This window comes from Sipha flava, unplaced genomic scaffold, assembly GCF_003268045.1.
Source record: "Sipha flava isolate LNK unplaced genomic scaffold, YSA_version1 88_pilon_pilon, whole genome shotgun sequence".
Classification (NCBI taxonomy): domain Eukaryota; kingdom Metazoa; phylum Arthropoda; class Insecta; order Hemiptera; family Aphididae; genus Sipha; species Sipha flava.
This window is the reverse complement of record NW_020273630.1, coordinates 496054-624210: the sequence shown is the minus strand read 5'-3', so window position 1 is coordinate 624210 and position 128157 is coordinate 496054. Positions and strand designations below refer to the sequence as shown.

Below are 128157 nucleotides of genomic sequence, written 5' to 3'. Positions count from 1 at the left end.
TGTGTGTGTGTGTGTGTGTGTGTGTGTGTGTGTGTGTGTGTGTGTGTATGTGTATGCCGCGCGTGCGTTCGTGTGTGTGTAGGGACAATCAATACAGAAAACCTAATGTAACCTATGTGTATACTTCTGCATATACATGCCCAAGTAGTGGAGATAATTATAATGAGCGAAAAACAATGACGAATACAAAATCCTATTGTCGGCATATTTAAGAAAGAACTCAACGATTAAAATCTTATTGATCTTTATTTTTCTTTGTTGCAGATCATACATGAATTGATAGTTATAAGGAGTCTGATGGCACAGCAATGAGGTCGATAAATTTGATTTGGCTATGTTCCCTCCTGTTGTTGAGCTTCAAATGGGCCAACGCTACAGACTTGTGTAAGTATTGAAATATTTCAACGTGATATTTATTTATTTCCAACCGTACTCCGGTATGCCAGGATAACATTAGCGAAAGAATCTTGTTAGTGCACGTTTATAAATGCGTGCTATGCGAGAATGAACATTTACTGACTACATTTTAATGTCGCATTAAAAGACCAAGAAAAAAAAAATCAATGAATATTTAAACGACTGAAATGTAAAATTATTTTCCTTTCCAATAAACATTTTATTAGTGATTGTTATATCTGAGTGATTCGACCAGTACAGTGTGGAATATTCAATCCATTAGTTAATAACATTTTGGGTATAGCTGGGAGAGTGGTAGGCATAGTAATATATTAATGGCAACAGCCACGTCATTTAATTGCAACTTACTGTATAGGTTAATCGTAAATACCAGAAAACAAAAATAATGTTCCACCTTGTTGAATGTATCCGTACATTACTGTGACACATTTTTAATTTAATAGGGTTACGGCTACATGTAAATGTATTTAATTATCTCTCTTTCTCTCTTTCGTGTATAACGTAAATGGTTTAAATTCAAAAAGTGTAACATTCGCTACAACTAATTTCAATTTTTAAACTATTTATTCTATATCAGTTAGTTTCTAAAGCTTGATAATATTTGATCTCGATATTGATCTAATGATTATAGAACTAATGATCAATTCTACTTCGTTATTTCCATGATATTTATCAGAAAAAATAATTGTTTTTTTATTTATTTATTTTTTTTTATTGGTTTCTTATATACAATTATAGCTCAACAATAATTGTTAAGCTATAATTATTATAGATAATAACAATTAAAGATAATAAAAATTACAGGTAATAACAGTTGTACAATACAATTTATATAATACAGTAATATTTACAAAGAAAGATAAAAAAACAGAAGAACAAAAATTAGATGCTAAAAGCCAGCCTCCAATATAAATGCTATGATTTGAGTTATGGCTATTTCTGTATTAGAGTTAAGGATAGAGGAAAGGTTAGGGGTAGTATTAAAAGCTTTTAGGAAGTTAAACAAAATGGTGCGTTTTAAGTGCAAGGAAGGACATTTGAACAGAATATGAGAAATATCACATACACTTTCTGTTAAATGTAGGGTGCAGAAAGGAGCGTCATTTAAATCCAATTTGTATGCATGGGCAGGTAAAAGTATGTGAACGTAGGTGATTAAATTGTATGATGGATTTTCTCGATAAAATGGAGGTTGTTGAACCAGGTTTTATGAGGGATTGAAGGAACAATATATTTATATCTGGCAGCAAATTCTGCTGGAAGATTTGACCAATGGGAGGCTTAGACGTTTTTTATGTGGTGAAATTGATATGAGAAAGTTAGATTAGAGAGGGACAAATTAAGTTAGACGTAGATTTGATAAGACTATTGGCGATCTCATTACCATAAATTCCTATGTGGCTTGGGATCCACAGAAATTGGAAGGAGTAATTTAACCGGTGTAGTAAAAGGGTAATTTGTTTAACGCGAAGCATAAGAGGAGGAAGATGGGAGTTAAAGGGATTGGATTTGAGCGTAATTAGGCAAGACATTGAGTCAGAGGCTATAAAGTAATTGTTAGGAGCAAGGTAAGAGATATGTGTTAGCGCTTCTATGATGGCGTAACTCTCAGCAGTGAAGGAAGAAGACGAAGGGGGTAAATTGTTTGTGAAAGACATGTGTAGCTCAGGGATATAAAATTCATAACCTGCAGAAAGAAGAGAGACTGATCCGTCAGTAAAAACCGTAATGTAGTTACAGAAATTTCCATTGAGGAATGCTGAGAATATTTTGTTTGTCATAGAGTGAGACATGATTTGTAGTTCTATAGAAGATAGGAAAGAGAAATTGTTTTCTATTTGGACAAATGGTGAGTACAATAAAGATTCGTAAGATTGTTCATAAAGCAGGAGCTTAGTTAATTTCATAATAATTGGTGAAAGTTTGAGAGAGAGTTCCCTGAAATTTCTAGGATGGGAATTGATTTGGGAACGTATCGCCAAGTGAGAAATAACGAATAATACATGTCAAAAATAAGATGGTTTGAGTGACCAAGTTGCTTTAGAATAAATTTGTTGGCTAACCATCGGCATCTTATGTTGAAGGGAGCACAGTTTGGTTCTACTTCGATAACCGGGCAAGTAGTAGATCTTAGGCGACCCATAATGTTTCTGAGGTATTATAAGACCCAAAAGGAGAGGAGAAAACGAGGTTTCTTTTATTGAACATAAAGATCAATGTGTTGCAAAATTGTTGTGGTGCATGTAATGAGATAAGGTGTGATAAGAATGCAAATATTGACTGAATCGAAAGCACGGCGTATGTCTACGAAGGTGGCCACAAAAAACTCTCTGTTGTTAAAGGAGTGGTATATATTTCCTATAAATGACGAAAGGCATTCAATCATACCCTTTCCTTTCCTAAAGGCGAAAAGGTTATCTGGTAGGAAAGAATTAGATTCTAACCACCAGTCTAGCCTAGATTTAAACATGTATTCAAAGATCTTACATAAAGAAGAAGAAAGTTCAACAGGATGAAATGAAGTTATGGAATTTTTTTAGCAATGGGTATGACTTTATATGCACACCATGAGGGCGGAATTTATTGGGTTGTAAAAATGTTATTCATTAAAGCAAAGATAGATTCTAAGGCAATAGGAAGGACGTGTTTTTTAACATGATATTATTGAGACCGAAGGTGGTGGATTTCCTTGAAACAATAGCGTAAGTTAGTTCAGATATGCTGAAATCAATTGTTAGAACATGGGTGGAAGAGACATTGTGGTTGTAACACGGAGCGATTTCAGAATCAGAAGGAAATAACATGGAATAATTTTAGAATAAAAATCATCAAACCAATCATCGTTGTTGGGGCGAGATGAAGGAGTTATGCAATTTTTAAATTTTCTAGCAACATATCAAAGGTGTTGTATGGAGTTAGACGGTTTGAGATTTGAGCAAAAAAGTTTCCATTTATTTCTCTTTTCATTTTTAATAATTCAAGTTGTAAGGGTCCGAAGACGACGACATTATGAACAATAATTAGATGTATAGATTATTAAAACCGGATTGCTATTAGTGAAACGCACAAATACACGACTATGCGTAACGACTACGTGAATGCGAATGAACAAATAATTGTTATTTTCAATGAATAGTAATGATAAAAGAAAAAAAGTAATTACGTTATTCAGAACGAAAAACCGTAAAAAAAATCAAAATCCCCGATTCCGGTTGTGAAAAGTTTAGGTATGGTTTAGTATGGTGAAATGCAACTTACGCTGCAGCACTGTAGGGTTTATCAGGAAAACCCGTTTACTCGATCATTTTCGATGCATATTTATTCAGTCGGATTACTTTTATGTTATTTACCTATGTTTACCTATGTTTGAAAATCAAGTCAAAACTGATGAACTTCGAGTCAGAACGATTCTGCTGTATAATTTACTGCATAATATATATCTATATATTAAATATTAATTAATATTTGAATAATATTTATTTATTAATTATATTTATGTGATTCAGCTGCATGTGGTAGTAGTAAACAGCACGTGAATGTGAGATTGTATTACAGTACTAAATAATGCACATTCGCTGGCGTTCGTTAACATCCTTCCGCGTATGTACGGGTTCGCCCGCCCGAGCTTAATACTCGCACCGAAAGGGATTCCAATTAAAAGTTGCGGCAGGTGAGCGCCTAGCGAGACGTAGCACGTCACGGGCAACTCTGCGGCACCGGGAAAAACTACATGTATATATTATGCATCGTCAGTGGCGGCCGCGTGCCACTGTTTGCTGCGCGCCTGTGTGCATAAACATGTATCCGCCGTGCACGCGTCAGATAATTAATCGGAGGGGACGCAGCTGTTCTAATTATAACCGCGAGTGCACTGTATATATACGTACATAAGTACACCGCTTACCACTCCTATCACGCGCCCGCGGTCTACGGGAAGTCTACGGGACGAGTAGGACAAGGGTGGTCCGATTAATTTTTCAACGTCATCCGCACGCTGCGCTGAATTTTTCAAATTCTCTTTGCGAATCTATCCGAATATAATACGTACGCATCAATCATGTTACATTTACTGCGCACATTTGCAACGATATTGCGCTAAATCAGTGTTCCATACTATGCGACCACAATCACTTGCATCCTAATATGTTATGCAATCCCTATCGAATTCCGGAATTTCAATGTACTTCAATAACTCCGCAACGGTGTCTATTTTTAACATGGACGATTCGGTTTTATTATGTTTTCATGTTGTATAGATGTATTTTCCATGATGTCCATCAACAACCAAAATATCATAAGCGTATGTAGCGCTTAATAGTACAAAAATTTTTATATGAATCATATGTTTTTAATAAAAACATTTTTTTTCTTATTACTATTGACTGTTGATTAATATTTGCATTAATCAAGTACCTATGTGATAGACCGTTCAATAATTGTTACACACTTGTTTTTTAATATTGAGTATTAACTTAGATTGTATTATATTTGCGATGATTGTTAAAAAATACTCTTTCCAATAGGTATTTAATTCGTTTAAATCACACAACGTGTGCCCTAATCCATACGGATTATCGCATATTTGGATAATCGGATTTTCCCGAATTCAAATTGTAATAGTCTAACTTACGACTCACGAGATGGATTGTCGAGCACATTGAATAAAGGGTAAAAATATCTAACGGATATTTATCATACCATACGTCTGCGATAGTCTCCCTCTCTAATTATATTAATGTACGCACTAAACGGAAATAATTCGATGTGCCGTTACGATACACCAACAGAAAGGGTTGTGAAAGATAAGCGGGTGGATGGGAGTAGTGGTACAGGTATACGTTCAGAAAAGAGCATGCAAACACCACTTATAACCACACTACAGACTAGAAGACGTCAAAAATTGTTGATCAGCAATAATTATGCGCCACGAAATCCCCTAGCGTGTTTTGAAGTAAACATTATATATTATAATATCATTCTCATCTGCGTTAAGTGTGTATATACCTTCCGCACCGGTTGAGTTTTCGATATATTTTTCAATAATGATGTGTAGGCATTTTTTTGACGAGTAGTTTTTCGAACGATTAACCGTGTTGCTTGCGCGCTTATTACAATAATGAGGCGCATCAATATAGATTTAAAAAGTAAAATTCACACATCGTGTGAAAAAAAACGTCGTTTACAAATATATTATAATTAAAACAACAATGCATAAATACTTTTTGTATTATAAATCTTAATAAATAATAATATTGTGTTCACATTTACTATAATATGACTATTATCGGGGCACTCGATTCTTCTTGATGAACTGTAGTATATTTTCTTTATAGAGATTGATAACGTAACCATGCGTGTATATTATATTCAAACAATACCCACACACACACACACACTTATACAGGTGGGGCCGAACAATTTGGTTGCAAAAAAATTAAAAAAAAAAGCGACGCAGCTGCGCGCATTTTCGTATGAATAATATCGTTGACCCACACATTCACATATACACACATAAGTACGTATTGTTTTGGATACTAACCTTCGCGTGTGTCTACACTCGTAAATATATAGGTTGACTACTGTACTTATGTTTAAATAATTTTATGTACAGGCGATTACAAAAGTCGCAGCTCCCTTTCAGGAGGAATACCATTCGCTGCTGTGGTCTGAATTCAATCTTTTTAAGGGTGACATGCGCGTACGCGTGCTCAAATAAAACCCCCTCGCAAAACAAACATTTGCGAACAATGGTTAAACTAACCGGAACACAACACTGCTGGTCATTGATAAGCCTTTCCCCGGGCAATATTTTACGCATTCCGCTGCCGTTCCAGGTTTTATCATCCGGTCTGAGCGTTATCAGCGGTGGCTCGTCCGTTTACGTAATAAATTTATACGTACATGCACTATTAGGTTAAGAGATTGCGATATTTATTGATTGCATATCATTACAAACACAACACGTTATACTCCTTTAAAATTATTATTATTATTCATGTAGGTAACCATTTGCATTTTGATTTGTATACAGAGTATATTATATTATATTGTAGATTTATGCATAAAACTAAACGCTTAGAATCATAGGCTAAGCACAAATTGCACCTATACGTGAATATGTTTGTATGATCGCGAAAATGATTCAATTACTCAATAAGCACTCTTATCATTGAGCATAGAGCTTCATGATTAAAGGAAAACCCTATATTTGTTGTTGAAAATTACAAATTTATATATAATATTGAAATATTTAGATATTTCAAAAGATTATTCTTAAATAAATATCGATATCTTGAAATGCATTTATTTGAATCTAAAACTAACAGTTTGAACAAGTGCCTGATATAAGTCTCAAGTGGGTGGGATGCAAATACCAATTAGAAAAAAAAAGGTTTTTTTTTTAAGAAAAAAGTAACTTTTCTTTGTTTTTGTGCAACATTTTCAAGTAAATGTTTAGACATTACGATTTATAAATTCACTGTTAAAAGTTATTGAACAACACCTAGTTCGGATTTCGTTCCAGGCACTCTACGATACTCTAAGTTCATCGACTTACGGATTCTATTGCCTCATCTTTAGAAAGTATTGTATTGAGTTCTACTTGAATGTTGCTCAGGTATTTGATAAGGTGCGGTTCGATGGTTTGCTTTTTAAATTAAGAAAATTCTCACCAATCCAATTATATTTTATTATAAAATCTTATTTGGTAAATTGAAAATTCATTATTAGATACCAATTCAATGAACTATTAATAATCAGACAGCCCACTGTGGATTTGACATTTTTCGATTTAAAATAATAACCACAAATGTGAAAATAAGTTGTGCGAGTAATTTTCTGGTAAAAATTATTTTTCTCCCCTGTTGGGAAAGATTCCGTTGAGATTTCAGTATATAATTTTTATTTTTAAACAGTTAATGAATAACTATTCCAGTAGTTTTTTGTTAGATGTAAAAAGAACGAATTATTAAAGGACAAAACTTATGTTTAAGTAATCATACTACTAACTTTGGAAGATAATGCATGTTCAATTCGAGCATGAAAATAACAGAAAATACATACAATAAAAAAAAAAGTCAACAGAGTCATGAAAATAAAAATGATACCAAAATAAGTTATATGTGTCTATAGAAAAGTATTTACAAAACAGTAAGCCTACTGACAATATATAAACCTGATTCGCATTCCAAATCAATCGTATCCGTTCAGAAAAATTCTAAATTACCCAAAAGAAATGTTACTAGTTCTGACTTGAACTGTACGTCTTCTTGTTCTTTCATTGTCGATTAAAATAAATCTAGTTGTAACTGTATATTTTACTGCTGAAAGAGTTCGGAAAACAACTACCGAATGAACTGGACACAATGAAACGAAAACAAAAACAGTGTAATAGGAGAATATGCAAAATAAAAAAAATGTTTAATTTATGAAAAAATAAAACAATGACTATAATGTAAGTTAAATATAACCTTAAACGGAGTTAAATAAAACTTCGTCTACAAATAATAAGTCATAAGGTAGAATATTCAATTTTTACATCACATTAAAATTGATTCATTAATTAAAATAATATTTTTATGAAATTATAAAATAAAAACCAATCGATGACTTAATAAATATTATCTAATCAAATTTTATTTAAAATATTTAGATGAAGTGTGATACCGCAAATAATTTTATTAGACAACCTAATGGTTCTGGCTACAAAAGGTGTATTGATTATTGATACCTAGTTAATTTACTTAGGAATACAGATATATAAAACAATGAAATAAATGTACTTTATATAATATCTGACATCTGTAATTATATCATAGATAAGATTCTATTTTTGGTATAACGAACTTATAATGTAGGCATCCTTATTATTAATTGTATTATAAATCGATATAAATTTTTTTTTATTTCCTTATAAACAGTAAAACATAGAATATTTAACAATAACATCTATTAATCTAAATAGCCCTGTATATATAAATACATATCATGTGTAATATGCTTCGTAGAACACAAGCAAATAAAACTTAATACTAAATATTTCTCGGGACTTCACCAGAAAATACTGAAAAAGTTTGGGAATTGCTGATCTAACTTATGATAAATAATGTTGTGTTATGTACAGTTTCCAAACGTTAAAAAATATAATATAGCATATTAAATACAATACTGAATTAAGAAATTTAATTGTATGTTTCAATTTAATGTGTTTTTATTTTCCAAAATGTTTAATACGATTTATGTTATTACTATAAACATAAAAAGCAGTATAAACTTTATTGTTTTTGATAATTTTCATGAAATTCTTAAAGTCTATTTTAACGGAAAAGTATTCCGTCGAAATATAGATACTAAGAAAGAGAGAGAGAGAGAGAGAGAGAGAGAGAGAGAGAGAGAGAACAAAAAGTTATTTTTTATTTTTGAGGTTTTTCTGAAATAATTCTAATTGAATAACTTGCGAGTCCAGTAAAATGGAGTTAACAGTTTTCATATTCGATCAACGAACACCACAAACGCTTGTTACGAGTGCCAACGCAACTACAATATAAACTTTAATGTGAAAAGTTCAAAATTCAATTCCAAATTCAATTCTTAAGTATATTAAATCTGATTTTAGTTACTCTTCCGTTGTCAACTATTCAATGTTAGAAAAATAATATTTCATTGTATACAGTATATTTGTATCTAATATAATACATATATATTATATATTATATACATTTTATTATATAAGTACATGCTACAATTACTTTGTGAAGAAAAACTAGGTACCGTCCTTTTACACAATACTGCAGATATTTTCAATACTTCCAATTATTTTTATTTTTCGATTTTTTTCATTTTTCTTTCCCTCTCTTTTTTGTTGCAAATACTGTTATTTTTACGACTGTAACATGACCGAATCCTATTGGTATAACTTATAACTAACTTTCAGCATATTATGATAACATTATAATTTTATATTTCATTACGCAACGAGAGTGGTGTTTGGAATAATTTCCAAACCGTAATTCTGAGACGAAAATTACTCGGATTCGTCGAGTTACAGGCTGCGTACATAATAAAATTTAATACATCTTTGTGATATGGCAACAGTGACGACCAACTGGCCGCTGTTTCAGCTGTAACCAACGTGTTTAAAACTGGTATGCGTATATTATAATGCACGCCACCGTTTTCTCTCACAGTTCTAACATAACGAAAACAATAGACTGGTAAATTTGGGTTATTAATAAAACGAGTTGTTCAGTAAAAATGTATTCACCAATGTGTTGCTCATTATTTAAGTCCGTATGGGCTATATTTTCCGGGGATTTTTTACGGACAACCTACCAGTCAAAAGCAAAAAAAGAAATGTTCGCATAATTATATGAGAAAAACACAATGCACCTCACTACAATATCAGTACATATTTTATCACATCGTATATTACTCTACAAATATGATTTATAAGTTTCTGCAGCGTGTGCTGAGCTTTCGCAGTTTTGTTTCGTTAACGAAAAAAGGACCCCGCACTGCCTTGTTGCCGTCATCTTTAATAAATCGATTAATCGACACTGGTTCTCTGTATACATGCTGTACATGTTAAACAGTTTGAAATGCGATGTTTAATGAAGCAAAACGCAAAAGCATTCAAATAGCGTGGAGTTCATTAACACTCGAACAAAAATTGTTCTTTCTTTCCTCTGAAAAAGAGTAATATCCGCAAGAACGCGCGCCGTGGCTATGGAAATAATCGTGACGGTGAGAGAGGAATGGGGAAAAACGCGGGAAAAAAATAAATACATCTCACGATTTTTAAGGGGATGAAAAGTTGTCCCCGAGACAAAATGAAGCGGAAATTCGCTTTCGGCGTAATGATGCATCCGCAGACGGGTAGGAGGAAACGGATTTGGTTGTCCGATCGGTGCGCCAACGTGTACGTCACTCATATATATATATATATATATACGTACACGAATATTTATATAGGGTGACTCGGGTCTGTACAACGATTCACGATAAAAATAAACAAATACTTTCGGTGCATTTCCATCACCCTATATAATTCTAGGTGTATTTGCGTTTCTTGGATGTATGTTGGGAAACTAAATAACGACGATATTTACGCCGCCGGAGGGGTGACTTTTGCTTAAGCTGAAGAAATTATGAGCAGATAAAATGCAACATAAGTCGTAGCGTGCTCAAAACTGATTATTTTTAACGGTTCGTCGCGGTGAATTACGACCGAACAATATTCCGCAACCGCCCGTCGTGACGTGTCTTGCAATGCGTTTCACTATCTCAGCGTTTTTCGGTAAAACCAATTGATAAATAGTACGTAATACTTTATACAGGGCATAATATATTATATACCCGATTGGATAAATTTAAAAAAAGTATTTTTTCCCTTATGAATAATTTGAATTTAATTTTTAAAATCATTGTACCTATCTGCGTGTAACGGATAACAATATAATTGCGTTGTCATGCTTTATAAATTTTTAAATAGGCAATGCAAAGACGTATTCAAGGGAACTAGGGGATCATAAGCCCCAGGAAAGGGGGGTACATTTTTGAAAGAATTTTTATATAATACGGTACCTAGGTTCGTTTGGGTAATAAAAAAATGTAATGTTACTAATAAAATTATTGTTGTAGTTTACATTTGTCACGAAAAATGCATTGATAATACCAGGAGTCACGACATAGAAAAGTATATTGTAGTTTTTTAGTTTCAGAATTGAGATACACAGAATAGATGAAACCAGAATGGAAACTGATAATATATTAAAGGATTTTATGGCCACAAATATTTCGTAGACATGTTTAAACAGTCGTGCCAATGATAATAATTTTAGTTCGTAATATTTATCGGTTTATGTAGTCGTTATTTTTTTTTTCAAATACACCTATTGCTAAAGAAATTTAGGTTGGGAAGGTGGCGTTTTTTTTCTTACCTGGAGCGAAAAATTCTTAAATACGTCTCTGAAGCAGTGCAGTATTAACTGTCGACCGGCATCGACTAATAAAATTAAAAAATGAATGCGTGGATATACTCATACATCATTGTTTCGGGCTTAAATCCATTTTGATATTTTGTATACTATTTTCCTATTATGCTCTATGAGTTTTCAATAGAATACTAATGTATTTTCTCTAACTAATTCATATATATTATTATTTTAAGTTTCTTCTGATGAACCGATGATTTTTTTTATTTAGTATAATGTGGAAACACTGCCGATTGTTTAATCAATTTCGATAAAAATATAATTTTTCCAGAACTATTAACCGACAAGTTATTGTATGCACATATACAAAACAAAATTATTTATTAAATTTAGTGAGTACTGTATTCGTTTTAAAATTAATTAATTCATGGTAACCGTTTTTATTTTTATTTTCATTAAAATTGTGAAAGAGAGTTTCGAAATTTTAAGCCATTATTCTCTCTCATGGGATTTTGGTACAGTAGACGTGCGATTGGTTAGTAAAATATTCGTCATTGCGATTTGCAAAATATGTTTTTACGAAGTACTTGAACTTTTTTTTGTGGTTTTTTTTATAACCATAATTTTTAAAATTTATGTTTACATACAATAATAGAAATCGCAAAAAAAAAAAAAGATAAATATGTGGCATGAAAAGGTCCGGGGTGAAGGAATTACTTATTGGTAATACTTTACTAAATGTTTGAATGATATATTATCGTTATTTCACGGGACATCCAATCCCTGATGTATGTGATATTTTTCTCCACCTCTTGATAGTACCTACGTGGGATATTACGAATAATGTATACGAATAATCAATATACATGTAATAACAAAATGTTGTGACATTTTATATTATACGCTCGCCTCAAGCATCATCGTCGCCGTTTAAACGATATTCAGCAACGACGACGGTTGATTTATGATCGGTGTGTGTGTATGAGCATGTGTTTACACCTATATTACATGTGTAACGATGTTTTAATGACGATGATCGGCGTGCGATAGTAATTATTTAATTATTATCATTGTACTGCGACGAACAATATCACGAGCACTGCATGCGTCGCGTATGTACGAGACCGCGAGAACGCACCACGCGTTTAAAAACGAAATTTAAAAAGATTTCTTTTGTACCTCGTACAGGCATTATAGTTAAAATAATAATAATACGATTTTTGTACAGGCGAGCGTTTCTTTTATTGAAAAAACAAAAACCTCACACCGGAGGTAGGTTAGGTAGGTACGTATAAAAACCACCGTCTACCGCTGCGATAATCGTCCGTTATTAATCAGAGTATTGAATTTACGATGCGTACACAATGTGTGGTCATACAGTGTGCGCTTGTGTGTCATACGATACATGTGACTCCCCCCCCCCCCCCCGAGAGCGGTTGTCGCCACCCGCCGATACCGCGGTGTATACGCGCGCCTCGGACCGTGGTCGGCGTGTACACCACCTACTACTATACGCGTGTAATTAATAAATACTATTGTACGTTTTATTCCCTATGTACATTTAATAGAACTCGGGATGTACGAGTATTATAGGATTCGGTGGCAATGTCAAATACGTACTCGAATCGCAAACGTAATTTCGCACGTATGCCTCTCATCCCACAATCACCACCACCCAAAAAGCAGATATATAGTGGATATTGCACGGTCGGTTACCGCAACGGATCTGTGTGCCGTACACATAACATAACATATCTCGATATCCGATTGATTACCCTTGCGTTATGCCAAAACTGTATTTTACTTCTACAACACCTTTCCGATTTCTTAGTCCGAAATCCCTCGATCGAAAGTTATAATTCGACGGGTTTGTGTTCCAAATTAATTTCGCAGTTTTACCGCTGTATTTTCTACCACCCCACTTGCCTTTTGTACTACACACTAGGTGTTTAGGTAGATAAACCCATAAATTTCAATTTCGAGAATTATTAAAGTTTCTTTGAAGAATATATTATTATTTTCACTATGTAAACGTTGCACAAATGTTAATATGAACTTTTTTCGTTTCTCGTAAATAAGTTTCATACATTTTTTTTTAAAATATTTAATTTTAATTTTTAATTCGATTTTACACGAAATTGATATACCGATACTAATCAATAATAAATGTTTGGCTACATTTTGCAAAACATTGTTGTTAGTTGTAATTCATTATAGCTAATTATTATATTATTTTTTTATCGTATACGTATCCAACCTAATATATATTACATAAAATGTAGAATATGTTACATGAAAATGTTTGTTGTACATATCAAAATAAATTTTTTTATTATTATTCTAACCCTTATTTTGCGTATTGGCAATCGGCCTATGCAATTCTTATAATCGATAAATGGATTCCTTATTACAATAATATACATAGTATTCCAATTGGCGAAGTTTTTACACATAAATAAAATGAAAATGTGCTTATATTATTTTTGTAATGTATTTGGCAATTCTTTGAAGGGGCAAAAAAATATTCAACACAATCGATTGTTTTTCAATAGTGGTCAGAGATATCTGGTCGCATTTTTATTATGTGTATACATGGAACGCAAAATCTTGTACTCGTATATAATAAATATTCACATTGTCGTCAGGCATAGCGCAGTATCCGCAACCTATTTATTTACATTTCATGCGACCAGCATTATTTAAATCCCCCGAAGATGTGTGTGTATTGGTTTCTCGCCGTCATTAAAGACCGCGACTGGGTATCAAACTTCGCCAATGTATTCATCCGTCGCCATCGGCAACTATATAATATTACATTCGGCGAAATATATCCCACGACTACTACAGGACTCTCATTATAAGTTTTGAATAAAGCCAAAACCCAACGCTCGATGTCCGCGTCCATTAATGCTCGCGCTTACATTGTGCGTTCGGCATATATGTCCTAGAACTGGATCATAATTTATATTATTTTGCTGCGATAGAATATCACTGTCATCATTTTACGATAACTCCGAATAAATTAAGATATAGAAAAAAAAATTACTTTGAAAGAAGAAAATAATATATTCGTGCGTATTCTTTGTTTGTCGTCTACGATGGTCAGAATATATTCATTTATTCTCAAACTTTATTTATTTTTAAAAATTACAATATTATACTATGTATAGCTTAAAAAATAGTACGCATAAACTTTCAAATATATTCCCACCAGACTGCGAAGCTCTATGCCTCCCATAGACAACGGAAGTTCGTAAATTCATTATTCGCAACCATTATTGTCTCTGAAATCTTCGTGGAAATATTTCACACGTGCTCCTCTATCTCACTCTTATTCCCCTTATAATCCCCGTCCACGTTAGTATATTGTTTCAACTAACCAGACTGTTTGTGGTTTTCTAAAACGATTTTCCAAAATGGTTACTAAAGATGTTGCTGTTGTGCTTTCTTTATTTTATCTGCCACTCAAATAATGTATGTAGTTATACTTTTATATTCGAACAAAACTTTTGCAAGTTTTAGGGATACACTGAAAAATTTTTGGGAGATTGTAGTTTAGATAGCGACGATTTAGTATCTATATTTTTATTGCGCGAAGCTTCGTATAACAAACACCAGTGTCATCAACGAAAAATAACGTTTGAATTATCATACATACGTTCATATTTTACTACATTATCAATATTTTATTTATTCGAATAATCGTCAGTGAAGATACCTATATATGAATATAATTATATACGTTTATGATGAATGACTACAAGAAAATGTGGTGTTAAGTTGTTTTTATTAGCTCTTCAGTCGACTGAAATATATAATATAAATATATATGTTCTCATGCGAACACCTACATAATCGGAACAGTGAAACCTGATCTAGTATCAGCAGGGTTCCCTTGTATTGAAATACGTTCATGAGGTCATTGTTTGTATATTTATTTGAATATTGTTTTTTTTTCAGCTCAATGCATGTCAGCACTCGGCATGGAGTCCGGTGCAATAAAAAACAGCGATCTAAACGCTAGTTCTTCTTTCGAATACGGAAATGTCGGACCGCAGAACGCCAGGTGAGCACCGTTAATAATAATAATAATGTATTATTTCTCACGCCCTGCAGTTTGCACGCGAAATGCATACAGAGTATTTTTAATAACATATCTTTTGGGGTCCGACTAATATATATATGTCGTATTATAATTGACTGTCGGACGTGACAGAATGTTTATGGGGGCAATTTCTAACCCACGGATATCGTCCGTTAAATTATTGTTTTCCTTATTTTGTGAAAGAATTGCTGCAGTTATACTGTTTTGTAAACTCAAAGTTTACGGCGTTTTTTGTGGAATACGTTTTTGAAAATAGGCAACACCTACACGAAATGGTTTTCCCTGGTATAAATCCTTCTACTTTCGATAGAATAGCAAGGGGACAAAAACAATTTTGCACCCTTCTGATATGTTCATTTCACCTACCCTCTTCTTTTATTGTCATCGTTCTAACACGAAAAAAACGTACGCCTCAAGGCTACCATTTAAACACCCTTTATAGATACTTTCGATATGTCGATAAAAGCTCAGGTGGTTCAGTCTCCCGGAAAGTTTGTACTTAAAAAACATTTTTTTTTTTTTTTAGTGCTTAATATAGCAATGACTAAACATATATTAAATGTAGGTATATATTACATACGTATACGAATATCAATTACCCAATATTTTCTGTGAATTTTAAAAAATATTTTAATTTCCCTTTTTTCATTAAAATATACATACGTGTCAAACGTACATGCGAATTTATAGAATATTTTTAAAATGGAAATACGGAGGGTAAATATAGAATTTTTATCTACCTTTCCAAGAAAAGATATTTTAATTCAATGCTTCATTATTTCTTTGTACTACTCAGTGTTTATTTGGGTCGAATGCTTATAATATCCCATTGGTAGGCGTAGATGTATATACTATCCAAACTTCCCTTTTTGGACATGCCAATATATAAAGTAGTTTGGTGGTCAGAAAGGGATTGGTGTGAACAAAACGGAACCCGAAGCTTTGTGTTTTTGGTATGGATTTAATAAACGAGAGGGTCAGAATCCCTTGTTTTGAACTCTGACCACTAATGCCCGAGGAACTCGTTAATTGGAACTTGCGTGTGACGTTCCAATTTGTTTTCATTCGCTGAGCTAAAGATGGATTAAAAGTTTTAGAGTCAAAAATTTCCTCACAAATATTAATGTTAAACAAACACTGGAAATTAAATGTAATTACCTGAAAAAAGTAGGTGCATTAAATCTGTGAACTACTACTGTCTATAATGCTTATTGAGTCAATACTTAGTAGATAACTCCTGTAACTACTAATCGTATAATATATTGGAAACTTCAAATAAACAACATTGTTGAAAAAATTAATTTACCTTATTCTGATAATATACCATAGTCTGGAAAAAATGTATGGTTTATCTTGAATTTTCTTAAAAATATTTTTCATTTCTTTTAATCAAAAATTAGTTGTTTAACTTTTCAATTACACATTAAAAACAATATAAATACTATTAAAAATTAGGAACAGTTATATTCATTCATACATATTTAAATGGAATTTATAGGTATATGATACTTTACATTTTTTTTTTTGTTGTAAAAATAATTAAGGTACAAGTATATGGTATATTTTCTTTTTGTGTTATTTTATATCTTATTTGAATAAGAATAAAATAAAGATTATTTGTGATGATAATAAAATTAAATATTAAAACATTGATTTTAAGAACTTCATTTAACTTAACGAATTAATAATTAATAAATTGTTCCTGTTCTTAAATTTGATTTTCAAAATTATAATATTATATAGTGATAAGGTTTTTAGCATTAAAATGAGTTTAGAAGTCATTAGATAATCAACAATAATTTTGTATCAATCCGTATTTTTAGTTGCTATGAATGACACCATATTATAATAATACTCAAGTTTAGACATGAGATTTGACTCTCGCCGAAACTGTCGCCCATCAAGAAATATGCTGGAGTATAAAGAGAAAGTTTCTTTATCCCTTTGGTTATACGTTTGCTTTGTTTGAGTCCTGACTTTTTTGCTCCTCGAAATATATGTGAGTGAGAGACATCAAAAGAAAACTTTTCTGTGAATGGCAATCAAAGAAAATCAAATGTTTTAAACAGATTTTGTGTGGCTTTTGTACCTTTTACTATTAAATACCGGTTAAAAAAATACTTTAAATACGAAGATTTAATTCTTTATCATCTATCTTAAAGGTTTCATTTATATGTAGTGTTCGAGATTAATGAGAAAATCTTTGAAAAATTATTTTACTCTAAGTGTCGCAGGCAAGATGTGTCATAGGCTTTTTCCTCTTTTTTCCAAGAATGAAAATATTTTAGTTTGCTTTGCCTAAGGCTTGTCTGATTTATATCTATCGCAATTCTTTCAGTACATACACGCATATATATATATATATGTATGTATTATTGAGTATGAAAAAACTCAATATTTCCCGGTTGCCTGAAGGCGCCGTGCACATAAAATGACGGTAGCGAAAAGTTTCATCTAATGAATATTAATGGTCGTTACTCGTTATCTGTATAGGGAGGGACCGATAGGAAAATAAAATAAGAAAAAGATTTCTTTCTGATGTACTTTTACTTATATTTATTTCGGTTAAGTTACAATTTCAAGACAGAAGAAGCTAGTTTTATTAAAATGGTTTTAATATTTTTTAATTTTAAAGATTTATTTTTTAAATACATGGGATTTTGATTTCCATGGTGTCGTTAGAAAAACAATCAATCAAAATATTTAAGGCTTTTTTTAGGTCATAATTTTTTATTTATTTACTTTTTTTTCATCAAATGTGAGGTTTTCTGAAGGGACACTCATTGTGTACACCTAACGACAATTTATTTTCGATTATCGCCTGTTGACATTTGGTTGCTTTTTACCAACATCATTACTATTCAGTAAAACAAAAATAAAATATTAAATCATACATAGTTTTATGTTATATACCAATATTGTTAACGCTGAAAATTTCGTTTGGTTGTTTTCAGAGTATTCATTTTTATCAATTTCTATTTCATGTATGTAATGTGTAAATATATTTCTCTTTCTCTTTTTTTTTTTTTTTTTTTTTTTTGTTCGTCTGTTTCGCGTATTCTCTGAGGAAAGGTGGCTGAGCAAATAAGACAAAATGTAGTGTTGGCGAGAAAGGGGAGAAAATAAATATTTCTGACTCCCGTGATTCCGAAGAGAGATGAAAGTAAAAAGTTAAAGTTTACGGGTAACAGTGGGACGATGTGCACAGGCAAACGGATAAAAATATGTCTGAAAAACTTTCGCGGTCACACGTATATACCACCTACTCGGCGGGATATATATACTTAAACTTGCTACTTTTATTTTATTTTTCCTCCGCCATGGGAATATCGCATTGACCGCGTTAACAAAAACGAAAAACGTCTAGGAAAAATCTGATCCCATGAAGAATATAGATATAAATGTTTTTGTTGTCCATAGTAGTGCATAACGTGGCAAATAGAAACGTATACTCAGTAAATGTGGGATATTTTCTTCGGTACGTCGTTCTCACTTAAGACAGAACACATTTTTGGTGTTCCGTACACCGACTCAGTACCCTAAGCGTTGTCTTAGGCATAGAGAATACTACTCGCTTTACAGCTCCTGCAGGCGATTATTTTCCTTTCACGAAAATCCGATTGAATTTGTACCCAATCAATTTCTGTGATTACAACTTCAGTAATGAACCCTAGTCACGTTTGATCCGCAAGCGCATTATCCCTGGTTTACAATTTGTTTTATCGAATAAACAGGCGGAAGTAATATTATAACTATAGAGATTCTAGTATCCCTTCCACTGTTTTTCTGCGGCCAACTATATCCTTATTAATCATGGGATTCATTAAATGACCATATTCTACAAACTTTCAATGTAACGCACGTAATTTCAACATTTTAATAGTCTGTAATGTGGATTAAATATTAAAATATTTCACTACCATAAAAATAAATGCTATATCTACTGAGATCCACATGAGATTACTATACTGTAAAAATAAAAGAAATATATTTAAATATTATGATGACTCAAGCCAAAGCTAATATATTTATTCTGTTTGCATATTATCCTGAAATTTTTTTTCGTCCATTTATTTTAAATAAATGTATGTTTTACAATTTTAAACGAGTAGTAATGAGTCGACGTATAATTTTGTAATTTCATTAGCATTTTGATTATTTTTGACATAATTTGTTTAAATTAAACAACTATATTCGTTGGATAAAAACTCTTAATTTGGGATAATTTGGTTTCTGAAAAATTGTCAATGAAAAATTACTGTCAATGAAAAATGTTTTCTTAATATTCGCCTTGCGGTGATTACGTGTATGATTGAACGATTCTATGGGGTTGCCAACGGTTGACGGAAACGATGCCAACAAAAACGCCCAAGTTAATTTGCCATCCAAGTTTTTATTATAATTTTTGGGGGACGTCTCCAGTGGTTTATAAAAAAAACATTGAAAAAAATAATAATATCACGACTGACAAAATATGGTCGTCCATCCGTTTTGACTGTCATCTAGATGGGTTTAATTGGTTCCTTGATTATGGGCGTCCCAGGTTTTGTAGAAAAAAAAACAAACGATGTCGTTTAAATCAAACTCAAAGTGAAATGCATATGTGTGCACTCGTGCCGTATGTGTTTATTAAAATTATACATGATATGAGTATGAGTTGTACATTGTACCAAGTAACATAGTGCATATAAGAATATTATACTTAATAACTCAATTGATTATAAAAACAAGATTACGCGTACAATTTCACTTAGTTATTCATTTAAACACAGTAAATAAAAGTTGCTTGGATAAATGGAACAAAATTCTTTGGGCTTTTAGAAAGTCCGGTGGCATTAAAAAACAGGTAAAGATTCTCCTCCCCTGGGTCCACTATGGTTGCTTACCCATTATTCGGTTGTGCCTTTCAAACTGGAATGAAAGAAAAAGAAGTTCAGCCCATCAGTTCTGTATTAGATCTATATATAGGATAAAAAGAAGTCTACTCTAAAAATCAGCTTTACGGTCGGCCGGTTTTCTTAAGCCCAGCTTTGTATAGCATTGAGTGGTGGGATAAGGTGGGGAGGAGGACTTAATTTCGAACGGACCGATTGTTGTCGCCTTTAAGCGTTTATAAAGCTTCGATTTTTTTTCTACCCTTCAGTGCCACTGTTTCCAACAGTCGACTTTACTTATCGTAAAAAAAAAAATAAAAATAAAAAAACATGGAATTCAACATGCGTTACACACGGGAGTTTAATAGGTAGCGAAATAGTAAATGATTGAAGAGGACCATAATAACCATAAAGATACTAAAGTAGAATACTTTTTTTATTTATGATTTACGTATACAATAATTAATGATTTCATTACAGTCGAATAGTAAATTAATTTATGCGACCATTGTTAATTTAAAAAAGAAGTTTAAATTACCTATCAATTTATTAATCCGTATAGTTATATATTATGCACAATATAATTTCTGTTATTTTATAATATTTGAAGTTGAATTTGATATTATATATATATGAATAATATATTGGAATGTATGTACTCAGTTTAATTTAATTTTTTTTTTTCATACATATGTTTTAAAAATATTTTTCTTTTTACAATTTGTAGTAATAATTATGTAAATGTCGTATTTATACATCATAATTTACCTGCTATATTGTCCCCTACAGAGGCTTTATTTTACTTTTGTAGTGTTTAAAATAAGTGACTGTATTATCTGATAGATTGTGACATAAACCTATACGTCTTAAAACCCTATATGCATTCTTTGATGATTTATTCAAAAATTCTAACAAAATGGGCTACATAAAAGTTAGTCAACTTATTACAAGAGTATAACGAAAGTTATTTTTGATTACATATAATATTAACCACGGGTATCATATAGCGTAATAGTTTCCTTTAAGCTGTGCTGTACTATGTATACATCATATTTCGAATAGCATGTATTTAGCTATATGTATGTATGTATGTTTATATGTTTTTCTGCATTCATTTTTTAGACATACTACAATGATATGTAGTATTTACGAATAAAATATGTTCATAATGGTAAAATAGTAATTTAGATTTTTGTCATGAATATGTCATGCTATAGTTATTGAACTTATTATTATGTTCTAAGTCGATATATTTTGTTTTAGTTTAACTTACGAACGTAAATATTACTAAGATTGAAAGGTCTACGATTTAACACTATACTTAGAAATAAAAATATTATAAATATAAATTAGTATTCATAATTTACGTTTTCTATAACGGGCACACATTTTATACCAAAAACCATTTGTTATATGCCGCTGGTATATATACACCATAAAAAGTATTGATGTATATTATTATACATATATATACATAAAATATAATGCATATATAATTTGACCCTTAGCAATGTACATGCTGGTCACGTACAACTTTTAGCTCCAAACAATAAGGCCAATAATAACGGAGAAGGATTTCTTTTTTTTCTTTTTTTTTGTTGCTCAGCTGTCATAAAACGATGAAATGGATTATAATGTCAGCAGTTGACTTTTTACCGATACGGCAGAAATCCTTTTGACATTTTCAGCCTCTGTTTTTTATACTTAAATCTAGGTCATGTTTTAACGATCACAAAATTTAAAGTTTAACGTTTTGTTTCAGAGTACGCACTGAAAAAGAAGGAGGTGCTTGGTGTCCGAAAGACCCGGTAACAAACGATATCAAAGAATGGCTTGAAGTAAATTTACACGAGGTTAGAGTTATCACTGCGGTGGAGACTCAGGGCAGGTTTGGCAATGGACAAGGTCAGGAATATACGGAAACATTTGTGATTGAGTATTGGAGACCTAAGCTGGGAAAATGGGTTCGGTACAGAAACATAACCGGACACGTGGTAAATTTAATTAATTTATGTTATTAAAATTAAACCAATAAGACAGTCGATAATTACTATTTATTTTATTCATACGTTTGTTATATAGATAATAGGTATATAATAATATTTAAACATTTTTAATATTTTAATCAACTTTTTAATTATTATTAACTAATATGATGAAATCTAATTACTAGGAATTATATCATCTATGTGCATGTTTATTTTGTACTAAGTAAAACAAATTTTACAATAAATTTTAAAAAATAGTTGTATCTTCAAAACAATAAGAGATTGTAAAAACTTCTTCATTTGGTTTATACCTTTGTATCATTTTCGTTTCAATAAAATGTCTAGGCTTTTATATTATTTATCAATGTAATTAAAATAATGTCTGGCATTAAACGTTGATTCACAACAAAACTTAACGGAGCTGTTGATTTTAAAGGCCATTATCTTTTAAAATATAGCATAAAAACAATAATAAAAATCTCCCCTGGAACAACTCAACCATGGGCTTTCTTTTTTTTTATATAACAAAAGACGATATAAACTATATATCTTTCCTGTTATATAGTTGCAAGTATACAAAGTTTATGTAACGGTGCGATTTTTTTTCTAATATCTTCGAGTTATTGCACCATTGGTGAGTTAATATCTCTGTATTCGAATATTTATAAAAGCTATCACGCAAACAATGATGAAGAATGTGCTCCTCAAACAATATTGAATAAACCTTGCAGACTGTATGAATAATTTAAAAGAATCCCTTGGTTTGATATTTATTTATTCGTTGTGAGTCGTTAATGCGACGGTTAAGTATACCAGCGTTATTCACATATGCGTATTTTACCGTGAAGTGATTTCTCGAGGGAAATTCATTTTGGTAGGTTTAATTCGATTATATCCGTCGCGATTAATTAACGAAGCGACCCTATTAAACGAGTATTTTCGAAAACTTAACCCTCCCCCGTCATTTGAGTTACAGAATATTAACGATAGTTAAAAAAGAAATATGTAATCATAAGCTTGTATTGTGAGTGTGTGTATATATATATATATATGTTAGCGTTAATGTATGAAATTCTGTAATTCTATAAAATAACTAGTAATTCAACATACTAACTAGATATTTTATAAACTAACAATAAGGGTTTGGTTAATATATTTAAAACGTTTACTATATTAAATATAAATATTCGTTTATTTCACGTCAATTTATTATAATTATTAAAATCTTAAACAAATTATAAATAAAAATAAAAAATCAATAGTTATTAATATTTTTTTATAATAGTATTATAAACTTATTCTATTATTATATGATAGTTACAATTATATGATATTAAATTATTATTTATTTTACAATTTACAATTTATATAATAGTACATGAACTTTTTGGGTGGCATTTAGAGTTACAAAGTAAATTATTTTTTAAACATATACACCGTTTTGTGTTGCACTTTTGTTGACATGTGCATTTAAAAAAAAAAAAACCATTACCTAGTGATTGGGATTCGGATCCAGTTAGTATTAAGCTGGATTCTAATCCAGTCCCGGTGCTCTATCTAACGATAACAATTTCATTCATTAGCGAAAAATCAATCGATATTCTATATATTAACTTGTAAAACCGTGTAATGTATATATTAACGTACATGTTTAGGAATTTTATAGAATAACTAGTTATTTAATAAAATAACATATTACATACATTACCGCTAACATATACAATGATAATTTGGGATTACGTTAATATATATATTATATTATATTTACATTTGCACTTACATTGTATGTGACTATTATATTTTAAGTCATCGCTAAAATATTTCGTTTTATTGCTTATTATTGTCTAGGTTACAGTCATATATTAATATTAATAATAATATAGAATAGTTTTTAAAAATATTTATATTTACAATAAAAATATTATTTGTCGAAAAATTCGGACCAGAGCTAAAAGTGAAAAATGTATTTAAAAATATTCATGATAAATTGTATTTAAATTATTTATATATTAACAAAACGATTAAGTAGTACATTTTATTTGGATCGACAGTATAATGAAAGTGCTTTATTATTTTTTATTAATTTCACTAGCAGTTAATTTTATACATTTCAAATATTTACAAATATTATATATAAGAACTTTTAGAACTTTATAATTGTTTTAATCTCTACGTAGGTTTTTCCCTGTACTATTAATTTATTACGTGCGTGTATTTATAAAAACATAATGTTTTTCATAACAATTAAAAGATGCAACTATTATTATTTTACATGATGTATTATATTTTTGAATGATGTTAACATGTTATACTTGTACATAAAAAACGAATAAAATAATAAAATCCATCCCGTGTCATTGTAATATTAATAACTCTATGCACAAACTTGGTAACAGATAATTATAAAAAAAAATCCAAGAAAAAATTAGTAATAAAGTAATATTTTAAAGAACATTGATCATTGAACGTTTTTTCGTTCATTTGTGTAGTTGTTACATAATGGTAATCAGATGAGGTATGGCCTAGTGCTTGTTGCATACACGTCGAAAACGGTTCTAAAAACAAATAACGTTTTTTTTTCCTGTACTGACGAATGGAGGCGGGGTATATGTAAATGATTGAGTATTCAGAATCGCGACTTTTGTGTGTGTGTGTGTGTGTGTGTGTGTGTGTGTGTGTGTGTGTGTATTGATACGCCCGTCGATCAATAGATTTATATGTGTGTGTATAAACGTAAAATGTACATCGCATGTATCCATGACTAGTAACTACACACACATCCGCGTGGCACATGCCTAATCATTACACCATATAGAAGATAGTAGTAGGTACTAGTAGTATAATACAAGTGTATCGTCGTTGGGTTAAAGAGATCAACGAAATCATTACTCTTGTGTGTGGCGTGTGTGGTCGCCGCACTGGCACTCGTCTATATAGATACTATATGTCTAAGCCCCCTGCCATCCCTACTACAGTATTCTTTTCTGATCGAGTGGATCGTTTTTATTTATTTTTTTTTCGCTGTCGCCGTCTTTCTCCTTTTCTCCTTACTTCCTTCGACACGACACAACGGCTAACAACCTTTTGCAGAGATTAATGACACGCCATCGCCGTCACATGTGCACACTTGCAGCCTGTCGCCACCGACTATTTGTTTATTCATAAGTGTGTACTTGAGGTCCAAATTTACGAGATTTGTATATTAGTACAACGTAGGATATTGTGGCTGGGGAGTTTTGTTTTCTCTTTTGTCCAATCGCAGTACCGACTAAGATGCCCATGCGATCACAATACAGACGTTTGTCTCGAAAAAATAAAAAAAATGTCGTACGAATATTATTTACTTTATTATTACGCTTACCTACGCTTAATTAGGTTTACGGACTCTTATGTGACTATATTGAAAGAGTAATAGATTTCATCTGGCTCGTCATATGAATTATGTATTTGGATATGAAAACAAGATTTATTATGAAAAAAAATTGACATGGGTTATTATTAATATTATTATTGTTATAGTATTTCAACTGTATAACGATTAAAACAATGTATAATTATCATAATGGAATTTACCAACTCTTGTTGTATTTTTTTTTTTGTCATTAAACGCAACAAGTTTTTTTATATACCTCATCTAATTACATGACATAAATTCGTGTACAGTTCAAAGCAAATTTTCGGCATCGAAATTTTTCATCCGTTGCATATAACTATTATGTTCCTAATCCATTTTTATAATTTTTTTTCCAACTATGTTGATTAAATATTTTGTTATTTATTACTTGAATGTTGTTTTACATTTTTGCTAATTGTTTAATTAAAATAGTTTTATTTTAGTACATTAATGGATTTTTTTAAGCATTTAATAAAATTAAAATAAATAAAAAAAAGTTTATTTTGATTTATTATTTTTAATAATACAGTTTTTTTCTTTTTCCATTATTCATTTGATATATTTCTTTCTTGTGATATTATTTCTTTTTCGTTGCTAATGACAAACACTGTTGCTTGCATAATAAAAAACAGAAACATTAATGGATTTTCTCCCTTGCAAGATTTTTCAATAATATATCGCTACGATTTAAAATTTTGTTTGAATAAAAAAATCATTTGGTTTTTCAATGAAATTGTAATTAATATTTAGATGGAGAAAAAATGTAAAATAATTAAATACTCAAAGAGGCGTACCTTTTTTATTTTGTTCACATTCAGCAATGTGATTAATTAAACTTCAAGTAAACTTTCCTTTTCCTCGAGTTGTAAGTTATTAATATTTCCCTTCGTGTTTGTATTTGCGTGGATGCACGGTTTTCCACTTGAAACTTTCATGTTTTTATTTTTATTTTTTTTAATATTTTTAAGTTGAACTTTTCAAGTAGGTACAAACCATTATTTATAACGAGGTTGGTAAGTAAATAAAAGAAGAAACACAGTAGTTTATTTTACCATAGAACACATACCATCACTGATTTTTACTAGGTTGATATTGTTAATAAGCTAAGATTTGGTGCATGCACACGTATACCAACAAAATGTATTTTTTTTAGAACTATTTAATTGAAAATACAAAAATAAGAATAAAGTACGGAACTCTTTGTAAAAAAAATGTACGTAAAGAGGGAAAAAATAAATATTTTTAATGATTTTTTTTACCAAAAATTATGTTAATCCACGTGTGTGCACACTATACATACAGAAAGACGTGTATTCGTTTAAAATAAAAAATTAATGTAAACGTTTCGCACGTACTATTTTGTCTGTAACACGGAGAGTTTCATTTTTGTAAGTACATGTATATATTATTATTACCCGCGGTGTACACCTTATGGTGCGTGTTTCACTCAGAATAAATTAAAAAGCGATTACGACGCATTTTCTTTACGGTTTTTGAAAACCAATGTGTATACCGAGGCAATTTACAAGTGTTTAAATCAGACGAGGAATAAAAAAAAGAGTAATTCATCCCGGCAGTTGCCACGACAGTTACATATCAATACAATAAGTAAACACAGAGGTCGAGATGGAACGAAAAACGGTGCGTTTACATAATTTAAAAAACAAAAAACTCATCTCTATATCGTTCGTCATTGCGCTGTGTATCAAAATAATTATTATTAATATTACATTGTGTCTCGTGTGTGCCGGGTGTAATTAAATAGCTTACGTATACACATGCGCACACGTGTTTATATACGTATTATAATATATTGTGTACATAAAACACGATGAATGATGACTATAACGACGAGTGTTTATCGTACAATAAACAATAGCAATAATTTACTACGGCATTAATTACGTGCGCCGTTCTAGTATTTAAGACAAATCCCCCGTAAACTCCGTTCAATTGGCTGTCGCTGCGGTACAAAAATAATACTAATGCAAGCGAAGTATTTTTTTTTTCATTTTCAAACAACTCTTTGGATACGCTGTCCGTTGTCACGAAATACGACGAATGATTTATTATAAACTGAGTGGACTAACGTATTATTATAATATTTGTTGTACAGGAAACGACAACTAAAGCGACAATAATATGTTCTTTTTACGTGTACGCGCGACGGCGGACGTGTTACAAGACAATTTTTTATTTATTTTTTTTTCGTTCGAAATTGATATACACACAGATCAGCAGCTACAAAGTTTTAAATCCATCGTGATCCTGGTATAAGTATAACTACGACGAAGTTTAATTTTCTAGCCGTCGTATGTGTAAAGGTGTTATCCGATGTTAATCATAATTATCGATCGTATCTCCGGTGTTTTTGTGAAAATTGTAGTCCAACATAATATCTAATCTACGGTAATAGACGCATCGTATGCTGCACAAAAAGTACGTCCGTTTATATAGCACCGACCAATTTATTAGTAGTGCCCACTCGTTTTCGGCGCGACCGACTGTTATTATTATTATTATTATTATTATTATTATTTCGCACCGGCGCTAATGCTACGTGTGATCGCAGCGGATAAGCGAAAATAAAAACAAGATTATACCTACAATGTAATATTATGGTGTAGGTACTTCGGGGGCTGTTCCCGTGCGATCGTGTAAATATGCGTCGATTCTTACAATGTTTATAATATAATTATATATTCCTATGTATACGAGCGCATCGTGACGGAACGGTCGCCGAAACGTATACATATAATATGCACGTGTGCGAGCGTACTCGTGTGTGTGTACATCTATCGTTTGCAAAGCTTCCAAATACCAATTTTTCCAATTACTAGATGTTCGATTTTTTTTTCCTTCATGATTTTACCTCTCAGCCATACTCATAAAACAAATCGCGTATTTAATACGACTACACACTGCAGTTAAATACAAATATAGTTGTAACATCATTATTTTCACGCGCAGGCTGGATATATACTTAAATCTAGAATAAACATCGACTCACCATCTTCTCTTGTTAAATCTAAGCCTCGGGAGCTATCGAAAACTCATATTTATGAAGTGTAAGATTTCTATGTTGTTGTATTTTGTTTGTTTTTTCCTTCGGTTTGTTATGCAAACAAAACGATTTATTACATTTCATGAGTTCCAGGCTGTTATTTATTATACAACAATATTATATCGATGTGTAAGATGCTGTAATAAAAAATTATTTATGAAATCACGTGAATTGATATATCGTCCAAAATACATTAAATTGTATAAAAAAAAAAGTTTAAAATCTGATGTTCATCTTATAATTAAATTTCTACCTTTACCAAATTAGTTTAATATATTTCTATATTTAATCATTTGATAGCACAGTGTTGTTACGCAAAAAAAAATATTTATATATATGTATAAATTATTAGTATTTTGTGAAATAAATTATTTTTCTAAAAAATTATGACTTTTTTAAATATTTAAATCTTATGTTGATTTACGATTTTTATGAATTTAATAATTATTACCATGAATGTAGAAATATAAAATAAATAAATAAAATGACTATACATTTAGATAACTTAATTACAATTTATACAATAAATATACTTTAACGTTTTATGTACCTAATACACTTTCTCTTTCTCTTTCATATAAAGAATTTCGTTAAAAAAAAAAAAAAAAAAAAAAAACACCAAAGCCCTGTCGTTTTTATTCATCATGTACGTATAGAACTTTATTGTTTCTTTGAATTAGCTGACGTCGGCATATATTATCCCGTTAAAAGTTTTTATTCCTGTACCAGTCACCATTTCTCTAAGTATATATGATATGCTTTATTAAATTACTTGACCTGTGGTGAAGACACTTAAACAAGAAAATATTCTTTATTTGTTTTCGACTTTTCATCCCAATTAAAAAATAACAATTGTAGATCTGGGGAAAGAGATTGAGAGAGAGAGAGAGAGAGACATGAACACCGTGAGAACGTCACGACCCAGTCGTTCTCCGATATCTCTTCCACAAATACGCGCTCCGTATACGTACATCTCTCTTTTTTTTATAAATATATATATAATAATAATTTAAATGTAATTTGTACTGCAAAGTCCGTCGCAGTTTTTCGATGAGGTATACGTGTGAGATTTTTTTTTTTTAAAGTTAGAAAATTGACCAATCTAGGTTGATTTCTGGAAGAGCATAAAAAATATTAAAGTAGTAAAAAAACCAGCGTCTTTCGACCGAGGGCTTAAATGGCTTTTGACCCGCGAACACCCCGTAGTGAGAAGACGCGTAGATGAATGTCGTCGGTTATACATATACATATAAACTACGGGGTTATATTAAACGGCCCTCGAGCTTCTAAATCATGCGAGCAACATCTGGTGACGAGGAAACTCTCCGGGCTAATTTTATCGTGTTTTATTGCCGCCGTACGCCGTATTTCCCGCGCTCGGCATACTACGCGCGCGCGCGTCGAAGAGATTGAGCCCGGATTTTGCTCCTCGAGAATGATTCATAAAGCCCGGTGTAATTATTATTATTATTATTATTATTAAAACCATAGTGTGGGAGGAGAATGTGGAGTAACACAATGGAAGGGGGAATGTATAGCTGCGGTGTCGAGCTTTTGCGCGAACGGTTGTTGTGTATTTATAATAAATCACTGTAGCGAAGTACAAAACTGTAACAGATGTACTCTCGTTTAATAAACAATCCGTCGTCGTCATCGTGCAGAAGTGTACACGCGAAACAACGGCAAAAGTAGTAGTATGTACTATGTATATTTGAATTTCCTCGGTGGCAGAACATAGGGACCGTGTTGATAAAAATAATTATTAATTTGTTCGGAATGTCGCCCACCTCCTCCTCCTGAGATAATATAATTTTACCCATAGTTCAATGCAAATATTGAAGTTATTATAAATTTCAAACGAAACAAAACGGTCATTGCCCTTATACAGGATCTTCCGGAAAAATTTGAAACAACTTTCACACATTAGTAATAAAAACGTAGTTGAATCATTTTTGTTATTGAAAATACAAAATCTATTCACTTTATAATATCGAGAGTGGAAAAATGATGAGAGATAACTGACATTCCTAGTTTTGTTGAAACTAGTTACCGTCGGTCGAGACACATTTTCATCATAAGAATTTTTACGTACAAATTGATACTATCTTACGAACATCAATTTAAGATATGACATTTTTACCTTTGTACCTTAATGGCAAATCATTTAGATTCCGTTGTTGTCAATGAAAAAATAAATATTATCTTACATTTTTACGATTCTGAGGCAGTGATTTCAAATTTCCCCTTTACTCTTGAAGACCCTATGTTATTCACGTATCAAATTCGGAATTCCTTAGGGGTTGTACAGTATATGATATCAAGTCAACTGTTTAAAATATTATATAGTTTTATATTCACAGTTCATTGTAACTATTATATATAATATATAAATAGGTCGAAACGCGATCGTGAGTCGCTACCTCGTGCAATGGCGTCCACTGCTATTGCACGTGAACCGCACTCGAGTAAAATATTTGTCTATTGTGAGTACGTATACAGAGTATTGTCTCATCACTAAGAGTCTGTGTACATATACTGTAGATTGAACGAGAGAAAAACTTGTTTTCTTCTTTTTCTTTTTTTTTTTTTTGTATGCTTCTCAAGTCGAGGATGGCTTCTGCACATCACGGGCAGAATGACAATAACAACCTCGAAAGTGTGAGATGCTGCACTAAAAATGCGTATTATTTTACACAATTTTAGATTGAATATTGTTTTTTTTGATTTAAAAATAATACGCTTGTTCTTTGCAACTAATACACTCGTTTGCAAGATAAATATTCACGATAGTAAAATAGTTTGTATAACGTTGTAACGGAATGTCGAAAGTTCTACGACAGAAAAAGATTAATAACATCCATGATTATAATATATTATAAAATAATAGTAAATTACAATATTATTTAGCTTACGTTTCAGACACTCGTTTCGTTATCTATATGTGTTATATTTGATCTGTTGTTTATAGGGCTATTATTTCGCCGGTGAAAGCCAATTATTACCGTCCAAATTGTTGTCTTATTATACGATACGGAATATAGCTGTGTGATATTTTGTATGCGTTTTCATACCTCGTTCGAATAGGACCGTTTATTAAATACATTCAGACATGTATCATCACCGTTGTACTGAGTCCAGTTTACAATTTTCATGTGTAAACGGTTCACGTTATTTTTATTTACGAAAATTAATCTACGTGTATTTTATTCGTATATAGCCGGGTCCCACGATTGGCGTACTTGACAAGTACGCCAATAATCGTATACTTGACAATTACGCCAATACTTTTATACTTGTACAAATAATTTCATTTATGAAAAGTAGGAGTATGCTAAAATATCTAATAATAAGATGGGATACTCGGTCCTTCTCCCAAATCAACCAATTCCTTTTGGGTAAAATATATGATGTTTATATGATCATATAAACAAATATTTGAAATGTAAAATAAATTGAAAAATATTAAATTATTTACATTATATGAATGCGATTGTACAGATATTAATATAAATATAATAAAATAAATTGATATTAAACAGTATGTATTTAATCATTTTCGTTCGTAAGCTACCGTTTTTCTTGACCAAAGTGAATGAGTCGTGGGATCATTATTACAAGTATGCTTGCTGTTCCTTTGACAATTACCGGTATTGTAACAAAGTTTAGACAATGTTCGGAAAACTCACAAATAATTTGGCAAGTACGCCAGTAGTAGGAACCCGGCTTATTGATGGAGACCAAAACGCAGGTTTTCGTTTAACACGTTGATCTAACGGAGAACAAATTACATACGATAACAAACACGTGAATAGATCTACAAGATAATATAATTACTTATGATCCGTGATAATTTCCCGTGCGGTCTTTATCTACACACATATATCTCGAAGTTTTACCTGTATGATTCATATCTCAGTTTCTTTCTAATGAAAACTATAACCGAAGAAGCTGATAATTTCTACAAACTTCATAATCATCCTCAAATTCACTCCAACCCACTTATACAGAACCTCCACACCTATGTGATACCTGGCTACAACCCTAAGAGTGCCTAAAAATGACCTGGTATCGTGACCTGCTACAAAACTAATAATAACATAAATAAATAAATAAAAAGAGAGAAAAAAAGGTAGTATTATAGATAACATTATTAAATTCTCAATCAAATATCACTTGTATGGATGGCTTCTCGATCAAAAATAAGATGTCAATAAATATATATTTTTATTGTGCTACTTGTACAGATTATGTATTTTTAAATCTAAAATAAAAGATACCTATAATGATATCTTTGTTAACAATACCACTACCCGAATGAGGATATATACCCAATGTAATAATATTACAATATGTACTAACAGTGCTCCCCGAGACTTACATTGTAAAACGTCATGATACAAGAAACGTTCATTCTAAGACGTATATATGGGATTTCCTCCCTCCCCCCGAGACGTCTAAAATATAATTGAAGTGCATTATTTCGAATCAAAATCTTTACCGGGTCGAACAATGATATTATTATAACGAACGATTATTATCTCATTAAATGTAAATTTTGTCCCATACAATATCCCTACTAGCTTTTAATCGAAAAACCATGTTTTATATATTGATGAATAACATAACGTTTAGTTAACTCGATCTGATGTTACGTCAGTGTATTGCAAAAAAAAAAAGGGTAATTTACGAGTTAAAACTAAATACTCGATTACTCAATTTAAATGTACGCCCACTGTTCGCGGAAGTCATTATAAACGATGGGGATTTGACGTAATTTTTTTTTCATTTGTAGATACTGACCGGTAACATCAACACGTACTTGGAACACAAACAAGACCTGAATCCTCCAATTTGGGCGTCGAAAATTAGATTCTTGCCGCACAGTTACCACACCCGACAGGTGTGCATGCGAGTCGAACTCTACGGATGTCCATGGACAGGTTAGTATTAAATCGTAATGCTGCGGTTCTCGAATAAATTGTTCATTTGATGGACATTTTTAATTTCATCGCATTATTATTGTTCAAATCGATAACTTGTATGATATAATTTTATTTTACGTATGCGCTTAGACGGAATTCTTAGTTACTCGATGCCGCAAGGTGATAAACGCAGTACAGAATGGGAGTTCTACGACTCCACGTACGACGGATATTGGGACGATGAACTGCAAAGAGGCCTCGGTCAACTCACCGACGGCAAAGTCGGACCAGATCATTTCAGACCGGCATACTACGATACCGAAAAAAGTATATTTTCTTTACACAATTATTGTCATTGATATAGCATTATTCTTAATTTGATAAAGTATACATTACATTTATTATTACTGTAACGATATTATATCAAATAGAAATTAATATTTCTATTGATTGATACAGTGATTGTGGTAACTCTAGTTAGTATATTCTATGTAAATATATTAAATTGGGTAAAAAATGAAATAATATTAGTATTAGACTTAAATAAACAACTACGTTAAGTCAATACCCAACAATAGCAATTACAATAATGTGAATAAATTGATTTACCGTATTTCTATACTGTCGTTGAAAAGAAAAAGAAAAAAACATGTTATCGCTTTTATAAATTCTTAATGTTTGTACAGTATAAGTAAACATTTTTTGTTAATGTGAAAATTTCAGGACTCTGTATTTCTAATTTCAATAACGTAAAATAGATATGTGATGTGTATTTATAAAAAATAAAACATTGGTTTGTAATTTATTGTTAAAGTTATAACGTTCAGCATTACGTCGTAGTTAAAAATAATGCTGAATAAACTATTTCATTCGTATAATACCGAATTTTTAAACCCAAAATATATTCATGGGACAAGTTTTCGAAGTCGGTGTAAACATTCCATAAACCACAATCGTTATGTTTGCTGCGTATTTCTAGTTTTCATGAATAATTCAATAAAAGCTTCTTTGTCGGAAAAGGAATCGACCACTTACTGCAGTGGTTGAAATAATTTTTCTTTTTTTTTTTATATATATATATGTAACACATTATCTATGTCCACCATAGCTAATGGACCACGGTAAACGATCGCTTTATTTTCAAATTATGTGAGAGGGTAAAAGTTGATTTTTCCGAATCATATACTAAGTTATTTATTCTAGCTAATCACAAAAATATTATGTCCATACTACCCTTTTACAACCTTATAATCTTTCTTATTATTTTCAATACGATTTAGCTTTTATGATTTATTCAAAAATACGCATATGAATATGATAAATAGCTTACGTTTTTCATTTAATTTGTATTAAATGTCATGTCTTGCTCTATAATATTTAATACTTCAGAGTAAAACAATCTTATTATCATATATTTATTTTAAATAGTTGTAAATACTAAAATATTGTTTTTTTATTTAATAAATAATTAATATGTTTACACCTTTCAATCAAATCGTATAATCAAGGATATTTATTATTTTTTATATGAAATATATGTTATTATTTTAGATCAAGGTTGGGTCGGTTGGAGAAATGATACAAGAGGTGGTCAGGCAATCGAGATTAAATTTGAATTCGACAAAATCCGAGAATTCATTGGAGTTCATATTTATTGTAACAACCAGTTTCAAAAGGATGTACAGGTAAACTCGTCTACAGTTATATAGTAACCTAAAATGTATTTTCTAATTTTAGTATTTTAAAAGTATGTGCTTAAACAATTATCTGTACTTTTTCAATAATGTCGCGTATCCTGAACCCATTAAAAAGCACCCTTTAAGCATGCTATACGACACAACGGTAACGCAATTATTCATCGTTGTCTAACCCCAAAGTGGAAATGAATTCAAAAACCTGATTATAAACCGAATCTCCCCGGAGACAATAACAGACGAAGAGGACGGTAGAGAGATAGTTAGAGTGGGATATGGGAGGGGGAGGGTTAAATCTGCAAACGAATGCAAATTGCGTCTCGAAATTATTAATAATGATAATAATAACATGACGAAATTATATTTGATGGTAAACCGGTAGCGGGCTTTTGGGGACGGCTGCGAGTGGGTCTCCTCTTTCGCTATGTCTAATAACAATTCGACGTGCGCACGACTGAACAGATTAATATTGTGAAAAGTTTTTGCATTCGTTAAGCTGCTGATGGTCTACATGGCCGTTACGTGCACTATAAACATCAGAGGATCGTCAAACACAATAGGAGAATGTACCTTATGCTGCAGTGCGTATGCGGAGAGAAAAAAGAGGATTTCGTGTGTGTGTGTTACTGTATACACGTTGAAACGCGCGCGATGGCCGTATGTGTATCGCGCGTTATATAATATGGTGGATGGGCCGGTTCGCGGAGGACGTTATTGCATTGAGTTGTTTCACTAGGGGATATTACGATAATTAACAGATAAAAATCTGTTCTTGCACCCGCACGTCCTGCACGTGTTACGTCGTGACCATTGTTTTGCCGTGGAAATGTTGAACGCACGTGACCAATAGCACATTCACCTTTTTAAAATGCATTTTTTTTTTTTTTTTTTTGTTTTTAACTCATTACGCCTTACGTATAATTTCTATAATTTCCACTGTTCATGTCTTAATTACAAATTCGAGTGCAATCGATTTACGGTTAATCGCTTTGTCCATTTGGACACACATTTACGAGTACAATATGTATAACATTACATCTAGTGGCGTGTATTATAAAAAAATATATAAGGAAATTCTTCTGACCGCATTACAAACTGTTTATGCCTTTATAAGTGAAAAACTAAGTTTCTAATTACTGTTGGGGTTACGCAATTATAATATTGTCTATACGACACTGTATCATCGGTAATGTATGAAAACAACTACCGAAGACAAATCCTGTACGGATGCGTGTACAAATATGACGAATCGATTAAATTATTAATTAAATCCAATCGTAGGACCGTATTAATTGTCGTGCTTTCGTTTAATATTAATACCTATATTTTACAGAGAGCTATTGCCAAATGCTGAGAGTTATATATACATTTCGCATAAACTAGTCTTAACATTTCCCCTTCTGCGCTTAAAAACGACTTAAACAAGTCGCAAAAGTTTTTTGTGTCTCTAATTGCGTTATATTCATTCCCCGTTACAAATCTGAAAACTTTTACGGGCTATTGGCCAAAGTAAACTTCATGCTTTACAGATCCGTGTAGTACTGTCCTAATATCAGACATTTTTTTCTTGAAAACTAATTTCTTAAAACTTTCTGAGGGTATTGGCTTTTTTCGCAGTACATAATTTAATCAACAGCGACTCTCGTTCGTAATCTTAAAGTGCTTCTTAAAATAAGAACACCTCGTGCAGTATTATCTTTCCATCATTTTCAATTAGAAGCGAGTTTTGCTAACTTCTTTAATTTTACACGTGTACCGAAATGAGTTTTGACAAAACATTACCAAACCTTATCATGCGTGTAGTTGGCTCGCGGGATTTCTGATAAAACAACACTGATGCCGTCAACACGATATTAACAGGATGGGGCCCAATCGGAGCGGCGTAGTAGTTATAATAGAAATAATAATAATAATAATAATAATATTCTGCGATATTACTAAACAATAGAATCCCGCTGGGACCAAAAACTTCGTAATCCCATTATTCCTGCCGTTCCGTTCCTGTGTTTGTTTTGTAATCATAAACTATTAAATTTGATCGACACAATAAATTCACTTAAACACGCGTGCAGGTATAAACTTATAGTTTAATAATAAACAATTGTTTTCATATAAACTATAATATGCATAAAGAACTGGAAAACTGGTGTTATAAATATGTTTTGCGGAGGGCACGATATTAGTAAAACAAAACATTAAATATTTATACTCCGCAGAGGAGTTTCCCTGACTAAAAGAATTTCAAATACACAATGATTTACGTATTATTTTAACCAATGTCACGTGGATGCTACTAAATCTTCAATGATGTGTTGACACTACGTCCGCCGGTAATGAAGATTCATGTGTTACATTAACCGAAACCGTCCTACGAGATATTTTGATATAAGAATAAAGCCTACTTGCATAGACTATTAGCATGTACGAGGCCAAAACACGCGATAAATCACCGTATACGCTTGAAGTTCCTTTACAGACAATGTTCTGTAATAGACATTCGCGTTGTCACTTTTCTATGTGTACAGGTATTATTGATTGGTGGTTGGAAACAGGTCGCGAAGTATAATAGTTGTGAATCGAAAATCGTCTTGTCTAATGTATAAATTGAAAATCGTTATTCCCTAGACAATATGCGGCGTTGCGTCATTCTTCTGAAGTACAAAAAAAAGTGTACCAAGCTCGAGATATTGTTGTACAAACATCAGTAGAAAACAAAAATAAAGCATTTTGAGATGAAAAATACTTGTTACCGACAACTAAACGTTTTTCTGTTATAGTTAAAAGTACACAGAGGTTCTAATAAAAAACATTGAATTTCAGGTGTTCTCCGAGGCGAGTATTTTATTCAGCGTAGGAGGCAAAGTATACTCGTCGGAACCGTTGACTTATACATACATGGAAGATAGGATATTCGAAACATCTAGGAACGTCAGCATCAAATTACACAGGAGAGTCGGTCGATTTGTTAAACTCAGATTGTCTTTTGCTGCCAAGTGGATCATGATCAGCGAAATAACATTCGATTCTGGTAATTTACAATTATATTTATAATACTTATAATGTTTATTTAATAGTATATTTTTTTAACCATATTACAGGACATTTTTAATAACTCTTGTATGAAACAAGTATTACATCACGCTGATTTTTTTCCTTCTTATGTAAATAAAATAGATCCCTTACATTGTACATGTTTGTATACATAAACATAATATATATATATTACACATATACACTCATATTTACGTACCCATTATACATGGTTTCTTAAGCCATGGTATTTTTAACACCTATTATTATAGTAAGCTATTACGCTCGACAATTCAGGCCCATCATATATTACTACTTGGTGGTCGCATTTAAAACGCAGGATTGATACGGTCTGTGACTTTTTTTTAATCCTAGGGAATTTTTGGATTCTGGATTTTTCCTTGCTTCGCGTTTAATCAAATAGTAAATAAAATGGTGTATATGCCGGGTCGACGTACCAGAAATAACTCGAGTGTGTTAATCGAAATCATCCGACTGGAAACATGCTTATTTATACCTGCACGAGTACACATCTTTCCCTTGTCCCATAACTTCCCCTATGCATTCTGTATGAACACAGCACTGAATATTATTTAGCAAAAAAAATAAAGACTTGCATGCGGCCCTTATATTTTTTTAAAAGAGCGATGAATATACATAAAGGCAATAAAGTATGACTACATGCGTGAACACGCATAACGCGTTGCAACGTAACATTATAAAATCAAAATGAAATCTTGACGAACGCGTTTAATATTTAATACATTTTTTTTTTTTTTCATAATATGACTTCTCTTCTACTTTGCGTTGTACAAAGTAACATCATATTTTAAATTAACTCACTAGAAGACTTATCCGAATCACAAAACATTTCTGTAAGTCTAATACGTTTGACTGATTACAAATTAAATGATAAATGAATACAAAATATTGGTATAAGAATATATTTTTTAAATAGATGCCTATATGACTATTTTTTAAGAAATTAAAAAAAAGGTGTTATATAACTACGAAATATGACATCCCTTCATCCCACAGGGAACAATAAGTAGTCGAGAAAATGGAAAAAATAACATAAATCTCGAGAGGTTACGTATTTATTTTCATTTTCCATCTACTTTTGTTTTTTTTTATGCCGTATATATATATATATATATATATATAAAATATGTATATATTTTTTATTACACTGTATAAGAAGATTTATAGTTTACCTGAGCGTTTTTGGTAGGCAAAAGCAGTAATGGGAAAATCGTCTGGCCCTACCGTATGTCTGTGAGAATATATGGTGCTGTCGGCGGCAAATGGGAAAAACTGTTCAGTAACGGAAATATATAGTTACACTGTAGGATACAAATCCCTCAAAGATACGCACATACACACATACGCTATTCACGAACATATTACATTACGCACATACATAGTGAGAAAACAAAATTGTGCACCAACACAAAGAATACAAATCATTATCTAATTTATAATTTTTGTAAATGATACGTACGAATAAGAAATTAATTTAATTTTTATTTCTACAATACATAAAATTTCAATAATATTTTAATATTTTTCCTATAATATTCAGTATTCACTCAACAATGGAATAATATTTAGGTAATATATTTTTCTTTTAAAATCTGTAATTTCAACTTATATTATTTAAAGTTAAAGAATTCTATGTTGTATGTGTGATCTTTGATTGTGAAAGTTTTATATTCCATCTCATAAAGTACAAGTATTTACTTATAATACTCCGCTAAAGTTTAAAGGTTATTATTGTGTTAGCAAAGAAATTATCTTTCAATTTCAATTCCTATAGCCAATTTTATGAATTAGTTTAACAGCTTAAGTATTATACCACAAAGTCTGAGATTTAAGACTGTAGACTTAAACTTATTTCAATTACCGAAACAAAGGTCATAAATGTTGTTGGCGTCTTCATTTGGACACCCTTAGAGAGACAGATGTGTATAATGGGTGGGGGAATGGTTAAAATGGCTCGTTGAAACAACCTTTTTAATATCGACCCTAATAACAGTTTTATTTTCTTTTTCCTTATTTCACCCCTGCAGAGGATCCAATGAAGGGCATTTTAAGGAAATTTAGCCCCGCATGCTCATAATATTACGTAGTAGTAGGTTATGGCAAGGTGTAGATTTATGAGAAAAGTTTTGCATAAATATGTTATTAGGTATGCTATTGGAACACTTTGATCTGCTTGTACAATGTGCGCCTTACATTATCCACTTTAATGTTTTATGTTGTATGATTAAAACTAAAATCTTAAAACAAACGTGTTAAATTATGTAAGAAGAGCAAGAAAAATTTTTTTTTTATAGAACACATAAAACTATTTTGTTAATATACCAGAAAGAAATATACAATAAAAAATTAATATTTTTGATTTGCCACTTATTTGTTCATTATAACTATTCTTATTACTTTTGTATTTTAAATTAAAAAAAATTAGAAAACCGTTTTTATCGCATTCTAGGATATAATAAAAGAGTAAAATACATTTTTTTCACGTTCCTAATTTCTTATTCACTTGGAAGCAGCGTAACTATATTACTGTAATTATTAATTTCTAGGGTTTTAGCATTTTATTCTTATATTTTATAAATTTTGGTCTTCATAAAAATAAAAAAAAAACGTGAAAGACGCCGAGCAAGTTTTTTTTAAAGCATCGAATCGAGTATTTTTTAATTAAGAACTTTTTATAAGTTGCCTGTCCACTGGGATAATAATGACAACGAAAATTGCGAGACCCTTAATTGCCGCGGTTTTTGAGGTGTTTTTAAACAATGGACCTACGTAATTGCTTTTGGGCCCTTCAACTATCTCCATTCATTTTAACTCGGTATACAGGCTTTAAATTCGTTGCATTTTAACTGTGAAAGACATTCGTTATGTCATGGCGCCAACACATCATTTCTTCTGTTTTACCCTTGCCCATATGCAAATGAATCGCCGCATATAAAACTGGAAAATAATCTAAAACCTTAAGATATAATTAAAAATATACTGTACGAATCGCGAAGTAAAAATAAAAAAAGTATTGTTATAATCAGTTCGGATTAGGTACACAAAAATAATAATTGTTAATTGCTTTTATTTTAATCATTCGTGTTTTCTTATTATTTATATAGTCATCGAAGTTCATATAATTATGTTCAACTTCCGTTATAATTTAATTCACTATATTAATTTAACACAAGGAAACCAAGCAAATAATATAGTGCATACATAATTTATTATTATTATTAATTTATGAGCGTTTTATATTATAATTGAAACTTTTGCTTTTCGTAGACGTTGCACAAGGAAATTTCTCCGAAGAAATCATTTCACCGCCAGACTTACCGACTCAAAAAGACGGATCGGCTGCAAAGGACCAGAACCCTCTCAGACCGGAACTTTCAAGTACGGTTACATAGAACGATGAGTATAATTAATACACGATGAATATGATGTATTAATCTCGATATGTTTGTTCTGTTCCGCAGTGCCTACGGCCAAAGACGAGGACCAGACGTACATGGCGATCATAATCGGTGTATTGATGGCCGTTATCATATTGCTGGCGGTCGCCATTTTCCTGATCGTGTCTCGTCACAGGCAGAGGAAGTGTTTCGCCAGCCCTTTAGTGGGCAAAAGTGCGTTGTCCAACGGCGGCAATACCGGATGTCCGGGCATGTCGTCCGGAAGTAGCTGCGGCACAGGCGGAAGTTACAAGGACGCTGGCACGGGTAGCTCGGTTAGCCATCACGGCAACAGTCATCCGGCCAGTTCCGTCAACGGAGGCGGAGGGCACCTGCACGATATGGACAGACTGATTCAGCTGGACACCGAACCGTACCAAGAACCGTATCACGCGCACACGCCGTTCTACAGCTATAGCACGGTAGTGATCGGGCGCAATATGGACTCGGGCAGTGAGTAAACCGAAATTATCATGCACACTTCAATTGGGAGGGGAGGGGGTGAACTTTGATTTTTGTGAATTCGTTGCACGCCACTTCAACATTTTTTTTAACCACTTAAGTATATTTTTTTTAGAAAGTTCCGTTACGAGAATGTTCACTGTATACTAATATACGGGCATTACGCCAGTCGAACCACGGATTTCATTAAATTAACAATAATTCAATTATCTCGATCATATTTTCTTTGCTGTTCATCGATAACAGTTTTCCTCTGTCTTTTTCGAAAAATGCTTTTTCTTCGGGTCACTGCGCGCGTATATCGAAACAACGACCATTCAAACATTTACAACATATACTCGTTACGTCGTGTTTAAAATTTTGCGATTGACTAGTGAATATCATGGTATCCACTTATTTTTATATACTTATGTCCGTATTATAAACATAATTTCATAATTAAAATCTTATTTTCCCCTGAGCCGTTTTCACTCAACGGAAGTATCGAAATATCAAACGATTTAATGATCTTGTGATATTCTACTTGCATCGAAGATGACTTACTGTATTGTTTACCTTTCAGATTCTACGTACGAATATGCTGTGCCCGAGACCGGAACCATACCATTACTCACGACTTCACCACCGCCTCCGCCGCCCCCGTCAGCTCCTCCTGTGGCTCCTGTCACGACCGACACGTTTGCCAGGAACAAAATGTATCCCACGGACGAGAGCAGAAGTAGTAAAAAAGTAAGTTTTAACATGTGTTTTCGTAAGAGTGCCAAGTCCATGCACATAAATCCACAAGTGTTCTTGACTTGAGGCAGAAACTCAAAAACAGTGCCGACACTAATGTCCACTTGGAAATAAACAATGCAGCAATAAAACTGATTAAATTATTGGAATTCAACTAAACATGTGTAACTGCATAAACCTCAATAACATAATTTGTCGGTTAGACGAACAAGTGCCACATAAATTATATTTTCCCATTTTTGTGATAATACATACTTATGCATTCTTAGAAAGACTAAGAATATTTTTATAGTCGTTATAGAACTATAACTGAAAACGTTCATAATATGAAAAAAAATGATATGAAAAGTTATACCAGCATTTTTTTATGCATCTATCTTTTTAAACGTTCCCTTTTTTCTCGAGATATAAATCATGTTTTATTAAATTCGGTTATTTTATCTATAATATTGAAGTGAAAGGAATATTTTTGGGAGTATGATTTTTTTAAACTGTAATTATTTTCTTTTAACTCGGTTTATTGTGAGAATTAAATAATTAATTTGTCTAATTTGTTATTAATTATTTCATAATAAAACCACAACGTAACAAAATAATATCCAAAGATAAAATAATATTTCGTTTATACTACTCATTAAAATGAAAACCTACATTATTTTTTTTACTGAAATAAAGGTTATTTTTAAAACATCATAAAAAGCCATAGCAAATAATAAAAATTGTAACAAAAGGAACAGTCCAAAGTTCTTGATCTAAAATGGAAATAATTAACTGTGAGAACTCCAAATGGATTTTCTGTGTGCTCAGGAATAATTAAACATTTCTCGACGTAACGTTTTAAGCGTAATAAATAAAGTAAGGCATTTTTAAAGGATTTTTTTTTTTAAAAAAAGCAGGTAGGATGAGAGATATTTCTTTTCTCCCCTTCTAAAATCCATTTCGGTGCGCTCACGTACGAGTTTGCGTGATCTTGTATGTATATATTTCGTTTTCGTTCTTACCCCACATCCTCGGCCTTTGGATTCATTTCGCTGAGAGATGATTAATACTGCGGTGGACTAGCCGAACACGACAAGACCCGCTCTCCGTCGCTTCCCCTGATTTTGTCCCCCCTTGTTTTGTCGTTTCAATAGAAAATATTATGAATAATAGCCTCGACACGACATGTCACATGTCTCCTTGAATAGTACGTGTTGACTTCGCTGTCGTACCTAACCTGTATTGTACGTCATACAGTACACAATATATATATATATATATATATATATATACTTCCTCCGTTTGAGACTAAAGTGATTGATACAAATAGCAATAGTAATGACGACACTCACGCACCTCGTTTACGTTTTTGGGCCTACATTTCCTAAACATAAAAACGGTACCTGTATACAATACCTATTGCTGTTAAATGTTAACTAGAATACAGAATTCGTTTTTTTTTTTTTTTTTTATGCGTGAAAACGCTGTTAACGACCGCTATGCACTACTCCAATACGGACACTCGTGTATCTAATAATACTATGTTGTAGTATTCGTTTTAAAAATGTAAAGTCGCTTATCTAAATCTCGAGGAACACCATATTGGTAAAATTATACTTTGTTAAAATAAACGTGTACAGAATGGTTATTAAACATTTGTCAATTGGAGAACAAATTCTAAAATTCCTCAATTTCGCACGATACACTATGTGTAAATGCACATGTATATACTATGTAGCGGGAACCGTTTGACATTTTGATCGGCCGTCGTCCATCTCCTCTGCCTATTGTATATGTATATATTTATTTGACCTATTAACATTAACGCTTTTCTGTACGTCTATACGTTTATTATTATATGTGTACTTATTTTTTTTTTTTTTTTTTAGTCTTCGCAAAAACAAGAATCTCAGACAGCACTAAAACGCCGACTCGAACAAACGCCTGTACCCGAATTCCCACGGCATCGTCTGCGTATGCTGTCCAAACTCAGTGAGGGTAATTACGGAGCGGTAAGTCGTCATTACTCGAAATCTAGTTTACGATGTGAATATTATTGATTTTCTTCCTGGAGGCTATATCAGAACGTGCTGTTCAATCTATAATAATGTCGTATGTTATGGTATAAATAGCTTGGTGTGATCAAATACATAGGTTTCGACTTTTCATGGTATAGAAACACAAGTTAAGTGACACGCCTCACGTTCATTTTTCTTTTTTTTTTTTTATCGAATGAGAGTGTATGATTGAAATGAAAAATCAATTTCTAGTTATAAGAAATTTGCTACACAAGTAAAAATCCAATTAAAATCTTTTATAAAGTCGGATTTTTTTAACTCTTTGAAGATAGTTTAAAAAACAATAAATTATTTACAATTTATATTATTTTTTTTTAACAAGAACATTAGTGAAAAGGCATGGTTGATATTTCAATAACGGGCTCACCGATCGATGGTTCATTTAATATTATATCTATTCTGAATAAGGCCTTACTTCACAAATTCCAAGAAACATTTTGAAAATGAAAATCTAAAGTTCTAATTAATTTAGTTGCGTTCAAGAAATGTATTCCATTATAATACAATTTATCCATTATTATTCTGTTAGAATAAATAAATAAAAAAAAAAATAATTATGATAAAATGCGATTTTAATATATGTCAGGATTATTGTTTTCTCGATATTTGATCCTTTCGTTTCTTTTTTGCTTTAAGCAGATAGACCCACCATTTGGAAACACCGTAAGATAATACTTCAAGTGGCAGTGATATTCGACCCCTAATATAGTATATTCAGAAATTATGTTCTGAATAATATTTCGCAAAGTTAAGCAATACATGAAATTTGTTCATCAAAAGAAAAACTACATCAAGCTCCAACAGTCAATTCGAATTCATATATGAATACATGTTTTACATAAATTAATAACATTGTTACGTAAAACGTTAAAATCACCGATTGACTCATTTAAAATTCTAAAATACATGAATTAGATTGATTTTATTTTGCTATTTTTATTTTACAATACAATTCACGTATAAGTCTTAGTATATATGTGTGCACAAAAGTATAATATCCATTATTAAAAGCTAACGAATAATTTAGATTTACGTGGCCGAAGCAGACAGCATCAACGAATACAACTCGAATATGACACTGGGCAAGCGACTGGTGGCGGTAAAGTTCTTCTCGCCAGCGCTATCGGAAAAAGAAAGGTATGTTTGATGTCCGTCCTGATCGTTTAACCTGATTTGGCGTAAACTTATTCTCATTAAATTGCGTACTCGTTACAGAGCCGAATTGCAAAACGATGTAAGAATTTTGGCTGGTCTCGAAGACCAGAATATAGCTAGAGTGCTGGGTATATGCTCCATTGAACAACCGCTGTGCGTAGTAATGGAATACAGTGAGCACGGTGACCTGAATCAGTTCCTCAAAATGCACGTGCCCGTCGAAGCTGCTCGAAATCTTCCACCTTCTGTGAAGACCCTCAGGTATTATATATATTAAATCTATTCTATTCTTGAATCCCCGAATGCACAATGATGTCGAATAGTCTTTCTGATTTCAAAGTTTGAAATCAAAATTTATTATTATGTCTTCTCCTCATAAATAATTGTTCGGATGTAGGTGTATATAACTGAGAAAAAACTGAATCTCATACATGATTTAGACTATAAATCATCTATAAGTACATATCATTATTTTTATATGGGTTTTTTCCTTTTTTTTTTAGTTTTCAATGTCTGCTGTATCTCGCTACGCAAATAGCATCCGGAATGCGTTACTTGGAATCGTTGAATTTTGTTCATCGCGATTTGGCCACCAGGTAAACTTAAGTGACTTTTATTCCTCTCGGCCATTTACCTAATGACGTTTATTGAATTTTATAGGAACTGCTTGGTGGGTAAAGCGTACAAAGTGAAAATTAGTGACTTCGGTACTGATAACGAATCTTACTCATCTGACTATTACAAACTTGACGGGAAGATCGGACTTCCCATCCGGTGGATGGCGTGGGAATCAGCTTTCTTAGTGAGTATACTACACGTGCCTTAAGACCTTCATTCTCTGTGTACCTATTACTACATACTAATGAATAACACGAAAACCGAAATGTTTAAAGCATAACAATTATGTTGATTAATTCCAATACGAATACCAAAAAGTCAAATATTCAGATTATTTGTATCTATTTATTTGCGTTATGATGATTTTAATATGTAATTTTCGAGTAACTCAGTAAATAACTTGTGTTCTACAATATTCAACGAACCAACAAATTATTAGGATTACAAATTTATTGATAGTTGATATTTTATTGCAACTAGTTGTATCAGAACCATTTGAAGATAATTCGGGACCTAAATAATGAATACTGTTATTTAATTCTAATCGATATAATTATAAATAATGTTCTCGAGTATTATGTACGGATATCGATTCGTTATTTTCAACATAATATTATGTTGAACAATAATTGCAAAGCAATTACGATAATAATTATTATTGTAATCATTTTTCTGATGGAAAATTATTGCTTTCGTAAGAAACCATCGATTCTGTTATAACAATCGTTTTTTTAATTGATTCACTTATCAGACTTGGTTAAACGTGTAAAATACAACAATAGCAATTATAATAACTAAAATAGTAAGCCCAAAGAATGCCGTTTTAAAATTACGAATCGTTCAAAAGACGGCAGTCAAAACGAACACTTCTACCCTACTGCCCACACTCGCACACGCCCACCCCTCTATCATCATGTTGTGTTTGATTCGAACCACATTCATTTGCCACGTTTGCAGGACAAGTATTCGACCAAAAGCGACGTCTGGTCGTTCGCCGTAACCCTGTGGGAAATCCTTCACTTGGCCAAGTCGCGGCCATACGAGGGCTTCACGGACCACCAAGTGGTGGAAAACCTGTCGCACATGCACGTGGACGACGGTCTGTTCGAGTACCTTCTCCGGCCGGCGTGTAGCCGCGACATCTACGATCTGATGCGCGAGTGCTGGAAACGACAGGAATCGGACCGGCCCACGTTCCGGGAGATCCATCTGTTCCTGCAGCGCAAGAACCTCGGCTACGCCCCGGCTGCGTCATGACGGTCGAGCGCTGGCAAACGTTCCGAGTTCAATCGGGATTGGCCGTTCGTCCTCCGGGAAAACGCGTCTTATCTACCTCAGAGGGAGTCCAACTGATCGCCGTCAATCACGCACACTGCCTGCGCCGCGTAAACGATAATCGGTTTCACCGGATCGACTCTATCGCAAAACAATTGCGTATAATTCAACTTTACTAATGTGAACTACGGTCATGTACGACTGCTCATACGAGTCTATCCGGCGCAATCGATCCTTTTCTCCTGGTCGCCCGAAACTGTTGGTCTGATCGCGAACACCGCGAGAACATCATATATATGTATAGTGCATGTGTGTGTGTGTGTGTGTACACATACCTATACATGGATAAAATGTTTTGACAATCTTTTTTTTTATTTTTTCGATCTACGTGTGTTATCGTTGTAGAATCATGTAGCCCAACACCTCCGTAGAAATCAGTCTCCTTCGCTCTTGCTGTTAACTGAGTTTTCGCAGAATCGTATTATTGAACTTATTTACGAAATACTCCGCCGAACCTTTCAATAATCTCACGTAGTTCGCACGATATTGATTTCATTTCTGTCACGTGTAAATATAATACATAATATATATATAGATAAATATATGTATATAATGTACAATAATATTGTAAATGCTCTCTTAATAGACTGATAGAAAAATAGGCAATCTTTAACCGTACGAATAGGGTTCCGTGTTCAACGTCAGAGTAAAGACTTTGATCGCGTATTTTCGCGCGCGTGAAATAATACAATAACATATTTTTTTTTTTTTGTCGCGCATGATGGGAACTGTACCCGTCGAAATTGTGTAAAAACCGTTTTCTGTTCAGACACAATATTTAGTGTCAGTTGTACATTTATACTGTTGACTTATGTAAAATACTGAACGTGTATGAATTAACATATCCTCTTGTTTCCTTTTCAATGGTGTCGAAACGATATTCGTGAAAATGTAGTTGGCCAATATATCCCTTTGTACGTCGCAAAATACGATACGAATTCAGTGGATCGTCATAGTAATAGTGCTCATTGGTCAATATGTCCCTTTCACCCCTTCCCCCCACAACCAGCCACAGAAGATGTCGTTCTCGAAGCGTTCTGCAAGGACGACCGTCGTCAGGAACATAATAATTGCAATAAGAGCTACGTACGTTATTTTTAAACTTGAATCTATGCATATTGTACATAATATACATACATATATAATTAATATATAAAATTATAAAATAATTTCAGTAATAATAACTAGTCAAGCATTTTTGTATTTTATTTTTAACTCGAAATGAACGTGTACATAAAATATTATCTCGAATAATGTACAATATATTACACTTGTTTAAAGCGTTTTGAACCTGTATTTTTATTTATTTATTTATTTTATTATTATTATTTTTTATGTGTAGATTGTGATATTTAAATTAGTTTAAAACGTGACACTTTTTATAGTATGCTCTAGCTGTAATATTATACCATTATTATATTATGTGTAATATGTTTATTGTTAAATATTATCCATCGGCCCGTTTATGAAAACTTTGTATATTTAATTATGATTTTATTTATGAAAATGTACACGACATTTATATTTCAACATATCATTTATTTTTCATTTGTTTTTGCGAACTTGTTCTAAAACAAACCACCGCTTCACATTGTTTGTTTCAAGTAAAACCTTTTCCTATCGCAATAACAATACGTATATATATATATATGTATGTTATTCGGCACTGTCTAGTTGAATTGTTGTTTTTTATAACTATAAAATAATGTCTAAAGACCTCTTTAATGTGAAAAAAAAATGGATAAACGATAATTTCGATGTTATAATATTATACTATTATACATTTTGTTATAAAATATTAAATGACAATATAATATAATATAGACGGTCGTTTGTAATGACAGTATTTGTACACCATAAATTATTATCATCCATCGTCAGGTTATTGTCTACAGACGATAAAGTCTATGTGTAATATTATTCGTATTGTACGTCCGCGTATTCGTTTTAACAATTTTTACAATCGATGAGCTTTAACTCTATGGCCGAATACACATGTGAAACAGATTAACTAACACAAAACTGTTGAAAGGCCTGACGTTGAATAACGGTACGAATGTAGTGCATTAAAAGAAAAAAAAATTAAATCTACAATAATAACAATAATAAAATAGTGATGATAATGTAGAATAATATTGATATTACTACATTGTTATTACAGTAGTTGCGCGTAAACTAACAAAAACTGCAGTACAGGGTCAAGACGATTTAACGGAAAACCGACGATCAGTCTCGACCGAAAACATTAAAACGCGTTAAAATCAAATGAAGAAAAACATAGGAAAAAAAAATATATATATATATATAAAAATAAAATAGACGATAGTTTATAATTGACAATGTATTGGGTCGATACTAAAACGCATTCGACGGAAAGCCGTGCGATGGTGGCGTACAACGGACGTTTCCGGTACGTATCGTTTCGGAGGAGACGCTACGCGCAGCGAAAGACTTATCGGTGCCGTCTCGCGAGGGTGGACGTCAAATAAAGCTGTCAGTCATCCGACCGTTGCCGGATGTGCAGGATCAACGGCAACGTCCTAGTCTTGATCAGCGGCATCATCGGCGGCGGCGGCGGCAGCTGCTGCTTCCTCTGATAGAACTGGTGATGCCGGGCCACCGTTGGCTGGTACACGTACCTCCACGTCTGCGGCTGTCCCACGGGCGGCGGTCGCATCACCAGCAGGTTCTTCAGGTCCTGCCGACTGGTCAGCTTCCGGGCGTGCTTGGCCCTGTTCGGTCTAACCGCGATCTTTTGCTTGTACTGCTGCTGTTGTTGCTGAGGTTTGCTCGCCGTCGTCGACGAGCTCACCATGTTCTTCTTGTTGCTGTAGTCCTTGTTCAGGTCGTCGAACTCGTGTACCTAAAACAATAATGACGAGGCCATCAATCGGGATGGCGGGAGGACAAAAAAAAAAAAAAAAAACGTAAAAAGTGTCCAAATGACCAAAGTTCCCGATCACCCTCGTCAATCTTGTGGTCACGCGATTAGGGAGAAGGAGAACCACTTTACCGGTGCTCATGTTGGTGTTTTGGGATTTTTCCTGAGCTCATATAACATCGAAGTTGTGATTGCCAACGAATATCGATCCGCCCAAATGTGAAAATGGAATCTTTTTCACGCGTATTCTCTGAAATTAGTCGTCTAACTCTCGGTTTTTTTTTTTTTTTATTATTTTTTTCTAATGAAAGTGTACATCGTGGAACAGGTTTTAAGTTTATTTTAAATTCTATAAGTAAATTGAATGATAATTTAACCCACGGCGCAGCACTGCAAAAACACACAGACGTAAGTTGTCCCACACGATCAGGCGTTTCCACTGTCCGCTGGCTGACGCCGTCATATCGATACTTGACACAAGTCGCACGGTGATCGGGGTGGCGTTCTTATCATTAGGCATACATTTATTTGATAAAAAAAAAAAAAACGTTTTTTAGGTTAACCTAACCAAACCTAGGTGCGGTAGCGTAATTCGGATTCAAACCTAACCGTTGCGAACAAAAAACGTCGTTTGGTGCAACAGAAATTCAGCACGGAGGAAACCTCATGCCGACGTCCAACGTTTAGAATCCCATTCGGCCTGGATTTTTTTTTTACCCGATGATCCATAAGAATCAAAGTTTCTACAGATATATTACGTGGGCGACTCGGAGAACAAAGTAAAGTTCGTACGTTGCTCCAAACACCCGTAAACAAATATTGTTTGATTTACAACAGAATTCGCAAAACGACGATTTTTTTTTAATTTTTTTTTTTTTACTCGCCTATAGTAAGTCCTGTTTAACCCAACATAAAGAAAAGCGTTTTATTTCCATTGGCGAAGTATAAAGAATATAACGGCGGCACATCGCCATCCCCGCGTCCGCAACACGTTGTCGAGCCGGCGATAGATAGGCAATACAAGTGACACGTGTGCGCTGGTTGCCAATAACCTGGTGGTTTGAATTCAAGGCGCGGGACTTATGTGTACAAGATTTGATCTTGACATGTTTCATGACGCAGTGTTGTTACGTTCGATTACTACTTTGTTGAATGCTGTGAGTGGTTTTCCACTTTTTTCATTGGTCACGATAGAACACAATAATAATAATATTTATTCGCATCGCATTGCCATGCGGTACGCCGGTGACTCCGACAACGAGGACTTATAACGTCAACGCATGTACAAAATATAATTGATAATATATGTTATCAATTATATACATAACTACTATATAATAGTATTCTTCACAAAAACATGGTTTCAGACCTTTCGAATTGTAAATGAAATAACTGACAAACTTTGTTTCTAGTGAGTTCCGTGGCATATCTTGTGCGTAGCACACACGTATATTAAATTATTTAAAGTGATTAGATGATCGGTTGATTTGAACGTAAACTCTCTCATCATTTCACGTCGAAAGTAATCGACCAAGCGAATAATAATACAATTTCATAAGAAACATCAACATTTTGATATGATGACACGGCTGATTTGGAAATGTCGATACGTTGTCGACGACGAACATCCTTTGAAGGTTACCGCTACTCTGCCGATAACGAACATTTGTCGCCCGAAAAGGTTTATGACTATGTTATCGATAACGTTTTAAAAACATACTCATAAGTTTTGGCGAAGCACATATTTTTGTTAGGGGCCATGCCCGTTTCCACCAAAAGTAGACCTTTTCCTTTTTCACCAATACTCGTTTCCACCAAAAGTGTATCATTCCCTTTTCCACCAAATGAGACAGTGACCATGTTTTTACCAAAAAAATTGTATACTACGCTTAAATTAAAAGGTATAACACAGAAATAACTTTATTTAACTTACTATTAATTCAATAAATGTAAAGGCATTATATAATATATACAATATAGGTTGGAAAATGTTAAATTTTATTTAAAAAAATGGTCAGATATAAAAAGATGAAAAAATAATATATTATGATATCCAATACCTTAATTATGTAAATTGTAACTATATATAATTAGTTGATATTTGTTAACTGATCCAATAAAAAATGTAATATTGTTTAGTACTAGTGTTTTATTTTCACGTTTACTTTCGGTAACTTTAGCCATCATAGAATTATAAATTTTAAAATCTACGTTTTATTTTAACACACACGCAGTTGTAATGCACTATTTAAACTGTGTTATCTTTTCACTTGTTCTTAAAGTATTTGATTATTTAGATATTATAATGGTTAATGGACATAAAAGTACATGCATAAGTACGATAACGGTTTAACATACAATTAAATATAATCAATGTGCAATATACATTGATTATATTGTATATATATTTATATATATATTGTACATCGATCCGAAAAACTCATGAAAAGTACAGGTTACACATCGGAACACCCGAGTTGATTGTACTTGCGCCATTACGTATATTCGACCCGCCCGTGTCGGTTGTCGCACACCGTACGATAAATCATACTTCTCGCGTGTGCCGTCGTCGCATTTATTAATTCATTTTATATTGATTTATCGTTGAAAACACTGACGTTTCGCAAACGCGCGTACTCGTCAAACGCAAACGTTCGCGTCCAAACGGGAGGGCCACGTATACGTATATTATCATAATCGGACAGTCGGTGTGCACGGATCACGCGATTCGACGGATAGCCGGTCGTCGCGGTTAACGAACTATCCCCTCGTACTAGTTGTGCGAAAAACGCGTTTATTTCCCACACAGGTACTCGGGCCTCGATGCGTATGCTCGTCGTTCTCGGACCAACCGATCAATGGCACGCTGGGCACATTCCATTGGATAAAAATGTCAGTCTTCGGAAGTCCATCGGCAACGCATATGCGATTTTTCGTTTGCCACCTGATGATGTGCGGACACTTGATCTTTGACAACCTCTCGGTGCCAGATCTATCTTAAAAACGAATGGTGAGAGAATTTCGAACGAAACATTTCGTCTCCGCCGTAAGCGCGTATCGTATGCATTAGCGTTAGAATTTGGACGAGAAAATAAAAAATAAATAGGTTTGACCGTGAGCCGTTAGTGTCCGGTGCAATCGTTACACGTTCGAGACCGAAGGTTTGACGAATAGTGTTCACGAGCCGGCGATTAAGTCTGATGATCGTGCGGTCGCCGAGACGTACATTGTCCGACGAAACACGCACGAAGCCGCGGGGCCGTGGAAGTGTATCGTGTATCGACCCGTGTGAATGCAGTTTGGAACGGGCGATTTTCTTTTCAGATTGAAAATTCGCTTGCCAAAAAGAAGTGGTGGTAGGATGATTATCGTCAACGTTGGAGGTACCGGGAAAGCATACACACTTCACGGATCGCATATCCGGGTCAGATCATCACGATATCGTAACGCGCCATTATTGCCGACGGAATCCAGAATGTACCTGACTAACGCGAGGGTAGAGCACTGCGATCGGGGATCCCCACAACCCGTTCACAAAAAAAAAAAAAAAACCTACAATATTAATTCGGGACTTTACTTTTGGTCGTACCAGCCACACTTTAACTATCAATCGTGACACAATTTACGTAGCGTGCATTATGTTTAATTCTTGAATTTCAAAAAGCTTCACTTCCATTACCTTAATATCAGCATTTCTGTAAATGATATTCGTTTATCGGGACCTACCCGTCATGTCATATAGTGTATTGTCGAATTATAAATCTGCGTACCTCTAGACAGTTAAACTAGGACCCTCTTAACTTAGGACTCTCTGGAAAACTAACATCCATGTAGGTTTTTAATTTTACCAACTGACTATGGTTGCGACGTGCTAGGACAGTAAGGTTAATTACATGGGGGGGGGGGGATAAGCCAATGGCTAGACGTACACGATAATAATATAAAGTTATCGCGCACCTGGTACTGATGCGGTTCCTCGACTGGTACCTGGTTGGAACCAGGCACCTCGTAGTCGTGGTTGTTGTTGGAATTGTTGTCGATCGCGTTCCCGTAATTTTCGTGCAAGTCGTGGTGCACGTGCTGCACGGCGTCCTCGGTGATCGTGTAATACGTATTCTCACCCGAGTGCCCGTTAAAGTTACTGCTACCGTTGTCGTGTTCGTTAACGTCTCCGGTCGGCGTATGGGATTCGGCGGCTGCCGAAGGGCTCTCGCCGGGACCGGAAGTGCCGGTTGCCCCACTCGTGCCACCGACCTCGCTCGTCTGAAACTCCGACGACGAAGACGAATCAACCGAGTGATGGAGGTTTGGGGACGGCGACAAAGACCCGTCCTCGACGGTCGAGTGATAGTTTTTCGCCTCTGTGAAGCCGGAAGAGTGTACGATCGGCACGTAAATATGTGGTATCAGGTGCAAGTGGATCAAGTGGTTGTGCTTCTTGGCGTGTCCTGCACCGCTGCCTCCTCCCACTACTGCTCCACCTCCGTTGCTGCCACCATTGAAACTTCCACCACTACCACTGAAACTTCCGTCGCCACCGTTAAAACTTCCACCACCACCACTGAAACTTCCGCTGCCACCGCTTCCGCCGCTGCTGTCCAATCCGGGAGTTAGGTGCTCAGAAGACTGCGCCACAGACTGCAAGGATCGCAAGTGATTGTCCACTTGTTGGCTCATCAAGCTCCGGTACCGTGAGTCTACCTCTTCGTGGAAAGCCTCGTGCTCCGGGAATTCGGTCTTCAGGATCTGCGACGGTTTGAACAAAGGTCTCCACGGTCCTAGAGGGAAATAAAAATAAAAACATTTTAAAATTTTCCTTCTTGTCTGAATCCTTATGTGTGACAAAATCTATGGACTAACACGGAAATACAATGGTTTTCGAATGGTCCGAGTATCGTTAGAAATGAACATTTAGCAAAACGGTTTTCTCGATAAGTATGATTTGTCTTATACATTTGAGTTTGATAACTGATTCAAAAAAAAAAATCCCGAAGAAGAATATTTATTTATTTTAATACTTCAAATAGTTTGTCTCAAATGAAGTACTAACAAGTATATAAAGCAGTCAACCTTTTTAACAATACGGTACACTTGATCTCCAACAAAATATTCGCGGCACACCAATCCATATATTATGTAAAACATATTTTATACATATGTACATATTTATACGTACATTGTTTACAATCTACTCTATTATAGGGTTATGTATTGTGAATATATTAATATACAATCGATCGATCGAAACGACTGCGATGGGCATACTTACAATAAATAATATTATATGTATCTACGATTAGTTCGATCAGTTTTCATCGAATATCAATAATAAGCTGCTAAATACATACTTATAAAACAATTTATAGATTTATCGCGGCACACCGGTTGGGAAACACTGATATAAAGGCTGATAAACTGTCAAAAGACAACGTATAATAAATTTTCTTGGAAGAAACAGAAATATTTTTATTTTTATTTTTTGATGTCTTCTAGTCTTCTAAAAAAAATATTTTGTGGTTTTCTTAATTATTTACAGTGACTTAAAATATTGAGGTCGGAAATCACCAATTTTCGATGAGTACGATGGTAATAATTATTCTAAAAGATCGTATTGTATAGTTTGGATCCAAAAATGAAATGGAGCGTGACATCAAGTCAGTGAGTTATGATCATTTAATTTACACTTCGATTAACTGGCAAAAAATTGGAGAAAATACACTATGGTTATTAGTAACTTTTATTTCTTATAATTTTAAAGTGTTAACATTTATTATTTAAAAATTCAATAATATAATTGTAAGTATAAAAAATGAAGCGACTATTATAATGTAGGCAAAATAAGAATACTGAAATACCGATTTTAATAGATGGAAACATATAGAAACCAATAAAACAATATGTTTATGATTCAAATACGTAACACGTTTCAAATCAGAGGTATAGTTCAACTTAAAAAATATATCATTATATCCATATGAAAGTATCGAATAATAATAGATAATTTACGTATGGATTTTATTAGCTTATATTAATTGTTGTCAAATATTAAAAACGTAAACTTTGTTCTTAAATCTCTAAAATTATACCTGATATCTCTCGACATTTATAATTTTCGATATTTAACAGCGCAGTTCATTGTCATGATAAATTAGTAATTTTTCAACCCACAAATTTGATTTTAGTTGTTTTTAATGAATATATTGTTACGCGGTTGTACCTACATTCATATGGTTCAAATAAAAAGATATCCTATGAGAGTATAATATTTTTATCAGTAAGTGTACCCGTATGAGTCATACCATACTGATGTGAGTAATATACTATGATATAAGCATGGCTTGTTGTGAACTTATTGGTAATCCATAAGTAATTGACTGTTACTTCGTGTGGCCGTATGCGACATTATAATATAGAAACAGATTGTAGAAAAAACTTAAACAGTTTAGAAAAAATGAATTTTAGGATCGGAAACTAATCGAAGTCATCGCGATACGCGTTAAATATATGTAATTCAATTCGGAGCTAAAAACGTCTAACGGACCAGAAAAATATTTTTGATTATGTAATACAATTTTATTTAGCCTGACGGCGCCTTTAGTTAATACACAACTAGTTCGATCAATTGAGCAGAAAACTACAACAGCTTACGACGTTAAAGTCCACGATTCGGTTCGACTTAATACCGAAGAAATAATTAGTTAACAAAGTTAAACTAAGTTACAATTAGTAACGCGTGCCCTACAAATATAATGGTATAACGATGTGATTGCGTCGGGATTGCATGGGGAGAACGTTGTGTAGGACGGAGGAAAGGAGAACATTACTCCTTGTTTTCCCGATCTAACTTATCGAACGTGTTCCGTTATCACGGATGCTGTTCAGGAACGAAGAAGAATATCGAACAAGAATTTGTCCATGGGTTTGTTGCGGAGGAGACGATCGAATACGAGCACGCGCGTGTGACGATCGTCAACCGTCAAACCATCATAACGCGTACACGTAATTACAGGCTTGATGATGATTACTAGGGAAAGGAGGGAGGAATTAATAAATATATATTTGTGCGGCATGAGTGTGATTCGTCACATAGCAATCCGTCCGGAAACTATTAGATCGAATTCGATCTATTGCGGTGTCTTTATTAAATAAAAAGAAAACCGTGGTTACGTCGAATGGCGAAAAAATAAAAAATAAATACCGACCGGGTTCGCGAACGTAATTACGTGTTGGCACGTGCGCAAACGCGTGCGTACTGCGACGAAGGTATTGACGTGGCCATTGTACGGGGCCGTGAGCTACAGCGGTCCGCAATTATGTCTGGGACGAGACTCGACTACGTATGAATATTCTGTTTTGAAAATCGTTCGGTACTGTATCGCAGATATATTGCACTGTTGTTCGTCATACTTTTTTCCTCCTCCAACGCACGTTAGGATACTTTGTAGACTTGCAGACTTGGTTCGCTTCACGGATGCGCTATGTAATGTCAACTTTGATATCGCGCCACCGGTCTGACAGACGCGCACGCTTAAATCGTGGACGAGTCGGAGCTGCCGTGCAACGGTGTACCGAATTTTCAAACGCGATATTTAGAAAATCGTTTTCCCGAACTATCGAATTCAGACGGATTATAATAGTAATCATATTAACGTAGTATTATATCCACCGTTGGCAGTTTACTGTTTTATTCTTATAACGTTGTTCGCGCGTGTACTGATACCGTCGTCTTCCGTTGTGCCTATTACATTATTGTTATTTCCTACGAAATTTCCTGAAAATCGATCATTTTATTTGAACTTCGTGGCTGTTATTTAACGCAGTCTACTTGGGATGACTTACAGAATTCCGACAAAAAAATACGATCAGCAATCAAATAGATGCAGATTTCGGTGTCGGTCCAACTCGGCAAGTTGATGCAACATAAATCTTTGATCATCAACATAAGGCGATCATTGCATTTAAAAATCAACTCAATTCGATATGATTTAATTAATAGAAAATGGATGTGTACGTTATAGGGTAGTAGACAGATGTAATCGATTATATCTAAATTTATTATTCACTATCATTTGAATTGATTAAAAATTATTTTTACTGGAAGTCATTCTAATTATCAAATTCATTTTTTTTTCGTAAATTAACCAATGACGGCTTCGACTGCGGAAAGTATCAAATGACTCCGGACAGTGGCTTGAGGCAATGATTCTGAGAAGAAACTCCATGTTACGACTTCGAGACCGGCATTTTTATGTTACTAAAATATAATATTTTATATTCGTTTGAAATAAAAATTATCTTTGCTAAATATGTTTCGAATTAAGATCGCAAAAAATACTACGAAACACTATGCTGACAATGCATATCGTACTATATTAAATACTATTTAAATTTAATAAATTGTATCGACACGTTGTATAATACATAAGTAAGACTTGGTTCAAGAAAAGACAATGATCTATCAAAAAAAAAAAAAAAAAAAACCATTCATAATCATACCTTAGTATAAATAATATTATGTCCTGCATGTTTTATGACATAATGTGCTGTAAAGGGAACATTAAAAGAAAAAAAACCACTCATAATAATAACAAAATATTATATTATCATATCCATGATATTGACGTTATGTGTCGTTCGTGACTCACTTTTATAGACATATATTGTGACGACTACAGAAGTTTTTTTTTTCTATACGTCCGTGTGTGTTTGAATTAATTTTTTTCGATCGTAAGCTTTGTAGTGCGTACGCGAAAACAGTGCTAGTTTTAAAAAATAAACAACGTAGAGGTAAATATGATACCTGTCACCGTGTTGAACATTCCATACAATAAGTTATATATGTATAATAAAAAATAGTGATTTTAATGATTTTGTAATGGTTTTTTTTTTTTTTTTATGGAACAGTTGGACGATTCAGTGAACTTTTCGGAGATATCTTAAAAGGGATGTATTTTAAGCGCTGCAAGTGGTTGGGTGACCTGCCTCCATTTTTAATCCTGCAGGACGCACGCGTACCCACGTTAACGTAATATTATTTTACTGGAATTTTTTCTCTATAGTATGTTTTCCATCGTTATACACACGCATACCGACTCGGATGCTTACACGCGGTTTATAACACGTACGCGTGGTTTGCGGTCGTGTTAAATTACTACCACCCACACGTGGTGCACTAGTGTTGTTATTATTTTTATTGCGTACTTGTATTACACGGTAAATGCGTACGGGCCACGTTTTGACCGGCTGTTTGTTTCATAAACGCGTCAAAAGCCCATAATATAAGTATTGTCTACTACTGTATTACGTACAGTTTTATTACCACGGTTATCCTATAAATACGTACGAAAATGCGCGCGTTACACGTACACACTATTAAATATGATCAGTGGCGGATCGTGGGTACTGATGAAGGTAGTGCGACAATATGAAAAATTGTCTGTCTGTTCCTGTACCATTTATTTTTGATATTATTATTTTATTATTGTCCAAATACTAGCATACAATCGCAGTTTAAAACACACGCGATAAAATAAGACACTCCCATAATCGACAATTCCTTATTTCATAATCGAAAACCGTAATCCGCGGATGAACTGTTCAGATAAGTTTGGAAAATATAATCATTGATATTTATTTATTAGGACGACGCGGTGTGTCGTTCATACGCTTGCGGAATTAGCGGCATAATCAGCACGCACGCGTTCACGTAGCCTAACATGATATATACAATACTAGCTATTTTCTTAATTTTCAGTCGGATTGATTGCTTTGAACTTTTTTATAGCTTCCTTAACTTGGTTGCTTCGAGTTATATTTGTATATTTAGCACGGCGACTCTTCTAATTTTTATCTGAAATTACATTTTCTGTAACACTAATATCATTAAAAATAGATAAATAAACATCAAAATTACCGCTATTAATAATTTCAGTTAGGCGCAATATTTTTACTGAGAATGTATCCACACCAAATTTAGTCTAAAAATTATTATTATAATAAATTTAAAATAAAAATGGGAAAATATTGCCAGCCGCAACCAATTCGCAACAACCGCCGTAGACAGTAGGAATGACCATTTCACGAACATAATCCTCAGCAGTGGAAAAGTTGTTCCCATTTGAATTGTAAGATATGGTAATAAAGTTATTATTTCGGATCTCCTAGCATATTTTTTGGTTATTAAACAAATGAAATAAAAGTGAACGGAAAAGGCAGGCACCATCACCGAAAAATGGTACAATTATTTGAGGTGTCAATATTCTATCGACAAAAATGTCTTCTGAAAAAAGTATTCTAGTAATTATATTCAATATATATGTAATAATTTAAATAATTTTCCAACATGTTCCGGGTGAATATTTATACATAAAATAAATTAATTCCTTAATTGTCAAACGAATATTTATGGTCCTAACCATACGTTGCTCGGATAATTGTTTATTTTGTACTTGTGCAACTCGAGAAAATACATCATAAATATAACGGTTGCAACCGCGCTGTAATACGTATGACTCGTATTATTAAGATACATAATATGTATTATAATATTATTATGTTCATCATAACATATCAGTACAATATTGAGCCGTAAATAGACAAATAAACAGTCATAGTGTCATATAGTAGAGACTGTGAATGACGAAGGAAACGCTGCAGCAGCCGTGGCAACGCGTGATGGTGGGGAGGTCAGTAACTGCACTCACGCACGCGCATGCAAGAAAGGAACGACAATATTTCGATGACGATAAATCTGTGAAACTCGACTCGTTGCCATAAGAATAACTTGAGTGCGAGAGGGATACGCCAAAATCGCTGTAAAATAAGATAATATAACATTTATAAATAATAATTGACATTTCCCCAGCTCTGCGTTGATTATTATAGTGTACATTTTCCTTTAAAAATAGAGATTAAATAAAGTAGCCTGAGCGACGACGAGTTTCGTCCGAAAGCAGCAGGTAGCGGCTATCGCCCAGCACTCAGCATTGATGGGTTGATACGCATGCGGCACTTCGTACTTACGGCATATGCACATGGTAACCACTACGATTGCACTCGATAAAAATTATAAAATTATTATTTAGATTATTTGAAAATCACCATTTTAGTATTTTAGATATTAAATAATTTAATAAATTATTAATAAGTTTACTATTACAGTCAGAATTATATCCCGCCGTCCAAGCCACCACTGAATATATGAATACTACACACATATGCGTAATAAATATATTTTACTAGCTGTCCCGACAACGCTTTACTGGATAGTTCCTGCCTGTGAATATTTATTCACTTTGGTAAATATAAAAATGGATAATCTTCATGTAATCTATTATCTATATATTTTGTTATCGAATAATGTGAAAAAATGAAAGATGGTTCATACTGATTTTACTATCCGATGAAATACGAGTATAACACATTTTAATATAAATTCAATTAATTAATAACAGATTTTTTTCCTATTCATTTTACTAAGGTACCAAAAACACCTATTGTAAAATGTCAGTTTTTGAGGGTGATAATAAGGCTATCGAAGGATTCAAATGGCTTACTATAAATTATTTCCAAATAACGCGGGCAATTTTACAAAGAAATGCGTAAGAATCGATCAAGAGTTTTGAGTCCATTAATCTCAAATATACTAACATCCATTTATAAATACAGAAATATATTATTCTGTGTGTGTTTGTGTGTGAGTATAATACTATGTAATGATGTGCATCATTCGATTGTATAATACTGCACAAATATTTACAAGATTCAGAGGTGCACCGTAAAAAAACTGTAAGAATTCAAAAAGAAACTAAAAAACTAAAAAAAAAAAATTAATCCAAATTTATATTGATTTTTGGGATCCTGTAACAAATGTAGTTTATATAAAGACCACAATATTTTCCATGTGCAGAATAAACTCGGTGAAACGTTTTGTAACGCCACTGTGAAGAGTTGCAAAATGTCCACTATATAATGGTAAGTACTCCAGTTTGAGCGATCGTTGGTTAAAAATAAAACATGATGACAACGGAATCTGCAGTTTATCAACACAGTGGTCATCGAACAAAGCTAGTCAAAATCCATCCGATCATTACGGTGAACTTTGTATAATGTACATATTATACAGTAGGAGTCGGGTGAGTACAATCGCAAGGTAATATCCACATCGCAGACTCATCCTTATTCTTTTCCACACGATCCCGCTTCGTATTTTCGAGTTATAATACGCTGTTTTAATGTCAAGAATAGGATTTCACCGGTTTATTTTTTTCAATACATTTATCATAATATATATTCCGCGTCGAGTCAGTCGTTAACCGAACAATGATTTCGTTACGTTAATATTTGGCACCGAAACGTTATAAAGGTTTTCGCCCAATTCAGCGAATGAGAACGCTTCTAATGGAAAATCCATACGATTCAGATTTAAATATTATTCATCCTCTCCTTTTCTGTACTATGGGTACATAAGAAGATAGTACATAGTTATAGGTACTTGCATCGCTTGAATTTTTTTTTTTATCTTAAAGCGACTTTTCAATGAAATCTAGTCACATTTATGATGCTCATATTTCATGATCGTTTTTCGACTGAAGATGGTATTCGATAATCCGAGACGTTCGAAACGAGGCACAATATGCGAGTGCTCCATCATCAAGACTTATTACTTTGTTCTTTCCGAAATTCCGTTGGGTTCGCGAAATGAGTTTAAAAACATTATTGTTTTGATTCCAGTAGTGTGTTGTAATAATAATTTGTCAAAGTTGTTTTAATCCATGAGTACGTCGAGTAAATCATTAAAAACCGCAGAGTCTGTATCGCAACGTACACCATCTACCGCATCATATTTTAAATATACCTTCATTGGGATGAAATATAATACGTGTTCCTGATTCTGTAGTTCAAAATTTTGTACGGAAATCGGAAAACCAAGTGAAGGGATTGATATTGTTTCTCTAAACTTGATCCAATATAATTTTTATAACGGTTTATGTGAAAAATAATACGAATTAAATAACGAAAATTTCCCGTATTCTTTTCTCTTATTTTGTGAATTATTGTCACCTATCGCTCATATATCGTATTATATTTTTCGTGTACTGTATTATATGTTAGTGCTTTGTAAATTCATAAAAAAAAAATAAAATATCCAAATATTGTAATATAATACCAGGTTGTGTGTACATATTATGCATTTATTGGAGTATGAATGATCAAATGACAATAAAAGTTCAATATAACAGCGACGCCATCAAAGAAATATACTATATTTCTAACTGTGGTTCTACGAATAAACTATACATGAATAAAGACTGAAACTTTTTTTTTTTTTCTTTAAACACGCATATAATACGTACTTAGATTTTAGATTTAAGATTATGTGATGATTAACATGAAAACTGTACACCGAACATATTTCAACAATGATGTAGTTTTTATTCACATAAAAGTCACACTGTTACTCGTAAGTAATAAAGATAATATCTTAGTGTAATATTATAAATTATTGCCTATTAGTACGCCGATTTACATCGAAAAAACTTAAAACGGAGCACAGATGTTATAATTAAAAAATGTTTCCAGTTTTCCACTTATATGTTCAAAACGAGTATGAACAAGAGAATAGAAGATCATTCGGCTGATTCGAAGAAAAAAAAATCACATCTAAAATCATTCCAGCTACAATTAGTTGCACGACATCACGACGTGTGATGAATTCATAAAATGTACCGACTGAAGAGTAAAATGAATGAACCTATCGAAATAAATAATTAAGACCACTGTGTAAGTCAAGTCACGTTGATGTGTTACGAATCGCGTGCTCATAATTGAAACGAATCTTATATTTATTTTATTATGTCATATGCATGTTACGAAGTAATAATTTTTTTCGTTTTTATTTCATCAATATGATCAAACTAGATATATTATTATTTTTTATAAGGTTTTCAAAATAAAGTCATTTTTTTCGATCCATTAAAATTATGTTTTTAGAAGTGATAATTCTAAATTTTAATTTAATGCTAATTTTTAGGATTCTATAATGTTTAACTACTTAAAACCAATAAAGAAATAAAATCACCAACATTTTTTCTTAGTACTTCAGAATGCACACTTAAAATATCAATATTTATATATAAAATGCATATTTAAATCAAATCAAAACATCAATTAAACTCGATTTTAGTTTAAATCAATGAAAGAAAAATTATTACCCTTTCCTAAAATCATTACTAACTTGTATTCTATGTTAAAAAAAACTGGTAACGATTAGTAATTAAATATATTTATGTTTAATCTATCTTTTAAAAAATAACTATTATTTTTTTACTTTCTAATGTGTTGAAATACATTTACTACATGGTCCAAATTAAATAAGTGAAATTAAAAATTGTCATAAATATTAAATCCACTGATTAAGTTTTTAAGTTATTTTCATCAGCTTTCCAGCTGAATTTAAATTTTTTCATTATTTAGTAACCAGCTTTCTTTATAATGTATCAAAGAATAGGGCTAAAGGTAATATAATTCCAATTTTAAAACATCAATGTGCAGAATACATCTTTATGGAAGATTCCCGCGTTGTATGAGGAAATTATGTTTTCATTCTACGAATGAAAAGTGAATGCGTAAAAGACATTCTCGAATCTTCCTCAATGTGGATCAGTAAAATATAAATACCTATAGATCTAGCGTTCACCGTTTACGTTCACAGCGGGAATTTATTGTATCATCAACAGTTTTAACTACTTTAGCTCAAGCAGTTTCATTCAATCCAAGTGTTATTTCTAACAGGTACCAAACAATAGTTATCATAAATTAAGGCAACGAAACTTTGGTGGACTTAAGAACGGCTAGACGATGCGATTACCATTTTTTACGCTTAAACATTTTTCGTCTTACATTGCTTTAAATTATTACAGCATATACTTTTACACGAGGTAGAATATAATATATTCTAATTATTCTAATAATATATTATAAAATAAAATGTATTATACACGATAAGATACACATATGACGGGTTTGTGTTTGTTTTTGATATCTATATATTATTTGGATATTATTATGAAAGGAATTATTTGAAAACTGTTGGACATTTATAGGCACAATTTAAGTGTCGACAACGACCCTTATATTGTCCACTAACAATTTTTTTTATTTCAGAAATATCAAAAAAAAACGTACTACTAAGGATAGCGATTTAATCAGACAAGACTTTTCTTTCAAACAATATAAACATCAAATTTATATGTTTATTATGAATGTGCACATGGGAACTACAAGAGGGGTTCAAGGGGTGTATTTTTAACCAATTGGAAAAATAGAATAAAATTAAAAAATGAATGATGGATTATTATTATCGAATTTTCTAGTAGTCTTCATTACACCTCTAACCGTCGAAAAAAACGAAAACAATTTTGTATTGTTAAATTGCATTATTAAAAATAATAAATAAAATCATCCATATGAATGGATTTGGTATAACGAAAAATAAATGATCAACAACTCTGGACAAAAGATCTGCGCAAGTTGTTGAATAAACTACGAACGAATGTTTCGATTATCATTTGGTACATTGAATGAAATATTACAAAAACGTGTATACAATAATATTTAACCATGTAATTAAATGAATACAAGTACGTGGGCCCGATGTGTAAGTATGCTCGACCTATTTCGGTTTCATCAAAAGTGTTTACGCTGCAGACGCGATTCATATTGGCGTTCAAATCGAGAAACAATGAATGCTTTTCTTGCTACTAGATGAAATCACGTAATGAAATAACCACCCAAGAACACAAAATATAAAATCAATGCAATAATCAGGACCTTGTAAAGTGTAATAGTCGTGATTAGGATAATTGGAACGTAAACGCTATAAATTATGTACCTCGAATCACCTAAATAAGTATTGAACATACTTATATTAGAAATTCTGTAACAAATTGTCGTTTCCATTTTTTCAATTGATAGACCAATTTCAAATACCAGTGTTTCATATACTGGATTAATAAATTTAATTACGGTATCGTTCTTACTACTCTGACGACACTTTCATGCGCAAAAAATGTTGTTTAATGTGAAAAACGTTACGCGACGATTGTGACGAATTTTCGATAATACTAAATAATTTCAACTATCGACGCTAAACGTATGTTACTTTGATGATAAATAATAAATAACACAATTGAAATAAATTAAAATGATAATACGGTTACTACTTAAAGTGCCCTAGCCTAATCTAGCACGATATTTTTCTAAAATAATTCAAGACATTCGTTAGCGAATATAATTTTATTTATACGTTAACAAAAAAAATTAAAAACGAAATATACATGTAATAAATGGGCAAACTTCTAAAGTCACAGCAATCTTGTAAAATATAATTTTAAATACATTATCCTCGAGTACATGAAGAGTACATAAATGTTATCAAAATAATAAATTAACGTTTTTTAATCGACATAATCGTAGTTTTTTCTGGTAGGTTTGCGAAAAAATAAGGCCTGCAGCGACTGGCTGTAATATTATAAAATAGTATAACACTGTCAAAGACAATGAGATATGATCAACAGGTACATTCCACTAGCGATAACCATCGACATATACAATTATTCAACGGTAGACAATTAATTATGAATATTGATTCATAGTAGCACTGATAACCGTCATAACAAACTAGACAATACAAATGAACTCGAAACGCATCGAAGTCGATCAAACTTCGTGCACCGATGGAGACATATCAAATTTAGTGTGGAAAAAAGAAAAATTGAAACTATTCGATCGCAAACAGTGTCATACACCTCGTAAGAATATTGATCACGCAGTTTAGTTTGAACACTATTTACCCGCGTGTACCCTGTAATGGCTTTGGCTATGCGGACTGTAGACTTATTAAATGAATAACTTTGGTTAATAGGTCTATGATACGGACCGAGCAACTGACTACGGTCAGTCCCTCGGTCGACCCTCACACAAGTTACGATACACTACTGTGTACCTATTGCGTTTGTATTATATTTTATGCGCACGTGACTGCTTTGTACTCGAATAATGCGATTGTATTGTGAAAGCGCAGACGGGTCGTAAACAATACGTTAACGTGGCGACGGGATGCTGCGGCGGTCGCGATAATATGGCGATAATATTACGATGACGGACGGAGAAACGGACGGAAGTTAGCCCAGATAGAACGAGCACGATGGTGTTGGCGAAAACCTCATCGTTTTTCATCTGCAAACGTCAACCCGGAACCCGCGGTATACATTTCATAGCCGTGCGAACCACCGAATGCGCGTCGAAAAAGTTATTTCCAAAAAGAATTTTTCGTCACCGTCGTTATCCGTGTCGGAAAAAAACACTACGATTCGATCGCTGCTCGTAAGCCATCTGCTACATCTCTGAGAACCTAGAATGGTCACGCAAGTTCCTGAGCATCTGACTGAACGGAACAGAGATGACGATAATTATTTTTTAATTTTTCCGCGTTCGAATTAAGAATTGCGATTCTGATCCTGTTCCACCCCTGCGTGTTTTAAGTACACCGATCTGTATGGATAGTAATATATTTTTTTATTTTATTCCCTTTTGCAGATTAAACATGAGTATAAACCTGATTTTAAAACGGCAGACAAATAGTTCTTAATTTATTATAATTGTTTTTTTTTAATTTTTGAAAGGGATATTTTTTCTGAAATGATCTCCATATATAAATACATCTAATATCAAACAAACGAGTATAATATGAACACAACGGTTTTCTGAACTAAAATTTTCTATTTCAGGAAAATAATCTCTATTGGGATTTTAATTTACCTTAATAATTTAGTGAAAATTTCTCAAACTCCAAGTTAATACAGAAAAAGAAAACAATACCTATAAATAATTAATATTCGTTTGGTCGTAATGGTATTCATGTTAAAAATCTTTGAAAGTATACTTATACTATTTTATACATATATTTTTAAATTGTACGTGCATACGTTATGTGCACTGCTGCGACGAGTCAACAAAATATTGTTATTATTTAGTATTAGTATTTATAATAGGTTACTCGCGATAATATTCCTATCCGGCTTGATTACTGTAATTTAACATATCACCCTATGCGTATTATAATACTCGTGTATCCATTAGAATATTCATTCTAACGCGCACGTATGTACGTAAAAACTTTTGACAATCTGTTTCCATAATTATTTATTATTATTTAAATTTCGTTCACGTATACGTCTCGAGGCTATCACGGATTCCAAAACATTTATTTGACCGAAAGAATAAACGTTTACATGTGTTTCGGAATCATAAAGTTTTCGACATTTATAACAGCATCGCAGTATGATGAATTGATTCGAATTGGAAATAATTTTAAAACATTTTATAAAAATAATGATTAAATGAATTAAAAACACCATAGCAAGTTTCGACAAGATTATCGATTGTTTTCCAACAATTGAAATAATTATACCGAAAATCATCGTCTGAGACGTGTACAGACACACATTAATCTCAATTACTTTCTTTTTAATCCGCAACTGTCCCGAAAATAAAAAATATCCATTATAGTTATTACGTAGCGATGTGGATAATAGATAAAAATAAAATAAGCCTTTGCACAACTCAAATCTGGAGTAATTTAAGTAGAAAATAATTACGTCACAGTGATAAAGAGACTTAATTCTAAAGATACTTAGATTAAATTCCCCGATAGACTGTAAGTATTCTATTATTCTGAAAAAATGAAAGAAAATGGCTCATTCTAAATAATATAGATACTGCGATATAATATATATAATTCGTTTTTCTCATATATTTTTATATAAATAATTTTAATTTAAATATAAAAATACAGTTTCGGAATATTAGTTGAGATCTACCGAAAATTATGAGTGAATTACTACATGAAGTTGGGTATTTTAATTTAATTGATAAAAATCGGCTTATTCCGTAAGACTTTTAAGATCTGTGATATTGTTATGTGTTCGGAAACAAAATAATCAAAAGCTATAATTTCACTAAAACGTATTCCGTAGATTGCACTGAGTTTCATAATACAACTACTCCTTGTTATCCGCGGAGGTTATTTTTCAGCAAAGTTTTACACGGATAAATTACTTTTTTGGTTTTAAAAATCACAATAACGTTAATATCACTTTCAATAACACTGCATTTAATTGTTTCTAAATTTTTAATTATTTTATTTCTGGAACACTAGATTCGTTTATTTCGTACTTTCTGGCAAATTACGCTTCAGTATCAACACTTTTTATTTGATCAAACATTTCAATCAAAATTTCACAAATATCAACTGACAACTGAACATTTGACGATTATTAACCGTACACGTGTCTGCAATAAGTATACGTGTGCATATATAGTTGTATAGTTAAACCAGTGATTTTATAGTATTTTTAAATTATCTACAGTACTTGTATAATATCGATAAAATATTATCGTATTAATAATATTTTATCGCTGAGTCAACCGCATACAATCGAAACTGCGGTTAAAAAAATCCATGGATAACAATGAATTACTGTTACGGTAGTTTTCGGTTGACCGTTGAAAAATTCAAAACATTTCTTACCCAAAACGTACCACCGACAATTTAACGTGCATATTGTCAAATCGAAAAGCGCAAATTTACAAGCATTTCTCAACAATTTAGTTACCTACCCGTTTCGTCCGAATAAAACGTGATCATTATTATAAATAGTAACACGTATATCGTTCGTTGTATAACACACAACGGCGGTGTATGTATACATTTTACCCACCGCGTATACCATAAATATTTTTATTTATTTTTTTTTTTTTTTAATCGAGACGAAAATGATTCACTACAAATAACATTATTTACCTCTAAATTTTGGGTACAACCGTTCAGCAGTTCATTGTACTGTGTTATATATATTACCATGCTATTATTATTAATTCCATTGCTATAAATTACACTCGTTATTATCTACCGCGTGCTGCACTGCTGCCCAACACGGTGGCATTGTTCCGTCGTAGAGACGAACAATTTTTCAGTTCCCAATGTTTCCACCAAAACGTTTATTATTATATTCATTAATGTATCCATCATCACACGGTGTTTAAATGTATGATTATTTGATTGAAAATCACTCGGTTTTATTGACGCGTATACCCAGGATAAAGACGAAATTCTTCAATTTCCCGGTGTCGATGCCCGCCATCCAGTATTATTATTTATTTATTATATAACTACTATTATTATATAATTAGGTAGAATATTTGGAAAATTTAAAAACCTAATTTAACCAAATTGATTTCAACGAAGGTTCAATTTATGGTAACATATAGAAAATATAGAAATAAGTAAATAAAGTCAAATTAATTTGTTTTTTATTAGATATTTAGTTAAATTTAAAAGTTGAACTGAACTTTGACTAACATATGTTGTCCCGTTAATTTCGAGTGAATATACCGTTAACGACCGTCATTGTTGATATCGGTGACACCGATTTTTTTTGTCGGTCCAACACGATTTCTCGTACAGAAAGTTGATATCGATATCAATAGGAGGATATAATTACATTAGCCCCGGCGATTGATGTCGACCACAAGAGTCGTCGACATGAACGTGGCGTCGCGTTTTCGAACGTTCAAATAACGCGTGTATCTGTCGTACGACATTCAAACCGATCGAAAGGTTCTAACCTTCGCCAACGCGATATGATGAAAAACGACAGTCCGCTCCTATGTTGTGTGTACACGCGAAATATGTACGCGAGTGCGTGATGATAACGATTTGTGGGGTACGATCCACACCGCAACGGATTACACATGCAACACAATAAGGCGGTACACGTGGTATGAAAAACATCTTCAGCATTACAATACAGTTAAAAGACATTATGTTTGAAAAAACATTAACAGTTTTTACAGCAAAGAGTGTAATATAAATATATATATATTACCGGCAAAGTGTTGAATCCGGATTCTACGGAATGCCAAAAATAAGCAGGAAAGGTATAAAATTGATATAATGACTAATTATTTTATAGAATGCCAAACTTCAAGCAAGCAATGTATACAATTGACATGTAATTATATTTTAGTGAGTATATTTATATTTTACACGCATTTAAATGTTCAACAATCATATATAAGATATTACAGATAAGTTGCTTATCATGCCATTTTGTGAAAATATGTAAAATAATGTTATAACATAACTGATTTAGAGATAAATATGTGATGAATTTAATCAAATCCAAATTTCAATTCAGTGTTCTTAGATTTCTTGTTATACAAAGATGTCGGAACGGTTTCATACTGAATTAAATAAAACCAGAAAAAGTTCAAAAAATACTGTTTTTCTACCAAATGAGAAATACAATGAAATATTATATGAAGTTTCTCTATTTAAAAATAATCAGAAAAAAAAGAAAACGTCACGCGATTATTGGATGCTTCAAAGGTATTTGTCTATTTTTATCAAGTTATTAGCTATATATTACAATTTTATTAACAATTTGTAAATTTTCTTATTTTCTTTATTTTTAGTTTTTATTAGATACGATATTTTAGTTATACAGCAAATTAGGAAATTAATTTTTTGTGTAAGTGGAGAAGGCGAAGTATTATTTTACGTTAATGATGGCGAACTATATGAAATTCTAAAAGCTACACATGATACTATTGGTCATGGTGGTCATGACAGAATGATTTCTGAACTTTCCTTAAAAATAAAAATATAACTCGGAGTGAAGTAGAAATTTTCTTACAATCATGCGAACCGTGTCAACAGAAACAGAAAGGCATAAAAAAAGTAGTAATGGTCAAACCTATTATTTCACCGGAATTCAATTCCCGATGTCAAATTGACCTGATTGATTTTTAGTCACATCCTGATGGAAAATATAAATTTATTTTAATATATCAAGATCACCTTACCAAATTTATAATTCTTAAACCACTTGTATATAAAAGAGCAGAGGAAATAGCTTTTAACCTCAAAGATATTTTTACGCTTATCGGAGCTCCGTCTATCTTAAGGTCCAATAACGGTAGGGAATTCTCAAATAACATTATTTCAAATTGAAAAGACATGTAACTTGAACTTAAATTGTTCACGGTAAGCCAAGGCACAGGCCAAAGTTAAGGTAGTGTTGAAAGGGCGAACCTAAACATTGAGAATATGCTTACAACATGGATGCAGACAGAGAAAAATTCTCATTTGAGTCAAGGATTGAAATTCGTTCAATTAATGAAAAATAGGGCCTTAAATTCTAGAATTAAGATGCCACAATATGAAGCATTGTTTGACTGCAAAGTTAAAGTTGGCTTAGTACTTCTAATTTACCAAAAGAAGTAATCGATAGTTAAGAAAACGAAGAACATTACTAGAAGTAATTGAAAAAAATGAAGTTCAATATTACAAAAAAGATAATGTGATGACCATAGATAATGCAAATACTATTGAAAAGTTAGAAGATCCAATATCTACGATTTAATCAAATAATGAAAATGCGATAGAAAAGCAAAGAGAGGCTAAACTAAATCTTAAAAATCAAGCAGTTAAAATGAAAACATAGTCAGATAAAAAACTTAAGCCTGCAGACATTGGTGCCTACAGTTCGAGTTTCAGTTCCTGATGTGGACAAAGGTCGCGGAGATGCTCGGAATAATTAGTTGTTGTTATTGAAGTAAACATAATTTATGAAATAATATATAGTTATTAATATTTTATTGTTTATGATTATATTAATATGTTTTCATTTTACTGCCGATGATTATTATCGTTTGGGAACCCGGGAAGGCTTACTGAAATCTTTATATTCCAGATCTCAGTTCACAATTTGCCAAAAAAATATTATTGAGACACATGAAGTTCCAAAAGAAAACACTTTAGCCTTACGAACCATAGCAACCCAGAAGTCAACGGGAACTGGACAAAGTTTTTTTAAATTTACATGCAAAATTAAATTTGAATTGTAAAAAAAAAATATTTTATGTAATTCAAAATATCATGCATCAAGTGTATGCTGCAATAAATAAATTAAAATTATAAACATTTTTTGATTAAATACTATTTTAAATTCATACTTTACCTAACGTAGCATTGGCATTCTATAAAAATCCTAGGAATTTTATAGATTGCCTAAGCATTATTTAAAATAACATTACAATAATTGTAATGTATTAAATTATTTAATACATTGCCAAATGGTACAAGGGATTCTATAGAATGCTTATACTCAACACATTTCCGGTAACATATATATATATAAAAATACATGCCACAACATTAATTTTATAAACTATTCAAAACTGAAATTGATAGTTGGCTATAATGAAAACTATCAACGACTACGACTGCAGAGAACTAACGACTTTCAGGCCATACGCATACGTTCTTTTTTACGAAAAGGACAACGAAAAAAGAAACAATAAAATTAAACGAAGTTATAAAGTTTTATTTCACTTTTTATTAGATTTTATCAGTTAAGGTTATACGAACCACTAGACATAGTATAATAATCATCAACAGTCGAAAAATACGTTGACACCTGTGCGCACTGCATTTGTATAGTTTAGTTTCGAGTGAATAGCGATAGTATTAATATCGAACATATTCAGCGGTTAATTGCTTCGTGTACAGCATTAAAATGCGGTACTTGCAAAAATATCTTTCACCGGGCAAATAATCTTAATCGTCCGTCTACAAATACTTACTGTATATATTATATAGATATTATAATATCTTAATGGCTTTGATGTATTAAATACGCGCCTCCGCGACCTGCAGTTCTATAATAAATATTATAATACGTCTATGTGCGCTGAGAACACATATTGTATATACGTAATATGTGTTCAAGTGCGCTGGTGGGTAGGCAAATGCCTGCTGCACCCCTGCAGTTGTATTTAACATCATAACTGTCATCCGGATAATATCTGTTAAAAATCGCTTGCGCGATTCGATATTCTGAACGTAGCCTACCACCACCAACCTGTCAAAGCTATTCACGCTCGACCGCCGTCAACATAATATATCGATTTAACCGATCGTTATTTTTGCCCGTCAGAGATACGTATTACAGTCATTTAAAAAGATTTTTTTTCCATTAGACTGCGCGTGTAGCATATAAACGCGTACCCATAATACCGCACTCGCAGTGGTTTCACCGTTTTTTCAACGAGTTTTCCCGTCGTCGCCGCCATGATTTATTCGCGAATTAACACTTTGTTACGACACAAGAAACAACAATTAAGAAAAAATAAATAATGGCGATAAAAAACATTCTATACATCTTTGAACGTAATTTATCATCTGAAAGCTGTCTATAGATACACTATATTATGAACAACATATACTGAGATACACGTGGTGTACTTTAAACGACTATAAAACGCCGGCACGCCTCATACAACCCATACAACCCTAACCCAACCAAACAATATAATAAAGTAGGCCAGAAGCCTATTGGCCTATTAAAATACGTATTCGACTTTTTGGTTCTAAATGTATCCAAGTGTAATTTTTTCAAACATTTTAGTCTAAATCGACAGTATCTGAAAAACATAAATCGATCAAATCAATAAAAATAAAAACTACATAAAATGTACAGCGAGATGAATACAAACAAAAAAATAATAATCAAGACTACTTTCGATGTGCTCGAATAAATTAGATATTTTATATATAAATATCAATTATTTTTCTACCATAAAAAATGAGGACCCATGACCGTGGACCATTTAAAACGTGTTCGCTCCTTTCGCGTAGCCATTCGTCCAGCACTGCAGCACAATATTATACTCTCAAAAGTATCAAAGACGGTTACAGTGTACAAAGGAATAAAAAAAATCTTTTCCAAAAGTTATTTTCCCGTCGTTGATCGTGACACTTCAATCGAAGAGGGTTACGCAAAATCACGACGAACAACTGTGGAAAAAATAGTACGTCGGTAAACGTATATTTGACACTATACGGTATCTCGCGACAGCAATCGAATTGGTAAAAAAAAAAAAACACATTTTAAAAAGTTTACCGAGAAAACTAGTTGATTTACTTCCACTACAGTAGGCCGGGCTCTAAACCCCGCAGCTCCCATAAATACAACGTGACGTCTACGCGCAATACGTTAATAATTTAATCGCATACAACACGCTATATCTTGTCGCGCACAAAATATTATATAAATAAGTACGCACGCGCGGATCTAAATCATTATTTTCGCACCCATAGGTGTGTGTGCTCAATTTTACATTAATATGATTAAGTGCGATACAGGAACACATCACTAAACTTCTACTCGTGATTTTCCGCTCGTTAATCCACGTCTCGTAACCCGAGCAAGTTAACGTACGGAACGCGCGTACTCTCCTGCAGTTTTAACCGCACAACGTCTAGACGACACGGCGCATTGAAATGGTACCGCGGACAACACGGATCATTTCCGCGTTTCGATTTATCTATTCGATATTATATTATAGGCTATTATTTATTTGATTTATTTTATTCGTATACACACATGCACGCACACGAATACAGACACATACGTGCATATGAGTATAATGTAGTCAAAACTCGTGTATTGTACTAGTTTTTTTTTTTTTTTTTTTTAACAGGAAAATACACGGCAAATTAGAGATAATAGATAATATGAGGCTATATGACTATGAGGCATAGTCTCCTGTTTGTTTGTATTCATGTACTTTTGAAGAAATGCCATTAAATTTGATTACATTTAACATTTTCAAACAAAAGTCGAATTTATCTACGATAATATTGTTGTCTGATACGTCTTTATAAGAAAAAAACCTTTCGTCTAATGCTTTAAAATCATTTAAATTATTTTTCAAACAATCTAAAATTAAAATAATGATTACTGCTTAATACGTATGACACCATTTTTCGAAATTATTAAAAAGAGGAAAAAAATCAAATTAGAAAAATGTATATTTTCAATTTAATTGAAAATCATGTATTATAGAAAAACTATCTTCAAAAATGCCATATATTTAATTGAAATAAATCGTTGGTAAAACAATGATTAATATCTGTATAATCGATGAGTATTCCCATTTGAAAAAGGTATAACTTCTATAAAAAAAAAAATCATTCCGCTCAATTAAAATTAAAATATATCGTACAAGATTAGCACTGTCTAATGCAACGGTTCCCAAACTTTTTTTTCAGCGGTGTCTTTTTTTGGACCTAATTTATCCACGGTGCCCTGCTGTGAACTACAATACAGAACAAAAAAAAACCTATTGTTAACCAATTTTATTAATTTTCTTAAAATTTAACTTAATTATAAATTAATGCATTTTTAAACTTAAAAAATAAATAAATAAAAATTATTGTTATTATGATTATAATTATTATAAAAATTATTATAAGGTTAAAATGAGAATATCCGAATATACAATAGAAAATATTATATTATTTGGTATAAAGTTTTTACGAAAACCATAAGGAAAAACAACTTTATACATTTTAAACTATTTGTTATGAACCGTACGTAGACCGCGGTGCCTTTAGAAAATGTTTGTGGTGCCCCTAGGGCACCGTGGTGCACAGTTTGGGAATCGCTGATCTAATGGAATACGATTTAAAAGACGTGTTTATTGTTTAAACATTTCACCTGAACCTGAAAACACAATTTAACACACTAAAACAATTCCAGTACCGCATGTGAAAACCACGCAATACATGAAGTTTATCAAAAATTCCTCGGACAGAAGTTGTTAATAACAATTTCAAGTATAAAAGCAAAACTCGAAACAATTCGAAATGTAGTAGACAATCAAGTTGCGAACATTTAGTGTAAACGATTATTATCTCTTTTGAAATATTTATCATTATAAAATCAAACCGCCCTGAGGAGAAAGTATATAACAACCCCATTCAACTATAATGTCAAACGTACCTAACTGTTGTGGGCCAGCTATTACAATAACTGTGAGTTTAATCAAGAATAAACAAAAAAAAAAAATGAACCAAACCGTTTTAAACCGTTCGGGTGATGGATTTTTCAAATCCTTTTGGTCTAGCAGACCATGAAATTATAACAACCGATTAATTACGTCGTTTATAATGATTTTCCCTGCAATTTTATGGACATTGGTTTTTCGATACGATTCAATGATCAGTGTGGTTCAACTGCAGCATACTGGACAAGAACTTCCAGGTTCGATCATTCGATCGAATTTGTGGGTTTGAAGTGACTGACGAGATACCTATTTTGTTGCAGTATTTTTTTATTTATTATTATTATTATTTTTTTTTCTTTGAGTACCCAATGAATGAAAGAACTTTAAAATATTATGAAAATGGTTAAACACAAATCTTGATTTACCGCTATACACTGCCAGATGGCGCGCAACACACAACGTCCTGTCGATATTACCACACCACACGCGTTATCGTAATATTTTCAATAAAATATTAAAAAATTTAATTAAAAATTAAAAATTATCAAATGGTTAATCCTTGAAAATAATATATAAATAAATAAGCAAATAGTTTATATATAGAAATAAATAAATAAATAAATAAATAAATAAAAGCTTAGTCTGGAGTATTATTATTTTTGTAAAGTACGACTGGTTTCGAATTAAAAATGCATTATTAATTTTGTATACGTACACAAAGTTAATAATGATTCGAAATTGATTTGAAATGTGGGCATTTTGTTATGTGAAGTCGTGTAGATTCTAATGTTGATTTTTTTCCATAATTTTGCTTCTTTCAGTTAGTTCAGTTAGTTTTTAATTTTAACGCTTATTATTTATTTACCCTTATGGTTATTGTATTTTTTTTTCTCATTGATCAGTTTTTAGTTTTCAGCTTAATGTTTTTAAATATTTTGATTAATTTTAATTATTTTTTATTTTTTATTCAATAACCTATAGAAGTATAAGCTTAGACTGTAATATATATTATTATGTACCTATAATGAACAATTGACAGTAATCAAAATATAAAATAGATATTTAATAAAAATGAAAGAAAAAAAATGTTATTTAATTAAATATTAACTATACACGGATAAAATATTTTAATTATGTACCAATCTAACAATATAATAATTCGTATTCAGATTTGGGGTCTCGCGTTTATAATTTGCACAGGGTCTCCCAATCATAGTGCCGGCTAACCTAACCGGCAATGCGTATACTTAATAATACATTTTTAATTCAAAGCCGGTCGTACTTTACAAAAAAAATAACACTCCAGGTTAGGCTTTTATTTATTTCTATACATAAACTATTTATTTGCTTATACCTAATAATATTTCCGTTGCGAAACATATGGTTGGTAAAAATATAAACAACGTACGCGGAAAATCGACACTGAACGGTTTGTTTTTATGAAAAATTAATTATCCATGAATACCAGTAGCTTATAAGAAAAACCCTCAACTGTTCCTGCGGATCGCAATTCATAATAAAAATACGTACAATACTTTCGATCGTCCAAACACCCGACACTTCTTCACTACTGACCTATTAGCCTGAAAACGTTATTTTTACACCGCAGCCGGATACGTACATGATTTTTATTTTATCCATAAATATATTGTGCACGGTTTCCATTGCACGCGATTCCGTTTCTAACGCCTACAGTAGAAATCGTTCGTAACGTCAACGGTGGTATACTACTTACAATCACGAAATACGACCTATATATAGCGTTAAAGTGTACGAATATTCCTCTGACAATGCTGTAACACGGAAGACATGAAATCATGTTTTTAAATCGAATACAATAATATTAGCTTGTATTAATGGGGTGGCTACCCAGTTACGTCTTTCGGTAAAAATTTGTTAAAAATTACGGACCTAGTTTTTTTTGGGTAAGCACATACGAATTTTGACCCGATTTTTTTTTTTTTCTTTTGGGTGTAGAATTGCGGCCCCAGTACATATTAACATTTTTTTAATGTAAAATACATTCTAAGCTTATTTTTTTCCGCCGCTCACATATAGACTTAATACTGTGTATAGCATTAGTACTATACTTAAATAGGTAGGTTTGTACTTAATTTAATACATTTTTTACAATAAATTTTATTACAACAATTTTATGAGCTATAAATCGTTTATATAAAGTCTCAACCATAACAACTATTATCAAATAGTATATTTAAATACAATATTTTGAGTTTCACGTTTTTTATATTTTTTTTTATATATATTTTAATAATTTATATTATAATGTTTTAGATATAAATGAACACTCGACTTATTCATTTTAATATTATGCATATACTCACAACGATGAAACATTTTTGAGATTGCGTGTAATGAAATATTGTAAATAACGATCTAAACTGATATTTTGCATAAAGTAATAAACACTTTCCAATACGTATATACTACACCTAAGTAACGAGCACAAAGTAAAAGTATCATAATGACTAATATGTACATCATTATTGTTGCACGGAAATAGAAACTATGATTTTTCGGTTTGTTCCTTGAATATTTCTGAACCAATACAATTTATAACTGTGTACATACATATGATACATATAATATATCATGATATATATATATATATGATTATTCCAAATACTCTGTACGCTTGAATTTTATACAGGTTATCGATCTGAATCAGTGTTGAAGTTTTTTCAAATCGTATTAATTTCAACAAACTCATTCTTTAAGCTATTTTTTAAACTGTGTATTACTTTAAACGGTAACTTCTATTTTTCATTGTAAATACTAAAAGAGATAATTTTTCTAATATTTTAAATTCACGATCAATACGAATAAATATAGAGTTTACATAGTTATTGAACTAAAGAGTCCTATACATTTCAATTTTCATTCAAGAAATTTGCGATTTTCCGTTACGTAAACTCTTCCACTGAATGAACCGTAATACGAATATAATAGAGGTTTTCAGATATAATATATTACATTAGCCGATATAACAAAATCGATGGGATAGTCAACATTAAGATAATACCCTAGTACAGGGTTGGACTAGCTTTATAGCTCGGCCCAGGCAATATAATTTCGAACGGCCTCAATGGAACTTTATAAGTAGGTAGGTACCTGATAAAATTATTGTTTAACTGAAAATGTGTCTTCGTAACTCAAAAAACAATATTCACACAAGTACATTTGAATATTTTCAGATTTAATGTTATACCTTAAATAAATCTAGTTACGCATAATATATCTTATCTATAATATTGATATAATGACCTACCTATTAAGATAAATTTTACACCATTTTTAATTTGTGAATGTGGCCCAAAGTCCATTAAGGTTTGAAACTAGTAACAGAATTGTTATTGACTAAATGTCAAAACTATAAAAATATTTTTAAATAAAAGTCTAATAAATCTTATAAAAATTATTACTATCGAAAAACAATTTCGTTATCGCATATCTTGCGCGACAATGTCTACCCATACTATGGTCTTAGAAAATTAATCTTCTAAGACCGTAACCCATACCAACATTTTATTTTAATAAAATTTTGTTTGAACACGAACGATACTTCGTATGATTAACATATTGTACACATCTTTTGTATTCAAATTTCCTTCAATTTTTCTATTTATAAATATTCTGATGAAATCATTGTTATCAATTGGCCTATCGCGACATTAAATATATTAAATTTTCAAACTCCGAGTTAACTAATCCTATGTCACCGCATCCATTAGTAATGCCATGTTACAAGACGATATTTTTTATTTTATTTTAAGAATAGAAGATAGACGCATTAAATTAAAAACAAAAAAATCTAAGTAATTTTATTTAACCAAAATTACAGCAGCCCACCAGGGCATGCCCCGGTGGCCTAGTCCAACCCTGACCTAGTACTGGAAATCTAAGCTGTGGAAGGCTGTCAGGTCGGCAAATCAAAAATGGACACATGAAACTTTATTGCGAAAGCAATGTTAAATTTTTTTACTTCTCCGGCCTATCCATAGTCTCGAATGCATGTTTTCATTCGCATACTTAGGTGTAATATACTCACCCTGTCCGTTACAGTCGCAAATAGCCATGGCGTGCGCGTGCTTCCGGCCATGGAGATCCTCACGGATTTGTACCCTAGCCCCGTATCCATTGGTGCCACCTTTCAACATGGATATCCTGGACTGCGCTTTAATACGCATTGGCCCTTCCTCGTGACTGTGCATGGCCCGTGATTCGGTTTCATGATTGGAACACTGCACGGCAGCCACAATCACAGCAGCCATCATCTGTGCAAATCGGGAGAAAAAAAAATAAGATTAGTTGAATGTAATTACAGATAGATTATCATATTATAATATCGTGTTTACAACGGCGTGCATTTATGTAAACGACTTTAACGGCCGTTGACAACATACGCGAAATGGACGTAACGCGCCACAACTGACCGTATCATGTGTTGTGGCAATAATAACTGCTCAAAGGAACTGTGACCATATTTCACCAGGGAAACCAATACAAATCTGGAAATATTAAACACCCTACCTGAATGTCCACTTCTACATAAATTATTTGTAGAATACGGTTACCCGTTTCCTACCAACTCATTTGCGTGGCTAGAGGATTTCGAGTATATTCATATTTTACAACAAGAAAAACGAATTCCCCCACCTAGGCATATTCTATTTCAAATTGTAGAATTGTATTCTCAGACGACAGGCTAAACCTTACTAAAATAGTTTCAACATGATTCAACTGGGTAACACGTGTTTCGGTTGAACTAAATGATGAGAAGATAAATTCTAATTCTGTATCATCTATATTTATCTTCAGAATACCTGTCAAACCAGCAGATTTTGTAGTGACAGCAAACGCTGAAAAAATAAATATTGGACTATCGGACACTCGGTTAGTTCAACTAGAAAATATGTAAGTACATTTATACTAACACATAATATACGTGTATTATCAATCATGCGTAGTGTAAACATATTATTTTAATACTTTGACCCATTTAACGAGTTGATCATTTTGCGAGACGATATATTATTGATATGAAACCATAACATAATGGTTACGGATGTAATTATTTTTCAAAGAAAATTAATTTTTTATTTTGTCATTCAAAAAGTTCACCACGGTTGCAGAAGTACGGCATAAACGTACATAATAATAAGTACTGATTTTATCAGACGTTTGAAGAAATATTACGAGTGATTTAAAAACTATCATTAATCATGTTCATGTCTGTACAAGCAGTAGAAATTATAAAAATAGAATAACATTAAGCGCAATAATTATCAATAATTTTGCTTCCATGACTCAAAACAAAACGTGATTACAATAATTTAAAAGAAAGCGTAACTTTTTTTTACATGTACTTCAATATGGCGCAAAAATTCGGTGTTAATTATGACACTTTTACACGATGTAGCATGAGCGTCAAAACGCAATAATTGCATCTACTTAAAATATCCGTTTGGCGTTTTATTTCGAACCCCATAATCATGGAATGCGGTTGCGTGATCATCATGAAAATAGATTGCACTAAAATGATTAACGTATAAATATAACGCAGGTTGACACTTCCTCGAAAGCAAATTTTCATTAAATTTTGTGGTTAGTATGATTTAGCATAAAAAAATATAAATTATAGCTTGTGTCCGTAAAAAAGTATAATATATATTTATTTATATTTATTGTTATTTATTTATTTATTCATTAAATAGGATACTGTTTCAAACCAAAAAACAGTAAAATTAAATTATACACCCAAATGTGGTCTTTTTTTATATAGTTGATGAACAAAACACTTTAAAAGGTCATTTTAATTGTTTTATAAGGCAAATATCGTCTTTTTTTAAATAGATGCATTTTTTTAGGAAATTCGTATGGGTCCTTGAGGATATAAACATTCTCATCCTGGTTATAAGTTAAAATTACTATAAGCTTTTCTTTTCCGTCCGAGAAAATTGAAATTAATGCAGGTATTATTTAATAATTACTATTCTCTATATACAATTATGCAATATATTTCATATGATATTTACGTTAAAAAAAAATCATGTTTTCAAAATAATTGATTTTTTCGATTAATAAAATGTATTTAAAAAATATGGATGGTTATCAATAATACCTTTTTTGTCTAAATAATACGTCTGCTAAATATTATTAAATAGATAATTTTTGTGCTCCCGCATACCAATAACATTTTAAAAATATTGAACGAAAAAAATTAGTTTGGTAATTGTGATAAATGAGGACCAAACATAAAGCTCTTCAATTTTATTAAATATGCAATAATATTCAGAGACATGTAAAATAAAAATGTAACATAATAATTTATGTTACTATGTTTTTAAGAGTTAACAAATTTGTTAATTATTCAGTATCAAAATGTACCTATCAAGTATATGAATAAAGTAAAATAGATAAAATAATATAAAATAAAAATCTAGTTGTATATTAAACGTAAAATAAAATAAACTCTAATGATTATTAAATAATTTATTTATCAAATTTACTTATGGTAAAAGAATGCACGTTATATAATAAATATTCTATATATATTTTAAATAAACAAAACAAAAAACAATTAGTATAGATGAATTATCTATATATAATGTATTTATTTATACAATGAAATTAAGTTCCCTTGACCAAATACAATATATATGTATTTTTAGCAATATATTTTTATACATTGTAGAACGAATGATTTGCATGCATATTTTTTATGTGTCATATATTTATCGTACACATTTCGTCAATTTGTAATTATTTATATTATTTATCAATTTAAAATTTAGTTACAAACGCTTTTGCTAGAGATTTAAACTCGAGCAATGCAAAATTATAATTTAATTTATCTCTCCAATTAACAAATGTCGATGGTTTGAGATATTTGGACAGCAGACATTTTTATTTTTATGGGACTTTAGTAACTTGCAGAGATCGTGGTAATCATAATAACGAAAATGAATACGAAATGATGGAGAACTGAATTCGAAGTCACGAGAAACGCAATGATAATTTCGCGTATTTTTCGTGTTAAATGTTTGATTTCAACTGCTATGAAGTAAGAAATCATTACGTTATGCGTACCTAGCTATTTCGATAATATATTACATTGGATACGATAAATTTTACATTTCATATGTCAACCAAGTTTCTAGTTTATATAGTGGTGAGAGTCGCCGATAATGTGTCATCATGGGTTTGACAAATGGATTTTTACGTGCGATATTGTCTGCTCTTATGACGATTATTATTATTATTTTATTGTGCCATCTGTCACAGACGGAATAAATGAAGAGAAGAAATGACTGCCAGGAGAAAAATTAGTAGAAAGTGATCCTCGATTACGATATTATTTATACGCATAATGTCCAGATGTGGTATACCAATTAATAATTATAACCATACACATATTTATATATATACAGTATGAGTACTATTGTATGTATACCGAAAAACGAATAGGAAACGATACACATAACATAAATACACACGGAAAACAATTTTCATTAAAGTCTCCTGTACCCATTGTCCGCATCCGGTTCTTCTCTAATAATATCAAGTTGGACTATTCGTCCGAAACGCCCGTCGAGTCTGTTTCGTTTACATACTATATTCAATTAACCGGTTTTATTCGTATGCCACCGAGCACAATGTCACGGTTGTAGACTGCAGTCGCTGAATACTCGTAATCAATTCGAACGGTTTTACATTCGTTTCGATATAGTATTATAATTATTATTATCATATTATTACTATTATACGTGTGTTCAATTATTATAATCATCGTCCGGCGTTCATATCAAAATTAATTATTTGCAACATATGCAAATCGTTTGTTGTATCAATCCGACGCCGCAACCTATATCGCTCACCAACATTTTCTCTCTCTCTCTCTCTCTCTCTCTCTCTCTCTCTCTCTCTCTCCGACTATACTTCCGTAACGTTATAAATTGCATACATTTCGTTTCAAATTAATCAATGTCGTTTGCCCTACAAACATCGAGGGTTGACTCATGAATCCGAGATTAAACGCATCTGAAATACGTCCACACATCAAGGATAATATTATGTATTAAGATAGAGTTTGTTCTGGGTATATACAAATAATGCCATTTCAATCCTAACTACAATTAATACGATGTTGCATTTTTACTCGTGTATGTATGTGTGCAACTCAACTGCTGCCGTTGCAATCAAATACGTCGACTTCGTTAATATTATACTAACCTTATAATTATAATTTATTTTAATTTTATAATAGTTAACCATTATAAAATGCTCTTTTGAGAATAAATTAAACAACATTCAGTATCCGGTCGAAAATTAAAGATTTAATCCCTTACTGATATACAGTACTACTACAGATATGTCGAAAAAATATGTCCAGCACTACACAACGAATAATTTTATAATATTATAATATTTTGAAGTTGAGCGTAGGTTATTCAGAACTGTATAAGTCTTAGGCGTGTTAGATTCAAATTTTTAAATTAACGAGTTATTTCAAAAAACGTACTGAAAAATGACTATTATTGAACTCAATAATGTAATGCAAATATAACTGATAACATTACAAGAGTAGAACAGAAAATTAATTATATTTAAATGTTATAAATAAGAATAAATATATTATACATTATATAATTTTACTTAGCATAAGATTATATATTTTAACTGAATGAATGGATACCTATAATATATAATTAGGAAGGTTGTAATTAAGTTAATAAAACATTTTAAATCACAGTGATAATTTTAAAACCATGTTGAACACATTAAAATGTAATCCAACTTGAGTTTATCAATTTTATATTTTTATTTTCGTAAATTTTGAGAAAATTAAAAATTTAACTGATCATCAAATACAAAATAAACTGTTAATTCAATTCAAAATGATACAATTTACTATATTAAATAATGTATATAATAATAATAATAATAATAATCTTTGAATTAGTATCAATGGACTTTTTTATTTATTATTTAGTTCATATTTAGAATAATATTATTAATTAAATGCTCATACTGTTCTTAGTTCTTAGTTTTAATATATAGATTGTATTACTCATTATTTTCTTAATGATAAAATAACAGTTATTATAATAATAATGCTGTCGATATATAGTTTCATAATAGAAATTATATGTATATCATAACTCAAGGTAAATTGGTTAATACTTTAATAGTATAAAAACTTCATATTTTTTTAGGAAAATCTGTAAATTTAAAAAAAACATCCAGTTAAATTAACAATTATTATAAAAAATATATTTTTCTAGTTAAATAATCAAAAAAAGTTTATATTTTAAACAGAAGTACAGAAAAATTCATAGTTTTCGAAGTTTTCAAATTTACCTTTTGTTTGATAACACTTGATAACACTGCGTGAAACTTAATTTTCCGAAAATATTTTAAAAGTAATTGAAAAATAAAGTTATCAGATTTTTGATATAAATAAAAGGCATTAAAATCGTGATGAATGAAATAAAAAAATTCCGATTATAATTCAGTGCAGTAAAATTTTAAGATATGTGTTATGTAAAGCTTATCATAGTTCTTTCGTGTTTTTTCTTTTTGTAGATTTCTATACCTATTGGAAAACTAGTAAAATGCAATTTTAAAAACAACCTTAAAGAATATTATCTGTAATTTGGTTTAAAATCAATTAACAATGGCATTTGTGAAACTTTTGAACACTTTAACAGGTGACCTCATCCTTACCAAACAATACTATTCTCGTTAATACAAAAAATATTGTTATATTTTTACCGTTTCACCAAGGATCTAACACTTCACATCCACATACTAAGTATTCACATAGATGTGTAATATTTTTATATTTATATAGTGTCAGAACAAAATAATACTTGTATTATTAATTACGATTATACTTAATTATCATAATGCACACATCTCGCGAAATTTAAATAAAGTTACAGATTAATTTTTATGAAATAAAATATATTATTTTAGAGCAATCTCATATTATTACGAGTTTTTCAAACGGAAATATTAATAGGACGCCACACCAATAGATTCGTTATCTTTATGTTTCACGAAGCAGAAACATGTTCATGCAGTTCGAACATAAATCATTGAAAAGTGGTTTGAGAATTATAACTTCAATAACATTAAAATAAGAAAACGACATATTTATGATCAAATAACAAATGCATTAGTCTTATATTGAAATATATGTATAAAAAGTATAATACACAATTCGCTTAAAAGTGTTATTTTATTCTAATAATATCGGGACTTAGAAATCATTTCACCCAAAATTGATTTTTGCTCGTGATTTGGTGCTTTATTCGTTAACAAATTGAATACATAAAACGCAATTTGAACGTATTACTTAATTTAATCGCATATTGATAGTTTGACGTTCATCTTTTATCATAATAAATTTATTCGATTATTATTATAACTATTATTATTATTATATGCCACTTTATTATTTTATTTCAATTGAAATATTATATTAATAAAAAAATAAATACAAAATAAACATGAAAATTATAAACAAATAAGATCGAAATTTACACATTCGTCAATACAAAAATATTTAAAATTACTATACAGGTTGATAGTACCTACTCAACGTGTAATCCAATTTTATCATACTTCGATCAGTGTTATAAACTAAAACGTTAATCATGTTTCATAATACTGTCTAATTTGCCGAACAGTTCTAATCATTATCACGCACGTAAAGAAATAACAATTTTCTTCTAACAGTAATCAAGGCACTACAGCGCAACTAAATAATAGTTATTGTCTCTGTTTTGGAAAACGGGTAAAAGATTTCTAAAAGAAGATAAATATTCCAAAATTTTAATCCGTCTTGGCATTAACTCAAGCACAATTAACTGTTTTTCATTTTGAAAACGAAAAGCAATTTCGTATTGTTGCTTTTGAATTCATTTATTCATGACTATTACAACGGAAAATAATTTTTACCACTCAAATTAAGAAATGTACCAGAAATACGTCGAATACAGTTTTAAATATTATCCACCTAAACTCTTATTCAATGAATGTCACGTAAAACATTGTTTATGTTAACTATTGTATTCAAATGTTATACGAGTATTTCCTCACAAATTTAAAATCATGTAATTACTAGACTTGTAGTGTATCTTTGCTCTGAAAGGGTCAATTTTTCAATCTTAGAATTGAGATTTCTAACTCATTATCGTTGAGGCAAACTTATTAATCGTATTTCACACTGATAATTTAATATATATATATATATATATATATACAGTTGTCCTGTAAATCCCGTATCACCCTTAATATCTCCACGGGAAATCAATATATTTAAACGCGGTTTTTTTACAACACTTAGATTGGAAATTTTGATCGAATGGCATAAAATTCAATTTTTTTTTAAAAAAAATTCAAAAATTCAAAAAAAAAATGTATATGCATTTAACAATTTTAACAATAACCATTTTCTTGAACATATTTTTTAAAACAATTCAAAAAAAAAAAATTAAAATTGCATAAAAATTGATCAAGTTAGAGCAAGTTATGTTTTTGAAGAGTTATAACAAAAAAATTAATTGTTTCATATTTGAATAATCCAGTGCTTTGGCCACCTAGGTCGCTCGACTTAACACCAATGGATTTTTTTTTTTTATGGGGTTATTTGAAAAATCATGTGTATCTGTCTTGTTCATTGCCTGATCTCCATGACAAAATTGAACAAAATATTCAAAATATTTAACCTGAGACATTAGAAACTGTTAAAAACCCTTGGGTCCAAAAACTTCAGCTCTTTGTTACAAATAATGGAGTTCACTTCGAACATAAATAAAAAAAAATGTAATGCAATTAATAATGAAATATTTAAAAAATTATAAAATAATAATAAATAATAAAATAATAAAAAAATAATGATTTTCGTTTTTATGTTATAAAATATTTAATTTTTTTTTTTTAACAATCAAGTTTAAAAATATTATATGATTTTTAATTTAAATGTTCCTAAAAGCTCCACTAATAATTAGATATTTACAGATTGCCATAAAAAAATCATCGTTTCATTCGAGATTGATTAAATCGAGCAATTCGTGTTTTTCTAGGTAACAACTGTTATTATAATTATTTAAAAACATAACTTGCTTTAACTTGGTAAATTTTTGTAGCATTTTAAAATACATTTTTTTTTTTTTAACTGTTTTAAAAAACATGCTAAAGAAAATGACTATCTTAAAAATTTTAAATTCTTAAATGCATAAAATATTAATTTTTATTTGAATTTTTGAATTTTTTTTAAAAAAAAATTTAATTTTATACCGTTCAATTAGAATTTCCATACTAAGTGTTGTAAAAAAACTGCCTTTAAATATATTGATTTCCCGTGGAGATATTAAGGGTGATACGGGACTTATAGGACATACTGTATATATCTACACTGATGGACTTCATATAAATAAAATGTGACAAAAACGAAAACTGTACTTTATATTATACGTACTATACTGTAAACTTTTAATAATAACTTAACATTAAAAGCAAAATATTTTTAATTTACAACTTTATTGCCCAGAACTTAATGTTTTATAATATAATATAATTATAATATAATATAATTATAATATAATATAATATAATATAATATAATTATAATATAATAATATTATTATAAAATTAAGTAATAAATATTATTTTTTTCAATAAAATAAAAAAATAACCAAATATATATTTTGGTACTTGCTAATTAAAATTAGATGAGACAACAATAATTTACATGGTTGGGGAATATATTTTAACGACAAATCATTTTTTCGAATGACTTGCTAAATCATTTTTATTTTTTAGTCCTGTTAGTATGAAAGTAATTAACTTTGAACCAAAGTATAATTTTTAATTGTATTTAAAAACATTTTTGGACACTATACATTATGAAAACCCTTCATTAACGAAAATTATACAATATTTCAATTTAAAAGTTAATTTAATGTTTTTTTATTTTAATATTTTTAATGAAATATTGGCATCCGTATGAGGTTTAATTGCATAAGGACTTAAGTGATATAAACCGTGCGCTTAAATTGGAAAAAATAGTATAAGTATTATGAAATATGATTATGAAATTCAATCGTAACTTTACGAAACATCGGAGTCTGTACCTACTAAGTATTTTATAATAAATGAAATTGTTAAAGGAAGTACAAAATAAATATTGTAATAATAAGCACAACGAAAGACTGATATAATATCGCCAAGAATTATGTGGACATTACTAATTAAACAATTATAATAATAATATTGTAACCCAATCGAATTTCGTTCAGGTTATTGCAAACAACTTAAAATGTTAATTAAGTGCAATTTCTGTTTGTTCTTTGTTTGTGTAATATATATTATTTATATAATGAGGTGTTATTGTATTTATATCGTACACTGTAAAAGCGTGAATCACCAACACCGCCTCCTTCCTCCGTCAATATAATCTTATACTAGCGTATGAAATCAGAATTTTCACACATATAACCTTATAGTTATTATTAATTTATCTTTTTTAAACAAAAATTTTCAGAAGTATTTTTTAGCATTTGAAAATAATCTGAGATAGTCAAATTATAAATCTGATTTTAAAAAAATATATATAAGGTTAGAATTGCTTTATTTCATAAAGTATACTTAAAGTTTAATAGACTTTAAATATTTAAATGGAATATAAAATACATAACAAAAAATAAACCTAAGTAAAAAATATAGAATTAAATATTTACAAATGGCCAAAACAAAATTATATTAATCGATAGGTACAATAGGTAGCTCAATCGGTGCCCATCAACGCAAAACTAAAAAAAAAGAAAAACTGTGTTCGGAACCAATACATCGACGGACTGCAAGGACTCCATTCGTTAGGTTAGGAATTATAATTATTTTGACCGTGAAAACTGTAACCGTGGTCGTTATTAACAGCGGTATTTCCTACACATACACACGTTTGACTGCTACGGTGACATCCTTTTTTCACTCATCCACCGTCCATTTGATGCTCCCTCTCATGTGCACACGTGTAGAAGATACCTGATACAGTACATACTGTTCACGTACCAGTGAAAGTCATTCAGATCATATTTTATAATTCACATATTTGTGTTCTCCGCTCGAAAAATGGTACACAACCAATTTAGCTGATTATTATTGCTATCATGAACTGTACCTGTATAATGTACAGTGGTCATGTACGTACGGGGCAAAACATTTTCTACAAAACGAACGAAAGAGAAAACCATGCAGCGCATTATAAACACTGTTGCACAAGGATCTCGACTTTGAGGTGGATACGTGTAAAACATATTACACATATGGTGTTATTAGGATTTTTTTTTGATGGTGATGAGCGGACCGAGGGCGCATTTGCATTTTAATCACAAATTCGACCTGTGCGTAGTGACGAATTTGGCCATAACCTCGTTCATTACATATGACATGGCGCAAAATACAAACAGTATTTAATGGTTTTGGACCTGTTTTCCGTGCAAGCTGAGGTACAGTGAACTCAAGTACAATTAACTCCCGAAAAACAATTCTACGTAGATTGTGACAAATTGTAAATTGTAAATTTGCTTAAGCCGTTGTCTTAATAGACACAAGCATTATACAATGAACTGTTGTTATAACAATTTTCAACTACTCATAGTTATCAAATACAACCGTATGTTATAATAATATTTGATCGTTTCTTGATTAATTGATATTTATATTAATATTAATTGATAATCGAGTAATAAAAAGCGTGATTATTATAGCTTTTGCTGTTTTCAGCATAATATATACTTTACGCCAGCAGTTCCTAACCTTTTTAGTAGTGCAGACCACCAATTTCGTAGAAAATGTTTGAGGCCCACCAATAGTTATATATGTATAATGTGCATATACGTTAATAATTACAATTCATTTATTAAAAAATAATTGTTTATCAAAAAAAAAAAAAAACTTGAACCAGATTATTCAAGAGTTAATCAATATAATGTAATTTTGGATTGTCTTCCACAAGAAAATCAATATCTGGATTAAAAATGAAAAGTTTTAGCCTTAAATCACTCAAAATTCAATTTATTCCTACATTTTTTTTTTTTTTTTTAAATTAAAGTAGAAAAAGTTCGTTCACACATATACACAGGTTGTCAAAATACAGTCCATCAAGTTTTTAAGTGAAATTTTAGAAATTGCTGGAAAGTCTTGCAAAATATTTAACTAGAATGGTAATAATGGTGTAGTTTTAAAAAACGATTTTAGAGTCTGATCACATGAAAGTTCAATCAACGAATCTTCTTCACTTGCTGATATTTAATATTTTAAAAATGTATGTAAGTAATGTTAATATAATATGGTTTACGGTCCAGTACCACCTTTTCGCGGCCCATGGGTTGGAAACCGCTGCTTTACGCGATTCGACATGGTTAATAAACATACTGAAGTCCCAAAAACTGACAGAAGAGAAGAAAACATGTACGTAAAAATAAATTCCTATCACGTTCAAACCTTACATTTATTGTTTATTACGGAAACATCGTAGCAAGTAGTAGTTTTTTTTCTCAATGACACGGTTTTCGATTCAAGCATTCCGTTCAATGACGAGTAAACTTCGAAAAACTATCAACGTTATTAACTGATAGATCGAAAATTCATAATCACCGCGATAAGTATGAATGCTATCACGATTATTTAGTCTGATTTATTTATCCATGATTAATCATATGTTTGTTTGATCAACATTTTTATTGGAACTTTTGTTCAACGTCAAACCGTTATCCTGAGTAATCCTTTAATGATTATGTTCTATCAAATTATGCACATTTTTCGCGGGTCATTAATAATTCCGAATCGTTTAAAAACCTATACATTTGTGTATACACCACCGCATTGCCTTATTTTTTGGGTTAGTTGTAAGAGCTGAAAGCCGTTGTAAAACGATATCGTAAGTATAAACTTAGATGGGCGTTATTACACCGGATGGGCGGAGAAGCCAAATCATAGAGATCATGGGAATGGTCATGCGTACTAATTTTACATTTTTAATTTCTTATCATCGTTTTTGTAAGCAACTCCAATACGTGACCACCAATTGTCTAAAATCCTTCGACATAGCAATTTAGGAATCGAATATGCACTTTCGTCAGTACGATAATGCGTAGAATACAATTACGAACATTCCAGACCCACACCGAGATATATGAATAATAGAGAAAAAATACGAGTATAATAAATGCGTTTATCGTATGATTATCTCCGCAAAGAACAATTCAAGCAAAATGCAATAATATTAGGTGCTTACATATTTTAGATACCGATTATAGTATCCCACAATGGTTTTTCTTCTTCCGCGAAACACTTTTTCGAAAAACAAAAATTTACAGACCATTTCTACCTTTATCGACGAGTCCGGACATTCTAATACAGATATTTTTACATGCTTCGGTAATAACTATTACTTAGGTTATGAAAAATAAAACGCGTCTGAAAAACTGAGCATGCTTATTTCACTCAGTCTCGATTCTGGCATAAATCAAAGTATCGGTCTAATGTGTCTTTCGAATACAACAGTATGTCTCAGCTAATACATTTTTTTTACCTTGTTTATAATGTTATAATTCCATAGCTTAAGCGCATTCGACTTCTCAATTATTTTCACCTATGATTTTTGAGAAGATTCTTATTTATATTTTTTCAATATTTTTGTAGATGTAAAGAATACAATTTAGTTAAGTTTTTTAATTTCGAACCCCACTAAAACAATTATCACTCAATATCCGGCAATGGTGTTGGACGTCCCGTTATGATATAAAACGTCAACAAGAATAACATGAACATTAAAATCAAGTTTATTAATTATTTTAATCATAAGTATTCGGTATGATTCAAAAACTAAATTAAACATTTATTTCAAACTTGTTTACGTCTAATCCTATTAACGGAGATGCATAACGAAAGAAAAAATAATCCATTATCTTTTATATTTGATATCATTAATGGCGTGCGTCGGAATGGGCAAGATATGTACCATACATTCGGACGTCTGTAGTATCCAGTTATATACGCCTGTGTCTATGCGCTATACAATAGTATACAATTGTACTTATATCGGTATAAATTCATGACTAAAAATCTTAGTTATTGTTACTGATGTTTCTTCTACGTGTTTTATTTTTTACCATCTATTCGTATTTTGATGTAAAACGTTTTATATTTTTATATTAATTAATTGGACGCTAACATCGATATATTACTTTTGTATAGTGTATTATAATAATATAATAATACATATAAGCAACTACCTATGAATTTTTTCAATCTATCACTTTTTTTCTGTTCCATTCCATGAGTTTCTAAACAAAGACCATAATAAACAAAAGAAATGAATGCTTTCTGTTTGCATCATTATGTTCTTGCTTAATTATTATTATAATTTATAACTATCATCAATGTTTGTATTTTGAATCGTCATAAGCACTGAAAATATATTTTTTTCTTTTCAAATATACATGCGTACCAAATACCCAAGTTCTTAAAATAATAATATTTTTATACCACATTAAGTCATATTTATAATCGGTCACAAACATGGAAGTGAATAATTAAGTCGTAAAATATTAATTCAAAATGTAAATATAGACATTAAATGCATATATGTGGTACATATATCAGTTTTTCGAATATAGGTTTTATTTCTATTTTACGACTTATTATAAGTAAATTAATCTTGAATATCACATAACACTACTCGGTTCGAAAGAAATTGCATTTTTATCCGAGCGTTAGTCAAAAGTACCTAAGCGTCACCTGATAATCGCTATTGGAACAACAGTTTTCAAATAAAATTGAAACACGTCATGTATGGGTGCCAAAATTGTGTTATTTTCTGGATATTACTTCGACCAGTGATGGTGAAATAATGATCGTGCGTTTATTCAAATAAAAAAGTTTTGCATTTGACTGCATGTCGATCACGATAAATAATTCGTGAAAATGCTCGACACATTATTAATTGACGTTCGTTTGGTAATCGCTGTCATTTTTTATTTACACGAAAAACTCTTGATAACAACATGATGTTAATAAGAAAGAATAAAAAAAAATTGTGTCCGCGCGTTTACGATACATTATTAACCAACGACAGATTAAGTAATATTTACTTATATGGTGTGTAAGAAAAAAAATTGCCCCCTCGAAATGACTCCAGGACAATACAAGTAGGCACGTGAGTGGCCATATACTCACATATATATGGGTACATACAGAATTTATATATTGTATATATTATATGTTCACGTACTCTTATGTGTAAAAAAAAAAATGTAAACTCATAAATCGATTAAATATGCATCACGCGTGTATGATTCAATATACGTAACGCAGGTAATCATTTAATACGCATTAAACGTTGTTTTTTTCCCCGCTGCACACAAAAGGAGCCAACCGCGTGCTGTCTATTTAACTTCGCTGCTCCGCAACACGCGTAAATCGGTATACTGCGGTACTGTGCAGCCACGACACTATTCGATTCAAGTAGTGAAATATCATAATATAATAATATGGCGTTAACTAAAACGCGGTGCGATTATTATTGTTGTACACGAGAAGTAGACTGATCGGTTTCCGATCACTTGGTAATAATATAATATACAAAATCAGTGATTGATAAAAAGTATACACGTTATTACATTAATTATACGGTATTTATAAAATATTTCTTGTTGAACGTGAATAATACATTTTAAAATAAAACCTTGACGTGTATTACACGACAATAATGTAACAATACATCAAAATTACAATTTATACAATATCAGGTTCTGATTGATTGATGAAAAAAAAAGTTTGTTGCACCTGCAGGAGGTTTCGTCAAAAAAAAAAGAAAATCCTGACTAATTTCCATGTATGATGATTTATTTAAATAAATTGTCAAAATAATTTGAACAAGTTTGACTTTAAGTTGGTAATAATTTATCAATTTTCGATCATTTATTATTTTCATAGCTCAATGATAATTTCAATGTAAACACAAAACACAGTTTATGCTTAAGAAAAAGAAGATATTCGATATGCTTTTATTACATTACATTCTACGTTTAACTTTTTTGCCATTCATTTAACTAAGGTTTTACAGTCTTCACTGTACATTTTCGCTTCGGCCGATTATTTCTATCGAGTTCTCTAATGACTTGTTCTAGATTTTTAAAACTTTACCTTTTAACTGTTGAATTTCAGCCTTAAGTTTTTCATTTGATTCATTCCGTTTAATATTTTGTTCTTTTAGTTTTTTCATTTTGTTTAGTATTTTTCCTACTGTGATGTTAATCTGGTCAAACTTATCGCTCATGTATTGAAGTGATTTGGTTAGTTGTTGAATTTGACAGGTTTTTTCGTTACCCGTCTATGTTACCTATTTATTATCTCAATCGATCTTACAGTCATTGCATACCCATTTGGTCTTGGTGTTTTTTGATATTTTACCAAATCCCTATTAGCCTTAATGGTTTTGCCTTGACAATAATAAAATGATATATTTTTATAGAATGCGCAAATTATTTCGTCTTTTTTATAACCGCATCATGGCAGCTTCTTTTCTATAGCTCATTATTGATTATTAATTATTAATAGAATTGATTGTTAAATATTATATCTATATTAACAAAAACGCACAACCTCACTTGATCTGTGTGACTGATAGACTTTTACTAATCTTATTCAATATTTCAGTGCTTTACCTCACATAGTATAATTATCAGGCCCGTATTTACAAAAATTGCCGCCAGGGGCAACATACATTTTGCCGCCTCCCCCCTCCACCAAAAAAAAAGAAAAAAAATTACTTTATTGATATTACACAATATGTAGTAGTAAATAGGAGGTACATTAATATAAAATAAAACTCAGGTATAAGTTGTATAACTAATAACCAATATATTACTTAAAACAATTTTTGAAACATTCTTTAAAATAATATAACAACTTAAAAATAAAAATATTAAATTATAACTTCATAACTTTTTTAAACTTTTCTGCGAGATTGTTTTGATGCAAATGATTTAATAATATCATTGTAATCAATCATTTTGGTTATAGATGACTCTATGTTTAATATGGCTAAACTATTTAATCTTTCAGATGACATGGTTGATCTTAAATATGATTTAATTCTTCGTAGAGTGAAAAATGATCTTTCCGTTGAACAGTTAGAAGCAGGAGTACATAGAAACATTCGGAGAGCTATATAAACATAAGGAAAAATAGCTTCTATGTTTTTTTCTTTAATAAATTTACACATATTAATGATATTTGTTGGAGGGTTTTTAATTGTTTTAAGCAAGCTCTGAAAATGAACACACTCGTTTTCAAATGTTTCATCCAAATCATTTTTGTATAGTTTTCTTAATTTTTTTGCACCATCACGAACTTCTGAGGTTTTTTGTTCACTAATCTTTAAGAAAAATAAGTATTTAGATATTATATCATCATAAGAAATTTTTCTTTTTTTTAGTTCTTCTATTAAATTATCACTAATAATGTAAATGGTATTAATTTTGAAATTTTCGCGTCCGTTGAAAATAGCATCTGGTTCAATAGATTCATCATTACGTTTCTTACGTTTTCTATTTTTGTGTTCATAGTCAGGAATTAAGTCATCATTGTCAAACATAGTTTTTGCCAACTTTTCATAATCATTAAACATTGATCGTAAAGTTTGAACATATTCAATTAACGAATTATACAAACTAACTACAGTGCTTATATCAATATCAACAGATTGTAATAGAAGACTAGTTTTGTTAAATGTATGTAAAATATCACTCCAAAATACAGTCATGTATGCTGTTTCTAATTTATTCATTTGTCTAATTAAACCTCTGGCTTCAGACCGTACAAATGGTTTTTCATAATCATCATTTATTAGTTCTTCTAATACTTGTTTTATAGAACTCCAGTTTTTTTTTAAACTGTGGCAAGCGTCTTCTCTTGCTGACCATCGCGTAGTGAATAAACTTTTTACAGTTGAGATAGAATATTGACTTAATTTATGCCATCGATGTGTGGATGAAGAAAAAAATACAAATATATTTTGAATAAAAAGAAAAAAATCATTTGCTTCTTTACAGCAATTTGCAGCACAAGATCCAACTAAGTTCAAAGAATGCGCCGAACATGGTACAAAATCAGCTAATGGCGAAACTTGCTTTATTCTTGCTTGAACTTCTGAATAAATACCAGACATGTTTTTAGCATTGTCATAAGATTGACCTCTCAAATAACAAACATCTAAATTATATTTTTTTAAAACTGATAAAACTGATTCTGCTAGATTTTCTGATTTATGTCCAACATTTTTTAAAAAACCAATAAATCTTTCAATTGGCTCACCGTTCGATAGCACATACCTAATAACGAAAGACAGTTGGTCAGTGTGTGATATATCTGGAGTGGAATCTATGCTGATAGAAAAATATTTCGATGATTTAATTTCATCAACTATGGTATTAATGACTTTTTCAGACATGATTTTAATGAACTGTTCATAAGTAGAAAATGATAAGTAGGAAGTATTACCTTTGCCAGGGTTACCATACTTAGATACGTGTTCTGATAAAAGTGGGTCGTACTCTGCAAGTAATTCCATCATCATAATAAAATTGCCAGTGTTTGAAGGAGATGATCCAAATTTTTCTACATCACCTCTAAATGATAATCCATGGCTTGCCAAACTTTTAACAACCGAACAAACTCTGGTCAGTACACTAATCCAATTTTTTTTTTCGGTTTCTATTTGATGCATTAGTTTTGTATTTATTTTACTTAAATCTGATGCAAGTTCTTTCATTTTATAGGAACATAGTTTGTGTTCAGGTGAATTTTCATGGTAAGAAATTTTTTTAGGGTGTTTCCAATCTGAAAATCCTGTTTTTGAAAAATTAGTTTTATTCTCAAATAAGAGACATGGAACACAATAAATTGATCCAGTACTCTCAGAATAAGATAAATAATTTCTTTGACATGTTTCACCATTGATTAAAACAGTTTTGAAAAAATCTATATTCAGATATCTAAAATAGTTGCGGAAATGCCCTTTCTGAACAACACTGTACAATCTTTTTGAAGCTGTAAATTTAACATCTAGATTTTGACTAAATCCATTTTTACAGATATATTGCCTCGTTTGATCATTTATACACCACAATACTGTTTCCAATCTTAAATAAAAACAAATATGAAGTAAAGTAAGAATTTATTTTAAAAAAATAATTTGAATTAGTGTTTCAACTTTACCCAGGTATATCAGTAGAATTTGGTTCTAATAAAATATTTATATGCTCAGACTGTTCTGAGCATGAAGGGTCAGAATTCAAAAAACGAACAACTGTTGGGTCAATTTTGGATTGATCTACAAATTTTTCATTGATTACAACTAATGCTTGAGGATTAAATGTTTCAGGACTAGAATATAAAAGAAATTATTAAAAAATTAAAACTAGGTAGGTACTTAAATTGTTAAATATTACTTGACTATTTCACTAGATTTTGATTCTATGGAAATATTGTTTTGTCCGACATATAAAGGTTCAGTATCCAAATTACCACAAGAGCTATAGGGCTAGTTTGAAGTTGTTCAGCAGATTTATTAACCATACCTGACTCTGAGTAGAAATATATAATGGTATAATCAAAAATTATAAAAATACTAGTTGTGTTTAACCATAACTTAAGTACAATACATTTTTTTATTCAATATACATGAATACCTAATTCATATAGTAATAAAATAACTAAAAACTACCTGATAAGAAAATTCATATATTTTGAAGTATAATATTTAACTTTTAAGCAATTGTTATTTTTAACTATTTAAATTTCAGTAATAATATAATCATTAGGATTGGTTTAGTGTAATAATATTTAATTTCTTAAAAAAAAAAAAAATTAACCTTATTTTGTATTCATATAAATTTCATACTATTATTACAGTCAACATAAATAAAATACTTACTTTTGAACATTGTGTCGATTTTAATAGTTTTTTGAACAACTTTATTCAAATTAAATTCTTTGAGCATAGCTATTTTCTTGTATTCAGCCCCACTAAGCCTATTTCTTCTTGGAGCCATGACTAAATAAGATATAAAACATTATTACAATTATAAAATGTACCTACTACCTATCCAGAATGCAAATCCGTGACTTATATGAGAAAAATCAATTTCTTAAAAATAATGTTACAAGTACCTACTATATAATAAAAATATATCGTAACTAATATTCCGTAACTCTTAAGAACATATAGAATTAAAGCACAATTTAACATTTTGTAAATAATTAATCATAATAGTCTTTACTACAATATTATATTAATTACCATATTAATTATTATTATACTATTGGTTTTATAATATTTTAAAATCAATGATAAATTATAATACTTACCTACTGTTTTGAATATACACACGTAGTATAAAAATAAAAAAAAATTTATAGTTTAAATAGATTTATTAACAGACAACGTCACTGGTCACTGCGTCTGTACAGCACTAAAGCAATCGTTCACGAATAATTCACTAATAATTGTGTTTTGATTTTTGTTATCGATAATATTATAATAATAGCAGTGTAAATTGTCAATAATCGGCAGTCGTAGCTCCTTATATCATGACAATACCACAACTGTATATTTTCTATTTTTAGTAAGTACTTTTCATAGTCTACGATTCGTAGAACTAAATTCGAATCATATGTTTACAACATCAATAGTCTTATGTATGACCAAATCATTTTATTGACATTCGAGTTGATAACAAATAAAAACTTTATTAGGTACATTCTATATTCAAAATCTATTTTGGTATAATTATATTATTATAGACTAATAGACTATAGTTATTATATATTATATTTTCGTATCATACTCATTAAGTAAAATGAGCTACAAATAAATTTTACATTTTTGACCATTTCAATATTTTGCCGCCCCTAAACCTAATTTCAATATTGCCGCCAGGGGCAATTGCCCCTCCGAGCCCTCCCTTAAATACGGGCCTGATAATGATATCTATGTTTTTAGCAATAATTCTTCTTATAAGCTGTTTATACCGATGTTATGGACACCTAGTAAAATGTAATTTTTACAATCTTACTGTATCATGTTGGAATATTTTACATGGCGAAATTTTTCACTCACTACTCTAACTTGCCAAAGTATTGTTGTTGAATGGCTTCTTATTTTCAATTATTTTAAGTGAAACATTTTAATTCTTGTATTATTTATTTAAAAAATGACATGTTAATAATATATTAATTGTATACTACTATCATTGCCCAATCAATATCCATTGTACTATACTTGTACAGATTAAATCATTTTTGTCAAAAAATAAAAAACGTAAGCTCGTAATCTATTATACATCTAGAATTGTTTTGGAAATTTACTGTATCGTATAGTAGGTACTATAGTATGTTTTTTTTTATTTTTTTTTTAATTTGCCTTTTTTCGCACATTACAGCAACTATAGTATATTATAGTATGTTATATTTTTATTTTTTTTTTTAAATTTGGCTTTATTTAAATAATTACAATCTATACAGTAGTACAATAAGTAATATTAATAATTTATAGACATTAGCATTTATTTACGCGTGAAGAGGAAGTCACACATTTATGATACCTCGCGATAGTATTATTAATTTGTTTGTTAATAATTAGTATGTTATATATGCACATTTATAACAACATTGAATTTAATCGCGTTTACGTCTTGACTGCAGTTGTTATGACGTGGTTACACAAGTGAATATCTAAGTAACTATCTGTACAAATAATATATCGATTTTTTTTATTCAAAAAATTATTATACAGTAGAAATGGTCAAACATTATCATAGCGGCACCTCGTGAAATTTTAAATTGAAAATAAATCGTACGTCAAATGTTCGTGTTTGTTTCATACGCTCAATCACGTTCGTGTGCCAATAATTCACAGTGCACGGACAGCAAAATCGCGAATGTCTATTGAACTTAAGTGCTTCCTCTCTCTCTCTCTCTCTCTCTCTCTCTCTCCCACACACCGCTAACAGTCCCATTTATTGTCTCCACTATATGTCCAAATTATGCACACATTTCAATAATTTAATACAATATACTACCTAAAGTACCTATAAGAACCCGCGTATAGAATACGTGTTCATGTCAACAACGACAACACTATGGCGCGGTACCCATAACGCTGCTGATAGGAAATCAACATAACTGCACGACAAGATAGACGGTGTTACAAGTATCGTGTGTCGATTCACTCACGAATAATAAAAATCGTAACAAAAAAATAATAACGATAGTAATGTTGTTGTTGAGCTCTATTGGAATGATACCACTGTATTTGTACACGAGATGACAGCGGTGTTTGTGTAATATTGTGAATATTGTGTACATGGTTGTCTCATTATAATGGCAAATTTAGGAATTTTAAAGTTTCAGATAATTTTCCAAGCACATTTAAGTGGAGGGATCTGCCTCCCCTACACCCTCTAGCATTACTGAAATATAAATTTAATAAATTATAATGCATTAGTATAAAACTATTTTGATATTAATACTTGTTTAATTTTGATCATTAAAAAAAAAAACATCTATAATACAAAATCCAATTTTCTAGGACTCAATGTAAATTCATTGAAGATTTCATCAACATCTAGATCTATGTCCCGATAAATAGACATCATTACTATTCAATTTAGCTTCGTATACATACATGTGTACCAATAAAATTATATTGTTACATATTATAACATTAAATATTTCCAAAATGAATTAAAAAATTTCTTTATTCATTATTGATCTTGGATATGTTTTCAACTTTGTTAATGATGAAAAATATCTTTCATGTGTTGCTGTTGATACTGGCAATGTGCAAAATAATTTAACTATAAAATGTATAGCGATTCTAACCCACTTCTGATGCTAACATTTTTACTCTAGATAATACTTTTAAAAAAAAAGTATTATCATTTCCAACTGGCGGTAAATAAAACTCAACCATATTCTTAAAAGGTAACATTTCTGTATTTGTAAATATTTTACAAAATAAAAAAATACTCAAATCCTATAAAATAATATATATATATTAATATTAATATTATTAAATTTTCTATATATTATATAGAAAATATAATATTTAATATCGGTTTTTAAATTAACATAGATAAATCAATAACTATACTTTTAAATTAGTAGTAAATTGATATTTTTTTTTTTGCAAAATTGACTTTTATTGTTCAATTTTCAATTTCAAAAAAACTTATGTTTACAGAAGATATTCGACGTTTTACGTTAAAGCGCAAAGGCATGTTTTTACCTTTTCTACATGGATCTGAAATTTTAAGGTACCCCGACAAAATATCGCCCGTAAAATATCGTGTGACTAATATATCGTAAGGAAATAATACCGCCATACATTATTATCACGTATTTATTTTGCATTTAACTTTATCTTATCTAATCATACTCACCTTTTACCTAGGCAATGCATTCTTGTATACTGGTTTTTCATTTTATAATTTCTATTTAGTAATACTTTGTACTGTCACTCTGGTTAATGTTTTTACAGTTTCACACTTTTATACAGTTTTGTAGTTTAGAATTGTATTTTTATTTATTTTAATTTATAAATGGTTTGAGACGTCAACAAAACCTAACGGAAATCAAGATAAGTCAAGTATAGTAGGAAATCCAAATAAGCCAAATAAAAAGAACAAGCCAGTCAGATGGGCTGAACGAGTAAAGAAAGTAGTAGAAGATTACCATAATCGAGAGTTTGAAGATTATCTTTAAGGTATTTCATTGAATATATACTTCCATTAATCAATAAACATATTTAATTTTTTTTTAAAATTCTTATATCAATTTTATTAAATTATACATATTTTTATCATTTTTATAAATTATACTATATATTAATATAACAATATTATATGTTTGAAATATATTATTTACTTATAATTTAATTACTGCTATATTTCATGCTGACGATATGTATACTGGTGATATTTATTCCATGCGATATAATGGTTTCGTGATATTTTAGTTGCGATATTTTGTCGGTGATTCAAATTTTAATACTAATTATACAGCATATATACAGAACAATAAAATCAAAATATATCCGCAAGACATTTGGCTCGGCTTCCATCAACTTTCTTATAAAATATTCCGCTAAAAACGCTAGTTTATAGTCAGAATACTGGAAAAAGAAAAAACGATTTTGATGAACTTTATTTCACCCGATTTCTTTGAGTTAAACTATTATTAAATTGTTACACCGTATAGGTACTATGTTTCTTATACGCTAAATTTTCAAATTAAAGTCTTAAAATCTTAAAATACTATATAACAATAATATTTTTAAATATATTAAATTTAAAAAATAATTACATATTTTCTAAATACTTTTGCTAAAATCAAATGTACAATAAGCACAAAAAAGATATTCCTTTAAATTATAACACAATTTGCAAAAAAAAATGTCGGTCCAGAACTTTCACCTTAATTTGACTTCTTTCGCTGAATCGAAATCATTTTGTGATCAATATCTCTAAGAATGACCTTCCCCTTAATTTTTCTTATTTATAAATGATAAATTATTTTATTTATTTCTATACTTATTGTCTCCTGCAGCTATATTTCTCGACGCATATAAGGTGTTGTTTGTTACAATTTATGAGGATACATTTGAATGTTCTTAACTCGTCTAATCTGCGTACATTGTAATTATGAGTTTCTTTACATATTCTATTTAAATTTACTTGCATAAAAACTAATTTATTAAAAAAAATTCTAGTTGCATTTTAAGTATACTTTATTTCATAATATTCCATACATAAATTCAACATAACGAATTATTGTATTTATTGTTCATCAAATAATAAATAATAAATAATGAGTATGGACTGTAAAAATATCAATCTTATGCTAGAGATCGACATTGACACATAGTCGATTGGGCGAGTTCGTTTTCGACCAAAACCGTACCCTTCAATTTTCGGCCGATTCACTTTTTGACCAAAATCGTACACTTTCATTTCGGCCGATTCACTTTTCGACCAAAACAAATATATATATATAATAAATTTGAAATAATAAAATAATGATGTACAATATTTGATGATGATGAAAACTACTATCATATATATTAATAATCAGAGCTCGGGACTTATAGCACTTAAAATCATTAAAATAAGCGTTTAAAAATATCATTATAAGTACTAAAATAAGAATTTAAAAATACCGCGGCGAAAATGTTACCGCAAGATTGAGCGCGATATTTTTATTTATTTTTTTATTTTTTCACTTACCGCTGCGATAATCAGTTGTAAATTCCGAAATATGAGTTATCTACATATTATTATTAATATATTAATATTTATAGAAAGCTTATCATTACATTGTATGATATATTTTGACTTTATATTATGATTATGTTATACATCAAAAACATTTATCATTACCGATTATTCAATATTGATCGTACAAATTGTACAGACGTTCGAAAAAATCATGATATTGTTATAAAATATTTTATAATGTACACGCACATAAGTGCGCATCATTATTCAAAATGTATCAACTAACGTAATTTTATTAATGCTATTTATTATTGTTCAACTGAACTTAAGTGGAAAATTTCGATTTTCTATTTAACGAATTGTTTTCGAAGTTCCGTCAAGGTGGTTAAAATAAGATTAAACTGTAGTTATATATATATGGTCACGTGGATATATCTTCGCATGGCACGTATCATCATAACATATTACGCTCCACATTCGAAACACACATATCAGATTAATAACACATGTATATTTATTATATAGTACTATGTATTGTAAACGTACACGGTTCGTTATAACGCATTATTCTTCGTAGTATTGTCATCACAATAGATTATCCGACGAGAGTAGATTATTGCCTCGACTTGGACAGACCCTATAATATAACGTATGATCAGGAGCGTGAAATACAACCGTAAACACACACACACACACACACATAAACACAAATATATTATGTACAGTAAAAAATAATACACACGATATATCCGTATATATATTTGATTTTACATATTGATTTGGTGTACAGGATGATTTTTTTTAAAGCAAACTAATAGTTATCGAATTTAAGAAAATATCTACGATTCACGTTTATTTTTTTTTTCACGGATATGTTATTTTTTCATAACTAAAACTATTATATTCCCCCCTGTTAGTAAGTTAGTAAGTATCAATTTTCAAATCAACAATTTTGATATTGAGTTCTTATTAAGAGTATCTCATTAATTAAATATAAATACTATATTTGCATAGAATATATAATACATAAGAGTACATATTTATAATTAAGAAAACGTGGAATACTTAATCTCAGATTGACTTGTATATTATAAATCATTGGTATAATAATACCATGTTGTGATGTTGTATGTTTGGAAAAAATAAGAATTTTTCTGCAAGTGTTTGGTGTGGATAAGAAAGTAATATTAATTTAGGTTTATGAGTAAAATCATTAAATTATAAATTAAACTGTTTAAATTCTATTTCATATTTTGATACCACAAAAAAAAGTATTATACAATCGACTATCGAGAAATCGTAATAGCAAGGTTATTAATGTTTTGAAGTTGGACGGAACGTTACAAAACGTCCCATATTGTCATGTTATTATTGTTATCAATTATAATATGAATAATATTCATATTTTATATCAATCAGCCGTTTCGCGTGTTCAAGATAAACCAGTTTTTTTCTTACATAGAATTTGTAAAAACCTCATAAAAATGTAGGGGGGGGGGGGTTACAATCCTCAAACCCCATCCCTATTTGCGCAACTGAATAATAAAATAAGTCAGCGATAACAAGTGAGTTCGGTTCAATACTCGTTATCGTATTACATTTTTTTTTAATATACGCATAAAATTACAATTAATTTGTCAATAATAATTTTCCGTATCAAACTAGATTTATAACAGTATCCTTCCATTTTCCATTCTCGAACTTTTCTATCCAATAAGTTTATATTTATAAGTTTCGATTTATCTCATACAACGAATCATATAAGTATACAATAAGAGTAATAGTTCTTCTATCAGATTCTTTTTAAGCAAACTGTTGACAGAAACTTGTCTTGGATGAAAAACGTTTTTTGTCTCATTTCAATAATATTTCGAATATTATATCCGACAAACCATAGGGAACTTCAATAAAAAAAGAAAAAATTTATATTTTTTATCCCAATGCCGATACAGTTTTCACGGTATAATAATTACAATGCGTTCTACTCAACGGGGCGATGATAGACAATGTCGAATCCAAACGAGAGTGTTTAACTCACAGTAGACATGTCGTTTCGTTTGATGTCTCTATCAGACGACTAAGACAGCCTAGACTATAGTATACTCTACAATTTAGAATCCCGTCTCCTCTTTCGCAATAGTAGTTATTGTTATACCAAACATCAGCAGTCCAGACAAATAAAAGTTTTGCGATTATAGGTACCAACTTTTAGGTTTTAGCGAGGGTCTATGTCTACGATCACAAAATGAAAATTTTCGTATATAAAATATATTGAGTAACTTTGAGTATTCGAGTATTTACTTAAGTATTCTCAGTAAACCGAGTTTTTGATGAAAGGCTCGTCGAATTTGACTAAACACCGTTGATTTCGAAATATCTACAGTGGGTGAACACATGTCATTATGGACAGCTCGAAAATTACATTAGAATGAAGAAAAAGCGTTATCTCGTCTGGTTGAACCACATCGCGTATGGCAGCGATGCATTACCAGTTACCAGATACTACATTATTATGAACGGTGAATTATTTTTAAACCGTTTGTACCACTTGTAATACCGAACAGGAGTATATGAAACGGGAAAAACAAAGATTGATCATCGGATATATGAATAATATATATGATATAATATATAATCATTGAATATGTCATCATACTCGGCGTGGAAAACAAGCGTAACGCGAAACAACTGCGGCTAAGCCGATTATGAAACATTGAAAAAGTGCATGAATTTGTTATGCAATTCTTTGTAGTATAATATTTTTATCGACGAGTTTTTCGCATTGTGCTACGCTAAACCGTTAGGCTGGGGCTGTACACGGCGTTTTTCATCGCAAATTGTCCGCCACGTATTCCATCACGTTTTCCGTTGCCTCCGAATTCTATTATTTTAGATTAAAGTGGCTATACACGGCGGTTACGATCCGTCGCGATTTTGACCGCCGCGGAAACGCTATCTGGATATCGTTTTTATGTCTGAACACCGGAGCAATAAAAACGCGAACCTTCAATTTTATATTATTTTAAATGATACCTAGCTATATAGACAACGGAAAACGCAGTGTATATACCATAATACAATAATTAAAATAAATTTTAAATATTTAAAAATATTTTATGTAAATAAATTATATTTTACTTATATTATTAATTACTATATAGTCTATACTAGACTATAGTAGTAATTGACCTTTACTCAATCTTTCCCTCCCATATGAATTTACGGAATATCTTCTATTCACCACATATCGTTGTTCGTCTTCTACCAATGCTTCTATGATAGCAACAAGGGTAACAATTAGTATTTTTAGCATTTTTTAAATTTATAATAGGTACCTAAATACGATAGTATGGAATACGAGGTGGACAATCCGCAATGGAAAACGCTGTGTTTAGCTCCAACCTTAGTCTAATAACGGCAAAAGTCTCTCCCACGTATTCGTTCAATATAGGGTATATTTATAACCTATATTTTTCAGCTCTAGATAAGTAGGTGTCGGTGGGCACTTGCCGATATTATAAAACAATCAAAAATGATACATATCGAATTTATCGAATGGAATTATAGATTACGGTCACGGTTTACATTGTTGGCAAAAAATAGGTAATATATATAAATCGTGTTGTAACTGGTAGACGCGAGAGGATAGCCGTTTCGATCAATGAGTTTTAGTGAGAACTTCTGTTGACGCGTGTCTGCTCGAATTTGATTCCGACGAGAACGTACTATGTTGTTACGTATGATTTTTTCTTCTATATCTACCAAAATATTACCAAATCGAGTTTAACATTTTATTGACATTTTTTATTAAATACTGTTATATCTGTTCGTCGTGATCAGAATGGTGTTATCATGTGTACTCGTTCGTAAAAAACCAAAAAATACCAACTTTTGAATTTCATGTGGCACCTATTATAGTTTATATTCAATTTTGCTATGAAATATCAAAAAATACTATTGAAAGTGAATTTCAGTGTCTTATACGCAGTTTAAGAAGTATGCAATAATTGTTTATTAAACTGTCGGTAGCTGTCGCATTTCGACAATAAAATTAATGTTTAACCGTTGTTTGTCGCTGTTCAAAATCGATCACCTACGGATGTTGGCAATTTTCTGAAATTCCCACTGTTACATAAATTTATCCACGAATGAAACCGAGCAATTACTATCTGTGAAAGTCTTATCGATTTCTTTCTAGATCGTTTCCCATTAAATTGGTGGAAAAACTGTTTTTGAAGATCCGTGAGTTGTCACAGGTCATGGCCCGCCGACCAATGATGATGGTCGCGATTAACGATACGATAATATATAATAATTTAATGGATAGGAACTATATAGTCCGAGAGCATTTCGATGTGATTAAGTCGCAGAGTTGGCCACAAATTGATTGTGTGGTGCGAGTTTCCGTTTTGCGACTGAAAACGCTAAGACGTAAAAACGGACGACGGTAGCGGGACTCCATTGACACTGTACCCGGTTTTGGACCACTAGTTGTTCGCGGATAACCTATCTTCTTCGGAAACGGCCTAATAATATAATAATCGAGGGTGGCTACTCGTAGAAATAGTTCTGATTTATTTTTCTTAGTACGTCGCATTTAGCGATTTCTTCGAACACACGTGGCTTTGGAAAACTCGAAAACTGCAATCTCACAATCCGCGATTCGCTTTCCAACTGCGTCCGAAAACCATTGGCATTCCTATGTATCAGTCATGTGTACATACTTACAATGCTCGTTCAACAGATTTATCATTGTATTATATATGATAAATCCGTACTTCTGCATCATGTGTCTCACGTTGGTCACAAACGCATTCCGTGTACAAAAATAATCCGGATACAAGTCACCGCAAATGTTAACGAATACCTGCTAATTTGGCTGAACACGGGAACGGTCACCGTTTTCGTCGGCACGAGACGTCTTACCAATTAGTCACGGGCGACCGCAGATAATGTGCGCGAAGCAAAATTATCATACATAAGTCGATGGTAACGAAATTTAAAAGACAATTTTTTTTTTTTTTTACTTACATTAATCGTAAATGAATTAACCGAAATTATGAATTTTTCTGTAAATCTCCTTTAATTATATTCGGACTATGTATTCCTTGTACAGCTGCCGAACCTAATTTGTTAAAAATAATACACGCTGAAAATAATGATCTCAATTCAATAATCTTGATGATCGATATTTATTTCCTTGCGATCCTTTAGTACGACGTGAATTTTTCGATACATACAAATAGCTCACGCTAGAACCTGATAATTGCACCTAGTGTGGATGATTCACAGTGCAATATTCAAAACTGCAAGTAAAGCGTTCTCAAAATATAACATCCGATACAGTGTATATATTTTCAAATATTTTGACTTTTAATATTCTAAGTAAGTATACACCAACGCATATTATATACGTATAGTATAATTTGTAATCGCATTTCATTTGTGTGGCCGTTTAATAATAATTTTGCATAAATTAAGAATCCATGTAATTTGAGTGACCTTATCATCCTAGCCTAGATATGTATTTAAATGAATATTAGTTCGCTTCGGAGTTTCGTTCTAATGTCAGAAACGCATACATCTTGTAGGTACACACGGTTAATTACCCTACTATATTAACTGTATTTTTTAGGTGTGACCCGAGATGAAAATGGATGAAACGCAAATTGAAATTTTAACTAGAGAGTCAATTAAAATTTAGAATAATCAATCATTTTAATTAAGATATACAATAATTATCATTCAACTTACGCTGGGTATTTACGCGATCACGATAGCAGGATTTAATTATTATTTTTCATACTTCAAATTATTATAATATTATACATTATCCCCGACTACCTACGCGAACCCTTCGAATATATATATATATTTATATTTAGTATAGACTGTAACACCACTAACGCACGTGTTACAGCCAACACCGATATCATATCATATTTTTGTATTGTGTACATCTCCAATGAGCACATATTATTGAATTAATATATACCTTTATTATGTAAATGTAAGAGTTTGTTATTAAACTCATACATATTAATTATATTTTTATGGTAAATGCTTAAATATAATTATTTATTTTTTGTTAAATTCGACGTGTAACCATTGCGCATTTATCCGTGCTCATTTTTAGAAATTATACGTGACGTAAATTTTCTTTATTTAGCATAACTACTATAAAATAATATTATTATAATGTATTCATCTGATGAAAAAAAAATATCATCGCGATGTACCGTGTACATAGTACGTATAATTTACGTATCCTCGAGAATATTATGTTATGTGAAAATAGAACGTCGGTCGTACATCTTTGTTATATCTGTTCGTAAAAAATGTATTTAAAATTCTTATAGAGAGTGTAAGCAAGATATAATATGAAGATTGTAAACAGAAACTTATCATCATAAAATATTATAATAATATTATCTTATTTGTATGAAGATACATAAAACATTGAAAATTTCGTTTGTAGAAAGTGAATAGTGGATCCCAAAAGCGTCAATAAAATATAGATCAGCAAATACATTAGCGTTTTAATTTTTTCAGTCTAATTTTATATTACTAACTTTATTCATTTGCTTTTTTTTATTATTAGGGTAAGACTATCGAATGAAATTCCCAATGAAACAAACTAGACTACAAGTATCATACTTTGTCGAATAAAATATTTTTCTTGAGTAGTCTCACGCATTGACCTGTTACAATTAGTGGTTACACCAATTTCTAAGGAACAACTACTCATTATTTAAATAAAATTATAAACATGACATATTGAATCAAATATATATACATTAATTAACTATTGTATTACTGAAAATTGAATGAATATGTTTTTGGCTGCTTTTATGAACGACGTCAATCAAAAGTTGTTCATTGGAATACTCATGAATAGGGAACAAATTTTAATGGGAATTGCATTTATTTTCCTAAATGTCCGAAAACATTGTTTTTTTAAGCACAAAGTTCATTTCATATATCAAGGAATTAAAAAATATAACTTTTATTTTACATTTTTAAGATTTTTTGACATTTTTAGTGAATTTTTATATAAGAATGGAAAAAAAATTTGATGGTAATTTATTTAAAATTTATATATTCAATAAGAAATATATTGAATTCATATGAAACAAAACGTAAATGTATCTACTAAAATTGAAAATTCATTTTTTGGAAATAATATTAAGGGTAAAAAGAAGATAAAAGACAAATAATAAAATTATTCAAAAAGTTAATAAGAAAAAAAATGTATATAATAACAACTGCAAAACAAAACAATTTTTTTAAAAGTTAAAACTGATTAGTAATAAGTTAATTTTTCAACAAACAAATATATATTATGAGTGCATTAAATTGTATTTTTTTAAGGCATTTTTCTTGTTTTTTTATTTATTTAAATACATTTCCGATTAATTAATAATAATCACTAAAGACTCACGACCATCATACTGGTATAAAATACTAAACTGCCAATATATTTTTGTGACCTGTGATGTGAAATATAGTTAAAAATAAGCCTATAACTACTAAAAATCGATTAAAATGTTTCATAGGACTAAAAATTAATTTTGCCTGTGTTTAGTCATACAAACCGTTTATACGAGATTTGCGTCCATGTGAGTGATCGATTTTGTAAAACTAACAGATTTTATTGCACAATTTCAAATTTTGAAGCACACACTTTACGTGTTGTGCAACACAAGTTTATTCGTAGTATAGGTAGACAATTTTAGGACCTGGGTTGACACCGGACCGCGATGCATTGTCAGTGACGGTGGTCAGAGGCGAAATAATAAACGCAACAAATTGCGATTGTCACGTATAACGAACCGATCGAGTGGGCCATCGTACGACGTGCACGCGAATATAACGGGGAATGGATTTCCAGCCGTGGGTGGAGGTCGAATCTGTGCGCGATTGACAGTTCGTCCTAATACCGACCAATTCATTGTAGTCGTACACACGTATAACATACGAGTATTACGGGCAAGTGTTATATTAAATTATTTTTACTATCACGGTTCGGACCTTTTTGCGCTTGCTAATTAAAACACTGATGCAAATAGCAGAGTAAGCAATAAATTTGTTTTCCATAACAAAGATATTAAATCTAATAATAATAATAATAATCTAATACCGTGTATTTTTACATATTTTTAGAATTTTTAGTATTACGGTGTTATTTATCCTGTTTTCAGTGCTATAGTTTTCCCCTATGCAATTACCTTGATTTATTTTGTGTTTCTTGAACCCTCCTGATTTAAATTCAGACTGTAGAAAACAATTTTTCAAAAGATTAAAAAAAATCCTCATATTCCATTTTATTTTTATTTTATCGATATATTAATTCATAAATAATATTTTTTTCTCTCTTAATATTCATGTTTTTAAAGCATATCAGAGCTCTTATTTTAATATTTTTATCCATGTACGTATCACATACACAAAAGAGATAGACGATCGCCCGCCGATCGTAATTTATTTAAACGAAAAATTTACTCCTCAAAGATGGGTCGTAATACGGTCTCCACTCGGCAAACTCTATTCCCCACTGGAGACGGTCATTGACAAGAGATTAGTGGAATAATATCTCGAAATCGATTAAAAACGCCATCGTCTTCCTGTACGATTTAAGTGTGCGCATGTGTGTGTGTTCAAGCGCATGTATGTGCACACCATATGAAATCATCACAAATAGGTAGTCAGATAAAACGCGTTGTTTGTGCACGCACGATCATATTTATACGAACATATTATAGGCACATCGAGCAGTGATGATGATAATTCAAAAATAATAATAATAGTAGTAATACTAATAATAACGTGGCAGTACGATTTATCATCGTAATTACGCGTTGTCGTCGTCGACGAAAATATTGGAGAGAATGTAATCGCGATTCACGATTGGCGCCGGAAGGATTTATAGGGAAAAAACGCACGCATCATTTGTAAGTAAACGTGCAAATGCCATCCACGTGCCAAATTAAAAGTATAATAACAATATAACATCAATAACAGTTATAATAATAATGATGATGATAATAATAATCGCAATAGCCACGTCCATCAAAAAGAAAATATTTATCACTACTACGTTTCACTTGATTTCCGCGCGGATTTTAAGTCTAAATAATGAGATACATAATTCCTTCTTCAAAGTACCAATACAAGATCAAAATACCCCGTAATGAAGTGTCGGTTAAACCAAGAATAGAGAATGAAGTCGTTTCGATTGTGTACATGAGCGTAGAAAACGGGAAGAATAGAAAATGAACAATAAAAAAGGTTCATAATAATAATGTAATGTTGTGGTTTTGTACGTCTCAGACACATCGAAAATATTATTGTGAGTATTTTGTTGTTTGCTCAATACAATCGTATTTGAACTTTTCTGTAACTTTTTTCTCCTTCAAAGTCCAAAGAATTGCGTCCAAACAGTAGAGAAAGCCAGTCGTCGGTACCACCCACGTTTATTTTTTCTTCGTTGAACGAAATATTATTCTAAGACTAGACGTATATCTAATGTAAATATAGTGTTAAACTTGACGTCATAATTATTTAAACACTCTGGTTTGATAATAATGTATATATTATGTACAATGTGTAACATCAACGTCTCATTATAATGTTCATTTGTACATTTACTCCCACGGGCCTAATGACATGTAGACACTTGCGGATTCGTTTAAATTCATTACGTACGCAAATTGTTTGCTGTTTGAACTGAGTTGTTTATGATGGCAATACGATAACGTATAAAGCAGTAATTTTTATCAGATAACGGGTGTTGAGAAAAAAATCAATTCAAAAAACAAAAAACAAGCGAAACACTTATAAATTATGGTCGTCTACGATTTCGCTGATCTAACAAGTGTGTACGTACTAGATTTCAATTATCAAAGTGCGATGATTTTTTGAGATATTTTAAATCAATCTCGGTCTCAAAAACGACGAGTATACTAAAAATACATTTTTTGATTACGGTTCGTCGTTAATTGTTGTTTTTAACAATCTCTTCGAAATCCGGTGAGAAATTTAAAATATGGTCGGAATATATTCTGTAAAAATGTTCGAAAGAAATAAAACCTGCTAAAACTCATTGCTTTGCTTCGCAATCAACGTATAGTATTGGCCGATAATGCCATTATGATATATCCTATTAAGCTCCTAAATTTGTGAAACGTAAGAAATGTAAGAATCCAAAAAATAATTTAACATTATATTCTTTCGAATAATTTAAAATTAATATAAATAAAATGTAATAAAAGTAAATTTCTACTACTGCATGAGGAAAATGATAATCAAAATAAAATCATGTTTTTAAGTCCTGACAATTTCATATAGGTATATACCATATGCGTTGACAGTTTAAGTTGTTATAAATATAAACAGAATCATTTCTTAAAAATTAAATTTTTATTAAAAAACAACACCTAAAATATTATTTTCGAAATCGTACAATAATATGGCGCGTGTTCAGTTTTTAAAACTGTTTAGTGTTTGATATGCATCATGGGATATACGGTTGGAGTTCATATCCGGCAAAGTTATTCCGATACGACTGCAGGCAGTCTTGAACGTTGAAAAATTTGTATACGTTATTGTACATAGAAAAAATTAAATGCAAAATTATAAAAAAAAAAAAAAAAAAAAAACGTGAAAATTCTACCAAAACTCGATTATCGGATTTTTCATGCTGGCTAACACGGATTTAACACGGATGAAATTGTAAAATGTTATCTGTCGGAAGCTATGACCATTTAAATAGATTATATCCCCGCTGAAAATAATAAATACCATTAAAAAATTAGTAACAAGTGATTTTTAATTCACTAATTGTATGTATATTATTGTACTAGTTGGAATAAGTTTTAAACGATTGTCTCTACCCAACGCCAATTCTGTGAAATTACAAATAAGTAATTAACTTCTATCTATGCATAGTGAGTACCAGAAATTGTCTAGAGAAAATATTAACAATGGACTATAAACATTCATGTGGGTGTAAATATCTATTAAAATTAGTTTACGTAAATAAAAAGACTTCGTCTGCTGAAAATATTTTACGAATTTCCTCACTTCTAAATGTATTCACTTTATTATGCTTAACAATATACCTAATTTTAATGAATGCATTGATGATTTTTTTAAATTCCACTTCCTTTCTTTTTGTCGCAAGTAAAAGTTATCGAGGTTAATCTCTTCTTATAGTACATTTAATTTATTCTCGTTGATGCGTTAAAATATCGAATACACAGTGAAAATATTATATTACTTATAATTTATAAATTATAAGTTATAATAATATTATAGGAAAATGTTTATCAAAATACAAATATAGCATATATAACTTACCCATAATCACTCGTCAATAATGTAATATTTTACTACTTAGTGAATAAATAGCACTTTTATTACGCTTAATTTAAGAATTTGAATACTTTCATTTGTTTCATACATTTTGTGATCAAAGGTAAAAATATAAAAAACAGTGATTTAATGTTAAAACTATTTTCAAGTGTACCCATTCGTTGTTAAGACAACATTTCTAATGCTCTCTCCTTTAAAGTTTTATAAGTAACCTATTTCATAGTCTCTCTAACTTAATAAAAATCATTAAATTTAATTAAAAATTATGGAAAATATCACAGAAGTTATTAAAAACATAATTTTATTAAGAATAATAATACTATAATACAAGTGAGTGTTACTGCGTAAAATAAGAATACTAAAAAACGTCGATGTAAAGGACAAATTATGCGTATGTATAAATCATATTACATATTGATTTGATACAAAATAAATACCTCATAGATGTTTATTATATGAATTGACTACTTTCTCAATGATATTAATATCATTATTATAATACCAATATTTATTGCAATAGAAGGGGTATTAATAAATGATCTATCTTTAGCTTAATGTAACAATAGCACAGCAGGGAAAACGAAAACAGTTGAGAAAAGACGATGGATCGTTTATATTATTGTCTACATTTTTTGGACTGAGATATATTTTATTTTAATTTTATAATTTTAGAATGCAATTTTGATGCGGTAAAAGATATTGTCATTGTTATTAAAAATTTACCCATATTATAATTATTACACACTTTAAAAAAAAATGGATTTTTATTTATTCGTTAAACGGATAAAATATTTTTTACGGTGAACATTATACTTGTAAATGTAAATAGTGTTTGTATACACATACATGGCCAATCAATAACATGCACTTATGTTATTTTAATGATTATATAGTACTGGAAATACAACGAATAACAAAAACGTTTCTTAAAGGAAATACTCTAGGCGATCTCTTCTGGTCAATGATGTAAACACTTTACAGTTTATTTTGATTGGTGCCACGGCCCTTGAAGTATAAAATAAAATTAAGGTATATGAAAGATGTTGAGGAAGCTTAAAATTAATTAATGAAAGTGAGGTGTGTACAAGCTACAATATAGTCCACAAAGGAACTAGAAGTTAAACGTAGGCCTGCGTGTAATCAAAACAGACACACCGAATACACTTAATAATAATAATAATAAAATAATAGAATTATAGAATAATAGAATAATAAAAATATTATTAATAGAATAATAATATTAATATAAATATATAAATATTAATATTAATACATATATATTAATATTCTATTAATATTATTAATAGAATAATCGTATAGTAAGCGAAGAATAACTAAAAAATAACTGGATACTTATATATCATGTATGAAAAGATTATAAATATGGCATATAATAGTATTATACAAATCTTTCAATACACCGTGCGCCGGTAGGGAATGTTTAAATTTGATGAAAAAAATAAAATATTAAATATTTTGTTTAAATATTAAATTTTAATAGACAAGTAGCAAAGCAAGCAACAATTATTTTAAAATTAAAAATATTATATTATTTTTGTTTTTACACGTTATAAGATTTCATTAAATTGCAATGGCTAAAAAATAATAAAAAATAATAAAATTTAGGTATAATAATATTCACTACAATATGACAACGATGAACGTAATAATCAAAATAAAATTGGACAAGTCTTAAGTTATCGACATAATGGTCGACAAAAAACGGTAAGAAGTGAACTAGTGTGAAATCAGTAAAAATGAACAAAAATTTCAAAAAATTAATAAAAATGTAAAAAGCACCAAAAAATACAAAATAAAAATTAATTATTCGGATTCACAAATAATGAAACACATTTGCGTTGTATACAAACACATAATCCAGGAGAGCATTGCCTAAAAAGTTATAAAAAAATAAATGCAAAATACATCAACTTCTGAACCCTACTAAAAATATAAACAAGTACCTACATACTAATTTAATTTTTTTTTCTATGCCTTTGTAAATTCTTTGCAACTTATATTTTGATTAACCAAACATTGAAGACGAACAATTATAGAAAAATAACTCAATCGTTATTTTATCTATTATGATTTGGATAAACGTTTAATTTTTTTTTTTTTACGGCCAAAAGTATTTTATTCTTAACGCGAGACGAATAATTTATGCAAATAACATGGAACATGTGAACCACATTTAAATGTTCCTATACAGAATAAGAAATGGAGTTTTAAGCGTCTATGAAAACGCAATCATAATAGAAGGACCTAATGATTGTATTCTTACATGAATGACGGATGCTATGCCATTAATAAAAAAGCTCGATTTCGGAAAATGTGTTTATCGAAAATCGAAAAAAAATATTACAGTTTATCGTTAAAATAACGTTTGACTATATATCCTAGACACAAATAAATATAGTTTATAATAAGTTCTTAAATACGAATCTCACCGTTGCAACGCGTTATCGTTAAATTAATTGTGTAGCGAGACAATAAGAAATAATATTAAACAACTACATTAAATAATATTGAATTTTATGTTCAATTGTATTTAAAATACGTTAAGTAAGAAAAAAATTAATTTTTCTATCAAATATTAAATATATATTATATGCGTATGAAAATCAAGAAATATGTAAGGTATACATTTTTAATTTTCAATTTTTGAACACGTTGTACAGCTCGACCTGCTGTAAACCAGGAATACGCGAAAAAATATGGAACTCCTGCGATTCCCGAACCCTGTTAGTAACAATGTACCCTGCGCACGTCCGGCGCGTATTTTCGCGTCCAAAACTAGTCTCTACGCGCGTCCAGAATTATGTGCGCGGGGTGCACCGGGTACGCGCGACAACACATCGTTATTGTATACTCACTACGAAGCTGATGATCTGCTGGAGTCTGGACACGCTGAAGACGACCATCGTTCCGCAGCGATACGATATGGTTCAAACGCACGCCCGCACACCGTACGTGTAACTGATGTTGTCGAAGCGCGATCGGTTGTCGTTCTCAACGCGTTTCCGTATCTGCGGTATCCGTTACCCGTCTTTTGTTCGCCCCGTTTGCGGTACAACGGTTTTCGCGCGCGATCACGGGCGATCGTTTATAGTGTAATGCTGCGCAATAATGTTCGCGCACCGTTGGCGTTCGTCGTGTTGCCTAATGCTGTTGTTACCGATGTTTGTCGGAACGATGTCGCGTACGATTTTACTATCCGGACGCGCGATAACGTACGTTGCCTCGAAGAGTGTCTTACGATAATGCACGGACGACGACGATTGCACGCGCGTGGAAACCGACCGACAGTGTCCAGGCGTCGAGAGCAGCAACGGTCATGGTCGGGCAACGGGGCCGACGAGTACGCGAATGGACACCTCGTGGACCGCGGATACCGCAGCGGTTGCCGGAACGACCGTCGGCGGCGGCGGCGGCGGCGAAGCCGACGGTACTCGCGGTGGTGGCACGAGGCGCTTCCGCGGCCATTACTCGCCAATACTCCTACCGCATACTACCGCGACCGCGGTATTCGGTCGTACGTCATTTTAATACGTCACGGGTGTACATCACAAAACGGTGGAGCGAATGGTTTTCGGATTCTTTTTTTTTTCTATCGTCAATGTTCACGAAGCTCTTGTGTTAGTAGAAAAAAAAATTCACCGAGCCCTTAAAAACCTGCAATACTGATTTTTTCAAACCACAAGTTGTAAAAATCGTAAACTGACGATCCAATTTTTTTCTCGCAACCCACGCGCACGTCCACGTATAAACATAATATTAACACTATTGGCGCACTCCAATAGCTATTTTCAGATTGTACGGTCTCAATAATATTGTACAACAAACAATCCGTGTAAGAGTAACAATATTGATGTGCTATGGAACCTCTAGACTACTCTTGTGGCTCCGTGAACCACGATTTAAAAACCGTTGCAAAACACGTATTTTCATCGCGTAATATTTTAGTACGTACATTGTAAACACAGTATCGTTAACATTTTTTTTTTCACTAGAGGGTAAATTTATATAAATAGCAAACGAACAAATGCAAATAGTTGCCACAAAAACAAGATGAACAACACTCGTACTCGTCCAGTGAACGCCTGTACACACATGTTTGCGGAAAGAGGATAAAATCCTACTTCTTGTTCTGATTCACGTTTTTCATCATTTTTCAATTTTTACCCTTAGAAATTATGTATTCCTCAGAAAAATTAAAATAATAAAGAAATAGGAGATGAAGGTTTAGAAATTAGAATAAAATAATTTCGACAACCGCGTAATAGGTAAGTGTTTAAATTTATTTGTTGGTCGATCTCGTAAACTTATATATATATATATATCAATATTAGAAACGCATTAAGGACCTTTTAGGTTTTTACATTAGTGTGTTTTACAGAATTTTAAATATTGAATTGATAGAGTTCATTACACGAGTGTCGTTAATATAATTTTGAACATTAAATGCTAGAAGAAAAACATGAAAGTCTTATTTTACCGTCCTCACATGTGAATACTCATGTATATGTGCAATACTAACACGGGCTGTTTAGACTAAAGTACACGAGAAGTACTCTACATCCAAAAGCGCGACACAAAAGTCACCCAGGCACGCGTAACAACGGCGAATTCTAATATCATTAAGTATTGTTATTTGTTTATTATTCCTATGGACGACCGCAGTGCGCACTACGCGTATTATTCTATCGTGTGGACGGGCATCGACGGGGTGGCAGGTGAGTAGACCGCGCGTGAAAGGAAAAACGCTTTTCTTTTACTCGGCGAGGCCGTTCTTTCGTCGGGGTACTTAAAAAATATAATATCACATTATTATATCAACTATTTGTATTGTGAGAACGACATGGTGCATATTATACGCACATACATAACATCTGATAGTCGATTTATCGTGAACGTAACGACGTTTGGACTGTAGCGGTGTACCCAGCTATACACGTTTGGTTTTGTTTTCAAACAATGATAATAATAAGATGACACGCGTGTGGGTTTTTCTTTTTTTTTTTAATTGTTATCGCGTAATATTAAATTAATCGTACTCGAATTTTCTCTACCATATTTTTTCAAATGGCCGCAAACACAATGTGTGTGATAATTATAATGTAATAACAATTTATCCAACTCTGTACAAAATTTTAATTAATTTAAATTCTACCCAAAAAATTTCTCGCGGCAACTTTTTGTATAGGTTATAATATAACCATATGTCCATAATATTATTATGGACATTATAACACACTCTGTTTTCTCACGTATTTTTTTTATTTTTATTTTTTTATTTTTTTTTTTTTTTAATCGTCAATAAATTCACATAATAACTTATTTGTATACAAAAATTATGTGATTACCTATCTGTAAGAAACAAAAAACTACAATAGTTGTAATATAGGTACTATAAATATATTTAGAACAAATAAATATTTACTGTTAGGAACTTAAGTAAAATAATGTTTACCAATAAAAAGCGACTAGTTTTAATTCAATTCTAAAAATAACCATTTTTATTGTAAATTTTTAAATTTACAATGCATACCGTGTATAGTTCATTTTTTTCAGTACATTATCATAACATAAGAAAAAGTTGTAAAAACCACCAGAAATAGAGAAAATATTTTTTTATTAACACTTGGTTTTTTTAATGTACGAAAATAATTAAAACTAAAATCTCAAAGACGGATTATTTTAATATCAAAAAAAATTTTCACATTAGTTTTTTTTTTTAAATAATAGTTTAATTATTAAACTCTTTTATTTTTTCTATTAGTGAATAGAAATAATATCTAATTACTAGAAGAATATGCCAAGTTAAATATATATAAATGTTTGGTATCCGACCAAAATAGTAAAACAATAACTGCGAATCTAAAAATCGCGAATTAATAATGGTGAAAATAAAAACAGCGAAAATATACGATTAGACAATTAGTGATAATAATTTTGAAAAAATATTTAGATTATATGCTATACTTTTTACAAATTTCTTATTATCATTAGAATAATTATTTATAATTAATTAATGAAGTCTTTTAGGATAGTCCTTGTACTTTTTTGTTTTCTCTATTTGTTCTCTATAGCATTATACTGTACTCGTTTTAATTCTTCTAAATTTCGAATTTTCTTTATTCCATCAATAAATTTCCATATAGTAGGGTGACTTCCTCCTAAAGAATATTTATTTTATTATTAAAAATACTAATTATTAATAAAATAAGTTAATATAGTTAGTATAGTTTTATAATTTTTAAAACTTATCCAAGTACTATATTAAAATGTATAGTATTCAAAATAAAAATTATAAAAAAATTGCAATTTCGCTATTATACATAATTGATTATTTTAAAATTAGATATTTTTATTTTTCCTATTATCAATTCGCGGTTTTTACATTTGCTGTTAGTTGTTTCGCTATTTTAGACTAGAACCAAATGTTTATATTATAAATGCAAAATAAAAGACAATAATCACACTAATCTGGGTAATTTTTTTATATCTATATGTATTATAATAATTAAAAGTTGTAGTTAAATTTCAAAGGAACGGAAAATTATTGCATTCAAAAACCAATAACGAACATGTAAAACTTAGTGTAAAATACGAGTACTGAATTAACGTAAATATATTAAGTATGTTTAAAAAAGGTTAATAATTGTGGTATGCTAAAAATTTGATCATTAGTAAAATAAATATTGGAATATATTCTGCTTAATTTTGAAACCCTGATAAAATTGCAAAACAAGCAAAAGTACAAAATAATTTATTTTATTAAAATACATTTATATGCTTGGTAGGAGGAATTAAACATATTTCTGAAGATTTTTACAGTTTTTCATTAGTATCAAAAAAAAAAAGTTTTAGATTAACACCAACATCGTTGTGTCATACTTTCAATTTAGTTAATAAAATTAAGAACTAATTATTAAAGCAGAGAGCCAAATATCGACTGTAATGAAATCTAAACCTAATAAAAGCTTATTCAGGGGTAAGCTATAACAACGATGATAGAATAGAATTAAAGAAGACCTCACTATGTTAGGAGTACTAAATGGAGAAGAACTCGTAGCACATAGGGAAGCTTGGAAAAATATAGTGGAAACAGCAATGTACCTAAATGGCCTATAATAAGCCATTTATAATAATAATAACAATAATAATTAAACACTTTTGATTAAGAGCTACTAAAAATCAAGTACTTAACTAAAAATATATTATTATAAAACCAATTCATTTCAAAGCATTTATCTTTGTCTGAATTAAATATCGAGTGATAGAGGAATATGCTCCACTCATAAAAAACTAGTTTAATAATTTTACTTTGAGCAATTCTAATATATTTTTCCTGATCTATCACAATAAAACCTATTACCTACTTGCTTGTCTACCGCTCGAAATCTAAAATTGCAGTACAATTAATATAAAATCATGCAACCATCACTAAACCATTAAATATAAATACAAATTTTTAAACCTATTTTTTTTTTTTTTTTATTTAGTATTAATAATAACACCGTCAAAACTTCCGTATCCGTGCTCTAACTATTTATGATTTATTAAAGTAGTTCATCAAATACTGAAACCATGACTGAAAGTATTTATTTTTTCTTTCTGTGAAATTATACAGTATAATATGATTAAACATATTGACTAACAGTATTCAAAATTAATACCTCAAATTAAATTATACAAAATAAATTTAAATGTCTCATTGATCGAGCACAAATAATTTAAATACTAATAAATAATATCCGAAACGCAAAACCCCCAATGGAATTTACAGATCATAAATCTAAATATCTATAACTGTTGTATATTATACTTCACCTAAAAAAGTTGATACTTAAATTGAACAAAAATTAATCCTAGGAAGGGGCCCAATATAATTACCGCACACGGGCCTCCTATTTTGTAGTTGCAGCACTGAGTACCTTTGACAGTAATTTCTGATAAAATAACTAATTCCTTGTATAATTATTTTCAATTATGTTTTTAGTTTCCCCACTTGTAGTCATATCTAAAGATCCATACAATACTTCATCAAATCTTCTTTATTTATTTCAGAAATATTTCCAATATCAAATAAAAAACTAAAATAGTCATAAAAATGTTTAAACTATTTAAATTTTCTACTTAAAAAATAAATTCCTTAGTCAAGAATTGAAAAAAAAACTCATTTTTAAAGTGATCTTTAACCATTGTGCAAAATATTGTCCCTACTAAGTTTCTGGAATGTTTTACTGAAACACGGAACATCACAAATTGCGATCCCTATATGTATGAATAATATCCCCGGGACCGTATTTGTACCGCAATGATGTCTTATATGAGACGTTACATTAACATCAAATTGTGACGTCCCTGCAACAATTCATAAATTACACAAATCTAACAGAATCATAACATTTCAGTAGTGTTGCATGGATTGATGAATTATAAATAAACGAAAAAAATGCAAAATAAAATAATGCCCGCATAATGTGATAGCGAAAGAATGGTTGGTTTCAAACCTAGTCCATGCACACTGGAATGTTGAGATACTGAAGCCTTAACCTACCTACCTACCTAACATATAAATGAGGGTTAAAATTTATGTTTTTATCATACTACTTACTACAGAATACACATACCGACACCTACTAAGATTACATAAACTGAATAAATACTAACAATATATATCTTATAATAAGCACAATAATTTATTTATTTATTAATTATATATTTATTATATAATTATAATTTAATTATTTATTAATTTATTCGTTTACAAAATTATGTAGGACATAGGTAGTAAATAGGTAGAAATATTTATTATAAATTATGATAAAATAATAATAATAATAAAAAAAACCTCAAATATAAAATAAAATTAAGATTTAAGATATAAATCGTGACTTAGTATTGTGATTGATGCTATACTGACTGATAATTGCAAAAAAACATTTACATTTAATATCACTTAGAAGTACAATAGTATGGTTATAAGTTTGATTAGTCAATAAAACATCCAAATCAGCTTTAAAAGACATTTTATATATAAAATAATATAAATATATAATTGTAAATAGAGAATTTAAACGAAAAAAACTTAACACATTTCGAACAAATAGACAAAATGGTTACGATGACAAATCGCAATTCGATAAAACAATAACTCAAACAAATGTGAGACCAGGTTATTAATAACCTCATCTAATAATATTAGGATAGCAAATTCGTAGAATCTTATCTCCTTTTTTACTATTATAGACACTGCAGTCGGCGTGCCAACGCCTGGTGGCTATGGTATAGTTGCAACTAACCCATGGGTGTTATAAATAAATATCGTTATTTTTAATTATCTTGTAACACAAATTGCAGAGACGTTTCAAATTGACACGGTAGGAATAGTCACAATATAACATCAATATGACGATTTTTCAACATCACATTTGATGTTTCAAATATAACTTAAAACCGATATAGCTGAGATGTTGGATACATGATGTTACAAATGTAATATAAAACCGACATCACTGGGGTGTTGAAAACATCAAATGTGTAGTGGGCACTAATAGAATTAAAAGAAGTATTAGAAATTTCATAATCAAATTCTTTTAACAGTTTTCTTGCTCATACACTTTGTTGATCGAAAATAATTCATCATTTGAAAATTATTTATGAAAACGCGGGGTCATTACAGCTTAAAATTTAGAGCTAAGCGCGAAACCCGGGGTGAAGGAGTCATGGACTGATCCCCGTAATACATTTCCCCGTCAGACATTTCCCCGTCACCGTTTCCCCGTCCGATACTACCCCATCTAGCGATTTGATATGTGATATACAAGTAACGATAGTATAAAACAATTTATTTTAATTCCACGCTGTATAATAGGTTTATATAGCTTATAATTGTACTCTGTATAGGTACGGACAAATTAACGTAGATATATATTTATTCTTATAGATTTTATCAAATATAAATTACCTATAAAGATATACGTTATCGATGTACGATATACATTATCCTAAATCGGATCTGGTATGCATTAGCAAAACTAACAAATTGAAACAGTTTCTCGATAACCGTCGCGTCGTTATATTTTCGTTATTCGCTGTCACATTCGTTATACTTAAATAAGATATTTTTCAGTTAGTTTATTTATTTTTTACTATTTTAAAATGACTTACGTAAAAAGTACCAAAGGAAAAAATTTATTAGTATGTGCGGAATATATTTTTGAAAAGGACTATACAAAAAATGAAAAAACATATTGGAAATGCATCAAATATAATATATACAAGTGTCGTGGACGAATACATACAGTAAATGATAAAGTTGTTCTGCACAAAAACACTCACAACC

The 128157-nt window shown here is 31.0% G+C and overlaps 2 protein-coding genes and 1 pseudogene across 3 annotated transcripts in view; 2 read left to right on the top strand and 1 right to left on the bottom strand.

The window, feature by feature from the left end:
* The window catches only part of LOC112693544 (discoidin domain-containing receptor tyrosine kinase B-like), a 127950-nt gene extending 78944 nt beyond the window's left edge, over positions 1-49006 (top strand). For both annotated transcript variants that reach the window (XM_025568655.1, XM_025568654.1), the window contains 16 exons: positions 265-384; positions 15309-15414; positions 22090-22321; positions 33566-33713; positions 33846-34022; positions 35247-35380; positions 38210-38417; positions 41729-41839; positions 41923-42351; positions 42923-43089; positions 44964-45086; positions 46180-46289; positions 46368-46568; positions 46811-46903; positions 46968-47109; positions 47883-49006. In XM_025568655.1, the coding sequence (XP_025424440.1) occupies positions 309-384; positions 15309-15414; positions 22090-22321; positions 33566-33713; positions 33846-34022; positions 35247-35380; positions 38210-38417; positions 41729-41839; positions 41923-42351; positions 42923-43089; positions 44964-45086; positions 46180-46289; positions 46368-46568; positions 46811-46903; positions 46968-47109; positions 47883-48182 (2757 nt within the window). In that variant the 5' untranslated portion in view covers positions 265-308 and the 3' untranslated portion in view covers positions 48183-49006. The remainder of the gene's footprint in view (positions 1-264; positions 385-15308; positions 15415-22089; positions 22322-33565; positions 33714-33845; positions 34023-35246; positions 35381-38209; positions 38418-41728; positions 41840-41922; positions 42352-42922; positions 43090-44963; positions 45087-46179; positions 46290-46367; positions 46569-46810; positions 46904-46967; positions 47110-47882) is intronic.
* Positions 49007-50585: 1579 nt separating this feature from the next.
* Positions 50586-121197, bottom strand: LOC112693570 (keratin, type I cytoskeletal 9-like). Its single transcript, XM_025568692.1, has 4 exons — positions 120680-121197; positions 82127-82352; positions 55099-55919; positions 50586-51123 (listed from the first exon to the last, which is right to left on the bottom strand). Exons 1-4 carry the CDS (start codon positions 120725-120727, stop codon positions 50755-50757), a joined length of 1464 nt encoding a protein of 487 aa, XP_025424477.1. The 5' UTR covers positions 120728-121197; the 3' UTR covers positions 50586-50754.
* LOC112693571 lies at positions 73328-74172 on the top strand (annotated as a pseudogene).
* Positions 121198-128157: the final 6960 nt, after the last annotated feature.

Bases quoted from the DNA above. Each gene is read 5' to 3' on its own strand.
- LOC112693570 (XM_025568692.1), bottom strand. From the start codon at position 120,727: ATGGTCGTCTTCAGCGTGTCCAGACTCCAGCAGATCATCAGCTTCGTA. The intron at 55,920-82,126 runs GTGAGTATATTA...ATTTCCCTCTAG, and splicing joins TTGCGACTGTAACGGACAGG to GACCGTGGAGACCTTTGTTC. The intron at 51,124-55,098 runs GTGCGCGATAAC...TTATTGTTTTAG, and splicing joins AGGAACCGCATCAGTACCAG to GTACACGAGTTCGACGACCT.